The 100,947-nt window shown below is 42.4% G+C and overlaps 2 protein-coding genes across 3 annotated transcripts; both read right to left on the bottom strand.

Moving 5' to 3' along the window:
* Window positions 1-4,047: 4,047 nt before the first annotated feature.
* On the bottom strand, window positions 4,048-57,010 carry pclob (piccolo presynaptic cytomatrix protein b; the record flags this gene model as incomplete). Its single annotated transcript, XM_084555977.1, is given in 31 exon segments — window positions 4,048-4,250; window positions 5,271-5,416; window positions 5,528-5,689; window positions 6,387-6,445; window positions 6,558-6,699; window positions 8,416-8,610; window positions 8,858-9,164; window positions 9,555-9,626; window positions 10,351-10,444; window positions 10,886-10,912; window positions 12,597-12,727; window positions 12,854-12,894; window positions 13,613-13,868; window positions 13,870-13,873; window positions 13,965-14,036; window positions 14,260-14,368; window positions 16,066-16,191; window positions 16,288-16,363; window positions 16,481-16,569; window positions 17,974-18,000; window positions 18,362-18,430; window positions 20,195-21,245; window positions 22,464-23,292; window positions 23,677-23,942; window positions 24,141-25,696; window positions 26,181-29,802; window positions 30,784-33,006; window positions 34,105-34,443; window positions 44,773-45,807; window positions 46,244-47,374; window positions 56,129-57,010. Coding segments are annotated over 31 exon segments (15,282 nt in total). The 3' UTR covers window positions 4,048-4,106.
* A 14,625-nt stretch (window positions 57,011-71,635) lies between these two features.
* On the bottom strand, window positions 71,636-91,674 carry sema3e (sema domain, immunoglobulin domain (Ig), short basic domain, secreted, (semaphorin) 3E). 2 transcript variants are annotated; one of them, XM_084554401.1, is made up of 17 exons: window positions 90,609-91,674; window positions 82,208-82,368; window positions 81,882-81,941; window positions 81,145-81,264; window positions 79,417-79,510; window positions 79,078-79,194; window positions 78,507-78,649; window positions 78,290-78,404; window positions 77,362-77,431; window positions 77,137-77,281; window positions 76,567-76,792; window positions 76,171-76,262; window positions 75,698-75,739; window positions 75,284-75,450; window positions 74,884-74,954; window positions 74,191-74,324; window positions 71,636-73,605 (listed from the first exon to the last, which is right to left on the bottom strand). In XM_084554401.1, exons 1-17 carry the CDS (start codon window positions 90,739-90,741, stop codon window positions 73,105-73,107), a joined length of 2,391 nt encoding a protein of 796 aa, XP_084410527.1. In that variant the 5' UTR covers window positions 90,742-91,674; the 3' UTR covers window positions 71,636-73,104. The 2 variants fall into 2 exon arrangements, with proteins under 2 accessions (XP_084410527.1, XP_084410528.1); XM_084554402.1 differs by having other exon boundaries at window positions 74,884-74,951.
* Between the last annotated feature and the right edge of the window lie 9,273 nt (window positions 91,675-100,947).

The raw sequence follows: 100,947 nt of genomic DNA, 5'->3' as shown, positions 1-100,947 counted from the left end.
TTAGTATACATTAGACTACCCAGCAGTGTATAAAGTAATTAATATGACCTCCATCTACAACATTATGATTAAAACCTAGATACCAATATCCTAATTATATATCCAAATAAATATACAACTATCAGGCATAACATTATGACCACCTTCCTAATATCGTGTAAGTCTCCCTTGTGCCTCTAAAACAGTTGTGACTCATCAGAGATTGGACATGGGCCTTCTGAGGGTGTCCTGTGGTGTCTGGCAACAGAGTGTTGTTAGTGGGGGGCCATTGAGAGGAGGGGCCTCTGTGGATCATCCCGCAGATACTTGATCACTTCGGGATTTAGTGAATTTGGAGGCCAGGTCAACACCTTGTGCTGTTTTGTCCTGTGTTTTGAGTTGTTCCTAAACCGTTTTTGTGTTCCTGTGTCAGGCTGCATCCTGCTGGGGATGGCTGCTGCCATCAAGGAGTGCCATTGCTATGGGGTGGGGGTGCCTGATTTGGTCTAGGTGGGTAGTACATGTCTAAGTCCTATGTCTAAGAACAAGATGGTCAGTGTTATTTATTTATTTCTGCTGTCAGTGGTCATAATGTTATGCTGGATCTGGGTGTGGGTGTGGGTGTGGGTGTGTGTGTGTGTGGGGGGGGGGGTGTATATCTTAAATGTGTCATTCTGCATAATGAGCACTTTAACTTTAGGTACTTTATAAATACAGTATATTAAGTCTCTTGGACTTCTTCTCATGAGTATGAGCATTAGTATTAGTAGATTATTTGTATAATGTCTGTATCATTACATTTAATTAAGGAGCTTCCAACATATAATAATAGAAAGAATATACATTATGTTGGTATGCATTCTTTAAAATCAATTTTCACAATTGAAAACATAACCACGCTCAGCTCTGCATGTGCAATATAGCTCTTCTTAATATTTATTCTTTAGACTCAGGGGAAACGCTGATTTTTTTTACAGCACAATTTGCATATCTCAACACATCCTGTGTACAACCACAAAACCATAACAGTATATGCTCTGTTTTTACACTGAGTGAAAAACAAGACAATTTTACAAGCATATTTCTTTACACTCAGCATACAGATAAATCTATACATAATTCTCTCTCTTTTTAAACGTAATCTTTAGGCAAAATATACTGACAAACCATCAACAAAACATGCAACATCCAAAACAGAAAGTTTCAGACGACTATTGAAGTTGTTTTTTTGTTGTTTTTTTTCCTCCCATTGTGTTGTTTCAGGAGTTCACGGGACGTAGTTGCACAGATAGTCATCGGTTGACAGCACATGTTTTCATTACACAGTCAACTCCCCTTATACAACTATAGACACGCATTGCTGTACAGTCGTAAGTCTTTTGTGGTTATTATTATTATTATCATCATCTTTTTTGTTTTTCAACACACATACATGCTCAAACGTCGGACAATATAAACATTCAACCTTTGTAGAAAATAAACACTTTATGTACACATGTCAAACAACTTGAGTCACATTCACACCCCTTCAGGACAACAACAAATGAGTGGTTTCACGATTACAGGCAACAGCTGATCTAGACGAACGGTATTTAGCTCGAAGGAAGTCTAATGAAACACGAGGGGTTAAAACAGTCATGACGGAGCGTCGAGATAACATGTCGTATTTTCTGTACCGCGTACACAAACTGTTAGATACGTTATGAGCGTGACGAAGTGAAGTGCGGGTCTCCCCCCGCCCCCCTAAGATTGTGCATTGTGTTTAGGAACCCCGAATATGTCTGCTTGTTTTTCTTTTGCCACATAGATACAAAATGCACAGCACAATATTTTCTGCCACCACATACGTACACCGTGACTCAGTCCATTTCAGTGCAGAAACACAAAACACGTGACCTTTGCGTGTCATGATAATGGTAACGAACCAAGCAATGTCATAATAAAGTGCACAAGCTCCATGTAGATGTTAACAGCTGTTAGCATCAGTATATAATAAAATCAGTAAAAAAATCAATTTCCTTTCAGTGATGTACAAATTAAATGTTTTTTTTTCCCTTTTAAGACATATTTGAAGACGATATGTTCACAGATAAAACACAAATGCATTCAAACACATATGTTGCATAGAATTACTTCAAAGAATGGGTCTGGAATAAAAAAAATAATAAATATATATATAATCAAGGTTGGCACAGCAAAATAATTGTCAACGTTGAAAAAAACCCCAAAAAAACGTTCCTTTCCTTGTTATACTCTCCTTTATGTTCAGCGCCGCTGCTGTAAGATTCATATAAGAGATAAGTGACATCTTGTTCTAAGTGTTTGTTGCATCAGCCCTGTGATATGCCTAAATGGAGGATTTTCACTATTTTCATTCTGTAGATATGGTGGCAAAACAAGACGAACACACAGTTTCATCTGCTCACGTGTCAGTATTGACACCGGCCCCTGGCGTTAGTCTGACCCCAAACATGACCGACCCCCGGGTGGGCCTGAGTGAGTGTTTTGGTCCCAGGCAGTGAAAAGAGGCTGGTTCGCTGTGTTTTAACAGGAGTCACTGACACAAAACAGTACAGTGTTTTACAGCACGGCCAAAACACACAGAAGGACCTTGACGTTTAAGGACATATTTTTTTTCTGCACTTTTAAATGATTTCCAGGTAAAACTCAGACTGGAGGTGGGGGGCTTTACTAACACAAAGACAGCAGAGCTGCCACACTGAGGTAATGGACAGTTGCAGATCTAGTTATGGTTTTGACACAATGCGTGTGAATTTACACGTCCATACCAACCGTGTAATAACATGAAGGACTACACAGAAAGAAACAACAAACTCTAAGCCACTACGACAGCCTTAAAGGAAAATGTTGCACACGTGACACAGATGTGATAAGCGCTTGTCGTCCTCTAAGGATGGCTTGGAACATTCAACACGGCGTACGCTTCGGGCTTCGGAGCCCTACGAGATGCCGTTCATTTTCACTGTTGAGCCTGCCCTACCATATCATGTTTGTGAAGTAGTAATCATATGTTGACCTTGACCTTGTGTTTGAATTTATTCTGTCACAGCCCTGTTCAATACAGTGGTGCATCGGAGGACAGAGGGAGCTGCTGAACATGATCACGAACATCCTTGAGGTCACATAGGTCCCCATTCACATAATAATTATTAAGACTGCCTACGCCATAGATTAATGGATTGTCAGTGCGCCGCCCACAGCTTCAGTCTAAAGATCAAATGTCTATATTTTCTTATATAGATATATATATATATATACTCTAGTGACAAGAGAACAACTCTTATACTGTATATTTAGATATATTCTGCATCTGATATCTTTGTATATCATATAAACATCACTGTACATTGTGATTTTCTGATATGCTCTGTATTTCTGCACGTGGGATATTTACAGTCAGAAGGTGCTGTACATTTAATCTTCATCTCACCGCATAGGTCAGCTCACTTCTACATAGGCTTTGTTGTTTCTTCTTCTTTTTTTTTTTCACATGAAAGTGATAGACTATCATACAAAACAAATAAAAAAAAATTAAATACCCAACACGTTATGCATTCCGTCATCGCTAAACATTTCAATACCACTGAAGTCCACACACATCACAATCAGCATTTGGGCATCACAACAATGACTCTCATTTGGAGAAAATGCAATTTAATTTTTCTTTCTTTCTTTTTTTTTTTTTTTTTTATCTTTTCCTCTGATGTTCAGCTCAGTTGCAAAGCATCAAAACAGCCGTGCCACTTGTGGATTGTGGAGTTGGGACTATGCTGTTAGAAGGCATCACTGCCCTCATAGCCATATTGCTGTGGAGTGTCTATCAGTGCCTGCCTTGGTGTTTTGCATCGTACATGCAGAGTCAGTAGCCCCCAGAGCCTCGACATGGAAAGAGGTGGACATGTGTGCTGGCAGTGTTGGACTGATACAATTGCAATGTTGTTTTCACATAATCCCCTTCTTCTTATGACTTATAAACCGAGGAAGTAACTTAAATGAATCTTTTTATTTCCTCTCATTCAGCTTTTTGTCATCAAATCCCTGAACTTTACGTCCCGCCCGTTCACCTTTTGCTGAGTCGATGCAGCTGCATCTTTTTGGTGTGGCCCTCAGGGGTTGGTCTGTGTGGAGCTGACGAACAGCTTGTGCCAGCTGACCACTCTCTTCCTCATGTCCACCTTGTCGAGCCAGATGTAGGCTTCCCCTATCAGGGTCTTCTTCATGAACTTTCCTCCGTTAGACACCAAGAAAAGCTGGAAGTGCGTTGGAGTGAAAAAAAAACACAGATTTGTTAATCTGTTATTGTCTGTTATATGTTTCTGCTTCGTCGGCTCATGCACACAATCCATTTTATGAGATGCACAGGTAAAAGGCATTCTTTTGTGTATGAAAAATGACCAGTGGGAAAAGTTGCTTCAGATAACACTATAAATAAGTGTATTTCCGTTCATTTTCTGTTCATTGTTAAGCATCAGCAAAAATGGAGTTAGTGGGCATTAGAACAACCTGGTTTTCATAGACACTAAAAGTTACTTTTAGGTGTATATATTGTTAGCCATGACTAGATACACCAATTAGGCATAACATTATGACCACTGACATAAGTATATGACATTGACTATCTTGTGACAATACAATGTTCTGCTGGGAAACTTTTGGACCTGGCATTCATGTAGATGTTTCTTAGACATACCACCCACCTAGACCACATCAGGCACCCCCACCCCATAGCAATGACACTCCTTGATGGTAGCAGCCATTCCCAGCAGGATGCAGGCACACTCAAAAAACGGTTTAGGAATAACTCAAAAAACACGAAAAACAGCACAAGGTGTTGACCTGGCCTCCAAATTCACTAGATCCCAAACTGATCAAGTATCTGTGGGATGCACTGGAACAAGCCTGATCCACAGAGGCCCCTCCCCTCAACCCATAGGACCCAAAGACCCCCACTAACAGCATTCTGTTTCTAGACATCACAGGACACCCTCAGAAGACCCATGTCCATTCTCTGATGGGTCACAATAGTTTTGGAGGCACAAGGGAGACCTACACAATATTATGAAGGTGGTCATAATGTTATGCCTGATCGTTGTATCTCAGCTGCTACATGTGACAGAATCCTCCACCTGTCAGGTTTAAGACTTGTTTGTGGATCTTTTCATGCCTCTTTAAATAGTTATTTCACAGCATTAAGACAGTTTGTGTTTACGAAACAAATCACAAACCAGAGAGACTAATCCACATCTCTCACGGTGCCTGCCGTACAGTACCTGGATGGAGTGTCCAGTTGGGTTAAGTGGGAATCTGAAGGTCTCATTGAAAGAAGGCTCCCTGTCATGTCGGCAGACTCTGGTCTTCTTCTTGATGATTCTCTTCTGAGTGGCGACGTTCACCACATACAACTTCACATATAGGTCTGGATACAATTTACAAAGATTAATATGAATTAATTACACTAGAAACTATTTCAGGTTAATTCAATACATTTCATATAGATACATTGCACAATTATGCATTACTTCCAGACCTGGTAGGTGATCTGGGCTTTTGAACTTGTACGTGATGTTTCTGCACTGAAGGATCTCCAAGACCAGCTGGTCTCCTTCTGTCTTCACCTCCTTCTTGAGAGCGACCTTGATCTCCCCCATTACTTGTGTTTTACCATCTAAAGAGAGGGAAAAAAAGATTTCTGTATTTCTTTATTTGGACAGGCCTCGCTGAACCCTGCGCTACGTGCCTGCAAGCGGATTCTTACCGTTGCACAGAAAAGCATGTACTGCTGGTGTCACTTCAAGCTTATTTAAATTATTTAACAATTATGCATCACTAAACCTGAGCTCCAAGCAGAAGGAAACCATGTCACGGAACATTTCTGCAGTTTCTCAGGGGCCTTATAGATTGTAAAGTGTCTCCAATTATGGTGAAGAGTTTAACAAGACAAGCTTAGTTAAATGTAGTAAATGGGTTGGCAGGAACCATGGGGATGACCTCCTGACCCTGTACCTGTACCTGTGTAACAGCTGCCAGGCTACAGCCTAAAATGACCTTGAGCTCTTTGTTACAAACTGAAACTAGAGATGGAAAGGGAGGCATCATGACACCTGAGATACATGAAATGTAGATATAGTTATGACAGCGTCGAGGATAGTGTGACATCCACTTCTCTTCCAGCTTATCAAGCCACGCCTTTAGTCATTACGCTTGGTTGATAATGATGATTGACAATAAGCTCTCAACAGATTCAGTAATTCAATATTGTCATTATGAAGACATAAGGTAGAGGTGATTAAATAAGAGTAAGGTTAAAAAAGAAACATGTCATTATACAAAATGGCCAGCAGGGGGAGACCTACCACCAAGAAAAAAATAACATTTATGGAGCTTGCCTTCATTTTCTGCAGTCCCTTGTTGGTTTTTGTCTGTGCCGTTAGGAATAGTCTTGCCACTGTGGGGGGAAAAAAAAAAAAAAAAAAAAAAACATGCGTTATTCACAATGTCATCAACATCATCATCAAAGCACTGCTGGAAACATGCTGTGCTAAAACTGATGGCCTTACATGCGTGGCACTTGAAAAATGGCACTGTCCACCCCAGTGCCTGCCCCTTCCTCCCCATCCAGACCTCCGTAGGCGTCTCCAACGAGACTTGGGGCAGACAGCACCACTGGACCTGAGACATCACCCAGCCGGTGTCCTGGTCCTGTGGGCAGTAAGAAGCAGCGTGACGATGAGGAAATACCCATCTGTCAAACACACATAATCTCTTCTGCCACACGTGCATGCACGTTTGAGAGATGTGCTGAAACACTTCACCCTCCGAGCTATCACTCACTGACAGAGACACTGTCTGTCATACGTAACCTTGATTAAGCATCCCATAGCGGCATATCGGCGCAGATGACACGGCGTCCTTGCATTTAGCAGTATAGCGTTTGCTCTCAGTTAATGCGCAAATGAAGGTCACTGCTTCAAGTTTCATTTACACATAAAGAGGAACTCAGTGTAGGATGGTGTATATGTTTGTTCGTACTCTGTCTGGCGGATGTTGATTAATTTATGCGCATGCAGTATGAAAGAGTGTGACAGAGAGTATGTGGAAATTCTGCTCCTAGCCACGAAAACACTAATATATCAACAAGAGCAGCATAAAAATAAATAGATTCAAACGTGCTCTCACAGACAGTCACACACTGTATACATACAGATCATTTCAGTATTTACACATTTAGTTTAGTTAGTTAATTTAGTTTAACTAATTTAGTTTGGTTTTAGTTTTATGGTATTACGAGTTTAAAGGTAGGCTTGATAATAATTATTAATATACTTATAGACATTTTTCCTATGTTGCCTCACCTTCCCTTGACACTTCTGCTCCTCTCATCGCTTTACTCTCATTGGCCGGTGAGTGCAGAGTGAGCCTCCTGTTGACTTTTGAAACCTCTTGGTGTGTCTGTGTTTCCTGGTTCAGCCTCACATTTGAGTCCCCTTTGTTATGGGCGGCGGGAACGGGAAGGGACAGGGCGGGGTGGGAGGACTGTGTGCCATACTTGCGTGTGCCTGTGTGTGTGTGTTTTGTGACTTTCCTAGGGGTTCATTCAATATGACACACACATGCACATACGCAGCGAGACTGCAGTACCACAAGGTACTCAGTGGCCAGGAGACGGTAGCCAGGGAATCTGCAACTGCATGCTGAAATGGCTCCAACGCCGGCCTAACTTATCTCACAATATTATTCTTCATTTCGAGGACATCACAGGGAGGATATTACATCACATAAAATTTAGTGGGCATTGTTTAAATCGTGTTAATATAGGAGGATGTAAGACGTGAGGAATTGTCATCCCAGCTTGGTTTCTATACTGGGGTTGGAAAGCTCCACACAGGTTCTGTAGAAACCATATGCTTGGGATTGGCACATGCACACTCATGTAAAAACAGAGGGGTCTGCATCTCTAATTTTGGAGCTAATTAAATATATATATATGTTTTCATTAGTTTTGTTATATTTAAGATATCAATGTTATGTTGTAATTAAGTTACCCATATAGATGACAACGTAGTAAATTAATGGAACTTTTTTATACATACTGTATATATATATTTGCAGGGTTTAAATATGTTAGAGCAAATAATTATTTTTTTTCATACGGCTTGGCTTTTTTTTTTTGGTCACTGTATTAATAAAACTGATCTAGCTTGGTGAAGGATGAGATTAGCCTTACATTATTGGTCAAAACAAATCGCTTTGTGATCAGAGAAAAGTAAGATGAGGCGAGCAGAAGGCAAAGGTAAAAATGTTAAGGAGGTGAATGCACGGCAATTCAAGGTTTTCATCGGTCTCAACAAAGCTCGCATGCACGGGGAGAAGGGAGCATGTCACGGGAAGTGTGTCACGGGTAGGGGCAGGATTTACTTGGTTGCAGGCGGGACTGTTGCACGGCAGCCTCGGCAGCAGCAATGGCTATCCCGGCATCTTCGAGGTGGGCCTGAGTGACGCTGCTCTTGCTTTGGCTTCGGGACGGGCCGTGGGAGCGCAGTTGGCCGTCGGAGGAAGACTTTGAGCTGCCCGGGCTGCTGTGCGACTTTTCCAAAGGCAACATTTGCATGTCTGGAGGATGATGAAATACAGGGTTATAAGTTTGAGACTGGAAAATAATGACAGACGAATGTATTAGATATTTTCTACTCCATGGCAGTCTTCATTGTTCCACTTGGCACAGCTGTCAACATATAATTATGGAGACCTGCCACTAATCTTTCTCAAAACTGAAATAACCACTCATATAGAATAAACCAAAATATGTACAAATTAAGGAAATTGTAAATGTTAAGATACAGTCAGGCAATTATTTTACCTTTGGCTGGATCAGGGAAGATTCCGTGGCTTCTGCTCTTGATAACAGAGTTTTTAGGTGAATCATGACTCCCTTCTCCCTGCCCTGGTGCGAGACCCTGTCCCATTCCATGCCCCTGCCCAGAACCTGACATGTGGCCTTGGCCCTGGCAATATCCCTGACCAAGACCTTGACCTGACCCAGACCCTGGTGGGCCCTGGGCCGCATGGTGGGCCCTGCTGTGTTCAATGCTTTCACTTTGCTCCTTCAGAGGCAGCCAGCGAGGAGTGTTGTCCAGCTGGGCAGTGTTTGACAAGTCAATCAGCACCTGAGACACGATAAATGAGCACATGTAGTGGTGATTAGAGCAAAACATGATAAAAGGAAACAAGCTGAGGAGTTTGCATGATGGTAGACGAGATATTTCGCAATGTGTGCAGATAGTATATTTGCAAAAAAAGCGGTGCATGTTGCTTTCAGTACAATGTAAACAGGTGCATAGGTAAATGCCTGTAAATCTGTAGGCAGCAGATTTACAGACATTTATGAGTTTGTGAGAGTAGAGAGAGTCTAAACATATTAGCTGCTTTAAGAAAATCTGGTCCATGAGAAAAAACATTAAAAAAACAAATAAAGCAGCAGAAATCGGTTGTGTATGTTGAAGGCAAAATGCATTTGACATTTTCAGACATGGGTTTCACATTCAAAAGGCACTCACTTCTCCAAGAAAGTCATTGGAGGAGGATCTGTCATAATCCCACACTGTCACCTCCAGGGTCTTTTTCTTTAACTGGATAGAAAGTGAGAAGGAGAAGAGAGAGAGTCACAGATTATGGTGAGGTTTTCTGAGTGCATATACTGTATATCATGTGTAAAGGAGAGAAACGCCTGTGTAAGTGCGCCTGTGTTTGGATGCATGTGGGTGGAGGTAGCACGGATGTACATATATATTAATTCATGCCAATTTGGAGGGTCATTTAATCAGCAAGTAAACTCAATTACGTTTGAAGCACAACATCACGTGTATTCGCATGGCTTGGATGTGCAAAGAAACATGTGGGAGCAAATAAAAACAATATACATAGCAGTATTCGCAATATTATGCCTTAACAGTACTAGCTGCAAAAAAAAAAAGATGGTGGTGCTGCTGCATCTGACACAAACAACACAAGCGCCTAGCAAACACAGATACCCAAGAATGAACACATGCTCGCATACACCCGCGGTGACAGACGAGCGCACGTGTACATGATTGCCTATCACTTCTTCTGTCACTCTTTGTGTTAAAGTAGCATGCGGTTAGGTTGTGTGCTGACGCTGTGTGAGAGCAGAAATGTCGGCTGCTAACGAGAGTCTTGGGCATGGCTGATGGGAGGTTGCATTGGGATACTGAAAACAGCCTTCAGGAGAAGACGTATCACATAAGAGTATAAGACATTACCCAGAGTGGCTTAAAGCACATAAAGAAACTGCACAAGCGGGACTGTGTGACTGTGTGTGCAGCTGCACAGTACCTGCTCCAAATGAATGTTCTTGTAGATGACGGTCTGGTTCCATTCGGGGTTCGTGGTCTTCTGGGCGTACTTGGTCCTTCTCCTGTTATCAGCGCTGATAATGCATGATATTCAGAAGGATTGGTCGTCAGTAATTCATTAAGAAAAAAATCTCTTCTCTGCTTGATCCCATGGCAAACATTCACCAAAAAACTATGATATACAGTATACTCAGTAAATGGACTGGATAGATGCTTGTAAAATGATCAGTCTCCTGTTGTGGAGAGAAACAACTTGAAATGTCTTTTTTTTTTTGACTGGGATGCTTTTACAAAATTAAGAATAACTTTGGAGATAGAAGCTGAGGAGAGTTAAAAGTGAGAGGCATGGAGAGAAAATGCAATGACAGGTGTGTTCTTAAACAACTGTGAAATACAGAGCAGATAATTGGACGAACAACAAAGGCTACAACAGAAGGATGGAAAACCACTTTGGTGACATAATTTACAGAAACAAAAGAAACACCAACTAAAAGCAAAGATCAGCACCACGCTACCTTGCATTCTGGACAACCATGACTTGGCTGAGGGAGTCCAGAAGAGGAAGAGGAGGGCAGATATCACAAACAAGAAAAGCAAAAACACAAAAAACAGTCAGAGAAGCCCAGAGAGCTCAAAGAAAAGGCAGTAAAGGATGGAGAGCTGAGGCAATCAATATTCTCTGCAGGGTGTATTGCTGTTTTGGTGTCCAAACAATAGAAGTAAGGCTAAAAAAGCCTACTGGCTCATAGGTGAATGAATAATTTACTTTTCTGAACTGTGATACTGTGGCTGTGCACTTTGCTGCTAATGTCGGACAAATGCATTTCAAAATACTCTTGGAGTAGAACAACAGGAGTGCTCTCGATGAGCTTTCATTTCTAACCTATGCAGCATGCAGTCAGAGAGGGTGTATAATCTCATAAACAGGCCTGGTGCGGTCATTATCTAAGAACAGATAATGTTACAGAGCAGATAAAGGCTATATCGATCCTTTCTCTTGTTGTTCGCAGGCTTTTTCAGAAGACTGTAGAGTAGACGGAGGAAGACGACAGAGAAAGTCGGACACTAACGAACTACATGCTTCAGTCAGAAGTAGGCAGAATAATATATACAGTGTGTGTATATATATATATATATATATATATATATATATGTATATACACCGATCAGGCATAACATTATGACCACCTTCCTAATATTGTGTAGGTCTCCCTTGTGCCTCCAAAACTGACTCATCATAGAATGGACATGGGCCTTCTGAGGGTGTCCTGTGGTGTCTCCCAACATAATGTTGTTAGTGGGGGCCTTTGGGTGTTGAGGGGAGGGGCCTCTGTGGATCATCCCGCAGATCGTTGATCAGTATGGGATCTAGTGAATTTGGAGGCCAGGTCAACACCTTCTTCTGTTCTTCATGTTTTTTGAGTTGTTCCTAAACCGTTTTTGTGTGTGTGCCTGTGTCAGGCTGTATCCTGCTGGGGATGGCTGCTGCCATCAAGGAGTGTCATTGCTATGGAGTGGGGGTGAGTGGTCTGGTCGAGATGGGCGGTACACATCTAAGTAACAGCCACATGAATACCAGGTCCAAAGGTTTCCTGGCAGAATGTTACATTGTCACAAGATGGTCAATGTTATTTACTTCTGCTGTCAGTGGTTTTAATGTTATGCCTGATCGGTGTATGTGTGTTTATACTGGTCTGTGCAGTCTATACTACATATACAATCATATATACTATTATTATACTCTTATTAAATCCGTATTATAAATACTTGTACAATGGTCATAGCCTAAATCCAACTGTTGGGTTAATTTTGCACCTGCTGCTATTTGTGCTTCCGGTTAGATACCAAACTGCATTTTGCTGTGTATGTGCCTGTACTATAAGCAATGACAATAAAGTCTAATCTAATCCAGTCTAATCTAATAGGACATGTAGACTGTCTGCCAGCTAATTTGACACCTCTTGCAGCTTTGTGAACAGTCAAATACACCTATCCATTTGTCCACAGAGACCAAATCAAATTGAATCAAATTACAGCACAAATGACTGCCTCATATCATCATGCCCTGAGTCATTCTCTCATACATACGCAAGTAGTTAGTCAGTTCCACACAGTCGATACGAAGTCAGAAAAAAATCGGGGAAGAGAAAACAAGACAAGACACAAAAGCAGAGAGACAGACAGAGACCAGACATCAGTGAACACTCGAACAAACTCAGAGCTCACCCTCTCCCAGGCAGGAGGTAGACCTTCACAAAGGGGTCAGAGTAGCCGTCGTTGTCCCTCGGGGCCAGGTTTCTAGCCTGCAGGACATGAACGATCAGGTTTCCCAGGTTTCTGTCATAGTTGATCTGGAGCTGTAGGGAAAACAGTGGAGAGAAGGCTCTGTGAGAGAAAGCCAACTGCTGGGATGAATTTTTATTTAGACGCAGCTGAAATAGAAATGTTGTGACTTGTTTTTTTATTTTTTTTTAACTTTCTACCTGAATTTCTCCAGTGATAGGGTGAGGTGTCCTCATAACCTCTGTTGTCTATAAAGGGAAATGAAAAGGAGGAGGTGGTAAAACGGTACAAATGGATTATTTAGTCATTAGTCTAAGAACTCTACGTAATCACTGTGTGTCAGTGATTACTTTAAGATTAGCTTGCAGTATAAATTGTAAGCATACAGATGAATGGGTACAGAAGATGCAGAGATTTATGAGTGGTGTAATTTACTGGAAAAAAACGTTATGTCTATATTTCAGTCTAGGCAGTTTCCAGTAGAAAGGTTTTATCTTTAGTTTCCATTTTATACTAACTACGCTTATGTTTGCATGTAATAACGAATATATTGCCAGTTCTGTTTGTATTCCAGGATCTTATGCCCATAGTCATGCACTGTATCATGCTGTTTTCTCGTTCCAGTATAATTAACCCTTCACTCTCTGATGAATGTGGTCACGGCGTTTACCCTTCACATGCAACCGCCACTAAAGTGGTGTGATGTAATCCTAATCAATGCACAGCGCAGATGGAGCGTGCAGGATCACAGAGAGTTCATCGGGCTGCAGTTTAAAGCACATATACTATACAATATTATAATATCATTCAGTCAGAATATTTATAGATTTGTTTCCACGCAATGCTTCAGCCTCTGACATGTGAGCGCAACTGGTTCTATTTCTATCCCTTCTTACAAGCACATTGGTGCATCTCTTCATTTGTAACAAATGTGTCTGAGATGAACCAGGAGAAAGCACGCTGACAAGTCAAATCCTTTACCTTCTGTCGCTGTTTCTTGTTTATGGCAGGGGATCCAGGCTGGCCGGGGCTTGGCACCCCACTGGAAGCGGCTGATCCAGTACCTGAGTGGAGGAGGGCAGAGCGCTCCAGTGCAGAGAGGACCCCCAAACTCCCAGGTCCAACTCCGGCCCCAGCCATACCAGGACCCTGCTGCTGAGACACCTTCTGCAGCTCTGCAGCCAACTGCTTAGGATCCACACCAGGGGAACGCTGCCCTCCTGATGAGACAAATGTAAGTAGTATTGTATGCATGTGAAATAGGTACACAGATACATACATGCATGCAGACATATCAACAAATCATTGTACATACCAGCCTTAAGCTGGACATGGTGCTCCAGGGCTTGTGGGTGCTCAGGGTCAGACAGCATATTAAGGTCGCTGTTTGGATCCATACAGGACATTTATAATGGAATAACAACCAGTGCATCTTAGCAGTAATCAGTCACAGAGTGATATTTAGCAGATGAAGGGGTGTGGAATGAATAGAAGGGAAAGGGGGGAGGAGAAAAAGGTGTCCATGGTTGCAAAGTCTCCATATTGCGACTAATAATGTAGGGGTTCCGGTGGGATAGAGGGATAAATTATGACAGATGTTACTCACAGTCTCACACAGAGCTCCGCCTCTGCACATGGCTGGCCCATGATGCACTGCACTTCTTCATAAGTCTTTCCCATTAACGGGACTCCGTTCCACTCCAACACCTGCATTCCTGTGGAATGCAATGACAGGCATGCAGAGACAAGGGAACATTATCAGGTATTACTGAATATGTTGAAAGAGAAATGTTCACTTCAGCGTGAAAAAAGAGTTTTGAGTTTTGGTTTAGCCCACGAAGATTGAAAAAGCTAGAGGTAAAAACACTGCAACAAAACAAGACATGCAAAATAGTATTTTAATAAATGAGGATATTAATTACACATTGATCAGACATAACATTATGTCTACCTTCCTAATATTGTGTAGGTCTCCCTTGTGCCTCCAAAACAGTTGACAGTGACAAAACAGTGACTCAGAGTCTCAGAATCAAAGAATGGACATGAGCCTTCTGAGGGTGTCCTGTGGTGTCAGGCAACAGAATCTTGTTAGTGGGGGGCTTTTGGGTCCTATGGGTTGAGGCGAGGGGCCTCTGTGGATCAGGCTTGTTCCATTGCATCCCACAGATACTTTATCAGTTTGGGATCTAGTGAATTTGGAGGCCAGGTCAACACCTTGTGCTGTTTTTCATGTTTTTTGAGTGGTTCCTAAACTTTTTGTGTGTGTGTCTGTGTCAGGCCGCATCCTGCTGGGGATGGCTGGTGCTACATGTCTAAGCAACATCCACATGAATGAATGCCAGGTCCAAAAGCTTCCCAGCAGAACATTGCATTATCACAAGATGGTCAATGTTATTTACTTCTACTGTCAGTGGTCATAATGTTATGCCTGATCGGTGTATAATATTAAAATGATTTAGATCATTTGCAAAAATCAATGCACAGCAAACTGAAACCTCCAATCCAAGTCCCGAACTTACACACTTACACAACTGAAACCTGATCTTCTGCTTTCGAAGCAACTCACCAGCTGCTGTGATGATAAAGGTTCGATATGATAAGTCTACATCTCTGTGCATGAGCCAGTGCCTATTTAAAATATTCCCTGCTCTCTCTATATAATCCCTTTCCTCCCCCTCTTTATTTCTCACAGCACCTTAAGGCATGTTCCGCTGCTTTTCTCTTTCAGTGAAACATCAACATCACATTTGCATAGTTCCAGTTCAGTACTTGCTAGAAAGTAAACCAGACGGCCTGACCATAAATATCGTTGCATACTGCAGCTAATAATGTCATGAGGAGGGAAAACAACAAAGCCTTTTCAGTCGTATATTTTCAATACACTCAAACAATAATGGAATACATGAATTATATATGAAAATGCATTATCAGGCCAAGTAGTAGATGGAAACTAAAACCTGTTCTGTCACTGAACCATCTTAAACTGTGGGCATTTCTGTTAATATTAAGGCTCTTCTCTCAACAAACAATTAACATTTCTAGTAAAATGCAAATTAAGCTTAAGAAGGTTAAGATTTTTGAAGGTTTATGGAGCTGACCACTGAGTGTGCATTTGTCTGTGCTAGCATTTGTGTGTCTATAATGATGCTAAATATAGTCTAATGACTAACACAGCCCACTGGTGTGGAGGGAGAGTTTTCTGTGTCTGTGTGTGATGAGTCTGGGAATGAGACATGACAGACCAGCACACACAGAGCTACAGCAGCCTCTCACATTGCCATCTGGAATTCAGTCATTCAGGCAAGATTTGGCTGAAGGCATACACTGCCCTAAAATAAGTAACAGTTTAAAGGTTTATGTTTACATCATTAATCTTTCTGGCCTTAGATTTGTGTTTTAATTCATGTCTTACCCTCTATAACTTTTCCTGTTTCTTCTGCCACACCACCAGGGATGACCTTGGCAATGTAGGCTCCAATCTCTCCATGGCTGCCTGGAATCTCCTTCCCGCCCACCACTCGGATCCCTAGCCCATTCCCTGAGGTAAAAATAAACGCACAAATCCTGATTAGGAAAACAAGGATGGTAGATTGTTGTGTGTCTAATCCTTGTATGATGTGTCTGTGCCTTATACCTGATACACTGGTGTCCTTCATGTCTCTCTTAAGCTTGATGTGAGTGTGAGGGAACGCATAAGGAACCAGTTTCATCTGAGAGAGAGTTCAAAAAAATATTAATAAGGTTTCATTGCACAATAAACAAAACAAAAAACTAAACCGTGTTAAAAAAAGTTGTAGCATAAATAGAATGAGGCTGTCGGATCACACCTGTCTTCTGTCTGAAATGCTTCCACTCTGAGGATGCCCTTCCCTTGGCTTATCAAACCAATCGGTGTCTTCTCGCCTCAGGTGGTAGGCTAGACAGGCAAGGAGAAGTAGTCATCAAAATCCATGCACATGCAGACACGCACTTATCTACGCAATCCCTGATAGCTCGATAGATCTCTGCTTTAAACATGATAATAACCACTCGGGCAGAGATCAATCTAGCGATCAAGCTTTGGAAACGGTTTCTAGTAGTCTGTCACACATCCAATCCCATTTGCTTAAAAGCAGGAAGATCTTTGATCTGTCCTGACTGGATAGGTGAAAGCAAAGAACTATAAACCCTGTTCCATCCTATCCGTAACCTTGGCGAGCTCAAATGATCAATGCAAACACTAAATGACAGATGAATACATTTCAGGTTTGCAGCATTTAAAACATTTCAAGTTTGGCATGCTTTGGATACCATGCAGTGCTCCCTGTTTGAACACAACTTTTTTCATGTCCATATTTTCATAGCTGCTGAATATGAAACACTGTTGTTGAAAAAAGTACTGGGGAATTCTGTGGTGTGGTATTAACAGTTGTAGTTGACACACTGTGGGTTGGAGTGGTCCTTTGCTATCCTTTTCCTAAATGGTAAGTGGCTGGTGTATTTACACCCTTAGATTTCAGTCTACCTCATGGCTAAACGTACAAAACCATGTTCATAACTGTGAAGAGGTACTGCCTTGAGGTAAGTGCAGTGTGTTGTAAATCCCCAAATGGCTCATCAAAAAACTGAAAGATGTTGAATGTCTTGTGCCATATTTGATCGTCACCTTTGTAACGTTCAGAGAACTTTAGACGGAAAAAAAAAAACATCTGCATTCTGCATGTGAAATGTTTTGTATTGAAGGCAATACTTTATTACCAAGGATGTAATCTGCACAGGTCTGCCATACAGTATTATTGTACTAAAGTACTATTGATGTAAAGAAGGTGCACCACTAATGACGAATGGGTTAGGGTTTTTTGATCTAGAATCAGTGGAAACATTGACTTTCATGATTCTATAACAATTTGGATAGTTGCCTTAATATTATTATTTTTTTTTTGTGCAGGAAATATCAATCACAACATAATTTGGTGGCAACACTTATGCACAATATACACATGACTTTTTAGTGCATGAACATGAATACTGGAAATGGGTCTGATATGCTTACAGTGCACTCATTCCTGAATGATGTATATGTGACGTCACTACAGTATATGACACATACAGTATATCTGGTGCCATTAAGATGGGGTTGATTCCAGAATGGAACTGACATGTCAACTACTAGAGACCTGCTAAATGACATGTGATCGTATACTATTGAGATGTGGGTCATTCCAGAATGAGTCTGGTATGTTAACAAAATCAACCAGAGGAAGAAGTGGACCATTCAGAACCATGATGTGCGGCATGGAGGCATACAGTCGCTATGTTACTACATGGGATGCTGTCTCACCTTCTATATTCCAGTTTGGGCCTCCAGCTGGGGTACAAAGTTGTATATATATATTTTTAGAAATCCGTTCAACATTAGTACAGTGTTCTTAAAAACTACTGCAACTGTGCTATGACTAGATTTGTATAGTGAGTATAGCTTCAGCACATGCACTGAAAGCAATAGTAAATGTAAGATGCATGCTTACAATTACCGCTGACACTACTAGCCTGACAGACAGTTTACAAATTTAAGCAGAAGCATTATACAAAAAAAAAACAAACACATAAAATGCATTTTAGGGGAAAAGTCATATAATTTTATGTAGGATTGAGTCATAAAACCATAAAAGGCAAGAGGTAAGCGGTAACTCTACAGTAAGTTTTACTAGTACTGTAAAATACTCTACCGTGTCTGATACTTTCATGAAAGATTCTCGCATCATCTCTGTTCAAAGCCAGCATGGACTCACTTAGTGCTGTAATCAAGGCAGATGGACACTTTTACATGGGGTCAGGAGAAATATTACCTTCTCAACAAGAACTGAATTGTACAGGACCTTCGTAGTTGGCCCAGAAACGAAACTTAAGTTGCTTAGCATATTCGTTGTTGTTATGCATTGCAGCACTTGTCAATGTAGATGACATTGAACCTGCTAAAACTTCATGTCAGTGTTTTGCAAAAGCCACTAGCATTTCATGGTGTATTTTGGGAATGGCATGTGTTTCTACTAAACACATAACCTACTCATCTAATTAAATATTGGACTTTGTTTCCATAATCACAGCTACAGGCCTTGATTTACCTAAGCCAATGGAACACTACCAATCCCACACTTATGGAGTTGAAGACGTTACATGTCAATATCTGCTGTCAGTCACTAGGGCACATGGACATCTCTCACAGCAATGAGACATCCACAGCAAAAACCAACAAGCAGAAAACATTAACTTTATTAAGATGGAAATGGAAAACATATGTATTACACAACATGCAAGGATGCAAAATCAGATACAAATAGAAAACTGAGGATTACAGAAACAAACACATACGGTTAACACAACACAAATGGTACACGTAATTGCATGGTAGTCTCTGAAAGAGAGTCGCTGCATTACAACATGGACTGCTGACCTGTATAAAAAAAACTGATCACTCTTACATTGGTGTGTCACTGGTTTGTCGGAAGCGCCTCATTATAAAACTTAAAAGTCTTTATTTGCACATCCAGAACAGCTATTTATATCACCATGATCCAGCAATATTCCTTTAAACTTACTGCTGCAAGCTGTTCTCCAAAACAGCTGAAAGGGTGCCTTAGAAAAACAAATATATGTCTGTATAACGCAGTGACCTACTTCTCACAAAGACGCTATTTTGTTCCACAGATTGTGCGTGTGTCTCAAGGGTGTGTCCATAGATACTTCTTGTCAAACCTTCATTTCGTTTTCCCACAGCTAAGAAAGTTTACAGATTTTAAACATCTCACTGTCAACAATCAGGGATGTATTTTCTATAGACGCATAAGTCATGTGGGTTTTCATAATTTATTTGTGGGTCACATCACATATGACACAGTGGTTATTAATTACATAGTTCTAACATAGATTTGTTGCTTAATGATCATATTCATGACTCTTATAACACTTTTCATACCTAATATGCAACTTTATTCAAAAGTTATCCTTGCAATCTAATTTTTATAAAAAACTTCCACTACCTCTTTAAATAGACGTGTTTATGTGAGAGTGAATTCTCAGTAGTTGTGTTATATTTTTCATGCATTCACTGAATGTGACCCATGGACAGCTCAGATTATTACTAAAATATAGGATCGCACAAAAACATCAGCTCTGATGTCCGCTTAACAAATCTGTTACCACTGAGTTTTAGGAGTAAGTACGATCATTTGACCTACAATCGTAAAAAAAAAATCAAAACATGCTTATGAAATCACACAACAAACATGAATAGAACTGATTAGTGACATACATAAACTCAAGCAAGGAGTGTTATGTATTAGTGAGTAACATATTAAAAAGAAAGGAAAAAGCATGCAAATATCTAAACCGACATTTACCATGACAGAGGGAAATATAACAACAGACAATAATTATCTAGAGCACTGACAATTGAGAAAGAACCAGTTAATGCACAAGTCAGTAAGACCACGCAGGATTAGCATGCATGACAAGCAGGTCCACACAGTCGAATTGCTGCAACAGTCTTAGGCTCCATTTACCTTCACTGTCAGACATGGCGCCTTGCAAGTCATCCATGATGAATGCGATGTCTCGATCATAGCCACGCGTCCGGGATTCCTCCCTCATATGCTGCTGTACCTCTGGCAAAGAATGGCTAGACCCAAATTGGTCCCTTGAGTCAGCAGAAATGGGAGGGAGAGGACCAGCTGAAGCTCTAGCCATACCCATAGGCTGCCCCACTGGGCTCAGAGGGCTTTCCTCCTCAGAGTTCTGAGCCACAATGGGGATGCGGCCCCGGCTTTGGCTGATAGGTAAACTGGTAGGCTTTGCCCTGGCCACCCCAGGGGCAAATGCTGCATCCAGGACCTCTCCCTCTGTTTTAAGTCTGAGCGAGGAACTTGATAGGTCTCTTTTGATAGATAAATCCAAACCATAGACGGAAGAAGGACGAGAGGAGGGGCGAGAAGAGGGGCGGGAGCGAGTGCCGCTTGGGTAGGTGCCATCATCCTGGACAGTGGCCCTAATAGTGGATCCTAGTGCAAGAGACTGCCCAAGATTCAGAGAACCAGATAGGTTGGCCCCCAAGGAGGAACCCAGGTATTTTTGCTGTTCAGATAAATTCTTTCTTAGTCCAAATGTAATCTCATCCTGAAGCAACCTAGCCCTGGCAGCCAGATTAGACACAGAGGAAGCTCCGGATCCCATGTAGCTGCCAAATTCTGGCTCAAGGTCCCTACTCTCCTGAATTGGGGAAAACTTTGTGATGGCCTTTGGGTCTATTAAGGCCTTTTTATTCTTCATCTGTTTCTGGTAAAGCACGGCGGCTGGGAGTTGCTTTGCAGCCTGTTTTTCAAGGGTGAGCCTACCAATGCTATATTTCTCGCCTTTAGGAAAATGACGAAAACTGCTGTCACTGGGGAGATATTGGGGCAGGCCTAGTCCTGTTAAGTGTTCTAGTCCCTCAGTTCCTCGTCTGAACTCCTGCTTGATCTGCTGCTTTAGTAGCTTCAGTTCATAAGGCTCCTCCATAGTGTCATCTTCTCCTTTACCATAACCCTGAAGTCGAGATGAGCCTAAAAATTCTGCCACCTATGAGGGAAAAATAATATGCTTCAAGTTTAGTGTTTTCTAGATAACAATGTGGAACACACTCACACAATATCAAATGTATTTTATGTGTTACATGTACTTCATGAATAAGTGATCGATGGCCTGTACTGTATATAGATTTAAAATGGCAACTTCCTTTTTAATTGTTTTTCAGAGAGTAGTGTTTGAATAAACACTGGTCCATATTGGTATTGACCTATTGGTCTCCTCAAAATGTATCTCCTTGTCCTATACAAGTGTTAGAAGGATGAAACTCTCCAGAAGTAGATGGAAACCTTTCACCAACAATGACATGCATATAGCAGATTTACTGTAGCTAAAGCTTTGCTGCATTCTGAACAAGCTTAACCATTTCATCAAAGTAACAGAAAAAGCATGATAGAAATGCGCTCACTTTTTAAATTTGTGTATGTCAAGTGCCATTTCTCAACTTTAATTTGAATAATGTATATTTATGCAGAAAGAACTGCGTGATGTACGACCTTTTTAACATATATGAACCAAATTGCAAGAGTTCAGTTGTAATTGACTGATAAATGTTTCTTGGGCTCTGTGTTGTTTCAGCTTTTGTTCATGCACAAAAGAGCTCGCATGTGTCTCAGACTTGATTGAGAGCTGGGCCATGAGACTGAGGTGGGGGTGCCTGCCACTATGAAAAATAAAGCGATGACTTTGCAAGTGAAGAGGATAAAAAGCAATTTCAGTTAGAGGCATCAAAAGTAGTTGATTTGCCAATATTATAGTGTAACATGGCAGATGGACTGGTATACAGAGGAACAGATTTCTTGTGGATGATCATCATAATATTTGCATGGTGAAAAAGAAATAATCTTCATGACTGTACATAAAGTATTGAATGCTCTTCAGGTTGCAGGTGTACATGTTTCATTCCATTTGCTGAAGACCTGACTAAAGGCAGACAGACCCCAGAATATTGTGTGATGTCTTGAAGGTATCATTTTCCACAAATATTGCAGATGAAGATTTGTTTGACTTGACTTTGATTTGTGTTTGTCTGTGTAATTGCCTGTGAACCCCTAAACCTTTAGCACGATGAACCTATTAAAATTAATACTGAGAATTGGCACTTCTACAGTAATCAACAGTACTGATTATTTTATTTTCCAATTAAATGTGTACATGTACATGAGATGAGAAAGTTGAAAATTTAAGGTAATGTAACTATACAGCATTTACCTCTGCTGTGCGCCTGGCGTCTGCTGCCCTGAGTAGTCTGTCTGCCTTGGACAACTCCTTATCAGGCAGGTTGAATCCAGAACCCAAGCCAGTATTGCTCAGCCCCGTTGATGCCTTGGTAAGCTCCCCTATGTCCTCTATCAGCACATAGTTCCTGGCATTATGGTGGTCAATATCAGCATAGAAGGAATCAGCAGAAATGCTAGACATGGGGCTAGAGGCCATGCTCCTTTCCTCTAGTCCTAGCCTCAAGTCCAAGTTGCCATACTTGCTCCCCAGATGGGCCACCCCATAGCCACTCTCTGTGGAGGCTGGCACAATGAGAAGAGGCTGGTTGCGTATCACCTCATAGTTGGTAGTAATTTTTGGCTCTAAATCCGAAAGGGTGGTTTGACGTTGTTTACCCTGCTGCAAGAGCAGAGCATGTTGGTAACTGCCGGATTGAGCCTGGGCATGGGTAAGGGATAGGGTTGGGTAAGGAGACACCTGTTGGTGGTAAAGGGACTGTTGCTGATACAAGTTCTGTTGGGTGTAGTGGCTGGTGGTTTGGGTCTGGGGGGCATACTGAGGATAGTGAGAGTAAGGACTGGTTAGTGTGTTGTACTGGGAATCAGCTTCTGTCTGTGGGGGGATGAACTGCTCAAATTCTGACTGGGGAGCCGTCCGTGGTCTCTCAAGTCCTTCACCCCTGGCCTCTCTTATGTTGCTAACTTCACTGTCTGACATGTAGTCTCTTTCCTCCGCCACCCCCTGGAGATAGGCCCTCTCTCTCTTCTCTCTTTCCTTCAGCAAGGCCTCCTTACGGCGGTTTATACCCATCTCCAGGTACCTAGAATATTAGAAAAAGTCAATTCTGTTTTATAATCTAAGCACTAACAGTTCTATCAACATTACAACCACACAGGCAAATAATATTCCGGTTTCTCACACAGTAGTACCTGTTACTATGTGTGAGTGTTGAGAGGTCTCATTGTGTGTTGTCAAGGCAGCCTTTTAGCCCATAAGCTATCAAAGTAAAAAGGGAATCATGCAGAGAAATTAGGAGTAATGATTGCATGAAATGGACCAATGCAATGGTATTGGCTTTATTCATTATTGTATGACATATGAATTGATGATGACGGTTTTGGTTGATGAACTACTATTACATGGTAAAGAAAAAAAATATGCCTATATTATAAACTGTGTTGTTATTAAATGTGCAGCATCTCACCGTAGCTTGGCATCAATCTCCTTTTCTTCTTCATCTAGCTCAGCCTGTTTCTTGCGAAGTTTTGAAGACTCTCTCTCCACTAAATCAAGCTCTTTGTCAATATCCTGCAGAATCTTTGCCCTGGCCATCGTTGTACTACGAGCAAGACGGCGGCGAGCTGAATTGGTGCTGTAGCCTGACCTTCCTGTCAGAGAGTCATCCTCAGGTGGGGGGTCTGGTAGTGTCCGCTTAACCTTCTTACCTGTTCCAGAGGGAGATCCTCGGCCCTTCCAAAAAAAATAAAATAAATGCCAGTCATATAAAATATTAATTATTCTGAGTGTAATGACTGCAGTTTACTGCAAGCTTAACTATAAACCTGCAACCTGCATGTATTTAAAATATTTTCATAATTCTAAAACCATCATCACAGTTATGAAAACACAGTTCAGTATTGTGTTTCCTTTATACCTACTATTACTTACAGAATAGCTGTCTGCATAGTATCCACCCATCCTGTCATCTCTGGAAGGACTAAGGGATTTTGGATCAGAAAGAGACTTCTGACCAGACTTTAGTATCCTTGGGCCAGAAGAAAACCTAGTTGGGTCAGCAGTCAGCATTCTCTGTCCTCCGAGTGACTTTTCTGGTGACAGCGGGGAGACTTGGGTGTAGAAGACTTTAGATTTGGAGGGGACGTCGGCTGTTAGGTGTGTGCTGTAGCCCACCTCAATGGGTGTGTGCCTTCTATCTGAGTCTGTCTGACAGCTCAGACTACCACCTCTTTGAGAGTTTTCTGGAGCTGATATGTGCTTGATAATTTCTACCTTTGTGTCCATCTGGACGTTGGGTCGTTTGATGGTTCCCGAGTGGTCAGTCTGTACAGATATCTCTGCCACTGTCTGGATAGCAATACTAGATACTTTGGAGCCATGTTTCCCATCACTGCTATGCTTCCGGGAGCGTCGTCGAGCTTTTGCAGGAGCATCCCATTCATCTTGGTCCTCATCATCAGTCTGAGCTGAGCTATCAACATTTCTTTTATTTTTCTTTCTCCTTCCCACATGCTGCTTTTCTGCTGAGTCTTCATCATCTGTCTGCACTCCACTATCAATAATTTTTTTCCCTATGTCCTGATCAGCCTGAAGCTTTACTAGATTTAGCTGGTCATGACTTTCCTCGATACGTGTCCCAATAGTTGGAGTAGTGGACTCATCTTTGACAGGCCAGTACTGACCACTGTCCCCTACTCCTGCATATTTAGCATCTAGAAGGTGCCCTGTGCTGCCATAGTGCTCATCTAGCTGCCGTTGGAGTTGCAGCTGCAGTTGTTGAATTTGCTGCAACTGCTCTTTCTGTTGGGCATAGGTCTCCTGCTGGGCCACCATGTGGGCATGATGCTCCTCTTCTTGCTGCAGGAGAAGTTGTTGTTTCAGAGCCTGAAGTTCCTCAAGCTCCCTTTGGACCATAAGCTGCTCCTGTTCTCTGTAACGGTGGATTTCCTGCCTTTCCCACTCCAGCTCCTCGGCAAGACATAGCTGCTTAAGCTTCTCCAGTTCTAGGAACTCCCTCTCCATCTGATACTGGGCCATCTTGGTGTTGTCTAAACCAGGGAATATTGGGGAAGATGCTAAGGCATCCAGAGAGGCAGCAATTGCTTCCAAGGTGGTGTCTGAGTACATGTCTGGATAGCCGGTTATTATGTCTGCCAAAGCTGTGGGTAGGAGCTCCTTAGGTAGTCCAGTGTCAAAAGGAATTAACTGTCCTGGGTCTGTCGTAGGAATGAAGCCATACGGATGCGGCATTGACTGGTTCTGGACTGTTGATGTAGGTGTTAAGGTAGTACTAAAGATGGAGCCTGGTTGAGTTGTAATTGCATAAGTGGATGGAATTGGGGCAGCAACTGAAGAGTAAACTATTCCATCTGAGGTTCTTAGAGCACTATTTACACCAAACCCAGCTGCAGGGATCTGAGAGTATGGAGCAGTAGTCATCGCAGGATAGACTCCAGTTGCTTTGCTAGTGTAGTCTAGCGCTTTACCTGCCATAATAAGTCCAGAGATATAGATTTTTACTTTATCACATAGATTATAATTTTAGAAACAAACTGTACAGTGTATAATTTAAAGGCCATGCGATTTGGATTTAGAAAGAATTCCACTGCACATGCATTATTGCAGTCATTTAGGCTAGCAAGATGCAAAGCCTAAATATTGAGGGAGCACACGCAGGCATACACATGCATCTGTATTAAGAAAAAAAAAGAAAGAAAACATGCAGATGTTAATATTGAATGAAGCCATGCATAATAAACAGTAAATCAAAAGCTTAACATAATAAACTTAATTGAAAAGAAGCGCATAGGTTTTTGGTAAGGTAAAACCCTATAACAATATAGGTTAAAAAGCAAGGGAACTTTCTAAACAGAATATAAAAAAAATCTAAATCAGTGAAATGCAGGCCTATCCAGCAAATGCAAAGCATGATAAATAAAACTGAAAACACAGAAAGGCTCCCATACTCACCAGCAGAAAGTTTAGCAGCAGTGAGGTCTATAGCACTATCCGAAGATCCAGTGAGGTAGTCAAAGTCGCTCTTGGGATCATAGGAGAACAGTCCTGCCTCTGTCAGGTTGGTCTCAGACATTGATGCTTTTATACCATTCATTCCTTTGATACCATACAGTCCAGCATTATCATATTGGTAGTGGTCATCTCTATATCCAAACCGATTGTCAGGCTGGGTTGTAACTGGAGGCTGTGTTCTGCAGCTTCCTGTAAATGGTAGCTTGTAGATGACATCACAGCATACACTCCTTCTACCAGCTGTAAGATCCACTGGAGTTCCATCATCCTCTACAACAGTGGTCACCACTCCGGGGCTTGTACCAGACAGAGCCACCATAGCTCTCACTGGCCTGTAGTTTGACAGATCCATGGCTCCTGTGGCTTCTAGAGAAATTACAGGACCTCCGTTGCTGATAACTGTTGGGGCTGAAGTCATTGGCTGTTTTGCTCTGGAGGAGACAAGTGCTTCAAAGGAAAGATTAATTGGCAAGTCTTCGGCTGCAGATGCTACAGCACTGACTACAGGTCGGGAATTGACAGGTCTGTATACAATCTGTGCTAGTGGTTCAAATGGTTTGTATGTGGTGAGAGGCAGAGGCAATGACGTAACAGGGCCCTGCAAATCGAGCGGTTTCTCTGCTGGAATGTTGTTATATGAAGCTATGGTGGCCGTGCATGTGACTATTGTAATGCTGTCAGTGACAACAGACAGCGTTGTCGCAGGGGTGACTTCTGCACTAAGATTTACTATCTTAGGCTGTACTGCTGTTATTTGACGTCCACTAGAATCACTTGAAAAAGACTGTCGACATGAAGCAGGTGGAGTCAGGTCCATACCTTGCTCAGTCATCTTTATGCCAACCTTCATAGTACGTAAATCAACAACATCACCAGGATAGATTATCTTACCATTCTGTTTGGGTACAGGTTGGACTTTAGCTGTGTCTGGCTGTATAGTGATTGCTACACTTGGTGGAGGGACCTGTGGAAGTCTTTCATGGACAACTGAAACAGTGGTCCGCTGGACCTCAGTGGTGACCACCTGTGTTACCAGACTGGGAAGGCTCTCAGGAGGCTGGCCTGCGGTGGAAATTGAAGAATACATGTGACTCATACTAGAGACCACCTTTTCTGGTCCTCTAATCTCTTGGCTTTCAATAGACTCTTGCTGAATTTTAGTGATGGTAATTGGAGCCACAGATACAACCTGTGGAATGTCTTGCACAATGGGCATTGAGGTTCTCCTGGTGTACGCATCAGTAGTTATTATCTCAAGTGGGTGGTCATATTCCGATGAATAAGTCAATACCTGAGGCCGCTGTTCTGTTGAAGGAATATATTCTCTCCTGTAAAAGGTCTGACCATCATAACCACCAACAGGAATATCTTTTTCAGCAGGCATGTTTACTACCTGTACCAATTGTAATGGTTGCTGCATGGTTATTGATTGTCTCCTGGTGGCAGCAAAGGCCTCAGTTGTAACCACTTGCGTTGGCATGTCATACTCTGCAGGATAGGGAAATATCTCAGTTGTGGTGTGTGGTGGCTGTACTATAGATGATATGGATGTCCTCCTCTTACTGGTGGTTTCCTCTGTTGTAATAACTGGCATACCTGCCACTGCCAGAGGTTGTATCGCTGGTGATGATATTGAAGCTCTTCTTACATCAGTAACCTTTGTTATAATCTTTGTGGGCGTTTCATATCCAGACTGCAATGCTATGACTTCCAGTGGTGGAACTGTATGGGGCATCACTGATGATGCAATTGTACCGTAGACCTGTGGAACGTAATTATCAGGAGGAACATCTGGGAGTGTTGCCAAAGGTTGAACTTCCATCACAAAAGGTGTTGGTGTTACCTTAGCTGTCGTAGGAGTTACCATCTTAGCAACTGAAATCTGTGGTGGTAACTCAGCTACCACTGATGTTGGGGTAATCTCAATAGGGAGGCGTTGAGGTACTGGAGATACAATTGCTACTTCTGGTATTCCAACAGCAGTACCACTTGTAATAACCTCTGTGGGTAATGCATACTTTGTAGGGTGGGTCACCATTTCAGCTACATGAAGTGGTTGCTGTATAGATATATTCTCTGTCACCATAGGCAGAATTACTGGAGGCTGAACAGTTTGTCGTACTGATGACAGTTCAGAAATGGTATGGGTACTGTAAATACCTGTAGGCAATTCTGGCTCTTTAGAGTGAGTTAATGTTTCAAACACTGGAACTGGCTGTTGAACGGCAATTTGCTGACTTACTTCTGGTACTAGTGGTCCTATTGGGACTATCTCTGTAACAATGGCATCAGTAGGTATATCTTCGTCTCTTTGTTGCACTTCTATTTGTGTTACAACTTGTGGATGAAGAGCAGTTGAACAGACTGGAAGTGGCCTCTCTTGGGGGGCTTGTCCATGTAAAGATACTTCAGGCTGTGGTACAGTAATAACTTCTGTCAGAGGCTCCAACTGCACAGATTCAGTTAGTTCTGGGGCCTGAGGAAGTAATGCTTCAACTGAAGCCTCTGGAGAAATTGTTAGGACTTCTCTGGCCATGCTTGAGTGCTGGGGAATTAATGGTATAGACTCTGCTCTTACTTTGGCTTGGACTATTAGTGGTTGAATAGGAACTTCTGGCTCGGGTGGCATTACCATGACCTCAGACATTGATTTAAGTGGTGGCAGTGGCATTGATGGTTGTTGCTGCACATATGGTTTCTTAATTGGTAGAGGTACAACATGTGCCTGGATAGGAATATCCTGATCTGATGACAGAGTAGTTATATCAGCAGTGAAGGGTGGCTGCCCTACAGAGGGCACAGAGTCTCTCCTCCCTTGTACTTTAACAGCCGCTATCTCTGAGATTGTCACTTGCTCTTCTGCCACAGTTGGAGCTACAGGTATTGGAGGTGGATGCCTTACAGTAGGGACAGAAGCTCTCCTAACTGTAGCCTGTGCAGAGAATACCTCAGTGGGTGTTTTCTGCTCTGATGGTGGGGTCCATACACTTGACACCTTTGTAGATGGGATAGACCCTCGTCTTACAGGTGCCTGGACTGTTATGGCCTCTGTTGGTGAGCCAGGCTCTGATGGAAGTGTTATCACTACATAGGTTTGTAAACATTTGGCATGTCGAGGAGACAAAGGTGACTTAGGAGATGTTGCACCCAACTTAGATTCCACAGGTCGTGTTAGGCTAAGTGATAAAGCCTTTGGAGGTTCCTTCATCCTGGGCAGTGTTGCTGCTTTGGGGGCCACAGGAGGAGGAGGCGGCTTGACACTCTCTCCTGGCTTGTGGCTGAAAACCAGTCCTGCTGGAATTGATATAGGTTTGGGTGGTATAGGTGGAGGAGGCTTAGTAGTTTGACTTGCACCAGTTGTTATAACATAAACAGGCGGCTCAGCTCCTGTAGCAACTGTCACTCCGGTGGGAACTGATGACTTTGGATAAACTGGTTTGGGTAAAGTAGAGGGAGGTGGTGGAATTGAATCTACAGGTACTTCTGCTGTGTGTACAACTTTTGTCGCCAGTGTAGGTGTCGGTGGAAGTGGTGGAACTGACGCTACTTGCGCTGCTGATACCTTACCAGATATTAAAGATATATCTGTGCTGCATGTATCTGACGCCGGGTGTATGGCAATTTGACTACTTTCTGGAAGAGAAGCAGTGTCAGATATTGGCCCAGTGCTAGCTTTGTCTTGTGTGGTCTGTCCAAGAAGAGATATATTTTCTGCACTGGGCACAATGATGATTACATGACCCTGCCTGGTTGGTGTCACGACTTGAGGTACTTGAGCTATATTATCTGGTTGCATTACTTCCATTCTTGGCTGTATATCCACAACTACAGACTGCATTGGCTGGTCAGCCACTGTAGTTCCTAATGTAGTTGGTGTGACATGGTCTGTGTTACTCTCAGGTAATGATACTGAAGTGGACCGAGGGGGAGGAGGAGGTGGGACCTTCTTTTTGACAATAGTAGTTGATGCTGGAGCTGGTGGAGGCACCTGGGCAGTTTGAGCTAAAGCTGGACTCATTGATGGAATGGCTGATTGCACAGGGACTGAGTGTACCACTTGGGCTTGAGCTGGGGTAGTTATGAGTGCAGAGACTGGTAGTGGGGTTTGTCCAAAGATTGGAGCTGTTGTAGAAACAAGGTCAGGCATCTGGACTATAACTGGCCCAGAGCACGAGGTCACGCTGACAGAAGCTGAAACTATGCTGGCTGAAGTTGGAGTAGAGACGGCAACTGCTAGAGCTGTAATTACGGGTGTAGTTTGAGCTGAAACAACAACAGGTGCTGGACTTGGTGATGAGACTTGTGAACCAGGTGGAACATAAGCTGGTACTTGAGATGGAGAGGAAACCAAGTCTGGCATTTGAATCACAACAGGTACAGCAGAAGATATTGCCACTAGGGCTGGAGTTGCAGGTGCAGCAACAGAAGCATCCCCAACTACTGCAGTTGATTGAGCTTTGGATGGATCAGACACTACATCTGGTATTGCAACTACAACTGTGGCCGATGTAGGACAAGAGACTGATGCTACAGTAGATGGTACTGTTGCAAATGTGGCAGGCAATGGAGAGATCTCTGGAGGCGATTGCACTTTAAATGATGTTGGTGGTGTTGGTGTAGACAGTGGAGTTGAATCTGATGAAAGAGGTGTTTGAGCCTGGATTGAGGAAGATGATGTGGCATTAGAATCCAAACTGGAATCTGGAGTGGCTGGTGAAGTTGGAGATGACATCGGTGAAACAGGAGAAGGTGTAGTGGTTAGTTCTGGGGCTGATATTGGTGTTGGAATCGGTTTTGGCTCTGGAATTTCACAGACCACACATATAGGCTCTATCTCAGTGGTCTCAGACAAAGGTGGACTTATAGATGTATCTTCTTTAGTCTCTGAGTCATCACTAGGGGTAATATCAGAAGAAACACCAATGCCATACTCGTCTGCAAGACTATCATCCTCTTCCTCCCCAGATGAACACTGGGTAATCTTAAGGTCTGGTATGGGGAACAGTGCCTTCATGAGTGCAGGATCTTGAGGAACCATAGGTCTAATGAAACCTATAGATCCACTTGGAGTACTGGGGATGACAGTTACCTCAGGCCGCTTAGGTGGTTCTGATGGTCGTGGGGGGGCTGGCCGTTTCTTTTTCTTCACTGAAAGTTCACTGGAGTATTCAGTGCTTAGAGGGATATCAATTTGTTCAGTGAGATATGTTTCTTCTGTGGGCATGGCCACAACACAGGTCTCAACAGTGGAAGATGGACCAGCGACAGAAGACCCCAGTGGGGAAGATTCCAGGGCAGTCTGTGCTTGCTGAAATTCATGCTCTATCATCATCAGTTCTCTCTTTTTCAGCATCATTTCCTCATAAACTTCCTCTGGAGACCTGAGTTTTTTAAGAGATTCAGAGGCAGTATCATTTTTGGGTTCTTCTTCTTGATACTCACTCATCTTTCTTTCAGGTTCTTCAACTAATGATTCGTAAAGATAGTCCTCTATTGCCATTCCCCCATAAAGCGGCTCGATATCAGGACTCTCTCCTGGAATAGCCTTTGTCTTCTGAATAATTTCCTCATATGCTTCTTCAGCACTCTTGAGTGATTTTGTCACAGTATCCTTCTCTTCAAAAGGATCAGATGATGTGTAAGGTATGACTGTTGGTGAAGGTTTACGTCCTCTCTGTACAGCTCGCCTGACTTCTGGTTCTGACTCTATACTGGCCGAGTAGTCAGAGCCAGATGTTCTATGGCTTTCATCTGTTATAGTGACCTCTCTTAGATCCTCTGTGGAGTAAACATCCTTAGGTGGAGACAGTGGTTGGGCATGGGCCGGCATCTTCTCTTCTTCAGAGGAGTCTTCAATGGTGGGGAGAGGCTGAGTTGGCTGCCTGTGCTTACCTTTTCGTTGCTGTTTGTCCTTACTGACTTTCTTGCGACTGGGACTGCTATCACTGTCCTCCTCCAGAGATGAGGCTGAAGTAGGTGAAGATCCTGGAGTGAAGCTAGATGCCTGAACACTCGATGAACCCTTTGACAGGGATTCTGTTATGCTCTCTACTTCCTCATCAGTGCTTTGTCTCTGTCTCGTGACTGGAATAGCTTTCTTGAAAGTAGTCCTGGGCATTGTTTCAGGAACATTTTCAGCAATTGCAGTGACAACTGGAAGGGCCGTTGGAGGGGCCGTTTTCCCATCTGGGCTGTCTTCATTATCTTTGGTACCTTTTTCAGACAGTGGTTGGGTTGTCACTGAAGCATTGTCAAGCTCGACCTCCTTGACATTTGCCAAATTGTTTTCTTTCTCATCTTCTGATACAGACATGTCTTCTTCATCACCCATACCCATTATCTGCTTGCGGATGAACTCTTCATCTTCGACAGAGGAATCAGCACTTTCAGTTTTGATGTCTTCACTGCTTGATGAAACATTGGTCACCTCTAGCTTCCTCCTCTGGACTTGAGGTGATGGTGTGAGCTCACTTTCACTGCTTTCCTCCACTGCTTGGAAACTGAGGCGTCTTCTCTCAGCTTTAACCTCCTCCTTTAATGGAATGGATGAATCTTTATTTCTATCCTTTTTGCTTGCATCACTTGCTTGTCCATCATTCAATTCCTGTAAAATGGGTAAAATCTGGTGTTTATCTTCATCATACTCCTCTGCTTTGGATTTAGGCGTTGTAGTCACTGGGATAACTACATTTTCCAATGGAACCTGCCCAATGGGTAGAGAGAACTTCCTTTTTTCTTTTGACTCTTCTTTGTTTCCATCTTGATCCTAAAATGTGAAAAACAAATTATCAGTAAATATATTTCCTTAGAAAGATGCATCCTTTACAAAAGCCTTATCCATATAATCTAAGCAGTTTTTGTTACCCTATTGCAGAAGACACATAAACATGGTAAACAGCACGTTTCCCCCTCTTGAGTTAATAGATGTCATTGAAACAGCAGAGTGTTGTTCTAAAAGGCATCTTTTCACAACAAATAAAGATTGCATCACTTCCCATCACATCAACTTCCATCTTGATTCTTTTTCTAAAGCAGGTCGACTATAGAAATATATGCCTTTAGACTTTAAAATATATGCTAGTTCTGTAGTCTGTAAATATTAATTACAGCAAAAATGAAATAGATGATTACATGCTTTAAATTTACATGCATTAAAAGCATTGGTATTTCATCTTCAATTTAAACGTAATAAATTTAAGAAATGTATTAACTGATACAGTATTAGTACTCAATAGTCAATAAATATTGTGATAAAATAATCTGTTCTTACTTTTAATGTAATGCTCTCTGTAGATATTGGTTGTAACTCATTTGCATTTGAGGTGGTGTCACTAATCTTCTGAATCGGCTTATCATCCATTTCCTTTCTGTCAGCTGCTATGACTTGTTCCACTTCCATAACTAGATCTTTTTCTTGAGACTTTGGTTGCACATCGACTTGCTGCAAAGGTTTTGCTGGCTTTGTCAGTTTGATGTGATCATCAGGCTCTGTTTTAATCCTCTCTGCTACAGAAAGCCCTGGCTTTGTCTCAGTCTCCGGAACAATGCCGGCTCCTACAACCTCTGCAGAAATAGGGGATGTGGGTTCATCTGTGGCCTCAGTCACTTGGAAAGAAGACGTTGTATGTTCAACTGCTGGAAGGTCAGGCTTAAAATCTCTGTCTTTAGATGATTCTGTCACACTGGTATCCATTTTCACTCCCTCATCTTTGTTTTCCATAGTTTCTGTCTTGGGAATATCTGTGTTTGGCACTTCAACGTTTGGTGTTAATTCTATCTGTTGCACAGGAGCGATAGTAGGTATCGCTCCTGACTCTGTTGTGGATGGTACAGAAGGCTGACTTTCTGCCAAAACAGGTGAAACCTTTGCTGTTGTGGGTATACATATCGTCCCAGGCTCAATTTGTGTAGAATCTTCTGTAGCCACGGCTTCCATCTTATCAACTGTAGATTCTATTTTTGCTGTTGGGATTGGAACTGTTGGTATGGCCTCAACTGGGACAGGTACAGGTTGTGATTTTGTAGGTCCAGGTTTGGACTCTGCCTTTGTGTCTGCAATTTTGTGTTCTGTCTTTTTGTTTGCAGTTGTGGCTTGGATTTCTGTCTTGGCAGGTGCAGGTGAAGGTAGAGGCATTTTTCCAGAGTCTCCCAGGTGTCCCGACAGAGCCCTTTGTGTCTGGCAGTTCAAACACAGCCATTCCTTCTGTGATAAACAGAAAAACAGAAACACAAAATAATATTAGAAAACACACTATGCAAAGATTAACAAAAAACACGTAGTTCATAAGTAATCACTGGCATAGTACCTTGTATACAGTACAATAGATATTGATGGATTAATGAAGTTGATGCTTATTCAGTGTTTTGAATTTAAGCATACCTAACTTGCCTTACTGATGCAGGACTATTAAGACTAATCTAAACTATTAATCTACAAAGTCAACTCAAAATTTGTGTAATCAGGTTAATTAATGACCATATCCAAGTTATTTATATGGTCAGCCAGATAAATGAAGCATTGTGTTATTCAGGACAGAGCACTGAAGTTATGGCTAACTTAGCTACTTCATCCTTCAACAACGACAAGTAACATAAAATGAATCATATGTATAAGGATGATTAGTTCAGCAATGGATTTGGAGTCCTGTTACTAGTCATTGGTGGTGGCATCACTAAGCTGATACCATTGGCCCTCTTCATATGCTAGGTTTTTTATGTTGTTGAGTTAGTTGTTCTGGTGTGGAAACAAAGACTAGTCCTTCCTACAGACTGTTTGTTGCTACTTGTAATCTTGGAAAATTCCCGCACAAGAGCTAATCCATTTCATCCAAATCAAACAATAATCTGTATTTGTATTAAATTGTTATTTTTGTGATGTTTGAGTGAATTCGTGTTTTCTAAAAACTATAAAAGCAAGTATGTGGTCAGTCAGAAGCAGGCCGTGATCAATCCCCCACCAGCCACAAACCTAAAGTCAGTCACACTTAATAAATTAGCAAACATTTAAGATTTTCAGTGTTTAATTTAAAATTATACAAGTAATTTGCAAAATTAGTCCCTTGGTGTTTTCTTTTATAATCAGTGCCACCTCAGCTATGCTATAAAGTAAACTAACTCAACACATGCTGCTCATTAAATGGTCCTGCCTCCACCTGACTGTACAAAGAGTGCAGACTAATAGTGCCCAAAAACCTAATCAGTGACAAGGGATGCTGTCTCTGTTTATATTAGCCAGTTGAGGTGGGATGGGGGATTGTGTATGAAAAAAATAAAATGAATAAGAATCAACACAAAAATTCACAATGATTGTGTTTTATAGCTAAAATTATTCATAAAGTACAGCACTAAAATATACTGGCATCAGGCATAACATTATGACCACCATCATAATGTTATGTAGGTCTCCTTTGTGCCTCCAAAACAGTTGTGACTCATCAGAGAATGGACATGGGCCTTTTGAGGGTATCCTGTGGTGTCTGGCAACAGAATGTTGTTAGTGGGGGGCCTTTGGTTTCTATGGGTTGAGGGGAGGGGCCTCTGTGGATCAGGCTCGTTCCAGGGCATCCCACAGATACTTGATCAGTTTGGGATCTAGTGAGTTTGGAGGCCAGGTCAACACCTTGTGCTGTTTTTCATATTTTTGAAGTTGTTCCTAACCATTTTTTGTGTGTGTGTCTGTGTCAGACTGCATCCTGCTGGGGATGGCTGCTGCCATCAAGGAGTGCCATTTCTATGGGGTGTGGGTGCCTGGTCTGTTCTAGGTAGGTGGTACATGTCTAAGTAACCTCCACACAAATGCCATGTCCAAACATTTCTCGGCAGAACATTGCATTGTCATAAGTTGGTCAGTATTATGCATGTTACCTGTCAGTGCTTATAATGTTATGCCTGATCAGTGTAGTCAACGTTTAGAGTGCATTGCTATCCAAAAACTAAAATTGTCATAATGGCAGTGTGCATTGTCCTATCTCTCACTGTTGCTGTTTGTTATAAACAAACTGATTCTTGTGCGTTAAAATATGTTAAATTTATATAAAAACAACATGCTTGCTCACCCATTTTCAGTAATACATTTAAAGATTTGTAAAATGACAAAGCCTGATTTGAAGCAAGCCCACAAAAGCAACTTTGTGGAGGAACATTTCCTGAAAAATATCACCATTTACTGGAATTTTACTACCTTAATAAGTTTTAACTACATACTTTTAACTATAGACAAAAACAACCTGCTGCAACATGCAAACACATGTATATCTTTTAAAAGTTTAAATGATAGGAGATGGTCAACTGGCAATGAGGTTATGCCCTTGTCTAGTTCATTGTTTTTACATTTCAACTACTAAAGAAATCTTTCACTTGTTACAGACCAAAGTGTAGAAGAATTCAAACTCTACTTGTAATGCTGAGTAATACCACACCACTTAAAGTAATACAAAAATCAGCCGTCAGCCCACGCCATCTCTGCTAAAAATCCAAAGCATTTACACCTAAATATTTATCATAAAGTTTTTAATAAAAGCTTGTGACTCCTAATAATAACATGCTCACTGCGATTACAGTAGACCTTACGTCACATTTAAGACAGCAATAAAAATGCTTACCTTGCAGAAAAGCTAATCACATTTTGTAAGGAATGCTGTTACTGTAAAATGTAATCCTCTGAAGACATTTCTTATCATCTAAGTCCCGTTAATGGGCAGTTAAATAGGAAAGGAAGGCATAGGCTGTCAGTAGATAAAGCAGTGTGTCTGTACTAGCAACCTGGCAGACCAGTTCACAGCAATGCGACTGCCTCTGCAGAGCCAGGGAGAGCTGTTCTGATACAGAACAGAGGGGGAGTTTACAACGCACGCATAAACCGTGAAACACCTTCAAGTTTTAATTGCTTCAGTGTTGAAATCGTATATTAAAACTATACACATGTAGTAGCTATTGAAACACAATGGCCTCATGTGCACTTAAACGGGACAAGAATGTGGACAAATCATGCCTTTAGCATATAGGCTGAGAGCAGTGCACAAGCCAGTGACAACCAATACAAAAAATAATTCAGTGCATCATGTGTGGAGTAATGTCCAGGATATGTCCAGCTGTCCTGTACATATCTTCAAAGTATCGCTGCTAAGACTTGTTGATATTGCACTGCCTAGAAACACTAGAAAGACAAAACTAGAGGAAATATTTGCAAACGGCTGGTCAAATGAGAAACTAAAGTTATTTTTGTGTAAAACCTTCACTAACCCAATTCACTTACAAAGAGTTGATATTCGGTATGAAGGTATAACTGTTCATATTCTACTTAGAAACCTCAGGCAGCAGTAACACTGCAAGGAAAGCCTGATTGGCTGTACTGATGTGAAATATTTCACAGTGTGCCAAATATTCATATTAAAACAGAATTTTAACTCGATATATTTTCATAACTAGGGTAAAATTGTATACTAATGCATGCTGTTTGATGCTTTTGTTCATCTGGTTGTGGCTCAGTCAGGACTATGATAATCCTATTTGTTCCCGGAAGTAACAAACAATAGTAATAAACCTTGTCATCAGCGCAGTGCATGATGCTGATATTTGTCTAAACCGGTAAATGATTTAAACCTCTGTGATGGTAACCTCTGACACACTAACTTATAACGTGCAGATGCCTTACTAAGGAAGATTTATATTTCTGTGTAGAAATGTAACACGCTGTTTATTTTATATTTAAAATACAGTTTCTTACAAAGGGAAATCCTTTTTATTAGATGACAAGTCCTAGTATTCTGCCTAAAACAGCTGTCAACGATACAATCCCCCACACATCCCTCTGCTTCTACTCACCCTCGATCTAACTTCACTGTCACGATGCAGGATGTAATCACAGCTAACAAGGAATACGCTCCCGTTGCTGTATGCTAATCAGCAAAATCATGTCACTACGAAGGCCATTCAGATGATGTATTAGTAATAACAATCTCAAGCTCTTCCTGCTTGTCTGTTCATCTTGTAAACCCGGCACAATGTCTTTATCAAAGAAAGCTCAGTGGCATTGATGCTATTTTTATAGCTATGAAAATGATGAAATTAATTAAATTATACCTGTATATAATTGCCATTTTCAAGGAAACTATATCTAAAAAGCATTGTTTCTTTAATCTGTAACAATTGAAAATACATCCCAAAATAATTAACTATTTCAATTTTGTAATTTTGAATGTTAAATCAGATCAGTTTCACAATTCCTCCAGAGATAAATGTACAGTGAGTATTTACACTCTATCAGCACATCTATCAATTCGTCTTTCCTTGGTTTCATTTTATCATTTAATCTTAATTCATTTTGTGCAACTGAGGGTAACAAAACACAAGCCACAACATTGCAAAACTTTTGGACCTGGCATTCATGTTGATGTTACTTAGACATGCACCACCCAACTAGACCAGACCAGGTAGCCCCACCCCACAGCAATGACATTGCTTGATGACAGCAGCCATCCCCAGCAGGATGCATCCTGACACAGGCGCACACACACACACACACACACAAATACAGTTTAGGAACAACTTAAAAAACAGCACAAGGTGCTGACCTGGCCTCCAAATTCCCTAGATCCCAAACTGATCAAGTATCTGTGGGACGTACTGGAACAAGCCTGATCCACAGAGGCCCCTCCCCTCAACCCATAGAACCCAAAGGCCCCCACTAACAACATTCTGTTGCCACAGGACACCCTCAGAAGGTCCATGTCCATTCTCTGATGAGTCACAACTGTTGGAGGCAGGCACAAGGGAGGCCTACACAATCTTAGGAAGGTGTTCATAATGTTATGCCTGATCAGTGTATATGTGTACGTTGGTTGTTAAGAAGCTGCATGACTGTCTCCTGTATTCTTTGGCCCTAATCCTTTCCAGGTGATATGAATGCAACGGTCTAAGTTTCAGTGTAATAAACAATATTTTCCTGCCAAGATTTAGAGCAAATGGAAAGGAAAGGTACAGTAGTATGCAAACGGAGCGTTGGACTTTTCCTTGTCTATTACACGCCAAACTAATTAGTAAAGATGAACCAATACACATCGACATTGCATCAACACTGCATCTGATAACTAATTTTACCTGCTAATTCTAAATCAGACTGGCAGATAAAAACAAAACACACATACACACACGCACACGCACACAAAAAATATCTCAGTCGACAAAAACGACCTAATCCCATCACACACCCCTCCAGTGCCAGTCGCTGCCACACAGTCTCAGAGCTATGCATCAAAGCTACAGGCTCTGGAAAGTCGCCATCATCCTTTTGTCTAATTAAATCTGTTTTATGAGTAAAGAGCATGAGCTCCCAGCAGAGAGCTGTGGGAGAGGCTGCTCTACGCGATTATCCTGTGAGCTGGATTGTCAAAGCTTCACTACGACAGCAGTCAGGAAATTATGCTCTTGACACACAGGTACGCTGAATTAGGATAGATTTGCTGAGCTTTATTCTTAGATTACCTTTAAACGACGACTAAAAATTTAATTGACATTACTGAAATATGTTCGCTGGCTTCATACACATTGGTCACATTCCTCCTTGCATTATAACTGACAATGGGAAAAAATCTTGTCGAGTATGGTATGAGTAGTGGTTAGAGAGGTGTCTGTGGTCCAACAACAATATTGCACATCAAATGTAAAATGTCCAAAGACTTCTCCAAACAGGAAAAATCAGTCTTGCATCCCCATGTACATGAACTATTCAGTATTATGAATAATATTTCTATAGGCACATATCTTCTTGTGAGTGACCTGCACTAAACTGTATTTGTGTGTGTGTGTGTGTGTGCGCCTGTGTCAGGATGCATCCTGCTGGGGATGGCTGCTGTCATCAAGCAATGTCATTGCTGTGGGGTGGGGCTACCTGGTCTGGTCTAGTTGGGTGGTGCATGTCTAAGTAACATCAACATGAATGCCAGGCCACCAAGTAGTCCTGAAATTTGCAATACCAGGATTTAAAGGGATGCACTCTGGGCCTGTAGACTACTTCCCTATTTCTCAGCCTCTCTTCAGTGCTTTGCTGCTGTTGATACTGGAGCGGCTAAGGTTCTTATTGATTTTCTGGCAGACGCCTTTGGCACAAGCTGGAGCTTGCTAATATACTTGGCTTTCAGCAGCCCCCACAGAGCAAGGCTCCACATAAATAAAGCCCCTTGATAATAGAGAATGTTGACCTACTAATCTGTAATAAGCAGAGTGCTTTATTCTAAAGACAAGTAAAGTAAAGAAACTCCATGCTTTTTCCAGTCTGACAACTGGTGCATCAGCAAACTTCCCTTTGATGGCAGGATGCAGTGCAGTGAAGAGTAGGACAGTCAGGGGAAGGGTGTGGCATAAGAAGCAGGCAAAGACACTTTAAAATGCAACAGACTGTGTCAAACATTTTAAGAGATATCCCTTTCTTTCTTCTCTGACAGAAAGCGGCGGCATGTATTAAAGCGGAAACATGAATCCGTTTCAGCGAGATCATTGCAGCTTGTGGGATAACTGTCACAGCCGCAGGAATGTCATAAAAAATAGAGCAAAATCCAATACAATCAACTGTATAATGAAATCTGAGACCGGTGACAAAGACTGAATATAGCACAAGATTCATTGTTCATATTGGTACAAGTCTAAATCAAGACTGACTCAAAGCAGCATCAAGCAGGGTTTCAGCATAGCTACCCCCTGTAAAAGATGCTCCGATAAAAGAATAGGGATTCAGCAGGTAGGCCACGCATGGACTCTCCCCAGTGTGTCTATTTTTAACGCTGTCACTAGGTGCACCGTGAGGTGTCTCCTCCTTAGAGTGAGGCCAACAGGCTGTGGTAGCCTGACAGATATTTTGCACACAGATCCAGGTCCCATTTCCCCAAACAATCTTAAGCAGCAGTATCACTGGAATTTCCATTTACAAGCCTTCTTAAGTTTAAAAGAAATGCAGCAAGGCATCAGAATTGAAGAAGCTCAAAGAAATCAACGCAAATTAATAAGCACCCCCTAAACAGTCGGAGGGAAACTAGTTGCATGTTTAGATTCAGTGGGATCTACAAAAGTGACCATTAACTTTGTTTTGTTTGTTCCCTTTTCAGCCTATATATATATTTTTATTATGTGCTCAAAAGTTCTTCATTAAGTAGCTAATGTAAAGTTTCCGATGTTCAAAGTTGCAAGTAAAGCTAAACTGATCCAAATATACAAATTTATTGAACTATTGGTTTGCAAAATTAACCTTCCATGTCCTGACGTCTTCTCGCTCTTTTCATCTACACAAGCACACATGTAAATGCAAATACATGCACATGCAGTTCAGCCAGTCTAGAATGTAGTACGCCATGCATCACCTTCATATCTACAGATTCAAAAGCTCACCAGTCATGTCTACCCTTCAGAGTCCATCTGATACTGCTATGAATAAAATGGATATACTGCTGTTGTGCTACAGTTGCATCAAACTTTGGAATTGGAGATGAGAACCTATGAAATTTAATCTAATCTTGGTAAAACTGAATTCTGCTCATTAATATTAATCAGGATGGACAGCAAACTGTCTGCTTACCAATGAAAGATTTCTTATGAGTTTGGCAAACAAATTGTTCGACAAAGTATCCTTATAAATTCTTGTAGAATATACCCTTGGCTTCCTACACTCATTGTTGTCAAGTAATGGTGCTGGTGAATGATTAGATGACGTCCAGCAGGTTTTGATTTATTTGACTGACTCTGGGCAAACAAAATGCTCCTGATTACTTCCACATTCACCTTGTTTCTTCCATCAGTCGTGCAGTCATCAACAAATCTCAGTGTGCTATCTAGTAGCAGCCACACCATCTCAAGCCATTACAGGAACATCATCAGTGTTGACAAATTAGGTGATACTGCATGTCTTGGGCACACTGTTTTCTCCTCATTTTAACAGACTCATTTTTCTATTGTCACTCCAGAACTTTCATCCACGGCTCTGACAGTTCCTTTTTATGTGTTTGTGTTAGCTTTTGCAAACTGTTTTAGTGATGAAACCTTCTCTGATTACGGTCATGAAGTATTTTACATGCCACAGTATTTAGTCATAAACGGGTTTCATTTATCAGAGAAATTATTTCCAGTTTTTCCAAATCATTTTGTCTTAGTAGTTTTCAAGTGTGCATCTGCTTATTTTGCTTTTTTTTTTAATGTGCTCAACTGTTTATTTAGAAAATTAAATTTCCTTTGATGACTCTCCAAAAGATTGCTGCTTTCAAATTGCACATGTCAGCTCCTTTGTAGATGAAATAAAGGACACCCAGCTGCACAAGAAACATTTAGTCGCTATTAACGTTGCTTTTGAACATTTTGCAATTTGGGAATCATGGCTAGTACTTCCCACACTGATGTAAAGCTACTCAGATTAAAGCTGAGATTTTTGCATTTTAATGATTTTCTGGTGGCCCCAAGGCTAACTGGGGACTAATCAGAATCTTTCAAAATATGAGTGTTTCATACTACATAAAATAGAAAGAAATACTAAAAAGAATGTTAGCCATAGATAAAGCCACGTTAAAAAAGAAAAAATACAGGGAAATTATCATTCATACTTTTTCGCCTGCCACACACTACGCTGGCAAAGCCTGACACACGTGTGCCCTACTTATCAGACAACAGTCACTCCAAGGCTTTTGATGGCATCAGCTGAAGCAGAACAAGTAAAGGGAAAATGGATTGACTTGCTGCTCGCACACACTTTGCCTGAAGCAGCCTCCTCTGCTTTCAAAACTTACAAGTCCTTTTCATATTTTAAAAGGAGGCATTTCTGCGCCCCCTTCTAAAAAAAAAAAAAAAAAAAAGCCAAGCACGTACATGATAGAGCACTGACATGCAGGGCCCCTTTAGATTAAGCAGGTCATAGGATGGCAGCTCACTGAACTGTATCAAGCTGCTGAGGCCAAGATGTCCTTGTTTGTTTGTTTTTTAGCTATCGAGCTGAATACATCTATGCTGTACTAACAGCAGCAATCATGTGTGCTTATCTGTTCCCCCCTCTGGTGTCAACAAAAGAAATTGAGAAGTGTCAAATAAATAAGAGACTTCTTCAGTGTTATTCTTCCAAAATAATGTGCCATTTGGGCTGGACGTTTGGCAATCTCGCTCTTAAAAACTAAATTAGAGGCAGAAAAAAGAAAGACGATAAACTATGCTCACACTCACAACAGAGACAAGTTTTGTTGTTTACTGACAGTCTGCCGGGAGATAATTCCCATTTTCACACAAACAAGTATGAGCCAGAAATAGTTGAGAGAAAACTGGTTCCATTATTTCCATGAATGCATTTGTTGCATATTTTAGGTCTGACAAAGCACTGACTTTTAAATCAACCCCTTATTTGAACTTAATAATATTATTGTTGTTATTATTGTGAAAAGGGAGGTACTAATGCATCTAAACTATGGACTGGGTAAGGCAATGGTACACAGTTTTGCATTCAACCAAGACCTGCATGTGTGGGTAAGTCACAAAGCAGGCAGCCATGTGTATTATTACCACCCACATGAAATTAAGTGGAAATTGCACGGAGCCACTGATCTGTCAGAGAGCAGATGGCCTGTAAAGAAATGTCTGCTGTTCTAATGTACTGCACCATGTTTTGTTGGACTTAATCCATTGCACCTCTACTTATTGGCATATCACAGGGCTTTGCCATCTCAAATCTCTCACGGGGCTTGGAGATTCCCAGGTTTCTGATCTCAGCACATCCCATCTCACTAATGCTGTTGCGCAACCCTCAATCACGTTAATACATTTCCAGTGCAGCCAGTCTGCTATCGTCTCATGAGCTGTTATGTAATAACTCTGGCCTCTCCAGCCGAGAGATAGCCACAACAGTCCACGCCACCACTGCGTTTTGGTATGTTTTGTTTGAAATCACTCAAAGTCAGTCATTATTTCAAAGATTAAGACAGATTACATTAAAATGCACACAGACCACTGTTCACATCAGACTTAAAACTAACTAACTCATCAACTGTTTTACCACTCAAGAAAAACAAACAATAGAGCAAAATTTTGCCTCTTGCATTCTCTGTCATTAGTGAAAAAAATGGCTGCATAGCACTGATAGTACCATTTTTTCCCCTTTGGGCCACAGGAGAATATTCTAGTAAAAAACGCAGAGCAAGGTATGTTTGACTGCACACAAATTAACAACAAACAGCAAGTATAATATCTAGTGTAGTACTTTACGATACTAATAGTTTTCTTGACTAAGTAAGAACTATCGAATAATCACAATCTGTAATCATTCTAATGTCATTCATGTGCTTGGAAACCCGTGTGACACAAACAGAAAGAGCTCTAGTGCATTACACATTCAAACCCCTACTCTTCAGTAGCAGAAATGAATCTAAAAATTGGTGTTCTCCTCACAGTAATACAAATATCACCAAGTCATAATAATTATTCCTATCAGTAGGACACAAGGCAACTAATTTGACAAAATTGAGTTGTAAATCATGGAAATAATTTCTTTAAAAATGAACTGTGTGGCACTCACCACTCCTGTATGCGGCATGGGGTTAAATCCACAAAGGTTGCAGACGGTGTTCTTGCATTCAGTACAGGTGTTGTAATTGGGAGGATCCTTGGAGCCCATGTTAAGTTCGACCTTACAGAGTGGACAGTTGGACCGACCTGCCTTAGGAGCAACCTGTGTCACTTCTGTGGGTTTTGTGGGCTCTGGTGGGGCTTTCTCTGCTTTGGCCTGTGTTGATGGAGTAGCCTTGGCCTGCTGAGGTTGCTCAGATTTTTGTGTAGCAGGGGGTCTGCTATCCTTCACAGTGGTCAATTTAGGAGAAACTGGAGGTGTAGGTTTGGGAGAAACATGGGCTGTAGTTGACATCTTTCGTGAAGAGGGTGGTGTAGTTTTAGATTCGTCTTGAACAGCTGAGGTTATCAGTGTAGATGCAGAACTAAAAATAGAGGAACCAAATCCAAACATCTTCCCGGTCACTGACTCAGCGGGCTTTGCAGCAGTTGGTTGTGTTTTAGCTGCACCAAAGCCAAAAAAGCCTCCTGACTCCTGTTTAGTAGCCTGAGCCGGCTGTGGTGTAGATTTGGGTGGAGGGGTCACAGATTTTGAAGGTTGTAGTGGTAGTTTGCCATCTTCTTTTTTTGTAACAACTGGCTTTACCTCTGGCTTTGTAGTTTGAGGGACCGTGTGTGGAGGTTTTTTAGCCGGTTGCTGCTGCCCAGCGACATTCTGACCTTGTCCTTGTTTGGTGCCAGAAAACTCTTGTGTCTTTTGTAAAGATTCCCGCCGTGGTGTGTCTGTCTTCTGGACTGCAGCTGTAACCGAGTCCTCTGTTTTGAGCGTGTCTTTTTTGTCTAGAGTTGTTTGAGACACCTCTTTTCGGACTTCTGTGGATATTGTAGGCTTCTCCTTCTGGGCTAATATGCCCTTTTCTTCAGAGCTAACAGTTGTAGAAACCTTGGCTGGCAGAGGCTGTGGTTTCACTGTAGCAGGTCCAGTGGGCTCAGATACACTTAGGGCTCTCTGCATCTGGCAGTTCAGACAAAGCCACTCCTTCACCTGAAACGAGTGCAATGAAAAGCATAAATCAGTGTGGAAAAACACAGTTATGTTATCACTGACGATGCAGAGTGAATTCATCCACTTCATGCATCTTAAAGTTGCAAACATTTATTCACAGACAGTTAATTCACATAAACTATAATCATATTGTGTTTGACAATAACATTTCTTGATTCATATTTAAAACAGGCATTTGTTAGCAGTACTTCAAAGGTTTTTGATATCTAACATGAAAATTCTTACAAAATAATCAGCCTACTGATTAAGAAACAATATTGAACAAAAACTCATGTCATGAATTTCTCCTCTAATGGGATGATACTTTCCAATTTAATAATTAAAATTAGCTCAAATCAGTCAGTAAATATATACAGAAAGGAATTAAAGTAGTCATATTAAAATTAACATAACACTTGTGAGAACAGTGATTTACCTCTGTGACATTTGGCATTGGATTGAATCCACACTGGTTGCAGACAGTAGTCTTGCATTCTGTGCAAGTGTTGTAGTTGGGAGGATCCTTGGAGCCCACATTGAGTTTAACTTTACAAAGTGGACAGTTGGACTGGTCTGCTTTTGAAGCACCTTGGGTGTCTGTTGGTACCTTCGGGACCTCTGAAGTAGTTAAGTCCACTTTGGCCTGTACTGCTGAAATAACCTTTTCCTGCTGTGCTTTATCTGGTCTCTTCTCCTCAGTTTTCAGGGCAGCAGGTGGTTTGGTGTCTTTTGCAGGTAATGTTTTAGGAGAGTCTGGTGGTGTAGTCTTAGCAGTGACATTGGTTGTGACGGACATCTTACGTGGAGTTGGTGGTGTAGTTTTAGGAGTGACATTGGTTGTGACAGACATCTTACGTGGAGTAGGAGGTGTAGTTTTAGGAGTGGCATTGGTTGTGGCAGACATCTTACGCGGAGTAGGTGGTGTAGTTTTAGGTTCATCCTGTACAGCTGAGGTTATCAAAGTGGATGCAGAGCTCAAGAAAGATGACCCAAAGCCAAACATCTTTCCTGTCACAGACTCTTTTTCAGATTTTGCTGCAGCAGGCTGTGTTTTAGGACCACCAAAACCAAAGAAGCCTCCCGAGTCCTGTTTTGCTGGCTGAGCAGGTGTTTGTACAGTTTTAAGTGGGGAAGTCCCAGCTTTTGGACGCTGTTGTGGGGGTGGTTTTACTGCCTCTGGATCAGCTGGAGCAGCAGCCTTTTGCTGAGGTGTACCGGGCTGCTCTTTGGCTACAGAAGGCTTTTGTGAAGCAGGTGAAATGTCAGTCTTTGTGACAGGAGATGGAACACTTTTGTCAGACAATAAAGCACCTGCAGGGGCAATTTTCTTTGTTGGTACTGGGGAGCTGGTTTCTTTGGTTGTGGGAGCATTAACAATCTCATTCTTGATTGTGTCTGGTTTGGGAATGTCTTCCTGAGAAGTTGACATTGGTGGTGTTTTCTTTTGTGTTGTGGCAGGGACCTCTTTGCTTGGTGATGGTTGTGGTTTTATCGTGGGAAGGCCTGGAGGTTCAGAGGCGCCAAGTGCTCTCTGCATCTGGCAGTTGAGACACAGCCATTCCTTCACCTGCATAACATAAAACATGGACAGATTAAAGATACTACGAATTTTCAAAACTAATTAAAAACAGAGACTTGAGAAACAGAACACATTGCCACTAAATTAAAAGGAATCAAGGGAAAGGAAGGTAACTTTACAACTAAACTAGATTCACAGTAATTTTAAATGCTAAAACTGTAATAAAAAATGAAACATTAAATTAGATAACAAGAAGATCAGTTTACTGAACTGTGTACTGTACTGTGAAACTGCATGAGAGAATTTTTTATTATTTTGTTTTTGTGTATTTACCTCTGTTATATTTGTCATGGGACTGAAGCCACACTTGCTGCAGACAATGGTTTTGCATTCAGTGCAGGTGTTGTAGTTGGGAGGATTTTTGGAATCCATGTTAAGTTCCACCTTACACAGTGGACAGGTAGACTGACCCACTTTGGGAACAGCTTGGGAAGCTTCTGGTTTTGCAGGCTCCAATGGACCTATATCTCCTTTGGTCTGTCCTGGTGCGGGAGACTTGGCCTGCTGAGGCTGGTCTGGGATCTTTTCTACATCATGTGTCTGAGCAGCATGTGGTTTGACCTCCTTTTCTGAATTAATCCTTGGAGAAACCGGAGGGCTGGACTTTTGCAATTCTGTCATTTTGTCAGAGACTTGCGGGCCAGACATTTTGCGGGTGCTTGTTAATGTGTGGGACTCAACTCCCGATGCTGGTTGTGTGATTTTGGGCTCCTCTTGAACAGCTGAGGTAATCAAAGTGGATGCTGAGCTGAGGAGGGATGAACCAAACCCCATCATCTTCCCTGTCACTGCTTCGGTTGTTTTTGTGGTAACGTGTTGAGATTTAGGACTTCCACTTAGGATACTTCCTGATTCTTGTTCTGCTGGCTGTGCTGCTGGTGGAGCAGTTTTGTCTAATGATGTTTCAGCTAGTTGGGATTCTTTGTTTAGAGCCTTTTGGGACTGTTCTGCATTAGATAATTTGATTAGCTGATCAGCGGGTTTCTCAACTGTTTCAGCTTTCTCATCTTCTCTCTTTTCTGATACTGCCTTAGTCTGAGGAACACTTGGTGGAGTGACATCCTCTTTTTTCTCAGCTGATGTTTCAATGGTGGTGACATTAGGAGACTGAGCTGGCAGTTCTGTACTGATGTCCGAAATAATCTCTTTACTTGAAGGTACAGTCGTGGTTGGAACATCCTTGGCAGATGGTGAACTAGCTTTCTCCTCTTTTGTTGGGGCTGAAACAGTAGCCAGGATGTCCTTTGCAGGTGCTGTTTGAATTATGTCAGTTGTCTTTAGTGTTGGACCTGGTGTTGGAGTATCTATTGGAGTTTTGTCTGGAACTTCTGACTTTTGTGTTGAAATGTTATCTTTCTTTTGACTGTCAGTGACATCTTTTTGGGCAGAGGCCAGTGTGGACATTTTGCTGGGCGATACAAGAGGTTTCATCAGTGGAGGCTGTACTGATTCAGTTGCTGTGAGGGCTCTTTGCATCTGACAAGTTAGACACAACCACTCCCTCAGCTGTAACAAAAAAACACATTATTTTGAGTGACATCATACAGCACAAGGGTCATATGAATTTGTCTAAACCATCAGTTTTTAAACACATACAAAGCTGTATATGTGTAACATACTGTATATGTTACACATATACAGTGTGCAGTGACATATACATCATTAGTATATACGTATTGATTGAATTGCACTTACTGCTGACTCATTCGGCATTGGGTTAAATCCACATTGGTTACAGACTGTGTTCTTGCATTCGGTGCAGATATTGTAGTTAGGAGGCTCCTTGGAACCCTTGTTGAGTTCAACCTTACAGAGTGGACATGTGGACTTGCTTGAACTGACAGCTGCTTGGGAGACTCCTATACCCTTTGCAGGCTCTGACAGACCTTTGTCCACTTTGGCTTGTACCAGGGGAGGTGTCTTGGTCTGCTGTGGTTGGTCTGGCTTGATCTTCTCCTGGGCAACAGGAGATTTGATCTCCTTTGCAGTGGACATCTTGGGGGAAACTGGTGGTGTTGTCTTGGGCTGGTCCTGAACAGCTGAGGTTATCAAAGTGGAAGCAGAACTAAAAATGGAAGAACCAAATCCAAACATTTTTCCAGACACAGACTCTGTCAGCTTTTCAGCATCCGCCTGAGATTTGCCACCGCCAAAACCAAAGAAACCTCCTGACTCTTTCTGTGTTGCTGCAGTGGCATTACTATGCTTACGTTCAGTTTGCCTTGTCTGGTCTGGCGATTTGTTAGGAGCTGTTATTTTTTGGGGCTCTTGTGGTGCTTTATGAGAGGGAACTGGGCTGGCCTGTTTCTGAACCACTGGCTTGTTGGCAGTTTCAGATGTAGTTGGCTGTGCTGATACAGATTTCTTCCTTTGAGGTGAGTGCGGTGCTGATAGGTCTTTCTTTTCCGGTTCAGCAGGTTTGGTCATGTCTTTCTTTTGGGGTTTTTCAGTGTGAGATTTGACAGCAGAGGCTCCTGGGGGCTGTTCTCCCAGAGCCCGCTGCATCTGGCAGTTGAGACACAACCACTCCTTTACCTAAAAAATAATAATAAAAAATATCTATTAACATCGACTAAATGATGTATTCCAGAGAAATAATAAACAAATGTGGTGACAGCAGTGAAAATAATATGTAATGAATAGTGCTTTTTTATCTCAAATCTTACCGCTGTTTCATTTGGCATAGGATTAAATCCACATTGGTTACAAACAGTGTTCTTGCATTCAGTGCAGGTATTGTAGTTAGGTGGCTCCTTGGACCCCCTGTTGAGTTCGACCTTACAGAGTGGACAGGTGGACTGGCCTGGTTTGACAGTTGTTTGGGAGGGTTCTGTAACCTTTAGAGACTCTGGCGGAGCTTTGGCTTTTACTAGTGGAGGTGTTTTCGTCTGCAGGGATGGCTCTGTTTTCTTTTGCTGCTCTGGCTGCTGTGGAGCAGGGGCCTTGATGTCATCTGCTTTTGGTTGTCCTGGTTTTGGAACCTTATCTTGTTGTGGTTGCTCTGGTTTGTTCTCCTGTTCTACTTTCTTGACAGCTGGAGATCTCGAGTCCTTTGCAGGGGACATCTTTGGAGAAACTGGTGGAGTCTGCTCTCGAACTGAGGTGATTAAAGTGGATGCAGAACTGAAGATGGAAGAACCAAAGCCTAACATCTTCCCACCTACTGCTTCTGCAGCTTTTGTAGCATCAGGTTGAGATTTTGGACCACCAAAGCCAAAAAAGCCTCCAGACTCCTGCTGTGTTGCTGCCGTAGCATTACTAGCTTTACGTCCAGGTTGGTTTGCCTGATCTGGCTGTTTCTCTGGAGCTGTTTTCTGTTTTTCTTGTAGTGTTTTATGGTCAGGTGCTGGACTTCCCTGTTTCACTGGTGGAATAGTAACGTCTGATTTGCTTGACTGAACTGATGGTGCTGATTGTTTTCTCTGTGGGGAGACTGGTTCTGAAGTCTCCGTCTTTTGTGCTGCAAGGTCTGAGATTTCCTTCTTTTGAGGAGTAGCTGGTTTGGAAGAATCGTTCAGCTGGACTGCAGCAGTTGAAGGAACCTTATTGGGTGATGTCTGGGACTTAAATGAGGGAGGTCCTGGAGGCTCAGAAGCCCCAATTGCCCTTTTCATCTGACAGTTAAGACACAGCCATTCTTTTACCTGAAATACAGTAGTGACCTGGTTACATGTTGTTTTAGCATAAAGAACACAATAATTATCAAAACACAATGAAATACTTAATTAGTGAGGTTATTATTAAAAGACAGATCAATGAGAAAATAAACATTTAAATGTGCTGGAAATAAGCGTATAACAATCAATGAAGAAATGCTCATACATTTTTCTCAATGAAAGACGTTGTACTCCAGTACTTACATCTCCTGTATTCATGGAGTTAAATCCACATTGGTTACAGACAGTGGTCTTGCACTCAGTGCATGTGTTGTAGTTGGGAGGGTCCTTGGAGCTCATGTTAAGCTCAACCTTACACAGTGGACAGGTGGTCTGGCCTGCTTTAGGGGGATTTTGCAAGGTTGTTGTTGTCTTCGGTGTCAGTGGTGGATTTTTGTCCTCTTTGTCCTGTTTGGATTCCTCTGGTTTCTTCTCCGGCTCTGGCTTCTGAGATGCAGTTTTTGGTGCTCTCGATGGTGACATTTTAGGAGAAACTGTTGGCGTACTTTTTGGAGAAATCTTAGGCATAGCAGATATCTTGGGAGACACTTGTGCTGGTGCAGACATCTTACGAGAACCTGGTGGTGTAGTCCTTGATTCTTCACGAACAGCAGATGATATCAGTGTGGATGCTGAGCTGAAAATGGAGGAACCAAAGCCAAACATCTTTCCACCCATAGATTCTGTTGTTTTCGAAGTATCAGGGCCTGTTTTAGAACCACTCAAACCTGATTCCTGCAGTGTATCTTGGGAATCCTTACTCTGTTTTAGTTCAGGTTGAGCTGCCTGGTAATTTGGTTTCTCTTTGTCTAAACTGCCAGGTATAGTTTTCTGACCAGGAGCTGGACCAGCCTGTGTTTCATTTTCTGTTTTTTTAGCAGCCTTAGCTGTGGGTGTTGCTGCTGTAGGGTGGGACTTCTGAGGAGAACCTGGTGTGGAACTCTCCTTCTTTTGAAGTGTATCAGGCACAGGAGTCTCCATCTTCGGCGATACGTCAGATTTCAACAGTTCCTTCTTTAGAGTTTCCACTTGTTTAGGAGCTGTTTTTGGATGCACAGCAGATGGAGACATTTTGTTAGCTTCATTATGTGGTTTCATTGGCGGTCCTGTGTGTTCAGATGCACTCCGAGCTCTCTGCACCTGACAGTTCAGGCATAACCATTCTTTCACCTGCAAAAAGAAAATTTGATGAATTAAAATATGAAGAATTCAACAGCTGTATTGTGTAATACTTGCAATAACATGTAATATCTACATACGCACTTAAAGCTAGCAGTGCATTCCTGTTCAATTATTAACTTTCACATGCTTCTTGGGTCCTTCACAAATTTGTATTTTACCTATTTTTTGCTATTATTACCTCAGACACATTTGGCATTGGATTAAATCCACATTGGTTACAGACAATGTTCTTGCATTCAGTGCATTTGTTGTAGTTGGGAGCTTCCTTGGAGCCAACGTTGAGTACCATCTTACAGAGTGGACAGCTAGATTGGCCTGCTTTAGCTGGGGAAGCTGCAACATCTTTCTGAGGCTCTGAGGGCCGTTTTTCAACTTTGGCTTGTGCCAATGGAGAGGTCTTGGGCTGTTGCACTTGCTCTGGTTTCTTCTCCTGCTCACGTTTCTGAACGAGGGGTGACTTGGCTGTGTTTGCCACAGGCATCTTGGGAGAAACCGGTGGTGTTGTTTTGGATTCATCTTGGACTGCTGAGTTTATTAAAGTAGATGCTGAACTGAAGATGGATGAACCAAAGCCGAACATTTTTCCACCCAGTGAGTCAGCAGGCTTTGCAACATCAGGCTGAGATTTGGGACCACCAAATCCAAAGAACCCTCCAGATTCCTCTTGTTTAGTGGATGTAATATTACTTTGATTTGTCTGGTCCGGTGGTTTATGAGCACCTGTCTTCTGGCCTTCCTGTAGAATCTTCTTACCAGTTGCAGGACTGACCTGCTCCTGTCTTTCAGGAGCTTTCACTACTTCACTCTTTGCTGGCTGCTGTGCTGATATTGGTGGTTTGTGATGTGGGGATCCTGATGGGGAGGCCTGCTTTACTTTAGATTCTGCAGATGTTGGAATTTCTATCTTTTGAGATTTATCCAGGAGAGGAGTTTCTTTCTTTAGGGCACTGACAGGTGCAGTGGCTTTATTTGGAGAGGCTTGTGTTTTCATCACTGGAGTTCCTGGAGGCTCAGATGCTCCTAATGCTCTCTGCATCTGACAGTTGAGACATAACCACTCCTTCACCTATAATAGAGCAAAATAGTAAGTTAGTAATAAAGTAGTCAAATTATAATTAAATTTCTGTCAAATAAATGTGATGTTTTTTCTACTGTACTACAGTACTTTTCTTATCTCACCTCCTTAACATTTGGCATGGGATTGAACCCACACTGGTTACAAACAGTGTTTTTGCATTCAGTACAGGTGTTGTAGTTGGGAGGATCTTTCGAGCCCACATTGAGTTCCAGTTTACAGAGAGGACACGTAGACTGGCCCGCCTTGGAAACAACTGGCACAGCTTTCTTTGGCATATCTGATGGAGGTTTGTCTGCTTTTGGCTGTACTGATGGTGGAGCCTTGGCTTGCTGTAGTTGTTCTGGTTTCTTCTCCTGTTCTTTTGCAGCTGACATCTTGGGAGAAACTGGTGGTGTAATTTTTGGCTCAGCTGATGTAATCAAAGTGGATGCAGAGTTGAAGATGGAGGAACCAAAACCAAACATCTTCCCACTCACTGACTCGGCAGGCTTTGTAGCCTCCGTTTGACTTTTAGGACCACCAAAACCAAAGAAGCCCCCTGACTCTTGCTGTGGAGCTGCACTGGCATTTCCCTGCTTTTGTGCAACTTGAATTGTCTGGTCTGTTTGTTTCTGAGGACCTTTCTTCTGGCTGTCCTCTGGTTTTGCCTGACCAGGAGCTGGGCTGACCTTTTTCTGACTGTCTGGTTCTGGAACCTTAGCTGGTTGTGCTGCTGGCATTGGACCTTTTTTCTGAGGAGAGCCTGGTGCAGACGGAGTTGTCTTTTTAAATGAACCGACCAAAGACGTGTCTCTCTGAGGTTCATTTCCTGTAGCGGCTCGTTTAACCTGGCAGTTTAGACAAAGCCACTCGTTTCCCTTGAAAAAAAAAACAGAGCACAAACAAAATTACAGATTGACAATTATACATATGCAAGGAAAACCCAAACACTTTAGAAGCTATGAGATGAGGTTTCCTCTTCTGAACAAAACAACACATATATAGTAATGATGAAACTTGACTGTACATAGTGCTATAGTGATTAGGATGAATATGGGACTTGTTGCCTCAACCTCAAATATTGGGTAGTATTGCATAACTGTATAATCTGATAAACACACTATCCATCATATTTTTTCTTTGTGTTCGGCAACGCCCCCATTTATTTAGGAAAATGTCATATCAGGCATTTGTGTTTAATTCTGTTTTAATTTTAATTACATTATTGCGAAAGTGCCATTTGTTTATCTTACAAATTATGAATCCTGGCATCAGTAATGATTGGTTTAGATAATCACAAAATTTCACATATGTTCACAAATGTACACATAGAACTTTCCTTTCTGGTCTTGTTTCAACACTATTTAGCTATTAGTTTGAGCAGTATTGTGAGATCAGGTAGCCCTGGACTGTCCTTGGCAAGGTACATACTAACTGCACTGAATTACAGTGTCAGGTGTCAAGTTCTTTGTGCTTCACGTTGCCTGGCAGATGCCATGCCCATTTACTGTGGTTGTGGTATTCCCCACAAGACAATGCCCATTAGGTGTGTGATGTGTGTGTATGTCATACATGTTGGTGTTTTTGCTTACAGCTTTTAAAGAGCATCTCTTTGGCTAAATCCAGCAACAGTGTTTAACACAGAGTGAACCATTAACAAATGAACTATTTTACAGCATGACGGGATTTCACACCATAGAAAAGACAAATGCCACCTACGTTTTGATACGGTTTAAAATTGTAAAAATAAAAATTTTAAAAAATGACATGCCTTTCTCTTTTAGTAAATGTCACACATGTCTTACCTCTTTTACATTTGGCATGGGGTTAAATCCGCATTGATTACAGACAATGCTTTTGCATTCAGTGCAGTTGTTGTAGTTGGGAGGTTCCTTTGCACCCACGTTGAGCGCCACCTTACAAAGTGGACAAGTGGATTGCCCTGCTTTAGGAGGATTTTGGGAAGTTGCTGCTGCCTTCGGAGTCATTGATGGGGATTTTGCCACTGACTGCTGAGGTTGCTCTTGTTTCTTGCCTTGCTCTGGCTTAAGGACAGAAGAGGGTTTGGTCTCCTTTGTGGGCTGCATTTTTGGAGAAACTGGTGGTGTGGTTTTAGGCTCATCCTGCACAGCTGAAGCTATTAAAGTAGATGCAGAACTGAAAATGGAGGAACCAAAACCAAACATCTTCCCACTCACTGACTCTTCTGGCTTTGCAGCTTCTGTTTTAGCACCGCCAAAGCCAAAAAAACCTCCAGACTCCTGCTGGGGAGCTGGGGTGGCACTGCTTTGCTTGCGTCCAGGTTGACCAGTCTGGGATGGTTTTTGAGATGCTCTCTGGGTCTCGGGCGTCATTTTCTGAACAGGCGCCGGGCTGGCTTGTTTTTGACTTTCCGGTCCTTTCGCAGTTTCACCCTTAGCTGGCACTTTTGTCGACTGCATTTTCTGAGGCGAACCTGGTGCTGACATGTCTTTTTTGACGGACTGAACTGGAGACGGTGTCTGGTTTTGAGGAGCAGGAGTTTTGTTAGGTGTGGCTTTTTTCATGGGAGGCCCGGGTGGTTCAGAAGTTCCTTGAGCTCTCTGTATTTGGCAGGTAAGACAAAGCCACTCACGCCCCTAAACAAAAACACACAAAGGTAAAATGTACACATGATGCACAGAGGTACAATAAAAATAGATATGAACTAATAATAATAATATTTTTTTGAACATATTTGTAATTGTAAAACAAAAAAGTGGTTCAACAAAGACACACATTATTTTAGCCACACCATTACAAGTTAGTTTTAAGTTGATTACAGAATCAAGTTTCACATAATAATTGAAATACAAAGCCACAACTTACATCTGAGTCTGGGGGGCTGAAGCCACACAAGCTGCACACTTCAGCTTTACAGTGTGTACATGTTTTATAGTTTGGAGGTTCCTTGGTATGCACATTAAGTTCTGTTGTTGTACACACTGGGCAAAGAGTCTTAGCCGCTGATTTTGGCTGAGGTCTGCCTTTGGTTGCTCCTGGTGATGACGACCCTGCCTGAGTCTGGCCAGGTGTACCAGGTCCCTTAATCCCTTGTTGTTGAGGCCCACGTTTGTCAGAGGACTGCTGCCCAATTTTTGGTGACCCCTGCTGTTGCTGTCCCAACTCAGTCCCAACCTTTGCTGACCCTTGTACACCGGCTTTCGCAGGTTCTTGTTGCTGAGTGCCAGGCCTAGCGGGACCTTGCTGCATCCTTCCCTTAGGTGGGACCTGCTGTTGCGATGATAACTTAGGAGATTCTGGTTGTGCTCCACTCTTAGAAAGACTCTGCTGTTGAGCTCCAGGCTTAGGTGAACCTTGCTGCGTTGGACCCTTAGGTTGGTTTTTGGGGGGTTCTCCTTTAAGCTGGGCATCAGGCTGTGTTCCTGTCTTTGAAGTAACTTGTTGCCCAGCAGGCTTGTTTGAGGGTCCAGTCTGTCCATTCCCCCTAAGCTGCGGTGAGCCTTGCTTAGGAAGAGGCTGGGTCTTTTGCATAGGTGGACCCTGGCCTGATTTTTGGGGGCCCTGCTGCTGTTGTGGGCCCTTTCCAGAGCCTGCTCCCGCCTGTTGCTCTCCAGATGGCTTTGCCCCCTGCTGGGGAGATGATTTTTTGTCCCCCTCTCCATCGTCTCCAAACAAACCAAACTTATTTACAGCAGAGGACACGGCAGTTAGGGGATTAGCCCCGCTAAGAAATTTGGAGGAGAACATATTTGGGTCTTCCTCCTCCTCCTCCTCCTCCTCCTCTTCCTCCCCCTCCTCCTCCTCCTCCTCCTCCTCCTCCTCTCCTTCCTCCCCCTCCTCCTCCTCCTCCTCCTCCTCCTCGCAAGAGCTGGAATCTACAGGACTGTCAGAGCCAGAACAGGATCTGTCTCCTCTTTGCCCTGGTTCTCCTGCAGAGGCCTGAGGGGGAGCTGGGGCTGGACCTGTGGATGGAGCATCTACAGCCCCACTGCTGCTGGTACTGCTGCTGCTGCTGCTGCTCCCTGGGTTTTCTTCTGGCTCAGCATCTACGCCAGACTTCCTACATGCACGGCAAACAGAAAGAGAGAGGAAGCATGAGATGACGGGGAACAAGACAAGGGGGAGGGATATTGACAGAGAGTGTGAGAATTTACTGTCTCAGCCAATATGCCATTTGATAAACAAAATAAAAACAGCGTACTAAGAGGTCATGGATACCAGAAAAACTGATACATCGCACATGATAACACACATCCACTGGGCGTTTGATCCTTTTTATACTAGTAAACTGAATTGTGACCAGATATGTTAACTGAGCTCAGTGGACCTGGCTTCAGTGGGTTACATAATCTATGTTAACTCTCCACTTAGAGAAATGCATCTTTATCCAAATCCGTAAACTGCACATTTTACAACATATCGGAGGAATATTCACCTGAATACACTGTGTGTACAGTGTGGAATAAACTGCATACAAGAGCTTGACAAACAACGTTTACTTTCATCCTGCCTGAAACGATTATCATTTGCATAGCAATCGCCGCCTCTACACGGAGAAAGCCATAAACGATTCAGCTTCACTTTAATTCACTCTGCACCGACTGTTGCTTTCAGGACCATGGACAGAGTCAGAGCCGCTCCGTTGAACACAGGGTACACACAAATCTCAGAGATCCCTTTTGTCCAGACAGCTCTACAATATTGTAGACCAATGCTCAGCACAGGGACCGGATACAGCTCTCCGCAGACCCGGCTACAACAAACCCAGGTCAAATGACCGTTTCTCCTCTGCTGCTTTTTTTTTTTCTTCTTTTGCACCGTGAAATAAATTGACTTTCCATCACCCAAATGGCACCTAGTGAGAAATCTCACGCAGTACATGCTTTACAGCAGCAAGGCGAGTAAACACAGGAAATAGAGCTCTCTCCCTCCCTCTCTCTCCCTCTCTCCCTCTCTCTCTCTCTCTCTCTGGAGAAACTGCAGGCACATCCGGGTAGGCTCCCATAAAATAATGAATGGGAAGTAAATACAGATATTTTCTTTACAAAAGCACCATAAACGACAGTACATGTCTGGTGTGAGCCTCTGTGTTTCTCAAAAGGCTATTACAGTTGGATTTGACGTTTACTACGCTCTGCCCACTAGCAGCAATGGTTCACCCATAGGCGGTGGGTCTGATGCATCCACAGCGTTTCATATAATGAGGAAGCAGCATGCATAAAGCCAGACCACTCTAAACCGGACTACATGCATAGTCCGCAGAAGAAATGATGTGATGACAGCTCCGAGCACACAGCTGAATGAAGGGGGGGGGGGGGGGGGGGGGGACACACACATTATCATCTATTTGAGTGTCCTTGACCAGACGCCTCTTCAGATATTTGGAATGGCCGGTAATATTATAAATAGTTTTAAACCAGCCTAAAAGAGAGCTGAAACCCATCAAAAGCCCTGTCATCTTTGTAATTTCCCGAAATACCATCTGTTATCCGCTCCGTGTCCCCCCGCTCATCTCCTCCCACCCTGCAGCCGAGCATCCTTCACCCTCCACGGTCACAATGTCAAACGCCGAAGCGCGGCATTCCGGCGAAAGCGACGGAAACTGTACCTTCATCAGCAGCTGATGTTGTCGGACTCCCCATGCTCCCCAAACCTCCTCGGATATCCCCCGTCCGTGTCTGACTGATCGCGGAGGGATGGAGGGCACGGGGCAGCAGATAGAGAGCGATCAGCATCCACTCCGCCTCCCTCGCCAGTGCGCAGGCGCCGCATTTGACAGGTGATCACAATATATATCACGCACGGAAATCGAAATTAAAGGGGACAAGCGATTTATTTCCCCACGAGTCACGTGCGATCGGCGGCGCAGACCTTAAGATTTGGCCTCACGCGTGATGTGCTGCACATTTTCCCAGTGGCCGTTGACATATTTGAAATGTCACTGCGGTGATCATTGGCGCTATAGGGGCATAATATGATTTTCAGCTCCGAGTGAGCTGGGCCATGAAAGCAGATATATTCAAGTCACTTGAATCCCATTCCACAGTATTATTTGTAGGCGTGTTTCTATAATAACGATCTCTTATGGTGCTCACTCGCTTCTTCCTACAGTGGATATACTGTAAATTAACACAGTGTAGAGCACTGGAGGCAAAGTGTGTGGATTTACAGTTTGTCTTGTCATTTAATACGCTGGTCTAGATTGTGTGCATTCACACGCCTTGTGAAATTGCATGCCAGTTCATCAAGGAGATGGTGAGGCTGGCCACGTGAGACCTTTGTCTAGCTGATACGATTAAACCAGAAATGTTCTCGGACACTTATAGATCTCCATCTTAAGCCTAATCATTCAGCCTGGTCTAAGCACGGTAGCAGAGTGCAGCATAACACAGATAATCTTAGCCAAAAAATAAATCACCAAATCTATTGCTAAATTGTCCCTTCATATCTTTATCTCTTTGTCTGTTTATCAAATGCAACGCCCCATCCATGCAGACCCGTACTCAGACCTGCTTCGCAATAATATGGTAGATGTAATCTACACCACTTCCAGCTTGGAACATCAGTGTCTGGGTCACACTGACATGCACCGATCAGTCTCAGCATTAAAACCAGTGACAGGAGAAGTGAATCACATTGACCACCTCGTGACAATTCAGTGCTCTGCTGGGAAACTTTTGGACCTGGCATCCATGTGGCTGTTACTTAGACATGTACCACCCACCCAGACCAGACCAGGCACCCCCACCCCATAGCAATGACATGCCTTGATGGCAGCAGCCATCCCCAGCAGGATGCAGCCTGACACAGGCACACACAAATATGAAAAACAGCAAAAGGTGTTGACCTGGCCTCCAAACTCACTAGATCCCAAACTGATCAAGTATCTATGGGATGATCCACAGAGGCCCCTCCCCTCAACCCATAGAACCCAAAGGCCCCCACTAACAACATTCTGTTGGCAGACACAACAGGACACCCTCAGAAGGCCCATGTCCATTCTCTGATGAGTTTTGGAGGCACAAGGGAGACCAATACAAGATTGGGAAGGTGGTCATAATGTTATATCTGATCGGTGTAACATTTAGTCTAAGCAAATTTTTTTTTACCAGATGTCTTTCTTCAGCAGTTCTTCCACTATATCTGGACATTTTCGTTTCAGACCTGATTCAAAGGTAGTCAGTTATATTACTTTTTAATGGTGATGTTCAAGATAGGAGGTACAAAGCCCCTGTTCAGTCTGTGTAGCCTTTTTCTTTTCTTGCACTGGTCTTCCAATTCTGGCACTTCTCCCGCAAGAGTATATTTCACAGAGCAGATGTGATGTGAGGAGACAATGTGGACAGTCTTATCCTGTCCTGCTGTCAGAGTGTTAAAAAGGGTTAGAATATATTTTTCTCTTTTTCCAATTCACGTGTAAATCATGATCCTTGACAGGCTCTGACAAAAAAAAAAATAATAAAACCTAACCCTAACATAACATCATATTTGTATCTCAGGTGTTAAAATTCATATTTCTTCTTCCTGTTGAGATGTCTCACATACTAGAGCCTACAGATCACCCTTCTCCCACAAGGAAAAAAAAGACCACCAGTGATGATTACTTATCATCAAAGGAAATGATTTCTGTGTCATTTCTAAACAGTCACATGTCCCCCACACTCGCATGCAAATTTACACACAGCATGCAGTCGATAAATCCCTATTTGGTACGTGGTAAGCGTGAGTGAGATGTGTGGGATAGGATGCGGAGCAAGTGTTGTGTGGGCGTGTGGAAGAGTTACGTCACGTGTGATGTGTGAGCAGCAGAATCGCCATGATCTCTCTTTGGAAAGCGCCAGATTTGGCTTCGCTGCAGACACACACACATACACACACACACACACACACAGGAAACATTCATCAGCACAACCTCCATCTGCGGATATAGGCTGTAACTTTGGTGTGGGCTCGCACACGGGCCGGAAATCCATTAAGTAATCTTAGAGGGCTTATACCTACTTCATCCTCACGATCTGGTACTTAAATGTCGTTCTGGTTTGCATAATAAGTGATGATCCTCTTCCTGATTTGAGGGAGTATGAGAACAGATTCTTATGTCAATGCATACTTATGTCGACAACTTTACGGGTCAGAGATATTATAGAGAACTATATGTTATCTTCGCCAGACTGTTTGCATTCGTCTGCTCAGGGGAGCTGTGTTTGTTCATCAGTCAACAACGTTATGTAAGACTTTAAGACAGCAGGCAATCACCAGATGTGGGTACCATGATGTTCTTTTATTTTGATCTCTCCCTGCTTGTCATTTTAAACACAATCTCCACTGTCACTATCCTTTAACTCCTTTATTTTTCCTCCCACGTACTCTGATAACAACAGACCAAGCTAAAATTCAGCACTGAAGCATCACTCACTCGTGTACAGTCACACCCCAAAATGAATTTCATGCTCTTGTGTGTACTGAGGAGTGAAAAGATTTCAAGCCGCTAATGGGAAACAGAAAAGGGTTGCTTATAAAAACATGTTTTGCCTGCGGGTTGAGAGTACATTCACACGAGGGACTGAGATAAAATTCCTTTTCAATATACATTTATATGCCATTCCACGTCTTAAACAAATACTTTAAGAACAACAGGCAGAAACAGAAATGACAGACATTTCAAGAGATGGATAACGTCAGCCTGAGCTAATTGAGCAGAAACTTGCAGTTCTAGGTTCAGCCCTTGAAGTCATATGATATTTATCAAATCATGCATCAAGTATCAATATCTCGAAAAACGCAAGGCTAGCATTTGATATAATGAGCATTAGTGATGAATATGAAAGAATAACACCCTCTGGTTCCTGTTACATTGAAATGAAGAGCAAATTAAACCAAGTTCATACAGTGCAGCTTAAAGAGAAAACTGATCTTCACGGAAATCTTCACGAAACATATCCTGATCATAATTTCGAGTACATAAATACATTGGCACCCCCAAGTGTAGCAGTAGTATGTGTTTTAGCTGTATGGGAAACCCCTGCAGGTGTGTGCAGGACCTACTAAGACACAACGGTGACAAACTATCTTGCCTTCCTTGGACAAACATAAGCCAATTAACACAAACTTTTTAATGTTATTATACCTGGTTTCCTTAGTCTAACCGTTAATATAGACATTAGGGCATGTTCCACGCCTCTTTTCTACAGTACTGCCTTTCTGCTCACTCAGGCGTGCTCCATTAGAAACAAAGAAAGACATCACATTTATACAGCATTTGTATTCTTCTCTCCACCACTGAGCTTTATCCCAGCGCCTGCACATCTATGTCTCTCTCTGGCTCTTTCAAACTCAAACAAACTCAAACAAACAGAGCTGGGAAGCGGTACTTATCTCAGTCTCATTTTAATTAAGCTGACACACTGGAGCATAATTTAGCCTAGCAGATTCTAACTCCCTAGGCTGTAATTCTCACGGATGAGACTGCAACCTCCACAACAACAACAACATCGGCCAAACAGACACTTACAAAGTGCCCGTTTTTCCAGCTATTTTGGCAAAGGAACTAGTTTCCATAAAGACACACCTCTGACGTTGACCCTTGAGGAAGGCAAAGCAGTTTTTTCCCGGCATGGTTTTCTCTGGAGCAGAGCCGGAGCAATGTGGAGGAGTAACCTGCATGGAGGTGTATTGCCGTCCTCTCTAGGTCTCTAGGTCTTGGTGCCTGAGTATTCGGCAGGGTCACTGTGTAATCTATACAGTAACCTGATCACACACACTTTGCCAGTGTCATTAAATTTACATATCTACCTCGGGGAGGGGAAAATATGGACTCACAATACTACTCTCTAGATGGGTGCAAAAGCCACATAAATGACTCAGATAAACATTAGTTAAACTGGTTATACTTGATGGTGTTCAAAATGAGGTTGGCTTGTGTGATGTGATCTAATGTAAACCATTATTGTTTGTGTCATATAAACTGCCAGAATACATTAGCTTATGTTGTCTGAGTTATTGGATCAGAAAGTGGAGAGTAAGGAGAATATCACATATCTTCTGTCACGGATACTTTTTCCTCCAGAACACCTTGTCGTTCACAGCCAGACTCAAGCCGGCACTGTGTCCCACTTTAAAAGCGTTCCAACAATTTAACTGACTGGCTGATAACTTGATTGTGTTAGAATGCGTGCATGATACGCAGGTAGAGTTACAGAGCATTGGCAGTCTGCTGTGTGTCCCCTGGGCGAGTGGTTTGTGCTTCCTCTCCTTCTCACTCAGCATTGTGAGAGAACACTGTCGTTAAAGCCACCCAGTCCCTTTCCCTGATGAGTGACCACTGTTATCTCCCATACTAAAAATACTCTTAAAGGAACAGCGTCGACAGGACATCAGTGCAGCCTTATCTCCGTTTCCCCTGTTCTTATCTCGCTTTTCCCACCAGCCCCTCCCTCTGTTGCCGTTTCATGGGAGAATTTTGAGGATAACACAGTTCACGCCCCCAAATCGTGCTAATCAGCGAGAAAGAAATCGCTGCTGATCAGAGACTGGCAAAGGAGAATACAAATGTTGGGTTGAAAGGAAATATAACTTGTCTCCTTTGGAAATGAGGACATTAAACCAATAAATATTAAAAAGATAAGAGAAATTGCGGATGCAAGCATGGGAAGAGAGTGCAAAAGCTGTCTCAATTATGCTGCGTCTAGAAAATAAAAGCTTGAAAAGCTTTAATGCTAATGTAAGCCTTTATTCAAATTGGCAAATGCATTAAAATACATCAAAAGGGCAAATTTAAAACATATCTCAATTTATCTGAATTAGGGATATAGTGTTAGGCAACAACGAGAGTTATTTATTTGTATGTTCTCTGTGTTTCTGTGGTTCAGCTTCAAAATCTTTTGTTCTTCCAGGATCCAGTGATGTCACTGGATCTTGTAGGAACTACAAGCTGTTTTCGCTTGTCTTCTTCTGGGAATCCGAGGAGGGTACCCTAGATGCTGCTTGAAAATCATTACTAGCTTCTGTTAACTATGTTTCCAACAGCAAAAATGGCATCTTTAAATGTAAGCGGATAGGATGTATCTGACGAGGATGCTTTTTACAGTGTAATGGCTGACACATCCAGGGTGTTTATTTGAGCCAGTGTACACAGCTGAAGAAATGTAGTGGAGAGTAGAAGAAGAAGTTCTCCAGTGGAGAGAGGTCAAGGGTGCAGCTGCAATAGCTTTGCTAGAGGAAATGGCCGGCAGGGAATGTCCAGTAACTTAGCAGCTGGAAGCAAACGGCACCTAGTGGCGCCTCAGACTGTTTTCCAATACCAACAGAAACTGAATTATTCTGCCGCCATAAATTTCTGCATGGGGTGTTTTTGTTGGACACCAGGCTTGCTTCACAATGCACATAAATCTTGCTTTCTTTGACGGAGCTATGCTGGAAACCCTCTTCAAGGGCCGAAAGGGCAAGATGACCATTGAGAGAATTACCTTGTTTTGTCATGTAATGCTGTGTTTGGTCATAGGTCAAGTAGTACCTAGGGTGGTGATTCACAGCAATGATGAGCAAGTGGTTTACTCACATATCCTTGTTACACAGATGCATTAAGTTCATGTGGCTTTTCTGTGTTCTAGTAAGACAGTGAATTAACGTTATTTCCTCTTTGTGGGCAGAGAGAGTTAGCACGCCTAGTTTATTACATTTCCCCTTTAAGTATGACGTTCATGCTGTCTGTATTGCACCAGACAAACAGTGTTGTCTTTTATCATTTCTATCACTAAAACTCAATGGAAGGTGCATGTACTATATCTGTTTTGTGTTTCCAGCAATGCTTCTTCCTTATGATCGCAAAACAAAAACATGTAAAATGAAATCCCTTTATCACAACTATGATGTTGTTGGTGAATAGACATCAGAAAGTTTGTAGAGGTTCTCTGAGGTCTAGACAGCAGGCTGTATATAATTGAAGAGGTGTAAAAGAAGATGGGGTTTTAGACTACCCGGGGACTCCTGCCATGCCAGTGTACAGTGTCAGAGGTAACCTTGCTTCAGCTAACATGCAGATACTGTACACGTGCTTAGTTTGCTTTCAAATAAATCCAAATCAATTCCAGTAGTACTGTTTGCAGCACTTTTCTTTTTCACAGTTGCATTTAGTGTATTTTGTATTACATTTTAGATCTATGGATTCACTTTGGGACTGGTGTCCATTCATTGTTGCACAATATAATAACAACATGGTATTATCAACATGTTATATGATTATTTTCACGTTAAAGATGTATAATGAAGCAGTAATGAATGCATGTTGATTGAAAGTCTTACTTCAGGTACCCAAAAAATCCAGCAAGGACTAAATGGAATAAAATGTGACAAAATAACTGGTAGAGCTATGATCTTATCTGCGTGGGTAGAAATAATGGGGAAGTCGAATTTGACTGAATGAGCAAGTGCTGCTGAAATTGCTCAATTTCTAGATGTCTTAGAATCTCTTAGTATTTATCTCTTGCCACTTGAAAGCTACTAGTGACCTTGCATGGGTGTGTGCATGTGCCCCAGTCTCTAAGAACACGGAGAATAAGAGGCATCACTTTCTGGTGTACTTTTCATCAGGGAGTTATGCCGTACACTCTAATATCATCTCCACTTGCACCTGCTTGACGTAGGACTAGTGAGCAGCAGAGAAACTGCACCACCACCTGTGTGCACAAGTGTTTGTACGTGACCATATATCTGCATGCGTGTGTCTTTGAGCGCTCGTGTGTACGAATTGAGTATGCACACTGTACTCAACCTGCCCAGGGAGAGGATCCATTCTCTCATCAAATATTCACCAGCAACCACAGGCTCCCAGCTGCCTGCTGCTATAATGCACACACATTGCCGTGTTATTGGTTCCCGATGCATTCACTGAAAAAACGTGCCTCATAAAATGTTTGAACAATCCATTTTTAGAGTCTTTTTTTTTGTTTTAGTTTGTACAACGCCCCTTCGAGTGTAAGTGCAAAGTAAAGAAATAATTCAAAGGCATAGATCAACTGAATAATATGTGGTATGCTCATGTATTTTTTAAACAGTCATTTATGTATGGTTTTGAAAAAAAAAAAATAGGGCATTATTAATGCTAACAGGTACAATAATTTATATCCACTGCTCAAAAGTGTGACTGGGGAAGTCTAAGTTGGAACATTGATCAGCCGGTTTATCAAGAAGTACAGGTGTACACTACTCTATTGTTTATTGAACTAATAAAGCCAGAGTGTAATGCAATGCATTTACACTGCTACATTGTCTTAGTTATTAACACTACTTTCACCAGTTTGCTGTATGTTGATAACAGCATCTGCACTGCAATTGCTTTGTTTGTGGGAGAAATTGACTTACCATTTTAAAGGGCAATTTGATTGTTTTAAAAACATTTTTTTTTAAAAATGCACAAAATTATCAGCAGAATGTGAAGAAATATAAGCTATGATGTCATGTCAAACTCCTGTTGAAGAGATTCCGGTGTTAGTATGCTAACCAGCTAGCGCCGGCCTGTCAAGTTTCTTAATGCCAGTTGCATGCAGTGTAACGTGTGTAATTGAACACTAAACACAGTGATGGAGAAAGCTTTTGGCAGGCAGGCAATCTCTGAGCAAGAATGGATGTAAGAACTGGCCAGTTAGGTTTTGTCTATTTAGCCTAACATGCAGCCTTGCTGTGCTTCGCTTCCTGCCATATTAGCATCAGGTGACAACAAACCTGGGACGCTTGGTTCCTGATGGATTTCTATGCTCTAGCAATCTCTCTTGCTGGCCTTGCTGTTGGTTAGTAGCTAGCTAGTTGCTAGTGTTGGTGAGCATAGCAGTGGACCTACATTCGAATCAGCACAAACGTGTTTATCGAATTTGTGACGTATACATTTTAGATACAGATATACTCAGATATTCCACCAAGAGAATTTGTATTGGTGGGAAGTCTAAACTTGAATGACTCTGATCCAAGTCTTACCCTATCACAGTCCTTATTTCGAGGATAAAATAAGTAATCCCCAGGCTGGCATCTTAAAAATAAATAAATATCAAAATCAGTCTTTTGAATGGCTCTTTAAAAGGAACGGATCCACAAGATCCAGCTCCCTTCAAAGAGCCATAAATCCCATGTCTCCTCTAGAGTATACTTCAATGAGTATTCAAACACAAATAAAGGGATCTCAGCACACATTGAAATAAAAGTGGCTTTTGCGACCCATTCTGGAGAAAGGTACTATACATTTTTTACAACCCATTTTATAAATAATTCCTTTAATACTTACATAAATATCCAAATTGCGAGGATATCATTTGAAGGATAAAGTGATGTTTTTCTCTGGAGGTAAATTTGCAGAGTTAGGCTTCATTTGAAAGCCCTTTCAAGTGTATAGTCCAAGTAGTGAGCACTGCAGGGCGGTAAAAAGCAAAGCCTGTGAGCTAATCACTGATGTATTACGTTCGAGACAAATCTAATTTATTCACTTACAAGGCATTAGAGTCCTACAAGACGCTTTGAATAATGTTTCTGAAAATGTCATGAAGGGTGAACAATCTGCTTAAGACAGAGTTAAACGGAATTAAATCACTCATATAAATCCTGACATTTTCTGTGGAGGAAAATTCTGTCTGCATTTGCAACATCTGTTCACACTGCCTGAAGCGGTGTCTCTCAGTTTCCAGTCTGGGGGCCCACGGCTGATTCAGCTCTGGGTAAAATATTTACCTCGGCTTTGCTTTGTTCAGCTCTCATCTTACCTCCGCAGTGAGGGGAGGCTGTATGTTTTATCGTCTTCAGAATATCACGCTTGGTTACGTTTGATTTTCTTTGACTCAGCCATTTCAAGGATGGATTGAGAGTTCATAACATATAGGAAAATGAATACCTTTTATTGTAATTCTTTTTCAGCAAAGACAGGCCTTTCAGAAGAGAGACTAACTACAGTTAATGAGCAGATCCAAACATTGTCGGTATTCTCTCTCCCTTTCTTACAGCTTTGATTATTGACTTTGAAATAAGGCTAACTTAACATGTTTAAATGAAAAACACTTGGGATAGTACACACATTCACATACAGACATGTCAGATATAGGCATACTGATGAGTGAATAGAGCGGCTCAGTCAACACCTAATTCGCTCCAGTGGACAAGGCAAACATACTGGTTGCCTACAGTATGTGCTTACTCAGTCAAATACAAGGCCTTGAATACATGCATTTCTTAAACTATAGAAAGCTTTCAGGATTTCCAGCAGTAGGTATGGATGAATTCTTGCTCCAGCGCTGCATGCCTAAAGTAAAACTCAACACATCCAGGTTCTGATTTCCTCAAGGTGCAGAACCAGCGGCTTGACCGCGTGTGACGCTCGTTGTTTAACTTCTTCGGCCAGCTGTTGCGGCTGACACGGTGCAAAGGTCACGGTGATGTAATGAGAAAGACGCGGGGATAAAGAGAAGGATTAGAGGAGAGAGAGCAACCCCCACCGGGACTCAAATGTAGTGATTACACCCAGATTAATGACACAGCATTCACTGCTTTACAGACATGTGCATGCATTTATGGCGAGCGCGTTGCTGTGATTTAATGAATGCAATCATAGAGATACTAGAGAAGGCTGCACAGATGCATCTGTATTCAGACATTCTGCTGGGAATATGTTACAGAGATTTTTTTTTAGCTGTGCTGAACAGCATTACTAATTTAAACTTGTCTGACATGCACTGTATTTTAGGGAATCTATATATATTTTTTTTTTTTACCTGCGTCAGGTACTTGTCTAGTACATGCACCAAAATTAGGCAGCAATATGATTCAAAGTTTGTTAGTCCCAGGGGAGGCAAAACCCGAAGGTGAAAAGAGCACAGAGCTTCTCATCACATGCCGCCCTGGATACACGTTCCTCTTTCCTTTCCTTCTCCTTTTCCCTGCTTCATTCACTTCACTTTCCCTCTCTCACTGAATCATTCCGCCTTCATCAGTAACATGAAAAAAAAAAGCCAGATGATCTACGCCTCCCATCTTTCTCCCCCCTGTGACTGCCCTCTCGAAGCTCCTTGTGTTTGGTGAGTTATGGGAGCCGGGGGAAACATCACAGGATGACGGGTGGTAGTCATCTTTTATACATGCAGAGTCCACCCTGGGAATTTGGAGAAGCGCGCACGTGCATCCCGGTGAATCATGTTGAGTGAGAGGTCTGAATTTTTAGTATCTTGTCGGGGTGTTGCATGTGGTTTTGCAAGCAGCGTGTAGGAAAAAGAAAAAGATCCTCGATAACAGATGAATAAATAGACAAATGCATAACATTTTGCAAGGGTCAGTCCGACCCCTCTTGGTGCTGGTGGTTTACTGTACTGCCTGCTGAGGGTAAATACTGTACCCAGTGACGGCTGTGTCAGTGAGATAACACAGAATATATGCTGATACACTGCTGTGTGTGTGTGTGTGTGTGTACACAGTGTATTGATGTCTATATATTCACTTTGTGTATTTTGTTCATGTGTTTTTGCGTACAACTGGAACCCCTTTTGTTCTGTTAAATATGGAGGGCAAGCTACTGCCTGTCTATCCCCTGATAGTGCTTTCCCTTCTCTCATCAGTTTGCTTATCTGTGTGGAGAGCATTTTATTTGATGGTTGACCTTCACTTCGTTTCACATCTAGAGATAAAAATAGATTTACTCTGTCTGAGCACACGAAAATATGCTCAAAGTGAAATGGTCATATAGGTGAACAAAAACAAAGAAATAAAGAAATATTAAAAGCTGGGGACAGAAAAATAAATAGTTTATGAAAAGGTATGTAGTATACGGTTTTGGTTGGGGGGTTGCATTTCAGCTTTGGAGACACGTAGAGATACATCTATTCGTGCAGTGTGCTTTTCATCCTCATTTGAACAGGCACATATTGACGACACAAGTGTTACAAGCTGCATAGAATCATTTAGTGTTTGTTCATTTTCTGGTGCCTCATAACCTCCTTCCATCTGTGACATTTTCACTTGTAATAAAGTGTTCTGGCGCACTGGCTCCTGATGGAAATAGCGCCGTGCGGGGACAAACAAAAGACGACATAAAAAGAAGATTGGAGAGGGTGTAAATGAAGAGCGGAAAGAAGGATCATCTTTCAGAGTCACAGAAACGTGCACCATATTTATTGCAGTGGCCTTTGACCCTTCTGATCCATTTGTAGATCAATGAAAAGATTTATGGCATTTCATCACTCTTGAACCTTGAAATGTGCGCAGTTCCCAATTCAAGCTCTTCTTTTGCATCTGTTCTCGAAGCTGCTCAGATGTGTTGGGGTCAGAAGCTCCATCTGGGAGGAAAATGCCAGCTTCAGTCCCACAAGAAAATAAGGCACATTAGAGGTTTACTAAACTGACTCATCTCATACAACAGAGTATCGCTAAGGCTCATGACAGGGACCATCGGCTAGAGGGGTCCAGGGACCGGAGTAGCAGTGGTAAAACTTGGCAGGAGGAAAAGAGGGAGCTTTGGTGAGGAGATAAGCTGAACTGGTTTGGAGCCTGTTGCTATGGTAGCCGTGTGGAATAAATCAGCAGAATGAATTCCATTTTGAAATGCCTTCAGCCCCCCACCGACTCAGGTAGACCTAGACAGAATTCGAATGAGTCTGGTGTCCTAGTGAGCAGCTACTGTTAGAAAAAAAAAATCAGCGCTTGCAAAGTAGTGTAAAATAGATTTCACCAAAATGTGCCGTATTACATAATTTGAAAAACAATCCATTTTTAATTTCAAGTGACTAATTGCCTGATGAATTAACATCACTGTAGTTATTTCTGGTTTAATCTAAGTGACCACTGGTCCAGGGACTCTCCCTATTTGTGTGTGTGTGTGAGTTAGAGTTGTGATGTTCGCAAACGAACTGAATTTACCAGCTCTTTAAAACGTTTTTTTGTTTTTTTTTTAAGCTTTGCTTTGAGAAGTGTTGGTGATGGAGCTGGTGTAGTGGTGAGCATAGCAGTGGAACCGGGTTCAATTCCCGGTCAGCGCAATGGTGTATTTCTCACTTGATAAATAAAGTCTATCTAGAATATATATTTCAGATATTTACTCAGATATCCCACCAGGTGAATTTGTATTGGTGGGATGTCTAAGTTTGAATGATTGTGATCCAAGTCTTACCCTATCAGAGCGCTTATTTCGAGGATAAAATAAGTTACCCCCAGACTGGGATCTTAAAAACAATAAATCTCAAAATGAGCCAGTCTTTTGAACAGCTCTTTAAAATTAGTAGATCCACGAGATTCGGCTTCCTTCAAAGTGCCATAAATCCCATCTCTATTCTAGAGTATCCTTTGTCGTTATTGATGGCTACACAGAAGTGACAACAGGGAAGGATGGTTCACCTTTTTTTTTAATGGCAGTTAGTTATAAGGGGTATAGCCGACACATTCCAGGTCTGACAATATAGGGGCTTGACAGAGAACAAGTGGTTGTTTTCACCACATTATGAATTGCCTACAAACAACTGGGTGAAAAATAAAGTGACAACATTAAAAAATAAATAATTCACAACATGGAGAAAAAAAAAGACATGGTACTCCAGAGTATTAGAATAATTAGCACATCCAGTACAGTGCACTTCCCTGTAACATCAGATTGTTTGTCTCTGTCATGTCAGGATTAAATGAATATTCAAAAGACGGATTCATCAGTTTTGCTAATGACATGCATGGATGGTCACCCCAACATTTAATTGTCAGGGAAATGTGGTGTTGTACGTTGCTGCTTTTGGTGGTAATTAAGTATCTCGTCTGAAACGCTACCGCAGAGAAACAAAAAGAAGGTGAAGGGATGACAGAAAGAGGAAAGAGTAAGTTAGAGTTACCAGATGTGCACACACAGACCTACCAGGATTTTAGATAAATACAGTATGCATTACACACAATACTTTTGGTACATTTTATCACAATTATAGATGCAAATGTAGACATAGTAACAATAATATCTACTGATATGACCTCTTTTCATCTACTGTGACATGTTGTTTTTTTTTTTTTTACAAGTGCTTAAATAGTATTCGTTTTCTTCGCGGGCATAACTATAATTAAGACATCTGTCAAACATCCATAATAGTGGCACTCCAACATCTCGACATCTTGCATCGCGGCACGTGTGACCACGCACCCTACAGCCATGACCGCAATCTCATCAAAATTAGCAGTATCGTAATGCTCAGAGCATTGTTTCACTGTACAAAAACAACAACACTACAATGTATTTTCCAGTTTATGACATCTAAACAGTTACAAAACTCAAAGTATTAACCAAGAAAATAAGTTACAATAGTACCAAAAAATACATATGTATATATATTTATATATAAGAAAGCGAGTTGCTTTAACATAGTTGTTTTCTCTCGTAATAGATACAGAATGTGTTTTGCCATTGAATTGGAGGTGGAGCAGAAAATGATTGAAGCAGTCTCTGTGCGCGTCTTGATTGACAGCTGGGTTGGACTTGGTCAGTTGACAGGGAGGTGATATTTATCTCTTCAAATCAGAGGCAACAATGCGTAATTTGTTGTGTCCATCTGCCCCTGGGGTCTTTGCTTTGTACTGGCACTGATGTTTGTGGTGTTTACACCAAATAATGAGCTTCCACACACAAAAGAATTTGCTGAATGTAGTTTTCAAAAGCACAACACAGTAAATGTGTGCGCCAGCCGGTTACAGATGTTTTTTTTTTTTCTTGTTACTGCTCTTGCTGAAAGCAAAGTTTAAACCTTTTAAATGGTGCAAACGCCGAGTGAGTTTGACCTTTAGAGGGGATGTGTGTGTAGGTGTGTGTGCAGTGTGTTCAGTATTGTATGTGCAGTTAGTCTCTGTTCTCCTCAGGTGTCCAAGGTGTGCCTGGGAGCTCTGTGGGAGTTGTCGTCTCCCCTCCCTTTTCCTCTCTTCTCGCCGCCCAAAGGAACATACCTTCTTTTGGTCTTTTTGCGTTTCTTATCAGAGCACCACACTCTCTCACAGTACTCCTCCACTCTCTGAGCGTCCCCATAGCCAATCAGCTGCAGGAACTCCTTGTACCACAGCCTGGTGTGTGGGCCTGAGGCTGAGGACGGCACCAGAGATCTGGGGCTGATGCTGGGGCCCGGTGGGAGGCTCACGGAGGAGTGGAACGGAGCTGCAGCTTTTTCTCCCTCCCCGTCGGTAGCCGCGTGGATCGCTGACTCCACCCTCTCCCCTTTGAGCACGTGTAGCGTGATACGCAATAATGTGTGCACATATCCGTGTTCCACAGTCTGACACACGTACACACCAGCATCTGAGGTTCTCACATGCAGAAACAGCAACCCGTGGGAGATCATGATAACCCGCTCGTCACCTCGAACCTACATTGGGGGAATAAAGGAAAACTGTGTCTTTGCAAGCCACTGATATAGGCAACATTTAAGTCAAAAAATTCAGCCATATCTGGCACTGCTGCTGCATAAATTAGTCTTCGAAGAGGACATTTAATAATAAACCTACAGCACAAGTAAAGGACAAATCAAGGGCACCCCTGCTCCAGTATTCTTGAATGGTTACCCAGGATTTTAGATATATGTTGCTGAAGCATCCTCTACATCAGGATGATTTTCAAATATATATATTTGAAAGCACAACAGTGTTAATGCTGAGTTACTCAGACAGTCCTGTATATACTTGTTGCATGAGATGAGGCTGCAGAATTCTAAGCTAAAATTAAAACTCTCTGCATGTCTAGACAGATCTGCTTGAGTCAGAGGGAATTGCTTTTTTTTCGAAGAGGAGAACAAAAAAGGAGTAGGTGGGAACATGAGATAACTGACCCTTGGAGTTTTAATACTCCACCTTCAGCCAGATACCCTTCTTTCAGCTGTGTGCTGCATCTTTTCATGACTGTAGTCAGAATATATATTACATATAATGCTGTATGGCATGAATAGGTGCCTTACCTCATGTTTCTCTCCTCCTTTCTGTACAAACCAGAGGACCTTGGCTTGAAGTGATCGAGGAACACATTCCAGTAAAGTGCTGTTGCTCTCCACGCTGTACACCGGCCTCTCCTCAGCTCTCTGCCATTTTTCATCTGTAAAAGATAGTGAGACAAGAAATATGACAATGAACTGCAGCGACCGTCTGTTAGTTGGCCGTAATGAAAATGTACTAATAATCTGTCTAATCTCATAAATCCTTTGTATCCTCTTTGAGATGAGATAGCACTGTGGGGACCGAGAGGTAGGGTACGCCTGGAATAGTGCGAAACTGCTTCTTATATGGCACCGTTTTAGATGAACCTATGAGTATGGCTGAAGATGTGCGCTAGCCAGAGACACAGCAGGCTCTGAGCTTCTTACCATCTTTTACTACCATCTCTCTTCTTGCAGTGAAACCATAAAAGAAACCGAATGCATCCAGTCTCAGTCGTTGTACTGAAGGAAAGACTTAAGTTTCCGCAACATTGGCAAACCTACAGTGGTTTGTTTGCCACAATGCAGGCAAGCTAACCTCTCTAATCTCCAACTGTAATGGCACATAAACATATATGTGTATGTACTCATTTATAATTCTGTGTAGTTTGTTTGACAAAATACACACAAGCAGCCATGCACACACGCACACATCCCACAGTCATTTTATACACTAACCATCAATTTGCAGCCCATTGCACAGCTGGACGGCGTTGCCATGGCGAACATCCTGCCGCCTGAATCGTCTGCTAAGAAGGGAGAGAGTGAAGCGAAGGGAGTCATTTTAAACATGTGATGTTAAAGTGTGAGCGATGGGTGAAAGGAAAGGGTGAAAGGCAGCGAAAATGGGAGAGGGTAGGACGGAAAGAGGTGGAGGGGTGATCCAGTGCATACAGATAGGCATTACTTAACACTTGCCATGTCTCTCACTGCCTGTGATAATGACTTGGTAAGCCAGCCTCGGAGCATTGTGACTTTCAGGGCAAGAAGGTATACTCGTGAAGGTGTCGATAGCTCATACCAAACACATAAACACGTGCAGGGATGAAAAAAATATTTAAAGGGTGTGGGCTGTTACCTCTTGGTGTAGACTCCAGCTGGGTAGAATCTGGAGCAGGTGAGACCATCCCAGGCACAGTAGGGATCTCTAGCCAGGCAACAATCGGCACACTCTGAACCATAGAGGTCACACTGGTGCAGTCTGATCTGGGCCACACCCACCTCTGACCCCACGTACAGCTGTTGCTGTGGACCCACAAAATATGGACCATCGGCGTCAAGAGATAGTTTCATTTGAATCAGATTTTATGTATGAATTCTGTCTTCTCCTCATCCAACTGTGCTACATGTGTACTATAACTAGGCTACAGTGCATTTAATGATGTCAGGTCAGTGTAATGCAAAGTGTTGCAATGTTATCATCTTGTGGCAAAACAACAGAATTGCAGGGGAAAAAAGCATGAAGATTGATGATTAAAAAATCTTCTCTTACCCTTTTAGGTGATATTATTATCTCTTTTATCGGCGCTGGCACCTGCAAATGGAAATACGTTACTGTTCATTCAAGCAGCTACCACTGATTGCAGTTTTTAAATTAAACCTCTTTGTGCAAGTCGATCGTGGGCCATGGACTAGTGTTTAAAAAAAGCAACTCTGAGGTGCCTTGAGCCCCAACTGCTCCTTGGGCACTGTACACACTGCTGTGTGAATGAATGGTTGGTTGAATGCAGACACTGAATTTCCCCATTACAGATCAATCGAGGAAAAATTACTTATTATTTATTATTAGCGTTCTGAATGTCTCACAGCAGGCTGGCTGTAAAATCAAGCATGTTCACCTCTGATTATGGAAATTATCGTTTTTAAAAGAACTCCTATTATGATGTGACTGTAGCAAAAAAATGGACCATAAAATCAAATTCCAGTTCACTCTGCTTTCACATTTTGTAACTAAGGATAGAGTACCTTGAATACTTGCATCTCTTCCAGCAGCACCTCCTCCATAGTGTCTGTGTCTTTGTTGTAGATGGTAATAACTTTCAGCACCACAGAGTCATCTAATGAAATAATAATTAATATTACACCACTACCTACGCAAAAACTTTACAGGCAATGGCATAAAGTCCGAATCTGCAACCAAATTGGACATAGAGTAGTGTAATTCAATATACTGTAACATGTAAGCATTTATGCTAGCAAATGGTCCAGTCAAATATGTTTGTGCAGCTAATAATTTAGAATATTGCATGTATTACATTATATTTTATTAAAAAACAACCTGTAACATGCATATTTTTCATCTGTTGTGCATGTAAAAGGGACATACTCCATTCTGAATTGAGCGCCAAACATTGTGTTTACCAGTGCCGATGTAGAGAACATGGTAGTGTCCATCCTGGGCTTGCACTCTGTCTACTGCTATCTGGGTCAGCTTTCTTCTGCCCGGTTCGGTCTGCAGCAGGACGGGTCTATGGTGCTGTGGAAGGACTGGACGATACATTGCAGGATGAGAACGCACAAACCGCAGAACCTCATCAGGAAACTCCTTAGAGCTGGAGAAGCCGCCGCCGTTCATTTTGCTAGCACACTGTTCAAAGGAGAAATTAAGGGAGTGAAAGCTGGAGATGGGACAAAGGCGAAAGAAGGCTATTACTGTAATTGTCAGGGCTGTGTGCGGTGTAGAAAAAAAGAAAAAAGCTGACATGCACTAATCAGACTCGAACTGTCCCTGTATGACCTGCTGAGGTGGCTACAACAGTTCTGACATTCACCCTAGCTGCCCTACATTTTCTCAACACTGTCCCTTTTTCAAACGACATCTGCCCGTTGGACACAGAGTGAATGGAACTGAGCGTGCTGTGAATGCATAATGTCGGGGCGATGTGGTAATTAAATCCCATAAACATTATTTATTTAGAATTTAAGACTCACAGATCCGGGGCGAGGGTATGGGACTCTGTCCTCATAAGGTGTCCAGTGATGCTCTGGTCTCTCTCGGTATGCAAACTGGCCGTTAAAGGCCGCCCTGATGTCATCCATGTGATAGACGCACACTGCATAGCCTTTGAACACCGCACTGCAAAAGAAGGTTTCATTAGCGGTTTGTTGGATGACAAAGCCCTGTGTAATGTAATGCTGACGCCAAGCTCTTCTGACCTTGTTGTGCTAAAGAGGCCGAAGATTTCTGGGTTCTTCTCGTCCTTGTTGTTGAGCACGAACACGTCCTCTGAGAGACAAAATGCAGAATTTAGTTCATGGTTCTTAAACCACCGCAGAGGCTGACATTTTAGTTCTCCAGTTCTAAACGTGTTAACATTTAGTTCAAGCTATGCTGTGCTTAAATTCAGCTTCAGATGTGGTTGAAAGTTTATTAACCCTCTGGGGATGTGTCCTGTCTTTGGAACACTGATTAGAGCAAGGGTGTCAGACATAACTGGCCCGCCGGAGGATCCAATCTGGCCCGTGGGATGAATTTGCAAAGTGCGTACATAAGAGGCATTAACTGCAGTTTTTCAGTAATTTGTCCACAAAGGTCATGCTGTATGACTCAGAGTTGCTGACATAACACAACGCTGAGACCCAAAACTGAAATTTACATGGCAGCAATGCACTGAAATTGCAGTTGTTTTCCTTAAAAAATGTCAGGTTGTTCATAAAATGTTTTGTAAAAAGATAGTTCATTAAATGTAAACAGTTTCATAATGTACTTCACTGCACTACAACAAAGGGGACACTATGGAGTTGTTCTCATTTATATGTTATTACGCTATTATGTTACTGGTCCGCCCCCCTTGAGATCAAATTGGGCTGTATGCGGCCCCCAAACTAAAAAAGAGGTTGACGTCCCTGCATCAGACAGAGTAGTTTTCATGCAGATGGTTAGAAAAGGCTTTGAAGATTTCGAGTTCTGCAAACATCATCAGAACAGTGGTTAGTGTTGCTAAATGGATTTCTGGATTTTTCAGAGATCACAGTTTATTTCTGGTTAACTGAATATTTCTGGATATTATTATTATTGTTATTATATTGGGAACTGTTATTCAAAGGCAATAATAATAATACATGAGAGAGCATATAGCATTACCAAGCTCGTCAAAGTGTGTGTCGATGCCATTTGGTCCAGCCACGGAGCAGATGAGGCGAGTTTTCAGGAAGGAGCTCCATCTGTTCACCAGCATTCTCTGTCCTCCCTGGTCGTTCTGAGAGATGAAGGCAGGTACAGTTTGTGACTGCACTGTCAGTGCTTTCGCTCCGGGCTTGGACCGAGCTCAGAAAGGTTTCTACAGCATTAGCATTCTCACCGCACAGACTCGCCCGACTCGGGTATAGACGGCCTTGTTCACTCCCTCCGCGTCCATCTCTCGCTCAGTGAAGAAGAAGTAAACTTTATCATCATCTCTGTCGTCATTGTCGGGAATAACTGCTGACCCCACGAATTTTGGTTCTGTGGGACGGCGAATAAGGCAGGGAGTAAAACAAAATGAAAACATTTGGGTTGTGGTTTAGATGCTGGAGCAAACTGTATGCCAGTTATATGCAGTATTAAATATATTTTATGTCTTTTATGATATGGATCTCTTAAATTTAAACTGACATCTAACCATGTCTATGTGAAGACGTTGTTTAATGAATGATTATAAAACTAAAAAATGACAAATCGTTGCCAGTGCCACATTTAATTATCATCTAATTCAGCTCTAGGATCATTACATCTGATTAGACTCTTAATTCTGTAAATTTTCACACTGTTTTAGCATATTTTTCACAAAAATCTTGAGTGTTAAGATCTTTTTTTATCAGATGCTCTACATCTTTAAGCACTCCCTTAGATTTATAGGGACATGTGATCGTTTTCCTGTAATGCACACCAACCATTGAGCTGCTGCCTGTCGTTTCTTTCAGTGCGTGTGTAGGTCTGGTTGTTAAGCCGACACAAGGCGCCATCGTTCTCCCAGTAGTCTGTGTACAGGCCGATATAGAGCTCTCCTCCTGAATACGCAATAACAACGTGGTGTCAGAACAGCAGCTTTACTGTGCGATTAAAACTGACATGAAACAAAAGACCACAAGATGGCAGTATTGACTGGTAAGAAGTCAATAGGAGGAGGAAGCCTTTAAAGTGTGGAATCACATAGCTTGTCATTCAGCTGAAATGAAAACACACATAGTTGGTGTCACGACTCGCTCGGTCGGTAGTGAGGTGATACTTACTGGATAGTGTAGACGTGCAGGGACTGTTGGGATCATATGGACAACGTCCTCTGCCACTCATTACACTGTCCTCCTCGAGGGCGAACACCCTGTCCTGAGAAGTAGATACAAAACACCGGCTTTGTTGTTCTCGTGCGAATACACGCAAACACGAGTGCCACGAAACACAAACTGAACTGTTTTATCCGTGCAAAAACTTTTAACAAGATTCAGAGAAACCCCAGGAGGTGACGCGTGGAGAAAGGAATAGAAAGTAATTACAAAAACAAAGGTTCAAAAAGAGATGGACGAGAGGAAGAAGAAAAATAGATGAGCCCGGGAGTGATGGATGACCAAGCGAAGGACTGCTGTCTGCATGTGTATAACCAGCTTTTCTCTGCCCTACTGCACAGCGGGGAGCTGAAACACACTCACACCCACGATGTCCCACACACAGTTAACACATCCCCGGTAGAACTGCTCCTATTTGTTCGGGGCCACAACAGAGTTCTTAACTGTCAGTGTGGTTCAGAGGGGATGTCGTGTACTGTACTGATTTATGAGTAGCCACAGAGCCCCACTGTGATGTGGCTGCAGCACCGTGTTTGGCCGGTAGAGAAGTCAGTTTCTCGGTTAAACTGAACTCATTCATCATAGAAGTGTGATCAATATTAGTTTTACAGCAGAACTCTGAATTTTTTTTTGACCCACTAGTGCATTAATGGTTGATTCATTTGCCAGTAGATGGTATGACAAATAGCAACAGTATATTTTATCATAATATATTATGATATAAATATAATTCAGCTGAGTCTAAATGCAATTTCATATACCACATCTAAGATTTGTGCAAGGCTATTTGGTAGAGAGGTAACATAAATCTGCCATATCTGATCCAGTTTTGCTCTGGTCTGAGCATTCCTGTGACATGAGTGATGTCTGAGTGTGGTTCCTGTTTGGAAGCTGTGACTGGCCTAGTTGACCTGCTGGACCAGTGTTGGAATGCAGGGTGGAAAACCTTTTCTCCCCTGCTCTCTCTAAATGCATCCCACACATACAAACACACACCTGCAACTGTTCTGTTTGACAACTGGAAGATAGGTATCGTACTGTATCCAAACATGCTCACTCTGATGTTTTCAGGCGATTCTGCTTGGACACCAGTATGCGCGCAAGGCATTCCTCTCTCTCTCACTCACACACACACACACACACACACACACATTTGAATTGACCCCTCGGGGAGACACGGCATTAGTCTTCCCTGACCTCCAACCTCCTCCCTCCTACAGAAAGCAGCACCTGGACTGTTCTCTGTTTACCTGAACGGTGAGTGGTTCAACGGTATCTAACCCGAACTGTACCAGATACGATAGTTTTCATGTCTTTTCCATCTCCACCTCAGATCACTCCTTGTTGCTAGGCGGATAAATCCACCTACGGGAGCATGTGCAGAGTTTAACAGCTCAGCGGACTAAGCTGTACCAACAGGAGCTCCTGGCTAAGACCTTATGAAAAGTTTCTGGCTATGTCCATCTAAAGGGAGAGGAGTAGAGTCTAAAATTGACTGACTGTATAACAAAGAGACCTGTAACATATTCACTGGATTAACTGTTTTGCTGCCAGATCGCTGCTGTGAAAAATACGGAATTGTTCGTGATAGATTAAGCAACCACCAAGTTACAGTTCTGTTAAAAGATCCAAAATGGGCCTTTTAAACCAAACTCTATCTCTGTCCTCGGGACTCACCTGCCCTGCGTGTCCCACTCTGATCATGGCACACACGGGGTTAAAGGCTCCTGTTCCGCAGGCCAGCAAATGGGTCTGGTTGTACTGCTGCAAGACCTTGATGTAGTTTGCACACTCCGACTGTTGGAAGAGACACAGGGTTGAAGCAGGGTGTAGATAAAGTGGGGAGGGTTATCGGGGGGATTGAGGGCGCACAGTAAAAAGAGTGTAATGGAAAAATATCAGGAGTTTATTGCATCATCAATAATGTCAATACTCCAGGTTAAGCAAAGGTTAATGGCAAAGGTAATGTAATTAACAATTCGATGTGGTGTTTCATTTAAACATGCTGAGGGTATCTATCCCTGTAACAGCTCTATCTATGTTTATAATAAATGAATTACATATAAATTAATTAAAGTCATATATAAAGATGTCAGGAGATTGGACGGCTGTGGCTGGGTAGATAGAGCGGGTTGTCCACGAACCAGACGGTTAGCGCTCGAGCCCCGGAACGTGCCACATGCCAAAGTGTCCTTGAGTGAGAAACTGAACTCCCAATTGCTCCCAGTGCATGGCACTGGTGTGTGAATGTGTGTGCGAATGGGTAGATGCGTCTGTGACTGTAAAGTGCTTTGAGTACCAATAGGTAGAAAGGTGCTATATAAAAATATAAAACCAAGGCCATTTACCATTGCACTTTTGATAGCGCTTTTGAGCTTGACCGATAACCAACTCCTGACAATGTATCCGCTTACCTTTTCCCTCCCTTTCATCATACACTCTTCTATCTGGGATTCTGTACTGGCCCACTGCATCTGGAAGAACGCACAGTTGGCCTCATAGTTACAGTAGTGCTGTTGTGGAAGAACTTAGTTATGTGCATAGTAAGAACATAATCATTCAAATAATCATACACAGCTGTTTTACAGTGCTCCTGTTTTCAGTATTTCAATAATTAACTCAAGCAAAGTATCATTTTGTTTCGAGCACACATATAAATACAAACATGTTTTGTGTTCACTTTGGCTGACCTATGACCCAATTGGTCTAAGAGTCCAAATGTCTGACAGGCACGGCATACCTCCCTGTGATGTGTGTTAACCCGGTCCAGGCTAAGGGAGAACAGAGTATTCTTGGCACCGACATAAAGCCTCTCATGGCCTTCATCCAGTAGCATGGTCTGGGGCTGAAATGATGCTCCATGTCCCTGGAACACCCAAGTCCTGTTCAGCTGCCAAAGCTCTGCAGAGACAACAAAACAAAGGGTTTATGATGACACAACAGAAACCTGTAGATCTCCTTTGACGGCTGTACTAAAACTCAAATTTGACCAAATGAGAGAGTTCTAACAGCTCCCGACTGCTCCGGTCGCCGAGGGCACATTGCAACATGTGTTTTTGATTCATAGCCGCCGCAAGAGAATGTCAGCCAGCAGCTTTAGGGTTATCTATTCATCTCTCCCTTCCATGCATCTGTGCCTCCTAGGCCTCAGCTCAACGACGCTTATCATCACTAAATGTCTGCATGATATAAATGAGTGCAGAGGAGGCTCAAAATGAACTTCGCCGGCAGAAACACATTACTGAAAGAATAACTACTAATTCTTGTCACAGCGCAAACATGAAACGAGGGATGGTTACGGGGGATAAGATGTCGTGATTAATGGGGGAGGCATGTGATTTGCATCGTCTCTAGCCTATGGTCCCTTTCACCAAGAGGAAGCAGTTTTATCAGACAGGAAACGGGAACCAGTGTCTTTATCTTCCATTAGCTTAGTTCAGCTGCCACTCCCTGTCAGTCTTGCTCTAGGTGATTTGAAATACCACTTTAAAGAGGAACTGGTGGACCGTAATAGATGTAAACCAACCGTAGATCAAGTATACACATGGATATTTTGCACGCTAACTGACATCTGAATTCATCTTCATTATTGAACTTGACAGGCCTCTCCTCTGTACCTGCTTTCTGTAAGCTTCTTGGAAGATTAAAGGTGAAGGATTTGAAAAAACCTCTAGAGGTGTGCATTTCCTCTGGTCTGCACTGGCCCGAAAATACCTTTCATTCACACATGGACTATATGCCCTTGTGTACGGTGGATCTGGTGTGTGTTTTTTGAGACCTCAGGCAAATTCTGACAAGTCAAGGTCTGTGATACAATTCAAAGCGTTGTACGGTCATACTTTCATGCAAATGTTAGGAAACACATGCATCATTCCTAAAACCTGTTTTGACTGAAGAGAAGAATCATCAACACTTGGCTAAATGTCGTGCTATAACCACCTTTCAACCACCTCAAATAATGCTGTCGCGTCTCTCAGTGCTGAGGTTGCAGGGGGGTAATTGTACGATTTGTTTGTGTAGCTGTGTGTATATTTTTAGTGATATTTGAGCTCCCCGATAGAAGGAGAGAGCGTTTATCCTACTTTCACCGATCACTCCTTGCAACACGGCACTCCCGCCCGTGGAAAGTTTTATTTGTTTAAAATAGGATTAGGTATCCACAGAGGAGTGAGTTAGTGAGTGTGTATATTTTGTTGCCATTAAGATTTCTGTGTTGGAGACAAGCAACTGTTTGTTTGACTAGCATTAGATCTTGGGTGGTTAGGTGGCAGAGACGGAGGGGATGTGGCAGTGGTGTTCTGCCAGGACTCAGAAATGCTTCCTGTAATTATCTAATCCACACACACACACAGCGACAGAGAGGAGCTCTTTCGATTTCCCTCCCTCTCTCTCTCTCTCTCTCTCTCTCTCTCTCTCTCTCTCTCTCTCTCTCTCTCTCTCTCCCTCTCTCTCTCTCACACACACACACAGATATCTCTGTCTCCTAGCTCCCTGGGAGCTGAACCCCGATGAAGAGCAGTCCTCTAGCACTGGCTCTCAAACAACCGGCTCCTTCTTTGTGTGAAGTCAAATTTGCTACCACTCGTTTAGATGACCGATTTAGACGGCTATTTAAAGTGATGGAGTAAACACAGCTTGAGTCAAATCCAGTTTTCCATCTACTTTCCACTTGTCTTTCTGCATAAAGATCAGTGGCAAGTGATTTATACGGACACATGCAAATTGCTTTCTCTCCCACACGGGTATGCACACATTGAGTTTGAGGAAAAGGGCTGAGGAAAGAGCTGAGACAAAAGAAAGAAACAAAGAATTTAATTTGTTATAATTACAGGTAATTACGGAAATAAATACAATTGGTGGATCCCCTGATTACACTGACACACTGAGAGACACTTCGGAGCTGTGTTTTAAAGGGTTCTCCTCTGTCATTATATGTGACAGCCACTGTTTAGGCAGTATAAGGGAAAAGGGGATTTCCACATCTCCCTGCATCTCTCTCTCTCTCTCTCTCTCTCTCTCTCTCAACATCTGCAGACTGCGAGGACTCCTTAGCCCTCAGCCCTCTTTCACTGGAAAGAGAAGAAGAAGGAGGGTGTTTCTACGTTAGCAACTGAGCCAGGGAGACACATATCCCTGTTGCGATCCTACTTCAAATGGAAAATCAACAGTAAGGGGACTCCCTTAAGACAGACTCTTTCATCAGCTGTCTGAGGAGTGCCGAGAGATGCTTGAGACGATTTGGGGATGTGGAATCAAAATAAACTTTGTCATCTCCTCTTTTATCCATTTATGGAAACACTGTTGCGCTGCACATTATCTTATCTTACGGTATGTGTACGCGTATGCCTTTGTGTTTGCAGGAGCAAACTACAACAATTAGGCACAACATTATGACCACTGACAGGAGAAGTAAATACCTTTGACCATCTTGTGACAATGCAATGTTCTGCTGGGAAATGTTTGGACCTGGCATTCGTGTGGATGTCACTTAGACATGTACCACCCACTTAGACCAGACCAGGCATCCCCACCCCATAGCAATGGCACTCCTTGATGGCAGCAGCCATCCCCAGCAGGATGCAGCCTGGCACAGACATGATAAACACCACAAGGTGTTGACCTGACCTCCAAATTCTCTAGATCCCAAACTGATCAAGTATCTGTTTAATACACTGGAATGAGCCTGATCCACAGAGTCCCCTCCCCTCAACCTATAGGACCCAAAGGCCCCCACTAACAACATACTGTTGCCAGACACCACAGGACACCCTCAGAAGGCCCATATCCATTCTCTGATGCGTCACAACTGTTTTGGAGACGCAAGGGAGACCTAGACAATATTAGGAAGGGGGTCATAATGTTATGCCTGATTTTATTTTCAAAAGTCCTTTGGCTGCATTTATATGTTCCGTTAAATAAACCAAGATAAATGCACTCGGGAGATCATAAAGACACATTCTACATTCAATAAGTTAAACTTGTACTTCCAGTGAAATATACACATTGAGTAATGAGACCTGTGCAGGAGTGAATGGGGCTTTGGATCTTTTGGGATTCAGGAGCTGGAGAACTGGGGTGTAGGCAGATGCCGTGATCAGTGGACAGACTTTCTATAAATCCACTCATGTGAGTGGGTGAATGATGTCACACAGCAAAGTGAAAGCCGTAGTAGTGTCCTAGGAGGATGAGAGAGAGAAAAAACGTGCTTCCTTGTAATAACAACATGTGATACCCTGTCAAACTCAAAGGAATACCTGAGAACAGACTTAATCAAAGCAGGTAGTCACACACAGCACAGTCCTTCTTCTAATATGCTTCCTGAATAAATCAGTGTGCTGCATGTGACTGGCATTTAATTAAAGTCTATTCCCATCTGTTCTAAAGTGGCCTGCTTCTGCCATTCATCTCACATGGCCTTTGAGCCAAAATGAATTAAGTATTGACCCACTTACTGTATGTCACGGTGCAGCTGTATCTAAAAGGCCCATAACGTATAAACTCATTTTCATATGACTATTGATTTGAATTTTATTTTCAGTATAGAAAAATGTGTTTAAGTAGCTGAACACAGTGAACACACCACCAACTTGTATAACCATATTCCAGTGAAAAGTTCATCTCTTTGTTCCTTCTCTGCTCCTCAAAAGTTTAAATTATGGAACTCCTTCTCCTTTATTTGTTCTATTTTATACACTAAGGCTTCAATAAACCATATCCGTTCTGTGTCTTAAGTGCTCACTTTGGTCATCCTTCATCTTCTTTTTTTTTTTTCCTCTTGTAATATCATTGGATCTTCGTCTCTGAAGACTCAAACAATCTTTTTCCCCTCTCTTTTCCTGTGTTACAGCCTTAACTCATCTCCCCTTCCTGGTCCCTTCGCTGTGAAAAGGTCAGAAAGGATATTAGAGTTTCACCAGCTGCCTTCCCCTCTGGACGTCGCATTAATGAACTGGAGAGCACACACATAACACAATGGGAGAGAAAATGACGCTGCGATGTACACGGACAAAATGAGAAAAGGTGAGTGTAAAACGGGAGGAGGTTGAAAAATGATCTCCTTTCCTTTGCTGATCTAAACAGTGTGATTTATCTAAGCACCAATCCACACCCCCCCATTTGGTTTGAGTTAAGGCCTACAGTATGACTACTCCATGGCCACGATCCAACATGATAAATGTTAATTATGAGTCTCTTCACACGGAGACGGAAGAAAGTTAATGGGACTCCTCAATTACCACATTAGCTTTAAGCAGAACAGAACGAGAAATCAAAATTCCCTCTTCATTTTATTTCAGGCAGACACAACTTTCGTTCATGCTGGTATTTCCCGTCTTACCCTCAGAAGAAAAGTCACCTGCAAACTCATCATTTCAAGATTGTAAAATAGATAAAGGGAGCTTCTTCTTGTCTGGAGAGGAAGGTCTGAAATTACAGTTCAGATGGGGTTTTTTTGACAGTAATTGCTACCCACGTAATCCCTGTGTTCACACTTCAGCTGCCTCTGCTTAAATCTCAGTACTACAGTAACTGCTGAAGAAGAAATAAATGCCCGAAAAAGTTCTGGCGCTTCTCTGCCAGTATATTTACTACTGTGTTCCAAGGGATTGTACTATACTATACTATACTAGTTGACCAGTCGACTTTACTGCTGTGCCGTGACGCTTAAAGCAGGAAGTCGACTAGTAGCAATAACAATAACAACACGGACACAAGTGTGTGGAAATATGAACATTCCATATTGAAGTCCATACTGAAGTTCATACTGACACGCAGAATATGTAAGTCAGTCCTGAAATACAACAAAGGTACTACTGCAATGCACAATCATCTGATAAGGCATCCGCTAACGCTAGCAGAGGAACAGTCCAAATCCTCTCGAAACTTCCTGCGGTAACAGAGAGAAGCTGGCTGCATTTATTGGGTCATATCATTTTCAAGGTTATTAGACCTTTAACTGCTATACACTTAAAAGTATTCTTAGATATACCGCATTTTTTTTTTTTTTATATATCCCGGTTACGCTATGATATCTTCCAACACGCTGTGAAGTACTATTAAACGCTATTGACGGTGCCGATTTAAATAGGCTATATGTATCTGCAGCGCACAGTATCGATAAGATCATGTGTTAATGTTCAGTTCTGTTGCGTTCTAGTAGTTGACTTTGTTGCTGTGCTTGTAGTGTGTTTTTTTGTTGTCCTTGATGTCAGTGAAAGCACCGTGAGAGAGACGGAAGTTATGGTAGAGATGAGAGTTTGCCGAGCGAGAGCCGCATTTTAAAAGTGTCGGTGAAAACTGACGGTGTTTTATGGTGTTGGCGTGGTCTACGGCCGACACGGGTTTGTGTTCAAGCTTCACTTACCTTGCAGAAAAGCCTCCGTAGATTGTGTGAGACGCTACAATATGTATGCAGGTCAAGAATGTAGATTTCATTGTTGCAAAGTATTACTTCCTACCGTCTTTTTGTGTATGATGTCAATGACTAGTCGACGTTGACGCGACTTTTACCACACATTGGTCAACTGTAAAAAATTGGAAGTCGTTCAACCGTTACTTTGCACTGCATGCGGATGTGGCTAATTTTACCAGTACGGAAATTTTCACATAAGTTTTTGGAAGTTACTTTGGTCTGGTTAGGTCGTCACTATTATAAAAACTGCTGTATCACACTTTCTGCAGCTTGAGCAAAGCATGATGACAGTGCTGCGGAAGCAAAATAAGTCTAAGTCTGGCCACCTACCTGAAACCTGCCGAGATTCTGACAGATAGTCGCTGTGCAACAGCTTCATTAGCAACAAAATGGATGGGCGTCCTAAAGAAAGAGCTCATTTCAGTCTACAGGCCTGGAAAAATGGAAGTAGCTGCTGCCAGGAGCCCTGATCTGTGTTGAAAGTATAAACTGTTAAAATATGAACAGTGGGATTTAATGTTTCCACAGGGGCACTTCTATGTACAATAACTAAGGATTTTGTTCGGTTTGCCAATAGTCCTAGAGATTGAGATTTATTAGCATCTTTTTTTCCTGTAGTTACAGTCTCTGATGTTGTGCAGCCAAAGACTGAGGTCAACTCTCTCAACAGACAGCAGAGAGTCAGTGTGTGTAACTCAATACTTCATGTAGGTAACAGCCCAGTGTTAACTAGGGGTGTAAGCAAATGAAAGGATCACTGGGTAGAAAGTGATTATAATGCAGTTGGAGTAATCTTCGCTGAGCCAGTAATCTAGACAAGAACGCAGGGAATAGATGAAAGAGGAATAGTAAATAATACTTTCACAATATGTGTGAGACGTGGCTTGCATCAAAGCATGCACTGATCCATATGGTAGTAAGGTCATCTTTGAAACACATGATAATATTCCCTAAGGAATTTGCTCCCAGAAATCACGAGAAAGCCGATCTGGAATTTTATTGAGCTGTTTATTGATTCTATGCTCTGTGTCTGGCCACGTGACCAGAAGCAGGTTAAAAATATTTCAGTATTGACATTGTTAACTTTCTCTTCCCATCATCAGCCTTTGCCTCAAAGAGCACAATTTAGTTTTTTTCCCACCCTGCTTTGATACCAGATGCTATTTTCACGGTCCCAAGGGTACATAGTTAAAACCACATCCTTCTCCATCGCCCTGAACTGCATCCAAGTCATCGGCCTGTGAAGAATTCATGCTATCCCTCCGGTGGACGGGTCTGCCGGTGTGTGCGGCTGTGTTTGTGTGGACTTCAGGGTGTGTGCCTGCAAAAATCACTGGCAGAGCCCATGAGGCATATATTAGGACTTAGATGTTTTTCATTCCATAATGATAGGATCCAACTGCAGCCTTTTCATAGGGCTCTGTGCTAGCCAGAACATGTATCAGAGGAGAGAGAGAGAGGGGGAGAGAAGGAATGTCAATCACTGTAGCAGCTATCCCCTAAGGCAGTTGGTGAATTGTGTGATGTATAAAGTCGTGATCATATCTGAAACTTATGTGGCATTTATGCCTAAATATCAGCAGTGATCCGCTTGCTTTTGCTGCTATATGACATTTCCATTACTGCAACCAAAATCTTTTTTTTTTCCTCATCCCTTCTCTCCAATTTTATGCTTTAATTTGTCATTTTATTTATTTGATTGCTGTTTTATTCCTGAGACCAGCAAACCTCGCTGTGGATAGTGATGAGCCTCATATGTCAACCCTCATAACAGGTTCCCAACACACATTTATGAGTTATTGACCATCCAAATTCCACACCTATTTCCAACCATGACTAACAGGCTTATGTGGAATCATCACCTTCTGTTGCTATAGAGATCAAAGAAACTGCGAGAAAGGAAAAAAGAAAAAAAAAAGAAAAAGGGCAATGTTTACTCAAGACTTTTATCTACAAAGATAAAACCCTCATTATTGTCTGAGAGGTACACAACAGTCATTCCACATGCCAGTGCATGCACATCCATGTCGCACACTCCCACACAAAAGCACGGGTAAACAGGCACACTTTTTCCTCTCTCGCACACACATTCAAATGCGAAAAAAAAAAAAAAAAGGGAGGAAAAAAAAATAAATAAACGAACTGTTCCATCTCTGCGCCACTATGGCACGAGAGAAAGCCACATTGTGGATTCTCAGCCACCGTAGCTGAGGGTCCAAAACAAACTGCACGGAGGCTCCTTGAGCGTCAACAGTGGGTGAAAAAAAAAAAAAAGCATGCACTTCCCACAGTCGGAGCAGAAGACACTCTTCATGCACCCAGTGCTGCATGGTGACTTTCCTCTCAGGCTAAAACATAAATCATCAACGACCATCTCATTATGTGGTAATGATAACTTGCGGTAATGAAAGTTTCTTTTACTCACTCACTTTTTTTTGTGTTGGTGCATTTTTTTGCTCATAGTGTTTTGCGTACATACACACACACACTTGTAGAATACACAGAATCTGTTCAACAAGTTCACTAATTATCTATTTAATTAGTGATTCAGAGGCTCATTATAGAGACAAGAATAACGTTCTGCTCAATCTGCAATGGAGGCTCTGAGCAGAGAAAGCCAGTTTTGATTGAAACAACACTGTCAGTTCAGAAAAAAATATATATTTGTGCAGCACAACAGAGCATTTGAATGTCTGCAACATAACGCATTACACCCCAGATACGGTCTTACCTTTGTGCGAGAGCCGTATCCTCGGGTAGACGCTGTGTGCTGTGTGAGCCGTGCCCAGCAGAACAAGATACAGCAGCATCAGTGACGGATACACTGTCCTTATGCACGCTGCAATCATCATTGAAACACACATTCTGCGTTCATCTAATTAGAATGCGTGCAAGTCCACCCGGTATGAGCAGCAAAGTCTAGAAAAAGGAAAACTCCACAGGTCTTTGCTTTGTAACTTCCTGCGAGCGATATTCAAAAAAAAAAAAAAAAAAAAGAAGAGCCTAAAGTGTAACAATCTGACAGGAGTCTACTTGGAGATCCATTTTCTTATTATCGCCACGGTCTGGCTCAAGTGAATGTATCTCTGCAGCCTCTATACAGCTTCTGCTTTCCCCCTATAGCAGTCTGCTGAGAGCTGCATCCACCCACAACCTCGGTGGACAGGATAGTGCTTTGGCTATTATCCTTGTTTGGTCTTAGTAACCAGGGAGAAGAGAAGTCCAGTTGCTACATTCACGCCGCAGTGCTCACTGCTCTCTGTCCATATGTCAGTCCGTCTGTTTGTCTGTCTGTCTGTATGCACAGTTTAGATCCACTCTTTCTCATCTGGTGAATGGAGAAAAAAAAGTAGAAAAATAAAATAAAAAGCAGATCCCACAAAGGTATCAGCTAATTTGTAAAGCCTCAGTTCATTAGTGTGTCCCAGCAGGCAGGCAGGCAGGCAGAATTGGAGCTGCTGTGCTGTATCTTCAGTCTCGGTTCCTCCTTCTTGGGTCCACTGGAGCTAGTCATTCCCTGGACGAGAGCCCAGGAAAAGGCAGAGTGGAAGAGGGGAGGAGTGGAGAGGCTCGTGTCTGGCATGCGGTCTCCCTGCACTGGGGAGGAAGAAAGTGAAGCTCCTAACTCTGCTCACGCTCCAGCAGTCTGGGAGGATCCAAACCCCAGCTTAAACCTCTGGGTTCTACCACAGCTACTGATCTGGGTAGAGGCCACCTGTCACGGCGTGGTGTGAGTGAGCAAAAGCCTGTGTGCGTGTGGTAGGTAATGTGGGGAGTGCGTATCAGTCAGAGGGGCTGAAAATTGCCTGCTCCTTCCTCTAGACTGTCTTGAGATCTCTTTCTCCCTCCCAGGCAGCTGGATTAAGTGCACTGAGTCTCCCAGGCAGACTCTGTGAGACTTCCCCCCCTCTAAGAAATACTGCCCCTTGTGTCACTCTACAGGCCACCCCCCTGCTTCTCCTCTTCCCTTGCTCTTCTCTTTTTGCTCCTATCCTTGCTGCATTATCTTGGACCTCAGCCAAGGTTAACTGGCACATCTGTCATTTTCAGTTATTTCCCTCTTTTGTGCTTGTTTCCATGTGGATCGTAATTTTGACTGTTACCATGGATTTTCATGTGCAAGGTTTCTTTCACGAAGGTTTTCTTCTCCCTGCCCATCTAATCTCTCCTTCTGTTTATCTTCCTACCCATCTATCCTCTCCACCTCCTCATTTCTCTAAAACCTAGTTATTACTTGGTCCAAGTGTTTGCACATTCTCCTTTTTCTAACCATTCCTTTCTGTTCGTCTCAATGGGTTAGTGGCTGTCTCTGTTTCCTGCTGCATGTGTAGCTGTGAATAAGTACAGGTATTCAGGTATTGTCAGCATTGTGTGAAATATTAATGCCGCGCTTGCTGAAATGCAGTTTCATTTTGTATCCTCGGAGTCTTGCGTTTTTAAGCATCGAGGTCCACAGTTTCTGAAAATGATTAGCAAAATGCGCACTCACTCTCAAAAAATGCCAGAAAGAAAAAAGTGACTGAAGTCATTATTGAATTTGCACATAGCCCGCAAGGAAGGCTTAAAGCCGCCCTTTACTGAAGCAGAGAGACGTCTGTCTCCTATAAAGCTCTGGGAAACACATCTGTTTTTCTCTGTCTTTTTCTCGTGGCTGTGTTTGACACCATGCGTCATGCCGATCCGTGCAGAATGTGGAAGCATTCCACCAGTCTCCAAAACAAAAGAAAAAATATGTTTTCTTTTGTTGTCTTTAAAATCTTCATCTTGTTTACATTGTGGTGTAATTTGTTTTTTTTAATTTGAAAATCTGGGATTTAATGAGAACATCTCCCAGAGACCGTCTTCATTCATAATTGAGATCTCCGCTCTGTTCAACGGCAAAAATAAAACTGCACCAAAAACAAATTAAACACAAAAGAAGCAGATAAGTAGCTAGAGAAACTGAAATGAACTGAAAAATGGGAGTAAATGAGATACTTTTGTACACAGTATAAATGAGTTCCCACCAACGACTAGGGAGGCTGTGAATTAAGATGCATGCAGTGATATGGAATTGAAAATGACTGCATTAGGCTGGAGCAGCTGCACCCCCACCCCCTTGTACCACCCTGGGATCTGGTGACTGCAACTCCCACATTGCACCTGTTCCTTGCCAGAACAGAAGGACTTTGTGTGTGTGAAGGTCTCGTAACATACACTATGTCTGTTATTCCAACGCCTGGTTCAATAATAGGCTTTCATCTGTTGTTGCAGAGTGAGGCAACTGTTCAATGTCAGCCTCCCTGGAGCTGACACTATCGGAGCAACTGTGACACGCTCTTTCATCAGTTTCGGCCGAGGCATTAATGTAAGAACGTATTTTAGCATCCTGATGAAAGCTCCTCCAGAAGACTTTTATTTCCGATCTCTTAAGCCACCGCCGCAGATTAATAGCCATTTAAAGAAGCTAATGCACATAGACCTGCGGGAACAACATCCCCCGTGCTCACGCTGGCCCCTCAGTGACCGAAAGGGTCTGTAATTCCTTCAATCTGTCTAATAGCAGTAATCAATCAGAAATATGCCTCGGACACAGAAGAAACAATAACAGCTAAATTGCCCACCTCTCCATTCTGTTTCTTACTATCCTCCTGTAGTCTGGCCTTGCCCTCCTCCTCCCATTTTCTTGATTTGTGTGTGTAATTTCAGCCCTTGATCTTTCCATTAGCATGATTGTGGTTGTAATCATAGCATGCACCAAGGGCCCTCCCATGCAGCACTCCTATACATAGAGTAGGAGTGCTGCAAGGGAGCACAGCAGGCGTACACCCACTGTCTCACCACCTCCATTGAAATTCTGTCCTCTTACACGTGTCCCTGGGATTCCACCGATACCTGGAATTTTTATTCAGTGTGCAGTGCACTGCAGAGAAATTGACATCACAATATCTGCACTCCAGAAATGCATCAGGTTTCAAAGATTTTAACAGTCACAACATTTCACTGGCAGCTCGTCGCGTCGCTTAATGTCCCCTTTTCTTTATTTGCTGTTTTAGGAAGCTCAAGTGTGTAAATGTGCGTTTGATTGAGTGCCGTCGTCTGGCGTTTGTTTGAACAGGCCATGTCCGAATGTCTGCCTTCATTCGTTTCACGCTCCCTGAACGCAGAAAACACAGAAAATATTTTCATTCATGGTAATGCTGTGTCAATATCCACCCTGTTCAACAGAAGCCGCTTTCACCTCCTGTCTGACCTGCAGAGACTGGCATGCGCGCTCCTCCTCCTCCCCTAACAATACACACACACACACATAGTTTTTATGTCTATTCAATATCTATGCGCACTGAACTGAAATATTTTACAATGTAAAAGTGGACAGAAAAGGAAATGAAGAGATTAAAAGCAAGATAAACTTCACAGAGAGAGCATACATACATGCATGTATGCATGAAAGCGTGTGTGTATTTTAGTTTATGTCTCCTGGTGACTGCCTGCCGGGCTCCCCTTCTGTTAAAGAGAGGTCACGTCTCTCGTCTCCCGCGGTAACAGAAGCAGGACTCTGAGGATCCAGTGTTTCAGAGCCATGATATACTCCACACGTTTACACAGGTGGCTATCGTATGTCCACTGAAGGCTGGTGCGCACGCAGCAGAGGTATTGGTCACAATTTGAAGCCATGTAGCGCTACTTTTTGTTTTGTTTGCAGTACATCAGCGGTTGCACAGTGTGATATACATTGAGTGGGTGGGTAAGAAACCTTCGCTGAGATGCACAAATGTTTATCCTAGATCCTGTCAGAGAGCTCATGTTTCAAAGTGTATGATAGCACGCAGAGCGAGGGAGCAACTATTGGCCATAGATGAACGAACTGAGAGCGCTGACTCTGACTGGGAAGCCAGGTGTGTTATGGTTGGCTTACGTGCTACTGCTGAGTGCAAACATTATAGAATAAAACCCACCATGCACACCTTCATGCATGTGAATTTGTGCTTGTCACCACTTTTAACATATGTCTGTAGATAAGTGGAAATAAGTCTGTATACGTACGGTTCCAGACCATTATATCCCAACATCTCTTTTGCTAAGGGCTGTTAACCCTCAGGTGAGGCAGTAAGTAGGCGCATGATCGTTTATGGCACCAAAGCGTGGTGAATGCATTCTCTCCCTGCCAAATATAATGCCAGAGAGTATTGCCCAAGCTCGGATGGTTACAGTACAGCAATCCCAGAAAGTATGTGGCTGCTATTTTGACTTCCTTTGCTTCCTGTGATTCAGCTTTGAGGACATATTTTTTAGTTATAGGGTTGGTAATGGGAAACCCAGGCCAGGCCAGTGCTGTGCAGTCACAGATGGTGAAGAGGAGGAATGGGTTATGCCTCTGGAGGGACATGTGGATGTGACCATCTGGCCCCATGTGTATTTGGATTCATCATCATGGCAACCGTCAGATAATCTACAGGTGTACGAGTGTGCCTTCGTGAATGCATGTGTTTATGTGGACAAGATCTAAGAGCGCACACAAATGTTGAAGTACCCATTTATCCTCCTATGCATTGTCATCTTCCAGGCGTTGCACAGTGACAACATGGCTGTATTTATGTCCAAATGTCTAAGGCCACAGGCCACTTTAAAAGCTTTCTTTGATGTAGTCAAGTCTCTGTCTGGACAATTATTTTTTTTTCCTTTTCATTTGTTATGCTTGGCTGTAATTACTGCTGGCAGACAAAAGAAATATAGATACATCAATAATGGTGAAAAGTACAGACTAAACGTTGGCCTCAGACATGTACTTATGGCTATTTTTTTTTCTACCTCACTGGTTAATATTTCATGCTCACGCAGTGACGTCAGATGCGTTTCGTTCAGCTCCAAAACGCAAGAGTGGGTACGTGGAAAAGCAGCATGTCCGTGGTACCAAAACGAGACAATATGTTGGTTTTTCAGAAGGAAAATGTTTCTGCATAAAACCAACCAAACTGTATGCTTTGCGAAGCAAGAAGGACTATATGGAAGGAGAGACTGTGACCGACAAAGGGCCGCTCTGGTGTTTGAACCCTGGTATTAATTGATTAACCAACCTGACAAATAAACACAACCTCTAACGTAGTTAGACAGAAACTGGAAACAGAATTAGTTTAACTGGGACCAAATGCTTGAAAGGGATCCTGCACCCACATCTATGACTTTAGAGTGTGAGTCATAAAATGAGGGTAACTTTTGTTTTTCATAGTAAATACTTGTCGAGTGAGTGTCCTGCATTTTTGCCGCCTATAAATATATTAATAGCAAAAAAAAAAAAAAGAAGCAAATCTCTTAAAATCAGAACGTTGTCCTTGACTAAATTCAGACCTTGCTTATTAAACACAAGGCAGGACTACAGTGTCTCCTGCACATGCGTTGTTCATTGTGGCACAACTATCAGCTAAGCTGTTAACCCACACTAGATCATTCTAACCGTCCTAAATGACGCTATCAGTAACTTGTGTCAAAATCTGCTGTTAATCCATCTGTTCATGTCATTAGGTTTACATTTCTCCCTATCTCTGATTAATAACCTTCGGCGGCCATTTAGATTAGAATGACATGTTCCAGAGATTTTCTCAACGCGGGCCAGCTGATATACTGTATGTGTATGCATTTACATACACATGGGAACGTGTAGTAGTAGTAGTAGTAGTATCACAACCCTATAACAAAGATAGCACTTGCCTGTCCCTCCCCCAGCTGGGCCAAATACATTATACACTAAAGTAATATTTACATGAAGTTTGATGAAAATACAGAGCAACCACAAACCGCAGGATAGAGCAAAGACTGAAAACATTGGGAACAGTCGCTGGCTCTCTAACAAATGTAAAAAATCTGCTTCTGAAACCTCCCCAACTAAAACGCACAATTTAAGCGGTCTAATAAACTTCTACATCAGTGAATCCTTACAAGTAAAAAACAAGCTCCCACGTGCTATAAATCCGTTAACGAGCAACATTTTCATGCTGACGCCAGCGTGGCAGCGATGCCGGTTTGTCTTCCGTCCGCAATGCTGCCTGTTTGATTCCTCTGTATCCTCCGCGGGCTTTGTTTGTCACTTGATGTGTCCATAATTACTGGACTTACAATTCCGCAAAAGCCGCCAAAGATCCGCTTTGACCCAGTGAGGAGCAGAGGAGGTAAACATTGGGGTTTACAAAGTCAGTAAAATCAGCACATTATGTCTACTGACAAACACTGTTCCTGGAACATCATATATTTTAAGGCCATCGGCGTACACTCACCCAGCACGGATTCGCACAAACAGCAACAACTCTGGAAAGTAGACTGTGTCGTGGCTGAGAGAATTTCTTTTCCCTCCACCACTAATTGGATGGTGCGGCTGTGGCACAAAGCAGATGTGCTATTTTCACACGTTCACCACATTTAAAGGTAATGATTAAACTTAAAGAATACCTCAAAACTCACACCTGCAGGCAGAGTGTTTGTGGAAGAGCACTTTTGTGACAAATGTGTTTCTACACATCTTGACGGCGATTGATGAAAAACTGTTTCTGGATTGCGCCTGCATTTTAGCAACCGGTCACATCTGTGTGAGGTGCGGTGTCTGCTTTCTTGTTTTTTCTGGACATTTTTACCTTTGTGTCTTACGTAAGTTGGCAGCTGTGACAAGATAATTGTAATTTATAATGCCTGCATCTATCAATAACAAGTCTTTCTGGTGTTGACGAGACAAACTGAGACAAGCTTATTATGTCCATCTAGGGCACGTCTAAATGTACGTCCATTTAGACGTGCAATGTTTTCTTCCGTTTTTCTAACTTCTGTAACACAAGAGCGCTAAAGCTTTGTTGTGGCCGCCGAGAAGTTGTGACGAAAAACACATTTTACTAGTGACAACTAGACTACAGGCTAGCACGTAATGTACAAATGTGTGGAATTTTGTTGCTCAAGGGTAGAGGAGTAAAACATTGTCATTAACAGTCTCGTATGCACTTCCTCTTGTGTGCTTGAAAGAAACCTGGAGCCAATCCTAATAATAAGGAAAATGAATCCTTACTGGGTATGACTTCGTGAACACAAGCAAATGAAAGCTGAGAAATAATTGTTTTGGTGCTGGAAGTTCATCTAAATGGCTGCTCATGCTATCAATGAAGATTAATTCTGGTGTTGAATGTTTATGTCAACATGTTTCTAATTTATCATAAATGATCTGTGACCCTGCAAATGCTGATTTTTCATGCGTGACCTTGCGTCACCCAGTGAAGGGTCACTCGAGGGAGGCAGTAGCGATAAAGAGGAGGATTTATTCGTGTATTCTTCTAAATTCTTGCAATGTTACGTTTAGGAAAATGCCTCTGAGGAACCTTTACCTTGCCCTGTTGCTTTTAAATCAGAAGACTTTGTTATCCTTGTAACCATGTTCTGGTTTCCACCTCGAATGACACCGAGCTGAGCTTTCCACCGGGTGATGTCTTCCAGGAGTTCCAGTTAAAACCCTCGGATATGCAGAAGTCAATCAGTTACAGATTAGAGGTGTAAGGGAGCAGCTAGACAAGTCAGAAACAAGGCAGCCTCCCTAGACATGTTTCTCTGGATATACTGACCTCCGCTCTTTGGTGCACCCTTGACCCATCCCAGGTCAGCTAAGGTCAAGCCGGAGGCTTCACACAGCCATTGTTCGATCCTATCTTTATCTCATCAGCTCCTTTCATCAGCTTTCATGCTCTTGTTTTCATTACCCCCACACATGCTCTCATGTCTGATTTCTACTTTAGCCAGCTGCATTTCTGTGGAGGGCTTAGCACATTATCAGCCTCCATCTTTTCTTCTTGAATTTCTTTTTCTTTTCTACAGCCCCAAAACAGATTGAGCTAAAAGCACTTGCAAATGAGATTTAGCTACACGATGTTTAATATTACCACGTCTGCAGTGTAAACTTTCTGCCTTTTATCAGTCTGACTATGCTGTGATGTGATTTACCTATATTGATTTTGCTAATAATTAATTCCAACTGTCTGGACAATTGCATTACACAGTAATGTAACAGTGCACGTACACGGATTTACCTGGCTTGAATAACCTTGCAGAAGAATAAACAATTCAGTGAGCTCACAAACAGACTTAGAGAATGAATCATGGTGATGTTTATTGCGCTGTAATTGTAGGTTTATATGTGCACCCGATGAGTCAAGTACGAATTATAAAGGAAGAGAAAGACTTATTTTATTTATTCTGTCTGTAAGCTCACAGGCTCACTGACAGGCTGTCTGATTAAGATTTAAGTTTAGGACTTGTGAACTGGATGCCTGCAGTTTACAATAGTACTGCAGGAAACACATCAATGTTGTATTTTTTTTTTTTTACACATCCTGCCATGGCATCTTAAAACCTAGCTGCTGCAGTTTGTAATGAGGAGTGAAGCGTGTACTTACGTGTGTTCTCCTATATGCTCGCCCTGTGGGTCTTTTATGTATTGTTCAGAAGGATCATTACCGCATTAATGTTAAAAATCTGTGCTTCTGTTTCGTAAGTTAGTACAATGACGCATTTCTGATAGAATCCAGACCATGTTTGTTCCATAAATACACTAGGCTGTGGCAGTCATAAAAATAACATCAGAGCAGGTCTTTCCCGCCTAGGAAATGAGCTAAAGGTCTTGTCATACCTCCAGTCTAAACGTCTTGTGTCGTACTGTCACTCATAGCAGAGAGGAACCTGGGGTCCCTGCCAAGTAGCGCGCCGCCGGTATTACAACTGCCAAACTGCTGCAGCTGCCACAGCTAAATACTTTGTCCTCTGTTTTACCCCAGGCTAGGGATATGCCCCTGCATGCTAACTCAAGGCTAGATCTCTACCAGTCTGATCGAGAAAAGCCAACGCAGGCGCACACGAACTGGATTGCGTCTCGGCGCATCATTCATTGATGTTTCAGTAACCCCACGCACCCCCTTGTAAAAATAACTTTCGTTCCCACTCACGTGTGTGCTCCTGTCGCAGGCAGACACTGGCAGAAATCTACACACCTTTGATAAGTGACAGCTGGAGGGGAAAAATAGATGATTTCCTCACCCAGAGAACACTGCGGTGTAATGCTCTGCTCTGAGGTGGTTAAACTGAGGTATGACATACTGATGTATGACAGCTACTCTAATGGGCTGGATGCTGTCAGGGGTCATTCTTTAGTTGAGTAAATGTCAGCCATGTTGTGGCTGAGTGCTTTGGCAGCACCGGTGCTCTCTGGGCTCTCTGCACGGCTCCCCTCCGTGTGACATGTCCTCATTTAGGAAAATCAGCTAAGACACTGGCAGTATCCATTTAGCTTGGCGTAAACGTGAACAAGTAGATGGATGTTAGCGCTACAAAAGCTTGCTGAATTGTTTGCTTTGTCTGTAAATATTCGAAAATAATATGATATCTGAGACATGACGACGTGTTGTCTTTCAAGGTGACCCTGTGAGAGCTGCATGTGTCCAGAAGAACCCTGTTGGGCCAAATGAAGCATCATCAGCCATGTTTATTGCCACTAGAATACATCACCAGCTGCACCATTTCCATTTTCTTAGGCCTGTAGAAAGGACAGGATACCCTGATACCTCATTCCCACAGCTGCAAAACAACAGTGAAGCAGCAGAGGAGTCAGAGAATGTTTTGCGTCTGCTGTATCACTCAGCTACATGCTGATGACTTATAATCTACACCTTTTGCAGGCAAAATTAGTTTCACATGAAGATGAGTAATCACACTCTCTTTCTGGTTTTCTGAAGGCTGCATTGCATGAATCGTGTCATATTTTTTTCTTCTTCTTGAGTTGGCAAATAAAGTCTCAGAGCAAAAAAAAAAAAAAAAATGTAGTTGGCTGTAGTAGTCTCTCTCTTGCTCTCTTTCTCCCCCACTGTGTCACTCATATGTCCCCTTTTCCTTTGTGTGTCAGGGTGGTCCTCCTCCCTCATCCATAGTCTCTTGGCTGTGAGTCAAAGGGAGTTGCTATTTTCCGTTGAGCTCGTTGGAGTAACGCTGAACCCTGTAGAAAGAGCACATCTCGGCCACCGGAGGGCACCCACGCACTGTTACAGTGGGATTTGCAAATCCAGACAACACTC

Source organism: Chelon labrosus, assembly GCF_963514085.1.
Source record: "Chelon labrosus genome assembly, chromosome: 11".
Taxonomy (NCBI): Eukaryota; Metazoa; Chordata; class Actinopteri; order Mugiliformes; family Mugilidae; genus Chelon; species Chelon labrosus.
Note: the sequence above shows the minus strand (reverse complement) of the source record. Positions and strands in the feature narration are given on the sequence as shown.

What these genes read in the sequence shown, in the direction of transcription:
- sema3e (XM_084554401.1), bottom strand. Translation starts at nt 90,741, where the DNA reads ATGTGTGTTTCAATGATGATTGCAGCGTGCATAAGGACAGTGTATCCG. An exon ending in GAGTCGGGCGAGTCTGTGCG is followed by an intron (nt 78,405 to 78,506) that starts GTGAGAATGCTA and finishes TTCATCTCTCAG; the next exon opens with AACGACCAGGGAGGACAGAG. An exon ending in TGTTCTCTACATCGGCACTG is followed by an intron (nt 76,263 to 76,566) that starts GTAAACACAATG and finishes TTATTTCATTAG; the next exon opens with ATGACTCTGTGGTGCTGAAA.